General features: G+C 40.1%; 2 protein-coding genes across 4 annotated transcripts; one reads left to right on the top strand and one right to left on the bottom strand.

The window, feature by feature from the left end:
- Positions 1–25,204: 25,204 nt before the first annotated feature.
- RALGPS2 (Ral GEF with PH domain and SH3 binding motif 2) lies at positions 25,205–139,598 on the bottom strand. Of its 3 annotated transcripts, none has more exons than XM_066324725.1 (20): positions 139,449–139,598; positions 116,296–116,427; positions 113,532–113,639; positions 105,124–105,174; positions 98,987–99,070; positions 93,122–93,211; positions 89,828–89,920; positions 85,910–86,036; positions 62,308–62,445; positions 61,347–61,437; positions 58,923–58,990; positions 58,132–58,267; positions 57,156–57,307; positions 47,435–47,489; positions 44,114–44,191; positions 42,465–42,570; positions 41,627–41,719; positions 34,405–34,510; positions 33,090–33,181; positions 25,205–31,310 (listed from the first exon to the last, which is right to left on the bottom strand). In XM_066324725.1, exons 2-20 carry the CDS (start codon positions 116,350–116,352, stop codon positions 31,281–31,283), a joined length of 1,755 nt encoding a protein of 584 aa, XP_066180822.1. In that variant the 5' UTR covers positions 116,353–116,427; positions 139,449–139,598; the 3' UTR covers positions 25,205–31,280. The 3 variants fall into 3 exon arrangements, with proteins under 3 accessions (XP_066180822.1, XP_066180820.1, XP_066180821.1); XM_066324723.1 differs by lacking the exon at positions 139,449–139,598 and adding an exon at positions 138,965–139,143; XM_066324724.1 differs by lacking the exon at positions 44,114–44,191 and having other exon boundaries at positions 139,449–139,564.
- On the top strand, positions 71,582–83,261 carry ANGPTL1 (angiopoietin like 1). The gene is made up of 4 exons (XM_066324722.1): positions 71,582–72,443; positions 77,382–77,575; positions 79,010–79,280; positions 80,245–83,261. Exons 1-4 carry the CDS (start codon positions 71,618–71,620, stop codon positions 80,430–80,432), a joined length of 1,479 nt encoding a protein of 492 aa, XP_066180819.1. The 5' UTR covers positions 71,582–71,617; the 3' UTR covers positions 80,433–83,261.
- Positions 139,599–142,479: the final 2,881 nt, after the last annotated feature.

The following is a 142,479-nucleotide window of genomic DNA, read 5'->3' as shown; positions in this document are numbered from 1 at the left end:
CAAGCGAGCGGATCCACATCTGTCACACGCGTTTTTCAACTGCATATGGAAAATACTTAGCTGTGGCTGCGCGCAGCAGCGCTCCGCGGGAGCAGGATGCTGTGGCAACGGGTCCTGTGACAACGCGCGCCGCCGTCAGAGGCACTTGGCTCCTCGGACTTTGGAATTGCAGAATTTTAATTTAGAATTGCCCTCTTAAACACTGTTATTATATAGCCCTATTATACTACATATTATGACTACATGCAGTCCTGGGCAATACCTGAAAATCCTGAGCAAAATCCTCATCCTTTTATGATCTAGCACCAATAAATGAGATGCTATTCAACCACAACATCAATAGAATTTTCTCTCTCGCCGTTCAACTACAAATAACATATTAATTTAAAATGACCCCCCTGCCTTCACGGAGTCCCAGTACGAAATAAGGCTCCAGTGTCAGCTCAGTGTGGCAGGCACGGCTGGAAGTTTGGCAGGGAATGCGCAGTTGGTGCAGCGCCAGCCTGTCTCAGCAGCAGCCACCACCCCACAGCACCGAAACGCGCTCGCAGGAGCCCAGCGGGCTGGAGCTATTCCGCTCCTGCACACATCCACCACGGCTACAGTCCGCGCACCCTGCTTCCCCTCCCGCCACAGCTCCTCACCAGCCACAACATTTTCTCCATTGTTTCTGCTCCACTTGCTGCTCCGCATCTTTCTTTTGGGTTTTTTTTTTTGGTCCGTTTTCACGGAATCAGGTTAGGTTGGAAAAGACCTCTCAGATCATTGGGTCCATCGCAGTTGGCTGCAGTATCTTGGGCCACTTTAAGACTGCAACAAATACTGCACTTGCAGACTGGCCTGAAGTGGAAAATAATTGTATTTCTTTCCAGGAATTTTTCCTTTCTCTTCTCCATTTTTTAGGAATTGGGACAAAAACTTTTAACGGGACTTTTAAAAACCCCTTTGAAAAAAACTAATCACACCTAGTGCTTTATGACTTCCTGCTGCAAGGTTCCAAGTGCCTCGAGCAAACATCTTTGCAGACATCCACACTGAGGCTACTTCTCCTGTGCAGTGGTATTGCTAGAGGGAAAGATACTTAAACATAGACATATAGATTATATATAGATATTAATACCACAGTTTCATTGTTATGGACTGCTCCTCTGCCAGCTCCTCACCCAATTAAAGTTTTAAACCTAACTACAATCTCAGCTTTCATTATTAATTAGCACGTTAATATTTAAGTGCCGAGCAATTGTCTACAGCTCTAGAAACACTGAGTGCTAAGAAGTGGCCAAGTGCATCAGGTTACAGACAAAGCATGGAGCTGGGGATGCTGGATGGCCAGGGGACCAGCAGGACACAGGCTGGTCATGAAGGACCATCATCTTCCAAAGCTGACAGGCAGAAGAGCTTTGTTATGCCTTGCCAAGAGTGTAGCAGACCCCAGAAAGATAAAGAGGAAGAGCTGATGGAGCTGGGGCTGCCTATGAAAATCTGCAGCTCATGGGAATAAGGACTGCCTCAGGCTGGAGAACAACGTCTGAATGGGGAAGAACAGCAGCCAAAAGGCCATCTCAAAAGCTGGGGCTGGTGTGGGAAGGAAGCCACAGAGGCTGTGAAATAATTCTGTCTGCTCCAGGAAAACCTCTGCATGCTCAGGAGAAAGCTTTAAATCAACAACTGTCACCAGATACTGCACAGTTCTTCCTGTTCAAAGAGCTGTGTGATCCTGGCAGCAGGCTGAAATCAGATGTATACAATACAAAAGAAATTCCTGAGTCAAGGATGCCACTTAGACCTAACAAAGCACGTTCAGCACTGCTTTGCAGGAGATACCTGTATAAAATAAAGCCACATGTCAATAAGCCGAAGGTACAGAAATAATTTGTGGCAGGGTGCCTCAGAGGTCAGGTATCAAGCACTGACTCTTGGAAAGAAATTCTTCAGCTGAAAAGGTGCCACCTCAACTCTCTTCCTTCCCTGCCAGGCAGTGGAGAGACAAACAGGAATCATTGCCTTGAGTTATCCATGAGGAGTAATTGAATACTGTGAAATGGGAACAGTGAAAGAATTTAAGAGACAGAGACAGGGCAGGTGAGCTGAGAAGCACTTAATGTGCACCAAAACTTCTCACACCAGTATGGTGGTTCACTCAACTCAGAACACAACTCAGTGCCCACTCAGTGGCACTGCCTCCCCCTGCAGTGTGAGCTGTGGGGAAAAGGAAGGGCCACAAGGTCATTGCTCAGTGGAAGGTGCCATGAGAAAGTTTTCACTGGGACTAGAGTGGTAAAGGGGTCCCTCACTACATGGCCAAAAGGCCAGATCCTTAGTACTGGGGTTACATGGATGGAACCCAGGTTTGGACAATGTGTAAACCCTCAGGAGTCTCCCAAGCACAAAACCCCAAGTGTGGCAGGTGATGGCTCAGTGCAGGTGACCTCATGATCAGCTGACAGCAGCTTTGCTGGCACCTGAGGAGCAGACAGGCCAGGTAGGGCTGGCTCCTCTCTCCTGGACCTGTCCAGAGAGAAGAACAGCAAGAGACTTCCCTTTGCAGATCCAGCCCGAGATACTACAGCCCCCAGCTGCTGGTCACCACTAGCACCAAATGTCTGCTGCTGATAAGTTCTGCCTCATGACTCCTTAATCTGTTTCAGGGAAAAATCAACAAGGTTAGTTTGTATAGGTGCTTTGAGCCACCTCGGTGATTTTGTCTGGAGTAGATTAGGAAATGCAGAGTTGCTCCCAGATAATGCTGGACTTACAATAAGAAACTGCATGTGTCAGTATTTTAATGGAGCACCACACCCCTGAACACGAAGTTAAAGCATTTATGTGAGGAATTAAAAATGCTTTTATAGCACTGTCAGGCTTATTTATACAGTTGTAAGTGTGTAATTAAATATTTGGGATATTTTTTTTCCTCCAAAACTGTGTTTAACTGGAAAGACAAAAACACACATTTAACATTTAAACTTCCTTAATTGCTTTTAAATGTCACCACAAATTAAACAGTGTTTGTTCCCAGTCTAATTGACAGGAGCACGAAGACGTCACCTCTCCACCTAAGCACAAAGGCTTTAAGGGAACAGCAATGCACATTTGCATTGCACCAACTGATTTTATTCTCCTCATCAGCATCTCTGTGTACCTTTGATGGCCCTGTGCCTGCTCCTGCCTGTTTTCCTGCATGAGAACTGATAATCCCAACTTCATTTGCCAGTGGAGCAGGCACCAGCTCACTACAGACCAAGTCTCCTCGTGGAGAGAGGGAAGAGTCCTGGTCCTTTGGGACAAGAAAACCAAGAGCAGTTAAACAAAGCACAGATGCTTGTTGGGGTCCCATGGAGGACAACTAACTCCCCTCTGCATCCTTTCACCAGAGACTGTGCCAGGAGAAGACAGAGAATTTGGGGATCATTCCCACCTCATCAGAGCCGCACACACTGGAAACTTGACAAGGGCACTGGAGTGGCACACACTGGAGTCAATTTCAAATTGACTGAGATGGATAAAATAATAAATGAATTAAAAATCTCTTTTTAAAATTCACAGTAATTTTAAGTTAAAGACTAGCTGGGCAATTTCACCAAGCATCAGTGCCCAAAATCAACTTTTGGAAGGTAGAATCCCTGCCCATGGCAAGGGACTGGAACTAGAGGATCCTTCAGGTCCTTTTTCAGCTGAAACAATTCTGTGATTCTAGGAATAAAAGCAGTAGGCATTGTTCTGAGCCTTCCCTACAATATTAGGGTTCAGCACAGCCTGGGAAAAAGAAAGGGAGGAGAGAGACTGCCTTGCCTGGAGAACAGACTCCACAGAGACAGACAGAGCAAAGGAAAAGGGGCAGTACCTACAATACCAAGATTTTACCTTTCTCTCTAGAAATAACAGAAGTGTTGAGATAATGGATTAAAGCAATTCTCAAGCTTCTCACAATAAATCAAGCTCTGTTCAGCTGAGGGGTTGAAACAACTCAAGACATTTAAATCACAACTAGCTGACTATAGAGCAAAACAAGTAAGCTGTGCAGAGACTCTTAGGATTCTTCCTGTCACTTTCTCAGGCTGTCACCAGAACATGAGGATTTACTTTTAATGTGTGACCTTTATCAGATTCCTGGTATGAAAGTCCTTCCTTCTTCATGTGAACCTTGTGAAAGAGAGGGGTCACAGCAAGGATCCTGAACACAGCCTTGAGAACTGACGTGGAGAACTTCTAAGTATTTTAACCTTGACCCTAACTTGGCTGCAAACACAACAGCTACAGAATGAGAACTGCACTCATGAAAAAGGCTTCCAATTCCTCTCCTGGTGATTCAAGACATCACTCAAATTTACCCAACCTTACTAAAGGAGTAACTGATGCTGAGTGTCCTCCATGGCTACCTGGTGACACTTCTTACAGATAACCCCCTTGATGGTTTCCCTTCAGGGCTGTAGGCAACTGCTGCAGAATGCAGGGTGAATTTCGCTTTTGTTCAGAAGGTTGTGGTGCTGTTCACTGGTAGTAAACTCTGGAGAAGACCAAAAGGAAATTTCCCTCTGTGAACAGCAATCCTCAGGACAAAGCTGCTTTGGCAGAGGGGCAGCCTGTGTGATCCCCATGCACAGCTGGATATTGCATCTGGAGCACAACTAGGAGAGCTTTCAGTGGGTAAGGACAAGGAGGGAGCAAGCCCAGTCTTTTTGGAGCTAAGCTATTCACATGTCAAGTCTAATTTTACTTCCATGAACACCTCCTGCCTTGGAAGCTGGATCTGTCCATAAGAATTTCTGAAGTGTCTATAAATACTTGTAATTTCAAAGGTTTTTATGAATGGCCAGACTGGCTCTGTTCAGAAATCCCTTCCTTGTTCACTGGGATGGGATCTCACCTGGACATGAGGGGACTGCTTGGCCAGCTCACTGCTCCCAGGGCAGCAGCTCTGCTCACTGATCTCAGCAGAATGAAAGCACAGAGCTCAAGGGAGGGGTGACAGGGCTGAAGGTGAAGGAAAACCATACCCCAGTGTGGCCACAGCCCTGAAATTGCCATGATTTTGAGATGGGAGGTGTTATCTTCATAGTCACTGATACACTGGAGCTTGAACTTCCTCTAGGGCGGAGTGAGGGTTTAGAACTGAGGCTGATCAACCAGCATCATTCCTTCAGTGGGAAAACGATTCCTGAACTGTATGAATAATGATATCCAACCTTGCTCATCCACAGAGATCAACAACTCCAGCTCTAGCAAACTGAGTTTATATGACAACTCATTTCTACTGCACATTCTGGCTCTGCTCAGCCCGGTTTGTTTCAGTTTCCCCTTCTGCAGGCAATGTAAACGTCTGACAATTAAACATCCTATCACCCTTGGAGGAAATCAATTAGACCAGGCAACTCCAAGGTGAACAGTGCACTTCCAGCACTCAGGGTTTCCAGCCAGCATGTGAGGCAGACTGCCATGCCTTCCCCTGCAGTGCCTGCCTACACTCACATCACCAGGAGCCTCCTCAAACACCATCCTCTTCTTTCTGATCTTTAATCCTGCACGTGAAGGGGATCCTGTGCTCAATCTGGACTGAGAAGGGAAACTGATCCCTTTTAAACTGGGATGCTCTCTGCCTGGAGTCAGCCCAGAACACAAACACAGGAAGGCATCCAGGACATGCTCCAAAGAGCCAGACCATCCTCTGAGTGACTTACAGCAAGAGCAAACACAAGGCTGCTGCTCTGCATATTCACAATGCACATTTACCATTAAACTTTGCAGCTCTTACATTTTTAAACAAGAGTCCAGACTGGAAAGGAAATTATTAGCATCCTGTTTTCACCTTGCCATGAAGCAGCTACCTCCAAGGCTTCCAGCTGTACAGAAGAAATTCCTTCAGGAAACTGAAGCCACTGCAGGCATATTTTTCAGATCTTGTTAGGATATTCCTCATCATCCTCTTTTTGGTAAATGAGCTTTTGTGATTTAGCCACAGGATTAAAGTAATGTTTCTAATAGAAAAGATACAAAGGATTTTTACTTTTTAATCTGACTTTGAAGACAACAAAACCTTCAATGGAAAAAAAAAAGTTTCTCTAAAAGATGATGTGAATTAATCTAATCACTGGCCTGTAGTATCAGAAACAAGGATCAGCAAGACCCAGAGAAGGTCCCTCCAAACATCTCCACAGGGTGTCAGTGTTATTTCAAATTTGGGTCATTTTATGCTGGAATCAGACTAATTTCTCATCACATTATTTTATGAGTCTGTTCCTCAGAGAGCAGCTGCCACCACAGAGTTTTACTCATATTTTTCATTATAATTAAATTAAATGCATTTAATTAAAACAAAATGCCTTAAAATGGGGAGATGGAACTCTGTGTTAGTCACTGTGGTCTGGGGACAATGGATTTCAGAGGGATCTGCAATGGGATCAGCATTGTAAATCCCAGTTTGCTGCTGGGATTCTCAGCTGCTGCTGGGCAATGATCTTTCAGCAGGTGATCCAGAGCCCTTCCACAGGCACCAACCCAGGGCTCTGTGTCCTTTCCCTGACAGGGCCACCACGAGCATCTCTGGCACTTTGAGAGTCTGCCACGACTCATTCACTTTTTCAGAGCTGACTCTGAGGTAGAACAAAGCTGTTTAAGTCAACCCTCGCCAGAAATTATTTTCCAGACACGTTACTACCATGGCTCTGCTGGAACAAGGTCCCACTGTGCTCTGGCAGCTGTGGCAGATGTGTTCTGTGACACAAAATATCCCTGCCCACCTGGGTGCCCTGAGTGACTGCAGGAGCCAGTCCCAGTGCCTCTGCAGGGATTACCTGGGATATCACTGATCCTTGTTTCTGATCCAGCTGTCCTCTTCAACCTCCAGTGGTCCAGCCTTCTACAACACTCATATAACAGCTCCCCTTCTAACCTGTAATTAAAAGAGTTATTGGAAGCACTGTTAGATGTCCAGCAGGGATGAATCCCGAGTGAGGAAGTTTCTACAGCTATTTACTGCTCAGCATTTCAGTTCTTTATCATATCCCAAAATGTGACATTTCTTATCAGTGTTAGGGACATCATCCTGAAGGACTTATCCTGAAGGCAACACTCAAGAACTTGCCTGTAACAGGCAGCAAACAGGCAGCACATGGTGTTAGCCCTGCATAGGACAGGTTCTGCCTCAGCTATCAGGCAGCAGTTTGACAAACAGAGGTGCTTTTCAGCAGGACCATCAATTTAAGCTCCCCCTGCCATTCTCCCACCCCTCTGCCAGCCTTTCAAATGGCCTGTGAGGCTGGGTAATAAGTTGAACTGCTGAACTGAACTAAATTTAAAATAATCTGGCATCAAAATAAGTCAGTATATATTTAACCCAGATTAATCATCCCATCCAATTCACCAACTGCCCAGTAGTTGTGCCACCAGGACCAAGTGTAGGAGGAGCACTGGGTGGGAAGGAGGTGCTGGACATTTAAATCAGTGCAGTTCAGTTTATACCCCTGGCGTCTGACTTGCCTTAAAGTAACAAAGAGATGAAGCTTCAGATTTCCAAAAATGCCTAAGAATTCAACTTCCTATAGACCACAAAACGGGGTTTGGGTTGGAAGGGACCTTAAAGGTCCTCTCATTCCACCCCTCTGACATGGGCAGAGATACCCATCATATACTATTCCAGGTTGCTCCAAGCCCAGCCTTGAACACTTTCAGGGATGGGGCAGCCACAGCTTCTCCGGGCAACCTGTGCCAGGGCCTCCCCACCCCTGCAGGGAAGAATTTCTTCCCAGATTTCAGGATTTTCACATTCTAACATTTTCAAATTTATGTCCTACATAAACAAAGAAGGGCAACAAAGAGCAGCATGTGCAGAGAAGGGCAAAGAGCTGGGGAAGGGGCTGGAGCATGAGGGAGCTGGGGTTGTTAAATCTGGAGAAAAGGAGGCTCAGAGGACACCTTATTAAGTTCTACAACCACCTGACAGGCAGTTATTGCCATATGGGGGTCAAGCTCTTCTCCCCGGTTTAAGTGGGAGGGACAAGTGATGGGACAAGAGGAAACGGCCCCAAGTTGCACTAGCGGAGGTTTCCATTGGGTATTAGGAAAAATTTCTTCATGGAAAGGGTTGTCAAGCCATGGACCAGGCTGCCCAGGGAAGTGGTAGAACCACCATCCCTGAAATAGTTTAAAAAACGTGTATGTGGCAGTTTGAGGACACAGTTCAGAGGTGAGCACTGTGGTAGTGGTGGGGGAACAGTTTGACTTCATGATCTGAGAGGTCTTTTCCAACATTAGCAATTCCATGATTCTAAGACAGCTGGTTTTTTCTGTTTTCCCCTGCCACAGAGAGTAGCACCAGGCAGGGGACCAGCCTCACAGCAAGCCCAGCTCCTGCTCAAAGCTACCTGGTGGTCTGCAGAACATAAAAATATTTTGGAACAGCTGCACTGGATGATGGCAGAGAAGGAATATTGACTGGGACTGCTGCGGCTATTTCTTAAGTCTTTAAAAACGAAACATCATGGCAGCTATTTAGTAAGGCTTTTGAAAATTCAAATATTGACAGAAGGAAGTTTTCTAAAGGATGCCAGAAGCTTTTGCAGGAACCCCAGTAGTCGAAACACTGTGGTGTCAGATGTGGGCAGCAGCACAACCAAGGCCACAAGCTCCACACAGACAGGAGAAGTTCCAGCACTTTGCCCTCTGCAAGGCATGCACTGGAGCTGGGGGTGGCGAGGGCTGCAAGGTGGAAGGGAGAGGCTAAAATGCCCTGAGGAACTACAATCACACATGCCAAATCCTGCATTTTACTGGGAAAGGGAGAGAGTGACTTCACTCTTTGCCTCCCCTTCCCCACTTCCCCTGCCCCAAATGGACAGATGTGGCTTTGCAAGAAATTAATTACAGATGGAGCCTAAAAAAAATAATAAAAAAAAAAGGGAACCCCCCCCCCCCTCCCCTTACCTCTCAACCACAAGGCTTTTTCCTCTGCAGACTTGAGGATGGATGGGGCGACCTGGGAAAACTGGCAGATGGAAAACCCATTACAGATGTGAGGTTTGGAGAATAAGGCTGAGGGACAATTTGAGAGTTGTAAATTTTAACTTTGGGGGTTTAAATGCATTGCTTAGCAACACGAAACAAATAGGAAACAAGAAGCCTCGTGAGAGAGATGTTTAAATATTTTAAAATCCCTTTTTGAGCTGAAGACTACATTACCAGAGACCTAAGAGGCTGCTATTCTCAACAGCTACAGTCAAGTCAAAAAGAAAAGGAGGACTGTAATCTCATTTCCACACCAAAATGTACATTATTTATTTTGGTCAAGGAAAATTGTTATTTGTGTGTTCCCGTTCCTGTTTTGCACAGTACAAACCTGAATAATATCAGAATGAACAATGAAATTTTAAGTATTTTGCTGCCCAGGAAAGATTGTCATAACATGTTCAAATACAGGCAGGGAAGCTGCTTTACTGGGCAGGTATATTTTGTATATGATCATTGTTACCATATGTCTGACCCTCACTACATGGTCCAATGCCATTTGATGCTGCTGCATAAATCATCTCCTAAAACTCCTGACATCTCAAAGGGTGGCAGGGAGAGGAGGAGAAAAATGAAAAAGAACAGATCACCTAGAAACAAATGTTGAACATTTTAAACTATTTCTTCATCATGAAAAGGATAGGAGGAAAGGAAAAACAACATCATCAAAAACAATTACAAGATTTGAAAGGTCAAATATAAGTTTTAGCCTTTTTTTTTTTTCATCTACTGAAACAGTAGAAATATCAAGTAAAGCAAAGTATGAAGCTTCTGAACAAGCCTATGGCCAAAGCCTCACCTTCTGCAGCAAAACATGAAGGCAAAATGAACTAAAGATTAAAAAAGAAGTTCCAAAGGAGCCAAAACTCCTTTCAAAAAAAAAATCTCTTTTTCTCAGAGCCTACAAAAGCAGTTCTTCGAATGCATACATACATTTTTATATACAAAAAAAGAGCAAACATCAGGTAGTTCTTTGCCTTATTTTGGGGCATCAGCCCACAGTGTTACCTCTGGGGTGTGCTGAGCTGGATGCAGCATACACTGATCCTCTCCTGAACTGCTGAATGTGACATAATCCTGCTGCTTTCATGAAGGAGGGTCACATCACTGGAGTTCAGAAATAACCCAGACATTCCCACTTGGTTTTGCTGCTTGAATAAGAAGGGATATGGCAGGCCCACGGTTTTGGAGGTTTTCCTCTTTTTTTTCCCCCCTCTTATCTGAAAAAAGCCAAGCACAGAAGCCCAACCATAAATAACCCGAAATAACTAATGCTTGCTAGAGTTAAAATCAGTAGGAGACCTCCTCAGTGGCTTAGAACTCCAGGCCAATAAAACCAGCTGTTCATATAAATACTTAACCTTCAAAATCAGTGAAAAAACTAGAAGCATAATGGACACATCTTGCTTAATCTAATGGCCAGAAATATGGAGAGCAGAGAGTACTTAGAGAAAAGGCATTCTGACATAGAATCATGGAATGGTTTGTGTTGGAAGGGAACCTAAAGATCTAATCTAAACCATCCCAATCCTAGTGGACACCTTCCACCATCCCAGGTTGCTCCAAGTCTCGTCCAACCTGGCCCTGAACACTTCCAGGGATTGGGCAGCCACAGCTTCTCTGGGCAACCCGTGTCAGGGCCTCCCCACCCTCACAGGGAAGAATTTCTTCCTAATACCCAGTTTCAATCTACTCTCTGTTAGTTTGAATCCATTCCCCTTTATCCTGTCACTCTACACCCTTGTAAATAGTCTCTCCCCGTATTTCCTGTAGGTTCCCTTCAGGTCCTGAAAGGCCACAATGAGGTCATCCCAAAGCCTTCTCTTTTCCAGCCTGAATAATCCCAATTCCCTCAGCTTTTCCTCACAGCAGAGCTGCCCCATCCCCCTGATCATCCTGGTGCCTTCTCTGGATTCCTCCAGCAGGTCCATGTCCTTCCCTTGCTGACACCTCAAGGCTGGAGGCAGCTCTGCAGGTGGAGAAGCATTTCTGCACAGACCCTCAGCGGTTTATAAGCAGTACTACATCACCTGAAATCACCAGATATAAAGACCACAGAGAAGACTCAAAGATCCAATTCCAGCTGTGGTTCATCTCCTGGCAGAAAGAGATGCTCAAAATGCAACTAAATACTGTTTTGTGAGCGTGCCACAATGCTGGTGTAAATCAGAAGTGTCTGCTGTCTGTGCACCTGCCTGAAAGCCAACACTAAGCCATGCCTGGAACAGAGGCTTTTGGGAAACAGCTTGATCTTGGGCCAAAAGAGACATGTACAAAAATCTCCTCCAGGATGGATTTCAGATGGATATTTTAGCTTGGCCAGGGACAGGAGCAGAAACCACAAGCAGGTTGATGGTAGAAACAGTGCATGTGGTGGCCAAGTGTTCGCTTTTCTCATGTCCTGTTTTCCCATCTCTCTATCCAAACCCATGGCACAGGACTATCAAGACTTCTTTCCTCCACTGTCCTTGCAAGACTCTTTGTTTTTTGCTTTGCAGATTGAAAAAGTGAAGGGGCATCTTTCCAGTCCCTGAATTACATACTAAGTTGTTAAATCACTCACAGATCTCGTTTACCAGACTCAATTTGAGAAAATACCTATTGCAAAAATCACTTGGTAGACAGCACCAGCAGATGACCTTTAACAAGGCCCCAGCAGCTCCCAAGAGGTTTTTCTACAATCAGTTAAAGCTATTTGTCAAGATGGTAAATACATGCCAGAAACTGATGGTCTCATCCCCACTGCTGCTGGTACCACCCCTAACCTGGGGTAACATTGGCTGGAATGTTTCCCAAAATTCCCTGGCATAGCTAAGGGTCTAGTTTTCCAGGATTAAAAAGGCAAGGAACCCTGGCATCTTACACACACACACAAAAAAAAAAAAAAAAAAAAAAAAAAAAAAAAAAAGAAGAAGAAAAAAACAAAACAAAACAAAATCAAAACAAAACAACACAACAAAAAAAACCACAAAAACAAAAAAAAACCCCTTATAATTTCCTTTATTCTACTCTCTGCAAAATTCTCATGGGTCTTCGATGCACAACATGGCAAACAAAATGAAACACAAATTCATTATTTCCCCTTTGCCAGCTGCTTTTCCTTACAATGAAACTTTTTTCCCCATCATGTTTCCATCACAGATGTGAGACTGGCCTGCTGCAGCACTGCTGCCCAGCCTCGCTTGCATTTTTTTGGAAGAGAGTGGCACAGAGAAGGCACAGTGAAAAGTGAGCCTCACTTTGCTGGATTCTTTCTTGGATCAAGGCAGGAGTTCCTAGCAAAGCCCACGTGTTTGTGGCCAGAAGGCTCCCCCAGCCAAGGATGTGACACCAGGTCACTTGACACAGAGAGCTTAACAAAGGGAAAAAGCCTTCAGAGTTTACTCGTGCTCTTGGCTGAAAACAGGCTGCTAAAAACTGCACCGGAATTAAAGGGCACTGTAGTGTGGAAACCGAAATCTCATCAGATATTCCACTGGAAAACAGAAGGAGCAGCTTCTCCAAGCGTGAGGCAGCGCTGCTGCTCTTGGAGTGCGGGACAGAGCGAGAGCCAAGGGGCTGGGCAGGCCTGCCGGGCTGAACAAGACTCACTTCTCTGGATGCTGCTGAAACTTGCCTCTGTTGGTGAAACCTTGGCTTTGACATGAGCTTCAGGCAGAGGAGATAGATGTGGGGCAGGAGAGATGACAGGGAAAAAGAGCACGGCAAGAGATAGAAGGGGAAAGGGGCTGCTCTGTTCCCAAAGCACTGCCTGCCCCATCCCCCGTGAAAAGGCCCCTTCAGCCAGACCTATCTGTCAGCCTCTGACCTGCCTTTCAACATTATGATGCTCTTTGATTTTATTCATTCCTGCTGGAGGTTTTGCTGAAATATAAACAGCAGAGCATTTCAGCTGGAATTAAAAAAATACAAATAAAAGAAATGAGAAATTCCCCAAGCCTCCAGGCACATTTTAAAACACATTAAAAGGGATAGGGACAGTACCAGCTTCATACATACCACAGCTGCAGTGATTCGCAGCAAAAGTAAGGAAGGTTGAATGCGCTAGTGTTTTGTTGTGAAATATGGGCTTCACCTTCAGAGGGATCACTACAACACCAAACCCTGAAGGAGAGAGTGAGAAATTCAATGATTCCCACCTTGATATTTCTGTTTCCCCATGTGCAGGGCAGGCTGGACTCCGGGAGAGCAGCTTTTGTGAGGTCCCCAGGACTCACAGGCAGCTTTACACTGGGATTTACAACCAGTAGGTAAAGAACAACTCCAAAGGTGTTTTATTACTTGTGATGAGGGACTATCAAAGAAGCCACAGGCTACTTTGCCAACTGTTTGGTGTTACTCCTTTAGTTCTTATTGGCAACCCTCTAGGCTATTGCTCTATTTTTCTTTCTCCCTCCCACTCGCTTATCTTTCATCTTCTAGTCTCCAATATTCACTCAATTTCATATTGGAAAATAATCCACACAAAAGCTAAAGAAATTCAGCTGCTAAAAAAGAAAAATAGAAAAGAAAAAAGGCAGCAGGTCAAGTACCTGACACACACAGAGGCCAGGATAAAACACACACACACACCGAGGCCAGGATGCTACTCCAGCACTTTATCACAACACTGGTTGTGCAAACAGAAGATGAGCTCTTGAGTTCTTTTAAATGAGTCACCAGTAAAGGCAGAAAGCTTTTTTTGCACAGATTTTGACATTCCTATTTTCTGGTTTGAAACATGGCCAAAGGATGAACATGGATAATTTTCCTTTTGTAAGCACAGGGCTTTAATGACACATCCCACCTTATGATTAACAGCAATATCTTGGTTTCTTGATTCTTCTGACACAAAGACCAAACAGTGTTGGAAACTGCGTATATTTACCATATCCTTCTGCTTTTAGCCTTTTTCAAATACTGCCCAAAATAGAAGTTCAGACTTGCACTGTGATTGGCATGTGTACAATCACTGTGGGAGATAAAAGATTAAGAAATGTAAGTGAATATTTGACTGACACTTGTTTGCCCTGTGTGAAAATAAAGAGGCCCAGGCCAGGGCAGTTATGTGCTATAGCATCAGTAGAGATGGACTGGCTGCCTGTGTAACTTAAACAAAAATGGGGAGAGAGAGGTGGTCTATGCTGTTAATCTATACTGGAGGATTTAGAAGCAAATAAAGCTCTATTAATCTTTTCTAGCTTGTATGTACAGATGTTTTACTTTTTGTAACACTATTTCAAGTAAAACCCAGATGGTGTAAATCAAGCTGAAATGCTCATTAAATGTATTTTCAAAACAAGCATTTATTCCATCCCTTCAGCACTCCAAGCAGTTCAGCAGGGCAGAGCACCCATCCTGAGCAAGGACTGCACATGGGATACTCGACCCTGGCAAGGGAACACAGTTCCAGCAGTGGCTCTGTGCTGGCTGCTCCTCCAGCCAAGACTGAGACTTCCAGACCAGGAGTCACTGGTGTGTGGAAAATGCACCCAATTTCTAATCTGACAACAGCCACAAGGACTGGACCTTGTAGTACATCTTTTTAGAACCAAATACACTTTTTGCCTCTCAACCGTTAACAAGGCGTTTTGGGAACCAAAACAGAATTTTTAAACTATTCACCGTTTTTACTCTTTTCTTCTTCTTTTTGTAAATTGTACCTTCACCAAGAATTCTTCATGTTTATAAAACTGCCTATACAACTTTTCCATGGATTACACTGTTTACAGTGACCATTAAATTCTACACAGACCACTATGTAAATGACCAGTTAAGCTTGAGCAAACATCCACCTTGTTTTTCCAATTCCACCATAACTTTTGCATTTACTGTTTATCTGCTGTCTTGCAATGCCTTTTCTTGGCCTTCCAACCACATTAACTTGCTCCTGCAAGTTCTTTCTATAAGCAAATTGTTTAAAAGAAATATCTATGTTTTTATGTAATAAAATGTGAAAAAGCAAAACCCCAAAGATGCAGTCCAGTGTAAATCATGATGGAACACTGATAATAAACGAACCTTATTCATGCCAGATAAAGCAACAAATCCTAATTTAACACACCAAATAATTTATCCTTAGCCAGAAAGACACTCAGACATTCAAACAGCCGTCTTTGTACATATGGAGAAGCTGCCAAGTCTCCATACTTGAATGATCTCATAGACTCTGGAAAAAAAAAAAAAAGAAAAAAAAAAAAGAAAAACAAAACATTTTACCATACTAACTGAATACACAGGGGCAGAAAAGGACCAAAATGAAAACATTTTAATGGTCTGGGTCCTAGTACAGATCTGTAGAAAAGTGTGGGGAACAATTACGACCACAAAGACAGAGAAAAAACAGAGCTAAGCAAAACCTTTAAGTCTTCTGGCCTGTAATGGTGCTATCTATGAAGCAATGAGGAATAACCACCCCTAAATATCTATTGCTGTTGTCCTCTCCCCAACTCATACCAAGCTTAACTCATACTTCTTTCTGAAACAAGGCAAAGAGGGACTATTTACAAGAGCATGAAGTGACAGGACAAAGGGGAATGGCTTCACACTGACAGAGGACAGGTTTAGACAGGATATTGGAAAGAAATTCTACCCTGTGAGGGTGGGGAGGCTGTGGCAAAGGGTGCTCAGAGAAGCTGTGGCTTCCCCATCCTGGGAAATGTTGGACGGGGCTTGGAACAACCTTGTCTAGTGGGAAGTGTCTCTGCCCATGGAGGGGGGTTGGAAGGAGATGAGCTCTAAGGTCCCTTCCTACCCAAATCATTCTGGGATTCTGTGAAATGGTCTGCAGCAAATGCTGACCACTGCTGGAGAAGTTAATGTGTAAAGGCAGTCAAGTTTTCCTCTGAATCATCAGGAGAAGGTGATCAATTTTCAGCTACAATGCCTTTTTCTTTTGGTGTGAGGATTGCTGAGTTAGAAGGTTAAGGAGAACAGGGGACAACATGGAAACAAGAGGACTTTGATCCACATGCTGCTACTTAGGAGAAATATCTGTGTGCAGCCCAGTTGGCTTGGGCCGAGGACTGAGCACATACAGTTATTGAGCTCAGCTTGGCTGCCAGCTGCGTGCACTACTTGGGTCAATTTGCAGCTCAATTAGGCTGTGGAGGATGACAATTTCACCAGCTAGGGACTGCCCTGGCATTCGGGGTTCCCAGAGACACCGCGGTGTCTTTTATCGGGCGGCTGCACATGTGAAACCAGCCCTGAGAGATCACACCAGGTACACCTTACCCTGCTCAGGTGAGACACAGGCAAGCAAAAATCTCAGGTTTAAACAACAACCAATCGATCTGGATTTCAACTTTGTCAGTTGTTAGCTCAGAATGGGCTGAAATTCTAAACCTGCCACATGCTCAGACTCGCAGTTGACAAGAGAGACTTAAACAGTCCATTACAGAACTGAAAATGTGAATTTTCTTGAAGCCTTACATCCTATTATTTACCTGTAACTCAGTATCTCCCTATATTGCTGTTCATAAATGAGGAGAGCCACCTCAGCTGGGAGAACCAAGCCTGTCCCAGCATCTCTCAGCCCACCTCAGCCTCTCCAGCATTCCACAACACTCCCCCCACGAGTGGGATGGCAGTGGCAGTGCCTGTTGGTGTGTCTGAGTGTGCAGGGCACAAACCCAGCTCTGTGTGTGTGTAGGAAGGAGCAGCCCAGCCCAGCCATCCCACCCCATTGCACACCTGCAGGGACTCCACACTCAGCCCACAGCTCTGGAATCTCTCTCCCCAGTCCTTTTTGCATAAATCAAGCAGCAGGGAGGCTCAGAAACATGACTAATACATTGGCTAGAATATCTCCTGCTGTAAAGACACAGGAGGAAGGGGGATACTAAACTAACCTTGCCTTGGATGGAAAAGCAGCTGGAATTTAATGTTCTTGGAAGCCAGCCCTGGCTGTTCAGACATGGATCTGCCAGGGAAGTCCCCAGTGGAGGCATCACTCATTCTCCAAAACTAAAATGTCAAGAGAAAGCCCTGGAAATCATTAAGCACTCTGTTCAACATTTCTTGAACAATCTCAGGCAGGAGAGGAAAAAAAAAAAAAAGAAGAAAAAAACCTCTCTCGACCAGACAAATTCTCAGTGTTAATATAAAACAGAGGGGGGATCACCAGCAATCTGAAGTGGAATTTTGCTTAATTGTGTCAATCTGAAATGATTACAACATCACCAAACCAGCCTCTAAAAAAAAAAAAAAAAAAGACGACAAGAAGGAAAAGAGCACGAAGAAAGTCTTGTTTTCTTTTTCAGGAAAAGATAATAACAAGACAGAAGTGTTTGGCCTGGGCTTTCAGGGTCTTCACTATCACAGCCCACCCTGTGCCCTGGCCCAGCTACACCCCCACACGTGGCAAACTGTGCTGGGTCCCCAAGAACTCCCAGTGGGAGAGAACTGCTGCTCAAACAGAAGGCAAAAAGCAAACCTTCCCGGGAGAAGAGCTAGCAGATCCCACCAAAGCTGTGCCTCACTGGCACAAGCCCCACTTGGAAGTACGTCACTACTTTTTCCTAGGGTTCAAATTAAAAAGGAAGGAGGTAATTTTGCCATCTGCTACAGAAGGACAGCTCTAGAAAAAGCGTGGGTGAGTTTTAATCCTACACCAACTCAGACACACACTCCAAGTGGCTTTTATGAAAACACATTTCTGGAGCTCGTTCTTTGCAGCCCCTCCAGTCAGGGGAGATTTTCTCACAGATGTCCTGCTTCTCCAAACACTTTGCTAGTGAGGTGCCTCCTAAATCAGTGACACAAAGTCAGTGTGGATATACACACCACAGGCACCACTGCCATCCACTAGAAACACGAATAATTAAGTCAGGTCCACTGAAGTAACTAAAAACCCACTGGCCATTTTTGTAAGAAGAGAAGCAAACTTGGTAAGCAGCAGGTTAAACTGGATAGGGGTTTTTGTTTCATGTTGTCCTAAGAAAGTAAGGTTCTGTATTTTATGAGTTGGGTAAATGGGTTGCTTATTGTTGGCTGATCCAGTAGATGCCAGAAACTATTTCTCTTTTTCTGTATGATCCAGAAAGCATTTAGCAATCTCTTTTGGATGAAATCTGTATCAAGGAAAAATAAAAATCATCATGTACTCAAGTATCAGATTCTCAGGAGTCTGAGAGTGCTAAGATCAGCTAAGTGCTCCACATTAGCTAAATTTGATTATTTTTTCCCATGTAGGATCAGTAATATTTCTTACAATGCTGGAAAACACAGGTAACAATGGTCCTACTGAGACTGCTGCGCGCTGATGAAGCTGTTAATTCTCATGGGAACAAAAAAAAATGGACTTTTTTCTGTTCTCTGGATGCCTGGACAGGCTCTGCCTAAAAAGCTGCTGTGGAGCAGACAGAAGGGACAGGTTTTGAAGAGGCTGGGAGACAACAACCAGAGGGATCCCCAAAAGCAGCCCTGAGGGAAGCCTGGCACAGCTGGGTGACTTCCTTGAGGGCTGGGAAGGAAAGAGAGAAGCACAAGTCTTAGGCACTAGTGAGGATTTCCCAAATTTGTTTATGAGCATCTATTATTGGACAGATTTCAGCAGAAAAGATAGATATTGCTTTAAAAAAAAAAACCCATAACAAAATGAGAAACAGCTTTTGTGCACTGGGATGAGACACCTCTTCCTAAACCAGGCTTCCAAAGCAGAAACTAACCACATTTATTCCAATATCTAGCAACATACACTGGATTGAAGCTGACAGAAATAAAGAAGTTTTATCCTCCCACAAGTTGACTAGTATAGCAATTTTAATCTCAAGCAGCAGCAGATTACCAGAACAAACATATTCACAGGGATTTCCTGTCAAAAATCACTCTAATACAAACATATTTTAGTGGCAGAAGGGAAAAAAGCTCACTAGTCACACCAGCAAAATACTATTTCCATTTAAAATGAAGAGCGTGGCAGCTCAGTTTAATGGAAATTAAAGTGTTGGCACTGTCAACTAACTGTAAACCACTTGAAAGCTTTGTTTAATTTTTAATTTAAAAAGTAATACAGGAACAGGACATACTGTCAATACTTCTACAGATCCAATCCCACTTTCCATGTGTACTAATGGAACCCTTAAAGTTCTCGATTCACATGACTTCAATTTGGGTTACCACAAGAAATGTGTTACGACTTCAAATCTTCAGCCTGATCTTCTAGGGAAAATTAGAAGAGCATTTTTCTGTACCTTGTAACTAATTATACAAAATTAATAGTATAAAATATCTGGTTTCCATTGTTCTGATTAACCTTTAATACCAACAAAGCAATCAGAGTCCAGCTTTGGAGAAACCTTATCAGCTGAATTTATTTTCAGCGTAACTGAGCCCCCCCATGATTTAAATTAGGATAAGCAAAGGCTCAGAGGTATTTGAAACCTCAGATTCTTTGATGTTCAATATTGTAATGTGAATTCTCATCTTGCAAACTCAGATTTTGACAGAAGGTGTAACCAAAGGGAACTCTGGGCTACTCTCAGTAAGAGGCAGGTTTCAGAGTTGCACCACTTTGACCCTGCAGTACAACCAGACTCAGTATTTGGCAGTAATACATTCTTTTAAAAATAACCTTTAAAAGATTGGTTTTGCTTCAATATTTAACAGTCTGAGACTATTCATAAGAGACCACAGCCCAGACAAGCCTTCTCACATTGCCAAGCTGTGCCTCGTGGCATTGCAGACACCTAACTAATAGTGGCATTTCTTTCATGACCTGATTAAGCCCCACAAAACCCCCACACTTAGGGGTTTGCTCCCCACTGTTCCTTTGAGGAGCTGTAACAGAAGCTTGCCCTCTCTGATGGTGTCAAACCTATCTACAGCCAGATTACACACATTTGCTCATGTGACAATATTCTCTTACTTTAGATGTTTCTTTTCCATTTCTGGCGTTCCAGGATATGCTGAAAAGAGCAGCTTCAAGTTTCACAATGTGGGAATAATAGATTTTTGAAATACTAAAATGAATTAGTAAGTAGATTTAAAACAGCAACGTAACCTTAAAATATGAAGTGTTGTGTGCCTAAATTGCCCTTTTAAAGAACCATGAGAAATTAAAATTCATCTACTTACCAATATTCAAAACATCATTGACTTAATCCAATTTGTTATTTCCTTGCCAGCAGCATATTCTTACTTTAATCTTACTGCCTATTACATTTTGATTGCATATCCTTGACATCGAAGGAACAAATGCTGGGTTGGTATTATCAGAGCATTCAATGTCATTATCTAACTAGAAGTGACAGGCAGAATAATATATTAAAGAACTCTTGCTTAACTAAAGGACTGGATGAGCTCAAGGTGAACCAGTCTGATGCATCCCAAAAGCCTCCTTTGGAAGTTCTTGCTACATGCATGGCAGGAGGGAAAAAAAACACACTCTGTATTTGCTCATTTACATTCAGTGCTGGAAAAGGAGCACTTCAAGGATCAAATGGCAACACAAAGCACTGAGTTAGAGAAAATAATAAATGTATAAGCCTCGCAGGATTTGTGACCTCTTTTTATTCTTGAAAAGGATCAGAATATGGAGGTGAATTGAGAGTTTTGCATACTTTCCCTTTTAAACTTGGACCTAATAAATAATTTTTCCTTACTGTTTTATTTGAATAAACTATTTTGCTCATATTTTCCCTGGCTACTTTTATGCAGACAGAATGGCAAGAGGAACACAGGGCTACCCCTTCTGAGACTGGCAGGAGACTGAGCAGGAGCAGTGGGCTCAGTCATCCCAATGCATCATTAACCTTGGGAGCATTACTGACGAGCTATTGGAAACCCTTCTGCTCACTGAGCTTTGTCTAGAGATTTACTTTTCTTTTTGATATTTTAAGCTTCTTTGAGTGCAAGAGATGGTTCTGTCTGCACAGAGCCTCACAAAATCCCTGAGGTTCCACATCCACAGACATCCACCTACAGCCCTGGTACTACCAGGATTTAAATGATTTACCTTGCCCTGAATTTTTCTTGGGCTGACTGTCTGAGACACACAGCAAGGTCACTGATGGGCTCTACCTCCACACATCATCAGTGTCAAAAAGTGATTTAAATCAGGGTAGCTGATGGATTTTGGCTACAAACATCAGAGCAGGCGTGCTCTGACAACTTCTTCCTGGATTATTTTATGCATTTATGACCCATTGGAAAGTGCACTGGGTATCATTCTCCTGGCACTATTAGTGCTGCACACTGAACACAGCATTTCCTACTTTGCCATGCCTCAGTTTCTCCATCTGCAGCACAAGGACAGGATGACACCAGTTCCCCCTCTGAAGGCACTCAGACTGATGGGTGAACCCCACGGGAAGAGCAAACATACGAACTGCTTGATGATATTCTGAACTGGACATTCTTGAGGAACAGCTTCCCCTGGAACCTTATAACCAACGAGGTACTGAGTTTTTCAGCTCTCCTTTGGACAAATGTGACTGGAAGAGCAGCACAACAGAGAGGATTTAAGCAAGATGCTGTTTAGTAAATATTCATTAGCTACCAGAGTAGCAAGCACAATATATCAATATACAAAGGCTAGGAGAGAGATAACCAAAATGGCCATCTACCCTGAAATAGTTTCTTCATTCCAATTAAGGTCTCTGAAGGAACCCCACAAATGTCCCTCAGAACCTGAAGGGAGCCCACAAGACAGATGGAGAGAGACTATTTACAAGGGTGTGGAATGCCAGGACAAGGGAGAATGGCTTCAAATGGGTAAGAGGGAAGGTTTACATGGGATATTGGGAGGAAATTCTTCCTTGTGAGGGTGGTGAGACCCTGGCACAGGGTGCCCAGAGAAGCTGTGGCTGCCCCTGGATCCTTGGAAGTCCAAGGGCAGGTTGGACATGGCTTGGAGCACCCTGGGATAGTGGAAGGTGTCCCTGCCCATGGCAGAGGGGGTGGAATGAGATGACCTTTCAGGTACCTTCCAATCCAAACCATTCTGGGATTCTATGAAATTAAATGCAAAATTGTGTGCAAGAACCCTATGTGTCTACATTATATGAACTACTTTAACTCCTAAAAGTAATAATATACAGATGTCTTTGAGAAGATTTGAGCCAAGATTTAACACAAAGTCTGGGGTATATTTCACATTGGCTCTGTGTTGGTGTTTTCATACCATATTCATTCTGCTCTTTATCATTTTACAGCTTCTTTTCAAAGAAACCAAAAGATTAGCAGAAACATTTTCACTATTAAGCCATTATCCTATTGAAAGAAATGGAGAAAATGAAACTGTTAAGCTTTCAATACACAGAGGTCATCAGGAGTCCGAACTTCCTCACCTGGCTACAAGTTCACTCGTGGCATGAAGTGAACCTCAGTGGTATTGTCCCTCTGAAGCCTCTGATAACAGGTGTCACAGACAGGGAATTAGAACAAAAGCAGCACTGGTATAACACCACAGAATTTAATACTGCTGGGGACCTGATTACTGAGGTGAGTGAGTGACTGAGGTTTGACACCTCCTACACACAGTATTCTGGATATGTAATTCTAATCAAAGTTGATAAAATGCTTGCCAACACCAAATACCCCCAAAACAAGCAATTATAATAAATCACAATTACCCCATTTTGACTGTCTTGCTTTGAGTGAGTCTCAGATTCATGTTTATACTCATTAAAGAGAATCCTTCTGTTCCAGCACCAAGAACTCAGCGTTTGCATTTGCTTTTCCCAGTTCTATCATAACATGTTACCAAGCTACTCACACCACCATCAGTTTGATGTTCCCTCCTGTCTGAGGGAATGGCTCCCTCTTTCTCACAAGCTGTTTCAGTATTCCAGTCACTCTGGAACATTCCAGCACATCTGAAGGGTCAGGTAGTGAGAAACAGAGGCCACAGTTTACCCTTGGCTGTCTTGTGCCAACTCCAACAAGCAATGCTTTAGTTAAATGTTTAGCTGCTGTATTATTTGACCTTAGAACAATTCAGCTCCTTATCCCTTTCCCACAATGAACGTGACCCATTTTCCTACCTGAAAAGAAAATGAAAGATAGATTAGCACTTTGCTGCTGGCTGTGCTCTTGTACAAGGTTTCTCTTCAGCATCATAAATGGCTTGGACTCACTTTATGTTTTGATACACATAAACCCCACACTTTTTTAACCTGAAAAAAAAAAAAGCTTTTATTTTGCCCTTTGCAGGTCTCCTTTGAGCATGCCCTTTCCAATGTTTTAGAATTAAAACAACATCATCTTATACACTGGAATTATTCATCAGGCGCTTGACATGCTCTATTACACTATAGACATTGTAGAAAAACCACTTCTCTTACACAGCAAGATAAAGACATTCAATAAAGTTTTGCACAGCAGCAACTAAAAGTTTCCTGTACCAGCTCAGGGAGACAAGCAGAAGGTTTTATTTTGGATTTGCATTTTGTCCTTAAGTACCAAGTTGAACTAAAAATGGGAAACTGAATAAGGCAAAGGTAAGTATTACCCATGTAAGTACGTACATATTATCCAGAATTAATGCTCTATTAAAGCAAAACCCTAATAAAACTAAGAAAAAATATTACTCACAAGTTAGAAGCACGGATTCAATCTTCTGTATTCAATTTATTTGTTGATATAAAAACCATAACCCTGCTTTGTTTTGTCAAAGCATGTAGGTTATGCCAAAACAGTATCATCTGTTTACATCTGGCTGTCTTCTACTCACATTTTTGTTACCTAACATTCGCACTTACAAAACCTAATATTAAAGGAAGAGAAAAAGATATTTCAGCTAGGTTATATCATCCATCTGTGGTCTGGTTTCTCTGTTTTTCCCACAGATGTAAATCCTTCCCCCCGCACTGTGGTTTCTTCCCATGCAAAAGGAAAAAAACAAAAAAGGCAATCTAAAGATGAAGTTACAAAACCAAGGCAATTTCAATTCTTTCAAATCAAAGAAGAACATTCAGTTGGTGGACTCAGCATACAGACCTGGAGAAAGAGAGCAGAAGTATATTTGGAATGAAAATCATTCCAGTTGGGAAGCAAGGAAGGGATCAGGTGCTTTTCCCCCACCTCTGTTCTCACTCTGTGGACTTGGAGGCCATCTCCTGCAAACAGCAGCCTGAGAGACAAGAACAGAAGGAAAAGGGCAAAAGGAGTCCTTGACACACTCCTTGACTTGGAAAAAAGATAAAATTAAAAAATATACCAAAGAACTCTCACTCCAGCCACTTCTATCAGGCTCAGCAGAGATGCTACAGCCTTTGAATACTGAAAGAACCTGACTGACAGAAGTTGAACGATGGAGCTAACAGAGCCAGACCTGGAATCTTTGCTGTGGACAGAGATGCAGTTCAAGCAGGGGAGAGAGAGTGTTTTCCAAGAAGGATCTGAACCAAGAATCTCTTTGCTCTGTCTGTGCCTCCCACCTTGCAGAATGTGGAGTCAGCTTTTGAGTTAATAAAGCAGCTTATCTGAAAATGTTTGCAACGAAAAGAGCTTTCAGAAGGTTAAAAAAAAAGAAAAAAAGAAAAAAAGAAAATAAAAGACACCATCTCATTAAATTTGTGTTTCTTTTGACACTCTTGAGCATGAAGCATTTCTCAAATTCAGTTATCTAGAAATAAGAAAAATGAGGGGGTTACAAAAATCTATTTTATTCCTTCTCTCTTTGCAAATACTTTTGAAATGAATGGTTCCATTAAGGAACCCAAGGCTCACACCCTAAAAAGCATTTCACAGCCTGACCCCACGGCATTTTCCCCAGGGCTGTATGATCAGTAAGGCTTCACAGCATTACAAAGGCACAGAGAATAGGGAAGCAATACCAAACAAAGAGCTAAGGAAATACAAGGCTTTGCATGCTATTCATTCATTCTTCATTTTCAGTTTGTCTTCCATGTAGTTGCTCCTTAAGAGCCAATCTGCCTGATGACTGCTTTCAGTGAGTTTAAATTTACCACAGCTTTAAGTATAGAGACAACAGAAAAAAAAAAAATCTGATAAACTACCAAGGAGAGAAAAACCACATCATTTAACAGAATGCTCTCTGAGACCAGACATATATCTCTTCAATGAACTGTATCTCCCTGCTAGTCTTGAGCTTTCTTTTGCACCAGCAGACAACAGTGTCTTTACATGCTTCATTTCATTGAAAAATGCCACTAAAATTCCAGCATTTCAAAAGACAGTCAAATTCCACGTTGCAAAACCTAGCTGGTGTTTGGATGCAGTTTTTGAAATGAGAAATTAAAACTTCAGACACAAGGCCATCTTTTAAATCATTTATTTCAGTAGGAAAGATTTTTGAAACCTGTTCTTAAATTAATTTAAACTAGCTTATGCAAACACACAATTTTCACACGCACACATAGAATAAAGTATTAAAAAAGGTGAAGGAAGAGGCTCGAGGACAGGCAAACTGCACATCACTCAGAGAGATCATAGTGCAATCCCTTTTTCCTGGAACCCCTCACGCCAGCAGGGAACATTAAAAATGGCTTGTGTTTACTGCATGACACCTTGATCCCACTTCCAGTGATGGTTGGTCCTTACAGGATTATTATAAAACACATCTATGTTTCCTGGTGCTTTTCCCACTGCAGCACAGTAGTCTTTGAATGGATACACTCCTGCACACAAGGAGCCAGAAATGCCAGTAAACCAGGCACCCCAGAACTCTTTATTTCAACATTTCATAGATTTATACTACTTGTCTGCTTTGCAGTTTCAGCTGTGAACAGCTTTGGAATGGTAAGAAATTACTTCAGCAAATACACATGAAGGCCAGAACCCACCCGAATAAAGAGAAATAATAAAAATCAAACACACAAAGGAAACGGAGTATTTACGGTGGTTTTAGTCACTCAAGAGCAAGACCAGGCTACCAGCCAGAACCGTGCCATGATCTGCAGGAATTTGCATTTCATTACATTTTATACACCTTCTCTTCCTTAGCAACTCAGGAACTTGGAAAAACTTGTCAGTTCAGTTCTGCAACAGCCAGAGCTACACCAAGTAATTTGTATTTTCTCCTTCGGCCTTTCTGCTCTCTTTGAATATTTTTAGAAAGTGCAAGATTAATTTTCAAATTATCCTTCCAACATCTGAATTTATAAAAAGACTATAGTAAAACTGCTGTGTTTTTATAAGGATGTATTCCAGGAAAATAAATATTTACTTGCTTAAGAACAACACATTCTTTCTTTCATTTCCCTTTCCAAAGCTTCTGAAGCCTTTGCTGCTAAAGCAGTCTCTAGCAGTTGTTTCAGTGAAGGACAGTGCTCCCTACACAGTGTGGCACTAGAAATACAATATCCAAAGCTGAGATTCTGGGATATTAAGACTAAGGTTTATCCAAGCCTCCTCTTTCCCCAAACAGTTTTTTCCTGTGGTGTTTATTTCACATTAACAAAAAGCTTGCAAGAGAAATCGTCTCCTAAGAACTCTGCTCAGTGTTTACATCGAAGTGGGACAGACAAAAGCAAGCTCCTTTCTAATAATGTGAGCTCTTGAGCTCATGTGGTCTAGATCATGACTTGGACTTTGCTCTTCATTCCCCTCCCCCCCACTCCCAACTAAATCTACTCAAGAGACATATCAAAATAAAAATAAGTTATTTCTTCAGAGTTCTGAGCTACTTCTGATAAAAGCTGAATAAGCCCAAGCTACCAAAACCCTCTGCATTTTTCCTAAAAAGAGGTCATTCAAATACAGAAATAATACTAAAGCAACTCAAGCCACAGCTATTTTACACTGACCAAAACAAGTGACTGCTGCAGGAATGCAATGGCTGTCAGGAACGTCACCCCTTGGAACACTGAGGACACAGCCTGCAAGTCTGCCCAGGTGGGACTCACCACTGAAATAAAGGAATTGGTCTTCAAGTTAGTAATAAGGCACTGACAAAAGTCCTCCTCAAATCCAAGCACTCACCCTCTTCATGCACTACAAATTAGAATGATGGTTTTTAAAAGAAGGGATAACCCCTAGGAAAGAATTCCACACCCATTCGTACAGATCCTTCTGATACAACTTTCCCAAGCCAAACCACCTTCTGCACAAACTGCTTTTAGAGAAAAATGAAAGAACAAGCTAGTATTAAAGAATAGTAACAAAACTTTCCTAGCTGTCTCCTTGTAGGAAGAACAGACAATTCACTGTTTGGATTTAGTACCAGTCTTGGGGTTTTGATGCTGCAACAGATAGCACGAAGAGCTGGCCATGAATAAAGTCAGAAGTACTAGTGTTGGTGAGTTAGAATACCAAAAAGTTAAAAAGGACAAATAATGAAGAAAAAGGCCACTGACAGAGCCAGAAGAAAAAGCATCCCACATTTTACCTTGATTTGGACAAGATTTGTTACAGTTAACCAAAAGCATAAGATCAACTTGCCTTTTGTCAAAGGGACTCCTACTTCTCATGTGCCTCAGCAGCACAAAAACCTGCAACTGCTTCTGCTGGGAGAGAGAGGATTTGCTGTCACCATGTGTTATGGCTCATACTAACAGAGGAGGACTAGTGTTGAAAACATAGAAATGCAAATACGGGAGGCTGATGTTGCAAGAAACATGAAATTAGATTAATTTCCTTCTAGTGAGGAGTAGATAACTAATAAAACCCTGCTGTGGGTTTTTTTTTATGCTTCCTTTTGCTTCCAATATGTTTTCCAATGTGCATTCTTCTCTAAACATGATTTTAAAGCTGGGTGCTAAAGCTCATTCATTAAGTATTTATGTAACTTCATTTAGCATTTGTAGTTTTAATGCCTATAATGTGCACCTAAATACTTAATGATTCGTAATAGCTTGAGCAATACTCCCCTGGCATGAAACAGACATTTGAAAATGAAAAAGTGTCTGGGATGAGCTATGTTTATTCAAACTACCAGAATTTTTAAAAAATAAAACTTATAAAAATTATTTGCCTTTGAAGGACACTGAATAGAAGTCAGGTTTGAAAATGCTAACCAAAAGTAGCACAGATTAATTAGATAAAAGCTAGCACTAAGCAGTGCAATATTACATATTTTTAATGCAATGCACCAATTTAATAAACCAGACATTCCCTGTTGCTTAATCTTTCCCAAAACTTTCAGTTTAGCTAAAAGCTGGTTACCAGTCAGGAGACAATTAAGCTTCATATTTGAAGTCTTGCTACAAGAGCTACTCTAAATAATTTTTGCTCTAATGCAATTAAAACAAGGAATTGCAAGGTGCATCTTTAGTTTCAAAATCAAAATATTAAGGGATAACGTGAAAAATACTAGCCGAAGTGGTTCAGCAGCAATTAGCAAGATAAATAATTAGAGCAACACATTAAAAATGAAAATCAAAGAGAAACTGACAACTGTCTGAAGCAGTCTGGATGCACAAGCTTACTGCTCTCCTTGTTCTCTCAGCAATAGTTTCAGTTACTTAATTTTTAAACTCCTTAAAAAAAAAAAAAAAAAAAGCATTAGTACATTCTTTACAGTGTGCCATTTCACTTGTCTGAGACTTTCCATGAGGCAGCTTTCCCTGAGGGAACAAACCCAGCACCTCTTTCTGAGCACCACTTATCTCCAGCTCTAGGAATTGTCAGTGTTTGTGTGTTGCCCTGTAGGACTACGTGGCCATAAACAATGGGAAAGTATTGAACTACTCACTGTGACACGTGCCAAAAATACTTCCTGTGTTGTCATTACTCACTCCAGTTATTCTGGCTACACGTTTCAAGAAACTCCTCCCACAATATTCAATCTCTCCCACAAAAGCCCAGCAGATCTGAGGGCAGAAAACAAGGAAGAGTAGGAGGCCTAAGGAGAATGAAAGCTGGTAACAGCAACAATTCATTAATGAATGATTTGTGAATTGTTTTCCCCACCATCCTCCTACCATAAAAACCTAACTCAAAACAGCTGGAAAAATGCAAAAATCCAGTAATAAATGACACGTCCTGACCTGGCTCTGTCCTTAGCAAAGCTGTGGGCTGTCAGGCTGTGGCTCCCAGTTGCATGTTTCCTTTCACTAACAAAAGAACAGATACAGTTATGCTACAATGAACCTAGAATAGCTTATTTCAAAATTCAAAATCCACAGGCTATTATTATCCACAATGCTTAAAAAAGGGCACAAATTGTAAAAAAAAAAAAAACAAAAAACAAACCCAAACAAACACTTAAGTCATTGAGAAGAAACACACATTAAGTAAGTTTTAAAACGGAAAAAAACCAAACTCAAGTTGTGCAAAGTCTACTAAGTAACACTGCTGGCTGTGAGGATGCTGTCTTTAATACGCACCCAAGGAGGGTAAACTTGGGAGATGTGTGAATTGCAGAGGGATTCAGCACAAGCAACCCCTTCCCAAAATTCATGACTTCAGAACAGGCTGTTCATTCCCCAAATAAAAAAAAAAAAGCAACAAAAGAACTGCAAGGGGAGCCAAATTCTCACAGTCCTTGTGGTGTAATTCCAACAGAAGCATCCTTCTACTGTTTGTCTTTCTACCAAGAGCCAATTCAGAACAATTCTTGGAAACATAAACCACCCTATTACCCTTTACATCACCAAGTGGTTGGGGTTTTTGTGTTTTGTTTTGTTTACTGTGAGATTGGATTATACTTCCTTTTGCCTGCCAGAAATCAAAAATCATTTCCATTACGGGATTAATTTGACTCTGGAAAAAAAAAAATCCCTCAAATGTGAATTTATAGGCTTCTACTCAGATGCAAAAAACAAACTATACATTTTCAAATTAACAACTGCTAGTAGAAACCTTTATTAGATAGTCAGAGAACTCTGAAACAGACTGGTAGGTAGCTTGTTTCTGTTTAAAAAGGAGAATTCATGGTGGAATCTGCAAGCATATTTACGGTCACTAAACCACAATGTCAATGGAACAATTACTACTTTTTCACAGACTTCAAAGTTCCAATATCAGAGTCATATTTTGGACAATGTTTCCTTGCTTTACAAAGATCATATTTTTGAAGATTAAAGAAAGACCAATCATCCAGGAAATTAGGTGACGTCAAGGAAACACCAATAAAGCAAGAATCAAAGTCTTAAGCATCAAACACACACATAAAGCACAGCTCCCTTTTTTACAACCATTATGTTTTTCTCTGTGAGTAATTTCAGTGACCAAGAATGATTTCTGTCAAGGATGGAATTTTGATGGCCCCACACCTTTTCTCTCCTTAGGTTATCCTACCTTCTAATAAATCAGTTAATTGCCTGAAGATCAAAAGAGCTTCTGTATGTAAGGTCTGCTTTAGGCCATGTTATCAACACCACACAACGTCAACTACTTTGACCAAGACAGATACTAAAATCAATTATTGCCAAATGAGAACATGAAAGCTTGAAATTGTGCCTCTATCTTTTTAAAATGTCCATCTGAAGTGATATTATGAAACACCGCACACTAACAGTGGTCCCTAACTGATAATTAGCAGATACCCAAAGTCAAACATGTCAGTGAGCTGTACCCAGGTGTTGGTGTTTTGTCACCATTCAGCTTTCCTGTGTGGAAGAGCCACAGGCACAGAAACAAATGGGACAAAACCACTCAGTTCTGACCCAACAGTGCTCTCAGTTTTGTCTCATACACACCCCCCCGACTGCCCAAACCACGTGTTTTTACCCAGGAATTAGGTCAAAACGTACTAAACCCATTTTTGGCTCAGCCTCTGTGCCACTGTGGGAGTCTGTCTCCCACACAGGACACCAAGATTTGCAAGCTCAGTGCCGCTCTGAACTTGCAGTTGTGTTACATTTCTTACACTTGTAGGTCTGAGAGGAATAACACTGCTCCAGGCTATGTGTGCCTGGGACAAACTCCCCTCCAGGACTCCTGGTATAGCCTAAACAACATCTCCAGAACATGTAGTACCTTGCACCTGGCTCATACACAGCTTTTGATATAACTCTTAAATACCAGTTTACCTGTTTCCTTAAGAATGCCTAAAAAGGTGAGTTATTTTTAAAATTAGTATAAAGTTAAAAGAAACTCAAAACTAGCTACAATCTATTGAACTCAAGCACAGCACCGCCAGAAGTTTCACACACACTATTTGGTGTTTCATGTGTTTTTCCTTTCACTCTTTAAGGCAGTGGTTTCCACAGGTCAGTTCTGAGAACATAACGAAGCATGGTCCATGGCAATTCATGTTGCAACTCCATTTTTAATTTGGGGGACTCCACTCCCCAACCATTAGTGGTTTTGTTCAGGGCTCCAGAGTTCAGAGATCGAGTTGACAGGTTCTGTTCTGGCACAGAATACAGCTGGCACGTTTTTCATCAGGACCTTGTTCTCAATTATGAGATGGTTCAAATTGTCCTTTTTTATTGTTTTGAATTTGTCTGTTATTCAAAGGTCATCAAGTTGGCAGGGACCTGAAAACAAAAATATAAATGATAGAAGAATTTACTTCAGGTAGTAGCTACTTGCATTCAACTATTTCACAGACCAGACACCTTTATGAAATGCACATCATTCTGTCTTTAAAAAAGGGGAAAAGGAATGCAACAGCAAAAATATACTTAAAGCTGTAGAACCCCCAGGTATAATAAAAATATCGAACTGCTGTGAGGTTTATAATTTTCTTATATGGCTGTAGAACTTCCTAATTTTGATGACATTTAAGATTTAAGTTGTCAGCAGAACAACCTTAACATTATAAATCCCAGCTCTGCTAAACAAGGAAAACCCTCTCACCTGAGCCCCAGCTAAAAACTTCTGGGCACACAGATCAGTGATTGACGTGGTCTTTTCAGGATTAATTTTAAAAAATGAGGCATAAACACTTGTTTTCCCACAGCAAATCTGAATGCCTGCTGCACATATCACTCCCTTCCATGAAGATTACAGCTAACGTTTGCAATACATTCGTTTATACCCCCATTTTCTGTCCATCAGGAATCTGTCTGACAGCAACATCTCTCATTTAGTCAGGTTATTAAAGGGCCACCACATTCCTCATGACTGTCAATAAATAGTCACTTTGGTCGGGTATGAATCAAGCATCTCTTGCTTTGCATTTACCATTTACCCGTAGAAGAAAGAATGCTCAACTGGGCTACAGCTGCACCAGGAAGGTCACAAATGGTATCTATCAAAATAGTTCTTACTATTATTCAGCTATTACTATTAAACAGACTAGGTGTTTATATTCCATTGAAAACACATTTAAACATCCAATTTTTCTAAAGCAGTTACAGTGTTAACAGTAATAAACAGTATTGCCAACCCTTACTGGACCAGAGCTGTCTTCAGAGGACAGTTTTTCACTACTTACTTGCAAACTCTTTGCCACTATTTGCTACTATTGCCACTTTCTCCAGCCAGGAACACAATTTCTCTCCTTTACACTATCTCAAATACCTTCACAGGAGCTTCTGCAACCCTCCTTACTTCTTAAGATCTCTCTCAGAGGCAGAATAGAACAAGAAAGCACAGAAGGAGCTGGAAAAGCCTTTTTGTTTCCCCTTGAAATTCAGTAGGATTTCTGCTCTGGGAACTCCATAAACAAATGTGCTAAGAGAAGGAAGAGTTCAGGGAGACAAAGTAACTTACAAAGGATTTTGCTGATGAAAAAGGTCAGTAAGAATTTATACAAGAACAGCATTTAATAAGGGTTGGAGCAGTCTTATCTTCCTTTTTGATCCATGGAAAATGCTACTTTTGCTTTCAAACTGGAAAATGTACCAAGGACTCAATTACTTTCTATACATTTTAGGAATACAAAATGCATACAGAGGAGAAAATATGTATGTCCATGACCTCAAAAAAGGCACTTCAGGAGAGTTCTCTGGAATTGATATTGAATGCTGCAGTTTACAGCTTTTTTATGTAATTGTGCAATCGCCTTTTTCAAACGGGCAAGACAAAAATGCTGCCACTCAGGCAGATATTTTAGAGCATTCATTGCATTTCTCCAGTTGCTTTAAATTAGCCACAAGGTAGCCCCAAATCTTTCTTGATTACCCCAGAAACTCTAAGGACTTGTTTGCAAAATGCCAAACAGAAAATCCAAGGCCAATCAATCAGCACGTGAAAGGGTGGAGAGGCTGGTCAGGGAACACACAAAGCTCTCAATAACACCTTGGTCAGCTCGAAGATCCATCAGTTCTGAGCTTTTTAAAGCTCATTCCTTTCCACTGTCTTGCTCTCACCTGTTGTCTGTTGCTTTGGCAGGCAGCACTCAGGTGTTTAAACCAGAGCATTGCGTTCATTCTGTTTCCAGCTTGAAATTTATATGAATTTCCTAAGAAAGAGGGAAAAAAACCGATGAAGAAACATAAACAGTGCTCCTTTTTAAACACTTAAATCCTACCCATATTCATGTACCTCTAAACAGAAATATCATGAGAAGATTTACTAATAGATGGCCCATATAACTTGACACTTTGTCTGGAGTAGGTGCAATTGCTTAACCTATTTTTGAAGAGGAGTTTCAGCTTGCCTCTCTTCCTTTCCAGCATTCTAGATTTCAGCTAATGCCTGTGTCAACTAGGAAAGAACAAAACATTCCTCAAAACAAAAGTAGTTTTGTTCACTGCAATTTGTTTATAATATCTTTTTTTTTTTTTTTAAATTAAGTGCAAGATACCACTGAAATGCACCCTGGAAAGCTGCATCTGAAAATATTGAAAATCACTCCTAAATGTATTGATACATTTCAGACCAGTATTTTCAGTGGCTGGAGTTACACAGTGCTTGTTTGGGTTCAGCAAGGTCAAGTGTTACAAAAACATTTCAGATTGCTGTTGCAGAGTTTAAGCTGACAAGCACTCACAATTTATGCCTTATACCAGTGGTGCTAGGAGAGATGTTTGGAAACAGAATGTATTAAGACTTGAAGCAGACAAAGTAATAAATGATTTTAAGCTCATTTTATCAGAACTTCTATAATATCAGGTTTTATCAGACCTTCTAACAATGTTCTTTCTGCACAATTTGAAGTGCAATGGAAAAGCAACGTTTTCTTCAGAGTTTTAACTGAAAGCAGGCACTGTGTTGGAGGAATGAACATCCACAGGCTTCTCCATGTAACAATCAAGATCTCTGAGAGCTTTTTCCTGGTAATAGCACTACATTTGAACAGATGGTTTGGGTTTTGGTTTTCATTTGGAGAGAAGGGACTGATCAACCACCTAGTGTTAGCTGAATCTTTTTTTGTTGTTAGTTATATTTCACACATGTGAAAATGCCTCTAAGTGCTCTAAATATGGTTTAAAAGACTACAGATGAATAGTTCCAATTAAAATCACATCTGGGGTTGCTAAGAGTTTGGAGAGTTCTTACAAACTAAGGAAGACTCTAAGGATTCTCCATGGGTTATTGTTCCAATAGCATTCCAAAGGCAAAGATGACATGTTGGAGAGCAGCTGAAATTGGAAGGATGTCACCTTTCACTTGCTCGTTTAGTTGCTGACAAATGAGCTCAGCAAAGAAAATGTTTATTCTGGGAATCAGTGCATTGCTTACCCTTCTCAGAATCAGTCAATAAGAAGAGATCTGGATGCTCAGGGTCATCTGCCATCATCACCATCCAGCCCACCACTGAGACGCTCTTACTTGGCGTGGATTTGAACTGGAAATACAAACAAGATTTGAACTGGAATTAAAACAGGAGATCTGCACAGAACAAGTACCCAGCAGGGCAGCTCCTCTCAGTGCCACTGTTAAAGACTGGCTAACTTCAAACGAAGCAAATTTAAGAAAATTAAAAGACTGTATGAAATTAGTGAAAACAGAATTTAAGACAATGATTGGTATTCAAAACAAATGAAAAGGAATTTCACAATCTGTAAAGGACTGTTTGACATCTAATCTGCACTGCATGATTACAGGAGCATTCCCACCACATTAGTGCATATTTGAATGTACAGTATAGCTCAAAGTGTGTTAGTAAGTGCAAAAGTATTCCCTCCACTGTTCAAAACTTGAATTTGCCTGTGTTATAACTATTCACAGTTAGCATGCAGTAATTGCTATAGTACTCTGTAATTACACATGACATGAGTCCTGGGGACAAGATAACACAACTGTGTAATTAAATATGACGACATGATGAAATAAATGATTCAAGTGAGGATGTAAATTCAATAAACAAATGCCCAGAAAAGGGCAGTCATGCTCATTTATCAACAAGATGTTGAAAATGATGGCGTTTTCCTGTTCCAGGTGTTACTCATGGATTGACAGGTAACTTAGGCCCAAGCACAACACTTGTCTGCTACACGAGTCCCTCTCCTGACAGCTCCTTGACCCACTGTATTTCATTCACCTGGTCACAGTATTATTTTCTCCTTCTCATGCTTCTCTCAGTTCTAGGCTCTACTCACCCATTCAATCCAATTTATCTCCAAGCCATAAGCTTCCCTTCTCCTTGGCCTCCTTTTTTACCTGTTAGTAGACCCACCCAATTCACTTCTTGCTTGCTCAGGCAGCCCCATCCACAGCCCAGCTCCTCATTCATTCAGTTCCTCTCACATCTTCAGCTGCCAGGTCTCATCTTCCCATGTTCTTGGGTCCAACAGAGACTTCTCCATCAATCCCTGCACTCTCATACTCTGCAGTGCTTTAGTTCTCAGAAAGTCTAATTCTGGAATATGCTCATCCTCATCAGATGCATCTTCCTCCTATCCTGTGAATCCCTTTTCCAATCTCTTTATCAGCACAGCAATTTTGATCTCTCTTTAATTACATTATTGGAAACAATAAAACATCCTTGAGATTGTTTTGGCTTTAAGTAATTAAAATTAATCTATAATTCTAGAATACTTTTATTCTTCATGCTAATGCCACAAGGCAGATGCACAACATTAAACATCAAGTTATTTTTGCTTCATTTTAGAACTATTGCTTTAGTATTACAATCATGGAACTCTGGTTCAACCAAGGAAAGAGTTACTGGCAATAAGTTTGAAAGTATCGTGAGCAAAGTAAGAGTTTATAAGAATGTTCTCTGTATGGGAATACAGTTGCTTTATAAATAAAATTCCACTGCAAGTCTAATTTCAGTTATTCTAATCCATGCCAGAGATTAACTGAAGACCTGGAAGGTCACAGAATCACCATGAAATCACAGAATGTTTTGGGTTGGAAGGGACATTAAAGATCATCTCATTCAATCCCTCTGCCACTGGCAGGGATACCTTCCTCTAGATCAGGCTGCTCCAAGCCCCATCCAGTCTGGCCTTGAACACTTCCAGAGATGGGGCAGCCACAGCTTCTCTGGGAATTCTGTGCCAGGGCTTTACCTCTCTCACAGGGAGGAATTTCTTCCTAATATCCCATCTAACCATGTCTTTTGTCAGTGTGAAGCCACTGTCCAGGTAAGTTTATCTGTCTGGGACTTGTGCAACTGGCTACATTTTAAACCCTGGTTTAAAATACATTAGAACTTGGAATGAACAAATGTTAGACCAGAAGCTGAAAGCAAAAGCATTTAAACCAAGTTCAAAATAGTTTGAGTCCAGGCTCTCTGTATAGACACACTAAAGTTACGTAACTCACAGAGGTGCACAGATGTGGTAAAGCCTCAAAAGAGGAGATAAATTACAAAGCTCTAACAAACTACATTTCATTACAGTGAGGGCTGTAATTCCTCTTCAAACACAAATTTCTTTGAGGAGGCAGTAAGTAATGTTAGTCTGTAGTGAAAATTAAGACATTTTATCGGAAAGAAGTAATAAAGACAACGAGAGGGAATAATGGAAATAGCTCATGAGTCCTTTAGAAAAAAGGAAGTGTATATAAAGAATTTGTTATGGGTTCACTGACAACGCTGCCTCAAAAAGTATGATGACACAACACTTAAAAGAGATCTGCAAAATGCAAACTTCCAAGTAGTCCTCAAGCATTAATAAGTCCTTTTCACAAAGATGGAAATTTGAGTCACAAAGCAGTTTTGATGGATTACAAAGCAAAATGTACTGCTTGAACAACACTTATTTCTAGAGTTTCATGGAAACAACACATGGGGCTTATTTTAGCTGTATATCCCAACAAGTATCCAATATGTGACACTGCCATGCAATCCAAACTGCTAGAGCTCCTTGCCTTTTCTTTTCACTCAAACCCATCAGTTAACCATGGGGCTTTCTCCATAAAATGAAAAGCTCCACACAAGGAAAGTGTTTCCTGCCAGCATCAATCCGTCATCACTTGAAACACATGTCAGCCTTCCATCCCTGTGCTCAGCTGGATTTGTGTTCCATGTTTACACAGTCCCCCAGGGCAGCTCATTCTCTGCTGATGCACAGAGTCTTGCTAACAGCAAGTCTGCTTTGTTAACATGAAGGGAATGAAAGCTTCATTGTAATTTAATGTTCCTGGTTCCTATTTGCTTTCTGTAATATAGGCCACTGGAATGACTCTTATTATACACATGGAAAACTGCACAGCTCTGGCACTAGGCTTCCCATAATTGATTTTTGCTGTTGTTGTTCTGAGCTCAAAGGCTTTTAAAAGTAAATCTTTGAATCAAAAACTCTGAATTAATCTGTGAACAGACTTTCCACTCCAACATTTTGGCACCTACAAATCTCCTCCTCCGCATCTCCCGCTTCATAATACTCAAATATTTTTCCTGGTGCTTGAACGTCCTTCCCAGAATGACAGCATTCTTCATCAAGGTATTTCAGTGAAAGTGCCTGAGCCCCAAGTACCAAGTTTTCTAGATCACAAATAAATCAATCTAACTTTGATTATAGCATGCACTGGAAGGCTTAGAACTAACCAGAGTTTGTGCTCAAGCATGAAGCATATAAAATCTCTGTTGTTTCCAAGTACCCACAAACACAGAAAAATCTCTGGTGCGTGCTATGTTGTCACAGAAGTTGGCAAGGCTCTCAGCCAAATCACTGTAAAGTGTCTTCACATTTTTCAGAGTGCTTATTTTAGGTCTAAGTTCAAGGGGCCATTCTTACTGTTGCCCTTTTCTAAATGTGCACAAATGCTCCAGTTTTCACAGAGGCTTCTCTGGGAGTTCCATTTCAGCACATGAGATAAAACTATTGTGCACACATTCCTGTCAGATTGTGCTGTACTACATCTCTGGGCTCTCAGGTTCACATGCTTATTTACAGATAGTTCTCCATTACTGTAGTAATAAATGAAACCTGTTCACTATTTACACTCAATGCTCATTTCATGCTGCTACTCTTAGGAGATGCAGCACACAATACTGGATGCATTCCTTGGCCTTTGACCACAGGCAGGAGAAGAGCTGGCTTGTCTGTGTCTAAAAAAGAGAGGATTTCTTGCCCCTTTTGCTGAAATTACTCTGGGATTTTTATGAGGTAATTTTCCAAAGAGGCTGGCTATTATAAGCCTGGAAGAGCTTTGAGTGTCGGTGCATTCCAAGCTGCCTGGAGCAATTGCAGCAGCAGAATGGTCAAAAGCATGCCTGTAATCAAGACACGTTCAGCATGAGAGCTCCAGCCAGGAAACTTTATATAGCAGACTGACTCTTTTGTTGCCAGCGTTCCTTTCCATGTCACAGAGGGCTTGAGAAAGGAAGCAGAAAAGACAGATGTTTAAATGGCTCCAGAAGATGCTTGGAATATTTTGCTGAGGTAAATCTTCAATGTATCAATCTTTGAAAAAGAAACCTGTTCAAAGTAGATGGCATCATCCTTTTTATCTGGGCAGTAAAAAAACCCGAAGCCTAAATCTAGCCTTGGATCTCTTCATTTTGCAGAGTGGACCTCTTGGGAATATCACTGGAAAGTATCTGCAGCATTTACTCATCCTCTAGCTATCTACGGATGATTGACCATCTGTAGTTCATTCTCTCCTGATTAACTTCTTCTGAAAATGCAACCAAATGTGAACTGAAGCATGACCCTTGACAAGTCATCTCCACAGACTCCAGAACCAAAGCTGAGGCTCTGTATGATAACTCTGCAGTGAAATGGATGGAAACCCAAGCCATCAACAGCCAGGCTCAAAGTAAAACATAGGCAGAGCAGCTGAACAAGTTACTGACCACCTATTATTAGCCTATTTCATAAACTGGAATCCCTCAACCAATCCCTTGACCCCAACAGCAGTTACCAGGTTTTCCACCCTAATTTCTACATAAAGGTCATGCTCTGTGTTATAATAACCTCTGAAGCAGAGGTTTGCTGTGACTATTTGTTTAAATAAGTATTTAAACAAATAACACTGCAAACTATTTGTTTAAATAAAAGACAACCCAAACTGTAGTAAACAGTTATTACAATGTATTAACCTTGACTGCACCTGGAAAACCAAATCAGACACTGAGCTGCACAAAAGGCTTGGCATCCACAAACAGAACAGAGCCTGTTTACTGTCCTAAAAAGCTGAAAGCAAGACATGAGCTGTGTACAGCCAAATCCAAGGTTGTGCTGGACAGTTCAGTCCAACTTCGTAGAGCCAACTATTAAAAAGAAATACATGTTCTTCAGCAGTCACTGCTTTTAACTGTGACTCCTCTTCCTCCTTTTCCTGGGAATTTCCTTGCTCAAACTCCTCTCAGTATCTGCAAGCCACAAGGCTGGTGGGGTTCTAATGGGAAATCCTGGAAGCACCCTGGACTCCAACACCACCTCATCTCTCTCCACAAACTTCCTCACTGGTTTGCTGGAACATCCTTGGACAAAGAAACACAAGCACACAAGCATGTGAGACAGATTTTGGCTCCTTAAGCCTCTGTTCACCAGCAGTTTAGATACTGTAGGTGTCACAATGTATCGGTGACTTGGGGAACATCAGAAATCAATTCAAGGGGTTTAGAATATAATCTCTGAAAGAACATTCTAAATGGATGTGACTGTTATTTCTAGGCCAAGTAAAGGCTTTTGCAGGAACAGAGACTCTGAAGGATCAGGTAGCAGACTATTCACATTTTCCTTCATTTAGTTTTGCTAAAGAAAGGGCAAGACTACTTAAATTATTGAAATTGTTATTCTGAAGGAAATGCGTAAACAAATGTGAATTCCACGCACTTAATTTCCAATCAATTTAACTCCTTGCTAAGTCACTTTTTCAAGTTCTCTAAACCTGCGTGCAATTTTGATTGTTTTAAAATGCCAGCACAGAACAGTGAAAAAGCTTCTGAATGAATAGACACAAGTCTGGTAAAGTCCTCCATAATTTTGTAAAGAACAGTGAACCAGGGAGACTTACAAATACACATTCTATTCCTAAAAGAAAACAAAATGCAATTTTGGCACAAAGCCTGAAGGAATCACAGCAGTAACAGGAACACAAAGTCTGACATTACCACAAAAATTTCTTTTCCATTTCTCAGTGTTTCCAGAAAAAACAGGCAACTAGCTGTGAGTGACATAATGCCAACACTAGTTCTCTCCTGGTTCCTTCTTTTTTTTTTCCAATTCTTTGCATTTCTACTCATAATAGCCTACAAATCTGCTCTTTCCTTTTAATGAGGTGGAATCCTTCTCTAAAATTTTCATTGAACCCAGAAACAAATGCATCCAAACACACACACTTCTCCCAAGACACCCAGAAGAGAGAAGGATTGGCTAACAAACCTTTAGCCTGGGCTAGACAAATTAGGTAGGATCAGTTTCAATCTTACCTAAGCAAAGCTAGTAGGGGTGGATGGCCAAGAAACACATAAATAATTCTGAAAATAATTAGTTTTTATTAGCTGCTTTGAGCATTAGAATATTGTTTCCTAATGAACTTCTAAATGGAAGTAGGAAATAATCTCTTAGATTAAGAGAACTTTATACACAAACTTTCCACACAGGAGCTTCAAATATCCAGGAGCCTGAGAACCAGAAATGTTAAGCTTCAAGTCTCTACCCTCTGCACATAATGATGTTAGGATAAGAAAACAGTATTTTGTACCAAAGAGAAAGCCCCCTTTAAAGGATTCCAAAAGCACAACTCAGTTTGTAAAATTCCGTAAGCTCTATGCAAAGCAAATGTTCTACAGTGACAGTTGTCATAAATTAACCTGAAACACCTGCCAAGGCAACCAAGGAATGTTTCTGAGTAGTGAATGAACTCAGATTCAAGTATCTCAGATTTGACCCAGTTTCTTAAGAGAAGCATTACAATTAACCAGGGACATCAAACAGGAACAATGTATATTTTACCATCTGTGAGATGGGTACAGAAAATCCTCTTGCTCCTTCCCCACGTAAGCAAAGCATTCCCAGCTTCTTTCAGACCAAGCTGCAGCAAATAAAAGGAACCCCAGCATCATGTGACATCACAGCTCTCTGCTGAGCAGATGAAGTGTTTGGTACTCCACTGCAGTTAATGGATTGCAGGATTATAAAGAAAAATGGTCTAATTTTACCATATAGCTGAAATTAGTACATGTTTAATTGTTGTATCTTGCTTGTGATGGCTCAAATTTTCCTCATCAGTGCTTTAAGTCTGGACTTAAACTGCTGCAAGACTCAAATCATCCAAAGACAAAACTTCTGCCTTAGAGAATGGCCAGACCAACGACACAGCTCCTTTCCTAAAAGGCCAGCAGAGACACATGGCAGATGCAAAGCAGATGTTCTTGGTGTAGCATACAAATGTATACGATATTTCCCTGGGGTTTATCCGTATGAGGTGACTGACTGACTGGGAGACAGGATAGTGCTGACTAGAAATCAGGCAAGGCCTGAGCTACTCTCAGTGCTTACATCAGGAAATCACATTTTAGTTTTGGCAGGTGATACTGGAACATGCCTGGTTTACATACATGTTTTCTCTCTGTAGCCTTCAGGGATTTTGCAGCGTAGTAGAAGAGTTGGGTTCCACACAGTGCTACCCAGTATTTCGTCCAAGATGCTACCTGGAGAGAAAATAATAAAAAACAACTACAAACAAACACACCCAAAGGAGCAATGGATAAGTGAAATGCTTCATAACACTGAGCTGTGAAAGAGGGGGCACCATCCTGCAAGAACATGAGAGCACTGACTGTCCAGCCAAGCATCAGCCATGTTTCCAAAGCTGCTGTTTGTTATTCATGCAGGCTTATGAATGCATGAAAACTCCAGAAAGCAGAAATAACAAGTGCCTTTCCTCTCTAATCTGAGAAAAATGTTCTGCATCTTGCTCTATACTTCCTGCAATTCCTACAGAACACTTGGGGGACGCAGAGTTCCTTTCCTTTTCCATCTTAGGTGCTGCCATAAGGTATCCCCCATTGTCCGGAACATGTATTTTGGTTTAAAATTTATCATCAAGTATTTGCAAATCTTAAGGGTTATCATCTATTGATAGATTGCTGGGATTTACCTACTGTTAAGGAAGACAAAACATGTTTCTCTCCATTTTAAAGTCATCAGTAATTGTTGAAAATTTTATGCAGCATCCTTTTCTCTTCTACTTCCTAGATTGTGTATAACCTTACAAACTGAATAAATGCACCAAACAGAAGAATGGAAACTCTGGCAATGACCCTAAATCTTAATCAGCAAGGCAGAGGAGATCTCAGACACTTGAACTAGTTGCCCAATGGCCATTTTACTGTATTTATAACTGGGCACAGGAAGAAGGTGAGAAAATTAATTCATTAAAAAAATATATCTTACTGTAGGTTTTTTGCCTTCTTTCAACAAAGTCTTCCTCCTGAGAACACCTTGAATAGTAACTGCTCCTGGATACAAATGAACAGCCAAATCTTCAGATTCTAGGGAGCTGAAAGGAGCATGTGAAGAGTTGTGTGAAAAAAATATTTTTCCTGAAGTAATTCTCCAACCATTACCAAAAACTAATGCAAGTACCTTGATTGCAATTTGAAAATGTCAACTTTCTATTTACTTAACTTCATTGTGGAAAAAGACTTCAGCTGTTACAAGGAATTGCTGTTGTGGAATTAACACTCGCAAGCAAAAGTCATCAGAAAAATTAATTAGCCAAGCAGGTAATCCTTAATTCAAAAATTAAAACACGACTGAAAGACAAGAACAATTAATTTTAAAAGCAAATGTCTGAAGTACATTGGTACAGTTGCTGTACGTGTTAAACCTCTCCTTCAGCCCTCGCAGGAAAGATGTGACTATTTTTTGGTTAGAAACGCCAGAATCATTAGCACATCAGAAACAAAGCACAGCCCAAACATGCACAATCCTTAAATTATCTGAAAGCAAGGAGAGTGGGCAGGAGCAGGAATAAAGAGTAGAAACCCAAACCACAGCTTTAAGGTGTTTTAATGCAACTGGTGCTCTACGGATCATCTGCCCTACGAAGGACTGGAGAGCAATGGGCTGAAACAAAGGCCAGGTACAGCACTGAGGAAAAAAAAACTGAGCTTAAATAAAGTTCCAAAGCTGACTGGCTTCAAAGACATTTCCAATCAGAGAAAAGTTACACCAGGAATCATTTCAGTAAATGTCAATCAGAGCATGTAACTAAAGTGCTGAACCCAGCAGCTTTCTAGAAAAGCCAAGAGATTGCACAGCACCCGAAAATCATTGTGAAGGAAGCCAGGATTTGCTGTTTCATCCATCCTATGTCCAAAGTAAACTGGAAATGTGGCAAACACTTTCACTGCAGCACCTACTGAGGATGATGGTATGGAGACAATTTTGGACACTGACAGATGTGAACATGAGTTTAGTTCAGTGACACAATGCTTGCTTCTTAATGTGACAGAGGTTTCACAGTTAATGGAAATTTCTTCCCCAGCTACAGTGACACAGCTGGAGACAGAATCTGTATCCACGAGGAATCAGAATAATCAGTTATGTTATTCTGACAGCTTGCAAATATTACACATATTAAACTGGGGGCACTTTGAATGTGTTACTCATTTTAGGAATCTCTCTGATTTCAGGGAAGAGGAACGAAGAAATTCAGTACAGAACTGCCACCAAAGAAAACATCTGGAATGCAATCCATTAGCACCAGGAGCAGCTTTGTTTTCCCATGAGAACTACCAACACTGCTCCAAGTGGCAGGCACCTCAAAAGCTACCCTGGCAAAACATCTTTAAGCCTTGATAGAAAGATCCAACGGTTCAGAATTTGGATTTGCAGACTGGAATGAACAGTCCTTATGCTGATATAGAGTAAGTCATTGAAGGGAAAAGTTTTAAGTCTGAAGAAAAAGGTCTCTACCTTTATTTTAACACATAAGTTAGAAAGGTAACATCAGAAAACACCCACTTAATTATCAAACCAAACCAAATCACCAACAGCAGAGGGAAGGTTTGACACCTCTGTGTGCAGTGGGATTGTACCTGCTGGCCTTCATGTGGCCTCGATGGCCATTGCGTGACACTCTTGTCCCCGGACCGAGAGAATGGTACAACCTGTTCCTGTTGGATTCCATTATAAATTGGATGTATTACATATACTTTCATTCACACAAACAGCACAGAACTACTCTTGTGTGCATATCACAAAGCCACTTCTTCCATGTAAGAAAAAGCGAGTAATTTTATTTAGAAAAATGCATGCAGAAGTAAATAATATGGTTTTCAATTTCATCAGATGTTCTCTTTGTCAGAACTCACAATACTGAAGTGCTTTACTGGCACTAAAGAATAACACATTTTTAGAGCAAAGCCTGCATTTAGCTTAGACTAAATAAATGTAAAGGAATCATACTGATAAAACTTATCTTGAAATCTGACTTTAGATGTTGCTACAAAAATGGTTTCAACTTCTATGAGTATGAAAACACACAAGCTGTTGGGATGAAAGGAACCACAAGCTCTGTCAAAATCCACCTGACATTGTTTAAAATCCTGTTGTGCTAAGTAACATTGAAATCAGTTAAGCAATATTTCAATTTTCCAGTTCATCTACACCATACACTTTACCTGTAAGCTCCACATTTTAAAATCATTTACCTGATCCATTCTGTTACCCCTATTCAGGTATTGTGCCCTAGACTTGCCTTTTGAATAGTGCTTTGCTTCACTGAATCTCCTTTTTCTGAATCAGATCCCCTTAATTGACTAATTCCATTTAAGTCAAAATTAGCACTGTCAAGGCACTTTGTCCTCATATCCTATTTTTTAATCATTTTTTCTAGTTGCTTGTATTCTGTTGAAAGACTCAAGATCAGCAATTCTATGGGAGCAAGTAGATAAGCACAAGCCTTATTATCGAAAAGATATTAATGAATCACCATCTACTAACCTGTTCCACAATTTGCCATCATTTGTTTCTCAAATATCAACAAATCAAATATCAACAAATATCTTTGAACTTATGAATTATTTTTAGAACACACCCAAGATATAGGCAAATAAAACAATAAAGAAAAGAAAGTAATATGAGCTGTTTCTTTTTGTAAACATATATTTGGCATGCAAATCAAGTATGTTTTCTTCTTACCTTTAAGGTTGGGGGTTTTTGCATAACAAGGAGGCTACCACTCTTGGAATACTGCTATTTCAGGGAAATCTATTCAGAGACACTCAGGATGACAACCTGTGAGACTGAAGTGTCACTTAATACACTGCCCTTAACAGGATATAACTGTAAGGACTTGGAATTTTAGTCCTTCCAGTAATTTTTGACTGGTCTGAAGGGGCACCCCAATGCTGAAAACTCTTTCTCAAGTTTCAAACTAAGATTCTGTTACACTTAAAAGCAATCAGTGGCTCTAGTTCTAATCCCTTCTGCATTCCCCAGCTACAAGCAGAAAGGCCAGGAAAAACAAGAATACATTTTACATTTCTTCCTGTTACTTGGGGAATCTGTGTGTGGAGGAACTGTTTTCTTCCTCTTCAGGCATGTGATGGAGATTTAAGCTTTCCTACTCAATGATGCTGCTCCTAAATCACTGGGAAATACTCAATTCCCACTTGCACTGCATAGAAAATAGCCATTAACACTGGATGTATCCCAATTTTGCCAGAGTTGATAATTCCAGGCAACTAACACCTCTCCCCGACTTAAATATCTTTATAAAGAATGGAAACCACTGTGCTTCACTGTACAGACCAAAACCAGAGACACCCTCTCTAGTTAACTTAAATTTTGACACTTGCATGCCAGTGTATTACCTATTCCATTTTAAAACATGCCTCATCATCTTATAAACCAAGGAACTGACTCAAGGTTGCTGCAGATCTCCAGGAATTTCACATATGGTGTTGGGAATGTCTGTAAGAAACCCTATTTCTCTCCCTGGAAAAAGGCAAGAGAATTCACCCTGAAACCTCCAACAGTGTTCCCAAAAGTTCTCTCAGGTGAGAGAGAGGTATAGAAGACAAGTGGAATTTGGAGAAGGAATCTTCTGTTTGACATGGAGCAAACCTTTTAACTGGGGGAGCCTGGAGCTGCCAGTTCTCATTAGCACAGGGATGTAAAGCCCCTGCTTTTCTCAGAAGTCCACACAACAATTCTTAAAAGTGTTATCCTAAGTTTAAACCTAAATTTTAAAGCTTCTTACGCTGCTCTGGGTAAAAACACTCAGCTCATCATTTTTTCTAACTTAATGACTTTTTATCTTTGAGAAACAACTTGCTACCAATACACAATTCCATAAGGCAGTAGGGAAGGAAAAGACAGAAAACCTATTGAATGTTGTTTGTACTTTGTGATGTAGCCTTCAAGTTAAGAGATTGTCTTTCTGCCCCCATTTGTGTTCTCTGCTCATGTGGAATGCTACCTAATGAAATTTTAAGGGCCTTTCCTCATGTATGTATTCATATTTTAAGGCATGAGGCATCCAGGAGGTCGCCTTTGGCACAGAGAGATTTTCAAAGACTTCTTCCAAAATTAACACAGAACTTTAGCTTCAGTGAGTTCAATCAGAATATGTTTGTGGTAACAGTTCCCAACTAAAAAGACAAAGTTTTTTGACAAAAATTGCTGTGAAAAAATGTAGAAGTGTGGTAAGTCATCCATGGCAAGTCTGAAGCTCATGGATTACCTGAAATTGTGTTATAGAAGCAAGCAATGCACTGTATTGTGCTTCTTACTCAGCTGTGTGAAGGTGACTATTCCACCTTTTTCTGTGTTAAACTACAGCTGTTTGTCTTTTTCCACATTCTCAAATACAACATAGGAACTGGCTGAAGTGGTCAATGCCACTTGAGCACTTGCAGGTGCTGGACAAGGAACAACTTGTTAATTCTGGACCACAAAGTCACACATTAGCAAGGGGCATTGTTGTGTCTTCCCACATAATAGTGAAGGGACAAGAGGATGAGAGAGACAGAAGAAGTGACAATGCCAATGACAAGGCAGCAAAGGGACTGTGAACAGATGAAGTGTCTCAGGGAAAGTGAAAATGAAAACCAGACAAACAAACAGAACATGTGATATCCACATATATGAAACTTTAGGGGTCTAATGGTTCTCTGGCCGAGCTCTTTAAAGGATGTGTGCATTGAGTAAGGACCCAATTAGATAAAAGCCCTATTAACCATTAGTGAGCAGAAGGTGTTTCTCTGCTGCTTTAACAGATCCAGTGAACTTATTACAGCTTTTTAGTGTTCCTACACACAGAAGATCTCTGTCAGTAAAAAAAGCATCATTTTCAGGAGTGAGTGAGAGACACTAAGTCACAATGTGACTAGAGAAACACAGGTTTTTCTTACCTTTCAAATGCTGGCCAGGAAGTCTCTTCACTGAGTTCAGAACCATCACTGCTACCTAGAGAAATAAAACAACAAATGATACATTATTTTTTCATCTACAAACCATCTCTGTCAATTGTATCTGAAAGAATCAGAATATTTGAGATTCTGAGTATCAGAATAATTAAGATGAAATGTGCAAAAATACTTCAGTAAAATACTACAAGGAAAACATTTTCTGTTGCTTCAGGAATTCCACATAAACTGAGATGGAGATTGAAGGAACAGGGTATAATTGCACATTAAGTTGAAGAAAAGGAGCACTAATAAATGGGAATCATATTTTCAAAATATAAAGAACACCCTAAACATGGATTTGTCTGCATTTAGAAAAACAGGTCACTTATTTAACTAATTTTTTATCGAGTCACACACAGTCATGACGCAGAGGTGCAAATTCATTGCTGAATCTCCAATATGTGATTTGAGAAGCCCTAAACAACTTTTTAAGGCTATCTCCCACTTACTCCATCAGATCACAACAGTATCATTTCCTTCTGTGCTTTGTAAACTAATCTGCAATTATTTTATTTTAAACACTGAAAAGAGAGGAAAATCCCAAACTCCAAACATCTGATGCATCCACTCATGGCAATCTCATAAATAAGACAATAACATTACAATTCCAGTAAATCCCATCAGTCTGAAAATGAGTATTTAAAAATAGATAAAAGGTGGGTGTTATCTGTAATGTTAAAAATCAGTAAATAATTATCAGTAGAGATGCTGTTATCAGAAATCAGTAGTTTTTGTACACAATTCCAAGCTGTTGCCTTGCTGCTCTTTCCCTTCCAGACCAGCCCAGCTGCCCACATGAGCATCCTTGTTCACCACTTCCAAGCAACATTTTTAGCTCCAGATAACCCTAAAGCCTAAATATCAGTGCAATTCAGTGTCAGTCAATGCTAGAAGCCACCTTTTTGCACAGTAACTTGCCACGTTGTTTGCTCTGCTGCCTGAACACCCATATATAAAGGCAAGAATTTATTCCCAATTATTTTGAAACAAACCAGAAAACAAACAAACAAAAAAAATCTGAATCAATGCTCCTTACTTAAGAGTTCCCTCAGAGAACAGCAGCTGAAAATGGGAACCAGTTCCCTGTAATTTTACACAGAAAAATCAGCAGGGAAAAACGGTGCCCTGAAAAATAATGTGCACAAAGTAGGTCTGGATATTCACTGGGTAAACACTAACTAAACATGGAGGCAATAAAGATTTACACACAGCAGGGGTAATTCCAGCCAAGAGCCATGAAAATCTCAGCATGGGCTGAAGTTCCCTCTGTGCAAAATTTAAAAGAAAATACATGCCTTTATCTGCCAGCCAATTCAACTGAGATGCCTCTTCTGCAAACATTAGCTCAGCATCCACATATTAACATGATCTCTGTGGGATACTAGATAATTTTGTCTCAGCTTATTCTGAATTTTTCCTAAAGGAACGTTCTAACCTGGTTCACACCAACACTACAGTCAGAGCCATTTGTGCAGTGGAAGGAGCTACGAGATACAAAAGTGATGTTCCAGTGGAGGCATAAAGGGCTGCAAGCAGGGAGGTGACATATTCCACAGGTAACTTGCATCACTTTCTAGAGTGCCTTGAAGTTTTTAGTCCCTCCATTTGCAGATCACTGACCCTTAGGCAGCCAGCTGCTGGGAGGGTTACAGCAGCAGGTAGCTCTGTCCACGTTACATTCAGGTGCCACAGAGCAGGGGAGCAAAGAACTGACCATAGAAATAATCAGAAGTTCTGCTCAGCACAGTTTACACCTGACCTGCAATGTGGAAAAGAGAATGTGTGGGATTAACTCCACATTATTCCAGGCACTTCTATACAGAAAGACTACCAGGTAAATCATGAACTATCCCAGGAAAAAAAAAAAGGAGTAACCCGTGGAGTAACTTATCCTAGTGGAGCCTGCTGTTACAGCAGGAGCCTTTGCAATGTCCTTATCATTTCCTCAAAGAAGCAACTGTCACTCAATACTTTCAGCAAATTCTACAATCCCCATCACAGTGAAAAAAAAAAGCTCAGTGATTTATTTATTCCTAATGAAACCACAGCTGCACTCTCTGTAAGGCAATACATGAAGTCTCCTCAGTTTAATAAGTAGCATGGTTTGGGGATGAGGACACAGAATCAGATGTAATAATTCAGAGACAACTTTAAGCAGGCATTTTGGGTAACATCTCCCAGGTGACTGTCTTTGTTTGTGGTACAATCTCTTACAGCAAGGCCTTAAGGTGCTGAAATCCTTCCAGCAGCTGCAATGACAATTAGGATGGTAGAGTTCAACCCCAACATGAAATTTGTGTTCCATGCATATAATCGAAGTTTTCCTGGTGGTTACTTGAAGCAATCTGTCCTGCAAAATGGTGCAGCAATTGCTGTCAAGTCATTCAGCCAGCACTGAAAGCATTAAATGGGATACTTCAAATCTTCTTCATTTCCTTACTACTGCTTAGATTTAGCTTTGTCTTAGCAAGAAGTGCAGATTTAATATGACTAGAGCTCTACAAAATTTAGGTCTATGTGATAAATCCCCACAATTAAAACTCCCTAATAAGACAGTATTATGAAGTTATTGTTTGCATTTAAAGCGGGGTGATACATTAAATTTCTACCTGAAATGACATTTTGATGGCTACTGTATCAGCTTTGCTAATAAAGTTATATTCAATTGCTGTGCTAAGTACACTACAGAAAGATTTAAAAGCTAGTGTCGCTTTGTGAAAATGCAAAGCAATCTAAAGGAAGACCTAAAATGCCACCTGTCACAAAGTGACAATCTTTGCTACGGTATCAGTACAGTGAGAAAACCTACAGGAATTTGGGGGCTTTGTAAACCAGAAGTTTCACTTTAAAAGTTAAGTGAAAATATAATACAGAAATTGCCAATTACACTGAAAAGGAACATCAATTTGTAAAAAAACTAGACAAAACACCACAGCAATTAATTTAACATTTGCACTGATGCCTACAGGGGTTGTAAAAACTTAAACAAAAAACTAGAAAAGGTTGAATTTTAGCATTTGACAGTTCCTTTAACATTCACATAAAAACATCTCCAACAGGATTTTTTAGATTCTAAAACCTCTAGGAGATATTCTGCATTACAGAAGTTCTGATTCTAAAAACACCCCTTTCTTGAAAAGCAAAAAAACCCCCAAAAAACCTGACATCCCTCCTTCCAAAACAAAACAGAGGTAAAAGGGACAGTTTTTAACTCAATAGAAGTTAGATGTCTAGCCAAGTTCTGTTTAAACATTAAGTGCACTATTTGAGTGTCACCTCAACTGGAAATATTTCATTCATTCAGTACTCTAAAAATATATCACCTTCTTAAATTCTTCTCAAGTATGTACTCAATATTTGAGTTTTTCCAACAACCTCAAGCAAGTTCTTCAGGTTAAACTTAATAACAAATCCTAGGTAGTATAAGCCCCTTCTGTTAGTTAATGTTCTAAACAAATTTTGATTTTATGTAAGAAGCCACTTAACACAAGACACTTTCTAGTTTTCTTCATTGCCAATAAATTTCTTGTGCAGGACTGAAATAAAATAAAATCATTATGGAAGTTTTATCCTATCTTAGGAATAACAGCATTTGGCAAGATGGCTTTTTTGCTAACTGGGCTGGTGATTATATGAGAAGGCTCAGGATTGTCTGCAGAGCCCCAGCATTGTGATTTTCTGCTCACATCTGCAGATGTGCAGATGCAGATGCATGTCTGTGAGATGTCTGTGCTGCAGCCATACAAACAGCATGAGGTTCCCAGTTATGGGATAGGGAATGCCTGTGCTATCCCATATCCACTCCCCTGGTCATGGCACCCACCCACTGCCCCAAGTCTGGGGATACCGAACACTTAACACAGGCTTTCTTTATCCAGAAGTTAGTCCCCAAGGTTAAACAGGTGTTAATATAAACAAACCAACCCCAAAGAGTTTTAAAAAGACTTCAGACTAGAAATTCTTTCCCCTTCCCAAATCTGTCATCAACACTCTCTTGGCTCCGGTTACACCACGTTTCCAGAGCTGGGGACGGACCCGACAGAGCTTGAAATGTGAAAACACACAGAACTGCTCAGGAGGCCTGAGCATCAACTGCTGCAGCACAGCCCAGACAACACCACAGAGATGGGCTCCATGCCCTGAAAGCTCTGTTCTGCTTTGGTGAGTTCACAACCACACTGCAAATCCTCATACATAGATCATGACTATTTAACTATTGTAAAGTTCAAGCAGCTCAGCTCTGCCTCCCCAGTTAACCAAATACAGATGGCAGCAACTCTGGCAGAGGACTCAAGCAACATCATGCCAGAGAATTGACAGAAACTTTTAATACCATCACTGTGAAAAAATCAGCAAAAGCAAATAACCAAATGGATAAAGATGGGACAGAAACAGGGGGGTTGCACAACTACTTTGATTTCAGCACATCCAGAGCATGAGCCTTGGACCAAACAGTACGAAGAAAGACTGGGGAAGAACTGGAGTGCTAGACTCAAGTCCAGGCACCTACATGTGCAGTTTTAACCTCTAATATTATACAGTTTTTAAATTTATCCTATCACTAAAGAAGTAGTAGTTCACAACAGCAAAACCGGGTATCCACATTTAAGACAAGAGACAGGCATCCATATACTCAAATAAAGGCAATACATAAATAAACCAAACATATTGCTTCTGCCTGAAACCTTATCTGAAATCTGATCTGATGACTGAGTCCTACACACCTGAACAGCACAGTACAGGTTAAAGAACCAAACAAACAGTGGCTGTGTAAAGGTCTTCCCTACTCTACAGGCTGCCAAGACCCCTGAAAGTAAATGCACACACTGTATACCTACACCTATACTTCATTTATTTAAAGAGAAATATAATCTCTTGCAGAATTCAATAACTTCGAGGTGGTGACTTAATAGAGGAATTCATTAAAATGCTGATATTCTCATATGTATTTCATGCCAGTTTAGGTTTGGAATGTACTGTTCTTACAAAGGCACTTTCTTACATTAATTCACACTGATTTAAAACACTTCTCTTTCACTCTGCAGCATTAATTCCTCCAATTGCATTAGAACACAGGCTGAAGCTATTCTCCAGTGATTGCAACACACAAAGGCAAACATTCAAGAGTTCTAGTTTTTCCAGAGCTTTCATCCGTATCATTGTAGATTATGGAAAAATAAGTGGAAAAAACCCAGCTTAAATAGAATTTGCATCCAAACACCACTACAAAATTTGCTACAAACACAACCCGTAATTGTTTCCTTCGAATTTTTAAACACCTCAAGTTACAATCTCAATTTCAGCAGTGTTCCTGTGTTCATACCTTGACATCTGTTTTCAAATGGTATACATGAGACAGCACTCTCAAAGAGTAACTTCCTTAGCAAAATGACTTTGTATCCTCTAGGTAAGGTGCTCTAAGAGGACAAAAGCCACACAAAAGCAATGTATGTAAATTGGGACCTGTTTTGCATTGTCCCTTTACTTTTTAAGAATTATCTGAACATTTTGCCATTGTAAACAAACTCAGCTTAATAAATTCAGTAAAGAAGCAGAGCTAAATTGTAAGAAATGGTGGAAATCTAAAGCTTCTGAGAACATTAATGAAACAAGCTGAACATTCCTGCAAAGATACTTAAGAGCACACTTAAGCAATAAATACTTTAAAAGTGCAGAAAATTTGGAATTAATTGAGAACTATGTATTCTTTAGAAAAATATCTTATGAATTATAGGAAGTTTCATGCTGTTTCTTGAGGGGAACCAGGATCTAGTAAAACCATCTTAATTTATCCTCCTTTTAGGTGAGGAGGTAACAGGAGGCAAATAGAGGCAAGAAAACAGGTGTTATTGAGTGTGCAGGTGGCTCCTTGAACCCAGCCAAGAGCAATGCTCACACCTCAGGAGGGCAGAGTGTACACAGTGACCTCACCAAAACAGTGACCTCATCCAAACACAGCCCTCCGAGAACAAAACCACGTTATTGCTCTAGGCCTGGCCGATAGCACTGGGTGGGGGTTCCCACCCAACTTCCACTGCAGAGTAAAAAGCCCCTGTCCTGATTTATTGAAAACAGATATTCTGGAGTGTCTGCACAAAACAGACATTTTAGCACTATTCACCTGTTATATTTTCCTGTGTTGTCTCTCTAAAGTGTCTGCAATCAACAGAAATAAAGTGGGGTTTTAAGGACTCAAGCCATATAACCTCTTTTTAGCCACCCACCCAAGAATGAAAAGAATAATATCCTTGAGGATTTCAATTCTCTATGCGATTATAGAGAGCTCAAATTGTAACCAGCTCAGATGCAGCTATCTACATGACAAATGTCTAAAACTTACAAGAAACTATTTGCTCTTGTTACATTCCTGAATTCAAGAGAACATTTCCTATCTGACACTGTATTTGAGACAGGATAAGTGTTTCTTCCTTCTTATTAGGATGGCCCTGGCACTGCCGGAAAATGATTTCTTTTTAAAATCTTCTGTCCAGATAACGAGCACCTATTTATAATATAGGAGGATGGCAAGAGAACCAGAGGTACAGCTCCCTGATTCCAGCATAACACATGACCATCAGCTATGGAACACCATCCCCACAGTGCTAGGAACAAGAACTGTTTTGACCCAACCACAAGAAATCAATATAAAAGAGGCTGTATCTTTATTATTTTTTTAGTTTGTTTGTTTTCAGAATGAGTTGAATGTCCACAATCTGCCCCCAATGGCTGAAATTTAGAAAATAATCTGATAAAGGTCTCTGGCCATGGCTGTCACATCACAGATCGGCCTGTTTTGAGCAAACCCCATAACTGTCTCACGTTCTGCATTGCTGCTGCTTTAGGAATCATTCATTGCAGTGAAAAACACCCAGTTAGTATATTCTTTATATGTGAAAGGTTAATGACACTGCTGTAAAAACTGTGGTATGCTTTGCAGCACTCCCAGAGTGGACTGTCAGTCTCTCCCAGCAGGGCATAACCAAAATGTCCATCATCACTTCAATGTGTGTTTTAGGTTACAGACTCACTGATGGATTCCTATGGACAGTGTTGTTACACTGGTGGTGTTTTGATATTTAACAGAGGCAGATCCTATCAGATCCTCCAATATGAAAGGACTGGAAAGGTCTAAACACCTATGAGCCCTCAAAACACAGGAGTGATTTAAAGCAGCAGTACAGTTGTCTTTAAAGGCACATAGAAGGTGCTGACATAGCAGAAACTCTGTCCATGTTTTGAAGAAGGATCATTTATCCAAAAAGTTAAGTCCCATATAGGCTTATATGTAAAAAAGGTAGTCCTGTTTCTAGAGCAACAGGTTTAAATCTACGTTTATGGGCAAGGTGAGGAATAACACTCCTTTCAGTACACACATTCAGGAGACATTTTCCTGACCGTCTTTTGAAGCTGTGCTGTAGAATACCATAAACCTCCTCTCTGCTGCAGTGACTGTACTAATTCCAAGTCCTGAGTAAACAGACTACTTCAAACATGATGGAGGAACTCAGCAGCTTCAATCAACTTCCTTAAATCCTGCTGAGGCAGCAGCACAGAATGCCAGACAACTTACATTTCCAAGAATTCTGCAGTAATAGATACTGCAAACCTCCAGAACTTACTCTCTTCTTCCATACGTATTTCTAGCACCTCTATCAACCTTTTGTGTCATCGAAATTTTCATCATCAAGAAGCAGCAAAAATAACAAGACTGCTGGACTGCTGAAACAGTGACAAAAGTGATTATGAGGAGGCTGGAGGTGAAAGAGAATAGGAGAGGGGAATTTCTAGCCACAAATGCTGATCTGGCACAAAATGCCCAAGGTTGCTATTTTACAAGCCATTTATACAAGTCTTCTAAAGTGGCAATTTTGTTCCAGCTTGTCAGGTCACGCTTGAGCTATTGAACAGAACTGAAAAATTCAGAGAGGAGACAAAGTAGGAAAATCCTATATTCTCCAAATTATATAAATAGTGACTGGTTCTCAACTGTACATTATGAAAAACTGCATGTCAGCTCTGGCAAACCTTCCCTGCTAGGCTCTAATGGAGATACAGAAATAATTTACCCAGGAAAAAAAGGATCAAGTGCAGAGAATTTCTTAGGTATTTAGATAGAAAACATCCATAAAACATTGCCCTGAGAAAAGGGCACTGCTGCATCTCAGCAATGGTGACAGAAGGTTGGTTCTCCTGCACCGTCCAAGCCCTGGGAGTGGAAGCTGCCTGGACACTGAGGAGAAGCACCATCGCTGATGGACTTTGAAATGGAAAACTTTGCCACAGCAGAGAACCTGCAGCGAACAGAGATAGGCAATGCACATTAAATAGTGGAAGCGGTCTGATGTGAACAGGTTCACTTAGACCAACTGCTTTGGTCTAATTCCATATGGCCTCCTCCTCAAGAAAATACATGTACAGCTCCTGAAAGCAGCATCATCTGACAAACTGTAACTTTCTTTCCTTCCATGAAGGCTAAAAAGCAAAACTGCTTTTAAAATTCAGTTATCCAAAGAAATGGGAAGCACTTCAAAGATCTTTCATCAACCGTAAATGCGTAAAATTTGATCACCATTGAATTCTATCAGACAAATAATTCTGAAGAAAAAGACTGCAGAGAGGTTCCATTTGTCAGCCCTGGGTGCAAACAGGTGGATTTTTGAGGCACTTCTGTCCTGTCCTCTCTCCACTTAAAAGATCTGTGTGCAACAGGAAAAAAACACCTCTTGTCACAGAAGAAACTCAGAAAGCAGAACTTCTCAAAAAAAGAACACCACCCTAAATATATGAAGATAATTAATTTATCAAAATTTCATAGATTCTGACATTTTGAGGCACTTGAGAGCTAAATTTCTATCTTCTGTCTAAGTCAGAAGCACTCAGAAATAATGCTCTTAAAACTGTCAGCAATTTACACTGTCAAGACAATATGGCATTTTAAACAGAAATCCCACAATAAAAGATTTAAACTTTAATTGATTTAAAGGAAAAAAAAAAGATAATAGAAAATCATGTCCTGCGCTTCCTTCCATTGAGGAAGAGGAGTATCAGAAGCTGTATCACTAACAGGGATGGGGGAAAAAAATCTTCTTTTTAGCCCCAAGGTAGGGCTATTACATGGCAAAACACAGCTGTTTCTATATATTTTTTATAATTTCTCAGTTCATGCTGTATAAATTAAGTCACCCTCCTTACCCTACATTTTTCAGATTTATTCTGCAACAGAAGCAGTATTTTAGAGCAGCACTGCTGCAGGCACAATCACCACCTAATTGTGCTAAAAACCTTTATCAAAAAGTTTAAACTTGAGGTTTAAACACCTCAAGTTACAATCTCAATTTCAGCAGTGTTCCCTGTGTTCATACCTTGACATCTGTTTTCAAATGGTATACATGAGACAGCACTCTCAAAGAATAACTTCCTTAGCAAAATGACTTTGTATCCTCTAGGTAAGGTGCTCTAAGAGGAGAAAAGCCACACAGAAGCCACAATATATGTAAAGTGGGACCTGTTTTGCATTGTCCCTTTACTTTTTAAGAATTATCTGAACATTTTGCCATTGTAAACAAACTCAGCTTAATAAATTCAGTAAAGTAGCAGAGCTAAATTGCCAGAAACGGTGGAAATCCAAATCCAGGCAGAGCACGAGGGTGTTTGCAGCTCCTACCTATGGAAATCCCACTGGAGAGGGTGGAGCTCTCAGCCTGCCCTCGGGATGGGACGTGGGGCTCCATGACGCTGTCATCCAGCAGGTGCCGCGGGCCCGCGTTGGGGAACGTCGCGCTTTTGAATTCCGCCGTGTTCATCTTGTGGATGAAACTAGAAACGAGCAAGGACACAGCTGTTACAGCCTTGCCTTTGGTACCTCTCAGGAGCTGCTTGAACATCCTGAAGGACTGCAGGCGCTGTGCTCCTACAGCCAAGCTAAATCACGGTCATAAGGAATTGTGCACAATTAAATGATGGGTGGGAATTGCCAGTTTTAAAACTGCACAGAACTCATGTAACAAAGAGGACGTCAGGAGTACATTAACAATTACTTTCAACATCTGATGTTATTTTTGTCTTCTATAACACACAACTGAACTGCAACATTGCATTCTAGCTCGTTAAAGGAAAACTTACATAATAGAAGCTATTCATTACCGGGTAGTTACAATCTTGCATTTTGAAGACATGACAAGGGAAATGATGAGATAATGATCAGGATTTTATTAGAAAATACGGAAAAAGCCTGGAGCCATTACTAAAAAGAGCTAGTCTACAAAGAACATCCATAAAGCAGGTCTCTCTGTAAAAATACCAATAAAGCAGTGATATAATTCTGAATTTGAAATAATTATAGTGGCATTGAGTTACTAAAAAGTGATTGTTTTGTCATTCAGGAAGAGCCATTTTGGTTAACTCACTGGTCTTATCACCAAAACTTCAGCCTTCCTATTTTGATTAATTCTCTTCTGTTGGGATCCCAGCATTATAGTTCTGACCTTGCTTTCTGGTCACAAACTGCTCTGCAAGTCAAGTCCTGTGTACAGGTCATGCTACTTCTTACAACCGAAGCTTTCATATTGAACAATGATACATCACTTAAAAAAAAAAACCAACAAAACCCTCAGGATTTTTAGGTTAAGCAAAATGCTGACTTGTATCCCAGACTGTGACATTTCCTGTGGCCATGGGGAATCAGGTTCCGAGGTGAAGGGGGTGTTGGTGGTAGCAAAGCTCCTTCAGCCGCAGCATTTTTCCGTCCACTTTGTGGAGATGCTCCGACTTCAGGGCCTAGGAAGAAAAAAGATATTACTCCCAAGTCACTTCAGAATTACTGTTAGGGTCACTTCTTAGAAAATCATGGGAAAGTTGCACAAAACTTCCTGAACTGCCTTTTTAAGAGATAGCTGCAATAAACCTCATTGATCTATTGATAATTAAACCCCCTGCACTTCGGGGTTTTTGCACAGGATTAAAACCAAACAAACTCAGTTCAAATAGACCATCCAATGACAGTATTCTGCAAGTCATAAAGGTGGCTGCATTCACTACACCAGCAATGGGCACATTCCACTGATTCTACATTTTCAAACTCCTGCCTTCAAACCACTTTTGGCATTGCCCAAGAAGAATGTTCATTTTTGGAAGCGTATTATGCCAGGAGAAGTTTAGATGAAGGCCCTTCTGTCTAGACACAACAAAGAATGAATATTTAACAGCTCTTCACCCCAAATGACATGAACAACTTAGTGCCACAATACATACAAGAACCTAAAAAAATGACTCAATTGCTTCTTTACAGATCACCTGTAGACTTTTTATTACAAACATGCAGTGTTTAAACTTCACACTTCTTTATAGACTCAGGCAAATATTTTCCACATCTGCAATTCTAAAATAATGCACATGACAACCTCAAGTCTTCTCGCATTTAATAAGCATTTACCTACTAAATCTTCTCTGGAAGCAGCAGAGTGGGGGGTGCTGGTCCCTGGTTCTATCTTTAATGAAAGTCTGCATTAAAGAAACATTAAATAATTACTTTATCAGGAAATAAAAATGCAAATTTGTGAAGAAGAACTTTTAAAATTTAAGACTGCAAGCTGCCTGATTCTGTGATTGCAAGAAATAATATGAAGGTAATACAAACAGTGCAGAGTTATCTTTAGCACACACTATTTCCCAGCTTGATTTTTCCTGCCTATTTCTTTGGTTCATACAGACCACCAGGCCCTCCAGTGCCCCTCCATGGCTGGTACACACATAAAACTGCTACTCCAGGTAAAACCTGGGAAAAATAAAAATAATACACAACTTCTCTTCCCACCATGGCTAAAAATATTTATTATTGGAACACTTCATATTTTAAATTTTTATATGAAGTGAACTAGTGTGCCAAGCACCAAGCCTTTTGTCTTTACTGGTCCAAAAGCCAAAATCCTCTTTTGTATTTTGGAAAATACATTATCAACTTGATTTCAGCCATAAATCAAGCTTTTCCTGTAACTTTTTAATGCCATTTCCAGCAGGCCCACAAAGAAAACAGACTATAGGAGCAGATAACTCCAGGAAGATGAATTGCATCTTGTCCACATAGTTTGCAGAACTAAAATCTTTGAAACTACTAACACTGAAAAAGCACCTATGAATTTTGGGGAGAGAAAGTTTAAAGCTTGACAGCTCCTCTCCCTCCCATTCCCAGACAGTATAGTAATGATTCATTACAATTTTATTATTTAATTTTTTAAAATAAAATCTTTTAGGAACAAAACCCATGTATTCAAGTCACACTCGCTGTTGTCTAACTTCAGCCTCTTTGCTGACAGACCCTTTAGGGGATGAAAAGTAGAAGAACCATTTTAAATAAGAACAATTCTTCAAACACACTCCTTGGCCAGAAAAACATTCACTTTAGAGATGTACGAAATTCATCAGTGCAAAACCAGACTCTGTAAACAGCAGCCATGCTTCTGATTTATCTGTCATTGTCTCCAGTCATTGCCCTGCTACCAAAACATGGATTGTACAGGATGAAGAGACTGCAGCTCCATCATCCATCAAATTCCTCACTGTGAGTCCTACCCAGTGAAGGTGAAGGGAGGTGGAGAGTGGAATTCATGAATACAATGTACAAAGGAGACACTGCATGTAAGAAGCTTGGGTTTGGGTTGGCTTTTATTTCCTTCCTTCAAATGTTGAACCACAGAGCTTTACTCTCAGTGATAGAAAAGTGACACTTCCCAAATCAGGCTGCAGAACATCCCAGGAAAAAGGTAAAGCTGGATGCTTTCACAGGGACATGCAGAGAACAACTTACAAACCAAGGGTCTGAGACCCCGTTAACTGTTCTCTGATACAAACCAAAGGAACCCCATTTGCTGCCTTTCAGTAAATCCAACTTAGGGCTATTTAAATGGCAAAGTACAGCTGTTCCTAAAGTGTGCATCCCCCTCCTGCCATTCCAAGGGAGCTGCACAAGCAAGCAATTCAAGCCCTCTGAGGTGACAAACTTCCCAGGCGGGCAGGATGGGAATGGGTGGGGAACCTCCTCGAGCACATCAGCCAATGAACAAAACCTTCCTTCATAGGCAACAGATTTGCCTTAGGGTGTTTCCTATCCTCAGTTCCTGCCTCTTGCCAGAGATTTCCCTCCCCCAATTTTGCTGGATGCCAAATCACTTAATACAGTAATAATCTTTTAATTAAGGACATAGAAACCTTGGGGTGGGAGGCTGGAAGGAACAGGCAGAGACAGAGAGGAATAGGAACTTGCGTCTCAAAAATCAAGTGCTTACATTTTACTCACACTTTATAACCTAATCAGAGAAAAGTATAAAATGAAGTATTATCTGCAAGTGAAAGCTTTACGTCATCCTCAGTAAAAACTTGGGATTGGATGCACAGATGGTTTTGTTCTGATGTAGCATGACTTAAGCCATACCCAATCACAGAATTCCTCTTAATGACAGAACAGTGTTACAGGTGAGCCATGTGCAGAAAGCCTTTCTTAGGAGACCAAACCAAGCTGAAGCAAGGGCTTGGTGCAGTCTGGCACAGAAAAGGGAGTAGATCTGCCATTCAGCATGCGGGAAAGTGCCTTGGGTACAACATCCTGCTGGAAGCACAGCTGCTCACAGCTGGTGTGTCTGAGGTGCATCATCACAGAATCACAGGATGGTGTAGGTCAGAAGGAACCCTAAATCTCGTCTAGTTCCAACCCTCTGCCATGGGCAGGGTCACCCACATAATATATTACAATTCCCACATAATATAATACAATTTGCCAATGCAAGTGCAATCTCACAAGGCTTTGAATTACAGAAGTAATTCTGTAATAAGTTATGGTCAGTTTATAGCATTTTGTACTTACTCGTAATTGGCATCTTCTACAAACTTTTGTAGTTCTTCTATGTACTGAACTGAGTTTAGGTATTTTTGGACATGAGGCAACATAGGAATATCTGGAAAACAGACAGCATTCACTGACGCTGTGCCATTGGTTGGTAAGCAAAGTTTGGGTTTTTTCCCAGTATCTATTTGAACAGATTCAGATCTCTTGACTTTGTATGTGAGGTGGTACAAACTACTGAAATTTTAAAACTCCACAGCAATTCTCATGCATTAAGGTGACAGTCCCCCCCCACACAAACCCCAGAGCTGCTCATCAGAGCACATGTAAGGGAAAAGTAAGACAACACCCTTGGCCAAATGAAAGGCCCAGAACTGGGACATGGAGGGTTGCCTGAGGAGCCCCTCACAGCCCACATTCTCTTCACACTGAGCTTTCAGAGAAGCCACAATCCTGTGCTAATTCACATTCCACCATCACAAACACAGCATTAGGACTTCACTAGAATGGGAAGAGGACTGTGAGGGAAACCATCTCTGAAGAAAAAAATACATTATCTGATCTATGGACAGAACTATAAATGTCCAAAAGACAAGCTGAATGTATTTCATTATCTCCAGTGAAAGTACTATTCAAAAAGCAATCCTATTTTTAGAATCCAGTCATAAAATTATGAACACAGGAATACAAGCTTATAAATACCAGCAAAACTACTCCTGAGTATGATGTACTACTACACGTTTATCATCAGAAAACATATACTGCTTGATGTAAGAGAAAGGCAAATTTATTCTGTCTCCTCACCCTGATGCTGTCTTAACCAACAATACTAGAATAAACCCAGACTTTTGGGCTGAGAGGATGAGGGAGGGTATTAATGGCATTCACATAGGTCCAGCCTTACTTAAATAGCATCACAGCAGACAAAAATTAAAGCTTGTTACGTTATTCTCATAACTGTGATATTTACACACTAGCTTACCATATTCACATGACTGCTGCAAATCTGAGATAATTCGAAGAATGTTGTTCATTAAATTTGTTCTTTGCTCACTTTCCAGAATGCTTGCTGTTGAGGGGTAGGCAGAGTCAATATATGTCAAATCTGACAGATAAATACCTGAAATGAGATTAGAATGAAAAGTTTCTTTGTTTAATGTCTTTCAATGAGCAGGAAAAAAAAATCATCTAGAATATTGTGAAGAATTTTTGCTTGCAGTAACATTAAAGCAGGTTGACAAAAGCATTGTCTCAGAATAGGATTTTGGATTTACCTGGGAAATCATTTTAGAAATCTAAAAGTAATTACAAGGACATGCACAGCTACTCATAAACCACATCTTCTCCACAGCACCAATTTACTACTCCCTTGACAAATATGAAGCATACTAAACACACAATGCTAAAATACACCATCAAAATTAATAGTTTAGGAATCCTACTACTTTATTCCTCCAATGCAGCAATTAAAAAACAACAGAAGGATAAATCATACCCATAACTCTTCAAGCTGAACAAAAACTCAAGCTCAACCTGCAGTAACATGGGAAAGATTAACTAGGGAAAATGGGCACCCAGACTGAAATGAATGAATCCTGCAGTTTGTAATAATAGCAACTCCTAAGACCCAACAGCCTTCTAGGTAAGTCACTTCATATTCCCTGCCTGCTTTCTTCCCCTGCACTGCTTGCAATCTTACTGCTCCTTCAATACCCTGATCATGTAGAGAGAAAAATCCTCCTCCTTAGACACTAATGTTGTAGATAAAATGTTAATTTTATTTCTAACCACTACTCCATTTCTTGGACTTCACCTGTTTGCCTCAACTAAGTGAAGCATATCCTGACCAATTCTGCTGTTCAAAGGAATTGGTCTGCATCCCCTGCATATTTCACAGATACCCCAATTAAAAAGCAACACAGACTTTAATGCTACTATTTAAGAAACTTGTTTTAGTAACAGGGAAAATTTAAAATTGTATTTTACTTCACCCCTCAGCCTTGCACAACCAAAATCGTAACAAGGGCTTTGGCTTTACAGGTGGAAGACTATTAACACAACCTCATAAGAACAGCAGTTGTGTTTGTATAGCACCTAACCAGTACAGTCCTCAAATGTGAGTTGGGAAACTCTGGGCATCCCTCCAAAGCCAACACACACACACATACACACACACGTGTGTGCGCACACACAGAAACAAATTAAAATACTTGTGGTTGAAAGGTGACATATAAAAAAGTGAATAAAAAGGTATTATACATGACCTGATATACTACTAAATCTCTCCATTTTCTGTTCTGCTAGAAGCAGTTTGCTAAAACCCAGAAAGGATAATCAGAAACATCAGGTAGTCACATTTAATTGCTATGCTACCTAAAGTGCATAAGCTGTCCAGAACTTGAATTTACTAACCCATGTCCAAACAAGCCTTAAAAATCCCAAACCCACTCAGTCTTCCACAGAAGGAAGTAAATCATACTTATTAACTATATTTAAGGAAATTCCCTGTAACAGGCACCTGCACTATTATGCAGGATTTTATAAACCACTGTATTTGTAGAATTACCTCTGAATGACTTGATCTTTTCTTTCTGCTGAATCAAAAACAAGTCCTCGGTGAAAAGCAGTTCTCTAAACCTTTTGGATACATTTCTACGAAATCTAAAATAATTTTGAAAGCACACAAGGGTAATTCTCCCCCAAACGTAATTGGCACTGCCTTTGTGAAGAAACCAGAAAGATCAGTGGCAGTAAATCAGTAAATTGAACACACTCAGGTACTGGCTGAGTATGGACAGAACCAAGCCCAGCCTGTATTTCTTGTAGAGTGTAATCTCTGTGGCTTTTGCTACTTCTAACACCAGTCAGATGTTATCAAATATTCTGATACCTACCCAAAACCATCACACAGAGTTTTAACGTTTTGCACATGTATTGGAGAATTCATGCCTTTAACAACTGGAACTGTTTCTTATTAAGTGAACATCAAGAATTGAATGCGACATTCTGTTGAACATTCTTCTAGACTACAAATGCTTCATTTTTCCTGTTGCATCCAGCCAAGCTGCCCCTTTTATTCCCAGCAACACAAATTGAGTTTTATCAGCCTGAAAGAATCTTTCTTCTAAATGAAGCCCAGTACTGTAATAACTTGAAAGGCATCTTTAGGCAGCGTAGTAAAAATGTTTGATTTGTAATTGCCTGCTGAACTCTTGCACAGTCCGTTGCCATATGGTACCTCCCTTCTACTGGCAAACAATCTTTCCTTGTTCCTAACTTCTCAGCCTCCCTACCCCCTCCTTTTCTGGAGGGTATGGATAGGAAATCCGAAGGAGGAGTTTCTTCTGCTCTCCGAGTGCTTGCGGTGACATCATAGGTGGGCTGAACGGCTGAGCAGAGTGTGTGTTTGTTTAAAAAAACACTGTCCAAAAGTGATGTATATGGAATCTGGGTCAGCTGTAGCTGGTTTAGAGCACTTCTGCATGTGAGAATTAAACACGGCAGTCTCAAAAAACATTTCTCTCCCTCTCCTGGAATAACGCATACTGGAGTATTACTTTTTTCCGTTTTTAAATTGATTAGTTAGCTTGGTTATCGTATGGAGAAACCCAACTCCTCAATACAGCTTGGATCTAACAGAGAAAGACAAAAGCAGTTTTCAGTTTCTCCAGCTGCAGATTAACACTCCACACCATCGGGTAATATAGGAAGCAAAAGCAACTTGGCCTCTGGATTTTCCATCTGCCACAGAAGCAAACCAGCTGGAAGACTTTATTTCTTGGTAAGTTTTAAAGTTATTCTTACTTACAAGTTTAATTTTGAGCTATTTCTGAATGCAACATACATCTCCCTCAACATACAATTGTGAAGAAATAAATCCCTCTCAGCCTCAGAAACATTTGACAACTGACATTAAGACTCATTTCTGCGGCATTTGGTAGACTTTGAAAAGAATTTAAAAAGGCACTGCATAAGAGCACAGACTAACTTGTTCCAGTTGTAGGGATGAACAAGTTTCGGTCGTTTAACTGTATTGTTGTCTACAGTTATAGAAAATTAGCACTACCAGATTCTTTGCTAAGCATGTAATTTGGGTACTGTGAACATACTCTTGTGAAATTCTGATCCTACCAGAAGGCAAAAGCCAAAACTGCTATCGATTTCAGGGAAGCTGGATTTCACCCAACACCAGAGCATAGACCTAGCATTACTAGAACTAGAAAATGGATACTTCAATAAAACCACTGTGAGAAGTCCCAAGCAAATCAATGCACATCTGTAAGTAGCAATCATTGTACATCGCTTCAAGTAAGTTTTTATTTATGGTACTTCTGAGGAGTTGAAGTTGCCTGAGTCCTAGAGCCAACCAAGCACCCAGAGTTATAAACTAATTCAGAACATAATCAAGTTTGTAGCACAATCAATTGTGCAGCTGAAAAACCAAAGACATTGCTGCAACAGGCACTAATACCTTCCTTCAGCAGTTTCTGGGAAGTTAATTGTACCTCACTTGGACTGCAGTTTGTTTCTAAATAAAGATCCGTTTCATAAACATGAAATGCAGTGCACAAAGCAACAGCACAATCAGTGGAAAACTGAGGGGTTTGTTACAGTTCATTAGGGGAAGGAAAAGAGAAGAATGCTGCTGCTTATCAATAATTAAAACAAGAAAGTTGTTTACAAAGAGAAGACAAAAATACAGATGAAAACCAAAAACTACTTGCTTATAGATAGGAAAAACATAGAAAACTTTCTTCATGCTGACTTGGAAATGAAAATACAGTAAAAACTCCAGAACAATGCAAATGATCTTAAGTGATGTATTTGCATTTACAAACTCAGAGCTGCCTGACAGAGTAAAAGAGAATGAAGGGGCTGATGTTAAAAGGAGAGACAAAGTGTTACAGAAGACAAACTTAATTAAGATGCAGTAGCTACCAGAGGAAAGAAGTCTGAAGCAGTCTTGATAAACAAGAAAGATGGATCCTTTCCAAGTTCTTGAACCCTTTTCCTTACTATTCTTTTGTGCTGATTAACATAAAGAGGAGAATCATCCAAACAACAATAATACAACCCCCATTTGAAGCACATAATGTGCTTTGGACACCAGGCTCCATTCATTCATCATCAGCCAAGGGTTTGATTTACGCTGCTTAGAACAATTCCTACATCTCCCACAAATGAAAACAGCTGAGTCAATAATTTTAAAGCAATAAACTGGCTGTATACAAGGTTTTAACTCTCTCTCCTTTTCTGCCTTCCAACTTTTGAGTTCAAATTTCGAAATGTTTATTTTAAAACAAATAATGCAACACTAATATTATGCTGCTGCCAAAAGAATGATCTGAAGTACAGTGAAAAAATACACCAAAGTTTTAAAGTTTTTTACTACAAAGAATGGAAATTCAGAACCTTTAAACTTTAGCAGTAACTACACGGCTCTGTCAGGTTTTAATTATATTTTTATTGGGCTCTGTTTTTCGTAACATGCCCTATTGGTTTGGTCCTTAAAATTTATACACCAATGAATGAAGCACAATTTCCTATAGCAAGCATAACTAGATGTTTAATATCTTCAGTATCTGTTCTAAGCAGAACTCAGAGCCCCAAAATCACACATTTCCAAACACAAAATGCACCACTGCATTGTACCTGCCTGCTCAAACAGTGCAAACACAGAGTGGCTGCCAACAAATGCAAAGGAACCCCCAAGCTAAAAATACTTCACCAAAAAATCTGGAAATACCATGAAATTTTGCTGTGTTTTCAGAATATCTGCTACGACAAAATTAACCAATCTCTTCTATGGAGAATTTCTAAGAAGTTATCAATTTTGAAAGGGGTTCGTTTTCAATGACAACCTCAAAACCCCCTGAAGATTTTTAGATTGCCTTTCCTGAAAGGATTCAGATTCACGGCAACCTCTGAGAAGCAGAATTCTGTGACTCAATACATCACGTATCTGACGAACAAAACCCAAGAACATATTATTCCTGGATCCCAGTCAATACAATTGAAAGTAATCCTGTTATTTCAGCAGAGGCAGACGGACTTGCCGGAAAAGCACTTGTTTATATAGGGAGAAGTAACTTACTTAAATACAGAGATATACTGAAATCCATGGGAACATTTCTCCTATAGAAAGAGTGTTTTCCCCACATTAGTATTACTTCTAATGTCATGGACTCAGTTTTAAGCTAAAAAAAATCTACAGAAGTTCTCACTTAGCCTGTGCAGACATAGGGGAACGTAGCTGGGTTTATTGATTTCAGCTGCTAAGGCAAAGCTCAACAGAAAATGAAGTCTGTGTAACATCAATAACAGAGCTCCCTGATTAGCTGGTATCATGGTCAGAGCATCTTTAGTCTCAGCACTGTAATTTACTTTCTCAAAGAACTCAGTCTGTTTCTCTTCCTGTTACACATAAGAGGGCACTGCTGGCATTTATCACTTGACCATACTCTTTTAATAAATATTTGGAATAAAGGTAAGTACTGATACTGCATTTTCCATACAAAAGGAATCCTATATTCCTATTTACCTGCAACAGCTTCATTACATTCACTCATATCACCTTACACTGCCCAGGAAGAAATAGCCTTTGTCAGCTCTGGAAGAACAGATGCCAATTTGTGTTGTGGGTTTCCAAATTTTACATCCTGCTGAACATGAGTCACAGCAGTACAACAAAGAAGAAATAGTTTGTTATGCAGAAAGCTAAAAAATGTCAAATATATACCACATCCTGATCCATGCAATCCGTATTTGTGATTTTCTGTATTTCTGGGGGGCGGGGGGTAACAGTCTGTGTTACAGCAATTAAAAATAGTAGTTACTGGCTTGTTTTTGCTCTTTTAAAGTGGAATTTTGTACCTTTAAATGCTTTATAAAGTAATAAATCAAAAAGTAGTTCTGAAAGCAAGTCGAGAGTTTTTTTGCACAGGGATCACTCTGGAAAAAGAAAGAAATCAGAAGAAATGGCATTAAATATAAAACAGTATTGAAGTCCTGTCCACAGCTCTGAGTGTTTCTGACAAGTTGATGAAGACGCTTGTGTTCTGTGGATAATTGCACATTTTCTTCTGCAGAAGCTATAAAACATCAGCAGCCCAGAAAACACGTAACAAGACTTCTGCAGAAATCTGAGACCCAAAACTGGGTGGCACAGAAACACAACAGAACCAGCTGAAATGACAGCTTCTTCTAATTCAAGATACACAGTATTTAAGAGTTAAATAATGTATTTCAAAGCAATGGTATCTGCAATCACAAACTCCCTTGCTTCATTTCCAAGGTCTACACCAGCAGCCTCACTCAGTACAGGCAACCCCAAACCTCCAGGGAGGGTTGGACACCGTGGTTCTGTCTGAGCTGATCTCTCAGCCTCAGCTGTCTCCTGACAGTTCTGCCACTACCTCAACATCTAAACCTGGGAATCCAGGACAGAATGTGTCTGATCTAAAAACCCTAAAACTATTTCCCAACTCTAATTTTTAATTTGTCATTTAGGTCTTACATATTAGGCTATCATTCTGGGATACTTTGAATAAACAGCTCCTATTTTTTTAAGCTGCTTGCCCAGAACATCAGGAAATTTCTGAAACAGTATTTTCATTTCCCTCTAAGCTGATTAAAACTCCAGGTAAATATCTTCTCAGAACCTATTCTTGTACAACAAGTTAGGCATTAAGCTGCTCACACTTGACAAGCAACATTTTAAGACATTTAATTTTTTCAACATCAGCATCTCCGTGGCAGCATGTACATTCCCTACCAGGTAGATTTTCAGAAGGAACTCATCCCTGCTTATCTGAAAGTCTCAGTTTACTACAAGATATTTCTGAATTTCAAATTCTAGGACATAAATCTTATACAGCTGCTGCATTTGGCTATGCTGTATTAGACTCTTTAATTCATTTAATGGTCTGACAGCACATGGATAGACCCAGAGCTTAAAACTTTAACACATAAGGGTAAAAGTTCAAAATGAACACATTTAATATTAAAAGAAATGCAGAAAGCAGACTGCAGCAGAATACTTGACTAGAACGTGGACTGTGTTACAAAGTGCTTTGTTTTGAAAGATTCATTAAAGTTCTATGTATTTTAGGGGGGAAATGTGCTGTTGAGGGGAAAAATCCACAGCCATTCATTATTTCAGTAACTCTGTAGGGTGTTTAAAAGCTCCCATGAACTAAAATGTTATTCACTTTCTCGGACTATGAAGTAGCTATTATACGCTGTGAAAACAGCAAAATACTGGACTTGTGCTATAGCTTCATCCTCAACCATATGCCATGAAGCCCCTTCCCCTCCATCTGCAAATATTAAATGCAAAAGTATTGAAAAATAAGTTAGAAGATGCAAAGAGGTTTTAAACCTCAGACAATTAATTCAGCTCATCCTTGTCAAGTTAGAAACCACACACAGGCATGTTTCCCATGTGCTGCCCATGATGCATGTGAACGTTTAACCTAATGAACTACCAAATCTGAGCACTGTCCAAGTGATTAATATTTTAAATGTCTGAAATTACCAAAGAAAAATACATAACCAGCTCTGGAGAAAATGATACTTTTTCCTAACTTTTTTCTTTTTTCCTTTAAACAGAAGTACAGTTTCAGAACAGAAATATTAACGAAACTACTAAGTTTTGGTTTTGATAAAATATTTACTAGTAGACACAAAAATACCTATTACTACAAATCAAGAGAAGTAAGATTTTAAAATAAGCTTCCTCAAACTTATGTGCTCTCTCCATTTATGCAGGGTAAGGAAAGGTTTTTAGTACTTTTTAAATGTGTTTTCTTCCCCTTCCAGAAGCAGGGCTTGCAATACAACCATCAAACAAACAAAAAGTTATCAAACATTTACGCAGAATTCCTAGCTCTAACTCCTGACTGCATGCACATCATGCTTTGAAGCTTGTAACCACTGCCTTGGTGAAGCCAAAAGCCAAAGACTTGACAGGTTTCCTGAGGCTGAGCAGACACCCTTTGTTGCAATAATATTAAAGCCAGTAACAGAACTGGGAAAAGTGACCTGACCCAAAAGTCACCTTATCATTTGTAATGTGAATGTAAAGGAAGCAGCATAGCTCTGCTTGTCCTTTGGGATCACTGGGTCAGGATTGCCAAATGCACTTAAACTTGGACTTCGCAGGAACAGCAGGATAATTAACTTTCCCTGCTCTTACTGTATTTCTCCTTGTAATTACCCAAAGGCCACTGTAGAAAGACTATCCAAAGGCTTGCAGAGTGAGTCTGGAAAGGAAAGCCAGATCAACAGCTGAGATAAGAAGTGATCTGCTTCACAAAACAAACAAACCAGAAGAAATTAAGGGCTTTTTGCCTTAAGTGTTATCTTTATCACCTTAAATATTTAAAGGTAAAAAAGGGTCTCAAAAAACATTCCCCGATCTTTTTCATCGTACTTTAATTATACAGCGTTTAAAGAAATTCCTAGTTTTCTTTAGAAGATGAATGAAACGCTTCAGTATGGTATTTATAATGACAACACACCTGATACTTCTGCATTATTTGGATAAAGATGTTCTCAAAGATACAAAAATAGTGCAACAATTCTCAACGTTCACCTTAAGGCAACTAAATAGGGACACATATGCAGACCAGTGTTCTAAGCTTTCCTTACAAATTCCAAGTCAGTTGAATAAGTAATTTTCAATGTTTGCAACAGTATCTAATCTTCTGCCTAACACTCATGCCCAAAAATAGTCTTAAAGATGTGTTTTTCAAGTCTACTATAACTGTGTATATATAAACTTGAAAAATGGGTACATATATGAATCAGTATGTATATACTATTTAACAAATTATATCTATATATAAAGCTAAAGGAGGATCAGAAAAACTTATATATAAATAATTTCATCTCCCTGCTTCCCTTTCAGGAAGGTATCCTGCAAAGGTACTCCATGTTCTATAACCTCCTGCAGATAATTGCAGTGAGCACAGACCTGAGCAGTCAAACTGATAATGGAGTGTAACACAGAAACACAAAACAGTGTTTTTGAAAACTTACTCATTGCAACAACTCCTTTACTAAATCCTGTATCTAAATTTTAGTGTTTGCTGCTCAAAACAGCCAGCCAATCTAATAGAATCTAACTCCAAGGAAGAGATTCCAAAGGCTTGGCTACATACATACAAGCATGGCAAACCCATCAGTTTCGGCGGTTTTGAAATCCAGGAGCTTTAGCTCTGCCTGTGGTTTAATGACTTAATCTTTTATCTGTTCAACAGGCTCCTGCCAGCTGTCACACCTGCTTTAAAATGAAGATATTGAAGTGGACTTTGGGTGTCCTGCTGTTCCTGCTGTTTTCTATCGGGCGCTGTACGGAGCAATCCACGCCGAGTAAGGCGCCCCAGCAGAGGCAGCCTCGCTCAGCAGATGGGGCAGAGGAAGGGAAGAAATGTGGTTACACCTTCCTGGTCCCAGAACAAAAAATCACAGGGCCAATCTGTGTGAATACCAATGGCCCGGGCACTGGGAACAGGAAAGATGAAGTCACGAGGATGGACATCGAGAACCTGAAGGATGTGCTGTCCAAGCAGAAGAGAGAGATCGACATTTTGCAGTTGGTGGTGGACGTGGACGGAAACATCGTGAACGAAGTCAAATTACTGAGGAAAGAAAGTCGGAACATGAACTCTCGCGTGACCCAACTGTACATGCAACTCCTGCATGAAATCATTCGGAAGCGCGATAACTCGCTCGAGCTTTCCCAGCTGGAAAACAAAGTCCTCAACGTCACGACAGAAATGCTGAAGATGGCAACAAAATACAAGGAGCTTGAAGTAAAATACGCGGCGCTGACCGACCTGGTGAACAACCAATCTGTGACCATCTCGCTGCTGGAGGAGCAGTGCCTGAGGATCTTCTCGCGCCAGGACACGCACGGGTCCCCGCCGCTGGTGCAGGTGGTGCCGCAGCACATCCCCAACAGCCAGCCCTACACTCCCGTCCTGCTGGGCGGCAACGAGATCCAGAGAGACCCGGGCTACCCCCGGGACAGAGATGTACGGCCACCACCTGACCCCGCCACTTCTCCTACAAAGAGTCCTTTCAGAGTACCGCCTCTGGCTTTGATTAACGAGGGTGAGTTACCTGGCATTATTTATCTAACCTGAGATCTCGCCACTTCTGAGGGAAAACTGTCCCGACCGTAGAAACGGAAGGGAGAACTGAAAGTACCTGGTACAGCGCGCTCTTGCTCCTTGATTTTCTCTCCCCCTTCTGCCTCCCAGGGAAAGCTTTAGTTTGCCAAATGGCCGAAGTGTCCCTAAGAGTAATTTGTTGAAATGTCCAACACTCAGAAATTCAATCTGAACAGTACTTGCCTTCAAATCACAAAGTGTTGGGGGAGTCTCTCTACAGCTTGATTTGAGTTAATGAAAACATGAAAATTCAGTATTAGCATAAACTTTCTAATATTTACCCATTTCTTTGATGATCCCTGCTAGCTACATGTTACAGTAGCAAGAGTGAATAAGAGGAACTAATTAATCATAAACAAATTAAGTAATTTCAAGTTTTTGTCCTTTATACTTGCATTTATCAGAAAAAAATTCCACTAGAAGAATTTTCACTCTTATATTCTGACCTACTTTAAAATGAACATCTAAATCCACTAACACACTCATGCAATGAGTCTCTTAGGTGTTTAGTTGAAATATTCAGGACTTGTAAGTTTGAAAGGATAATTGAGTCAAGGCTGGATTCAATGAGAGGCACTTAGCTTTGAAAATTTAAAATCAGTAGCTACACTCCCAGTAACCTGTTATCGGTAGGGGATGGCAAGTTAAACTAAAACAAAAATACCATGAAAATACATTCAGGAGGCTATATCCCATCTTCATGTGTTACACTCTTTAGGTCATTAGATAAATTCATGTATCACTAGGAATCAAAACTAATGACAAGACAATTAACCGCCTCTGAGCTGCCCTGAAGTCTATCATGTTTCTCGCTTTATTGAAATTTTGACAGAATCTCTATTTAAAAAAAATTCAAGGATTCAAAAAAGCAAGTTTTTCTCAGACACCCCCTTGAGAGCTTGCTCTTGGCTTCTGTTAGCGAAGCAAAAGGGTTTGGTGGGGGGTTTGTGTTTAGGTGGCTGTTTTGGTTTTGTTTCTTTCAAATTTTGTTTCTTTTAATTCTTTCAAATTGCCTTTAGTCACAGCTGAAAGTTCAACTTGGTTCCTAGGACAAAGCCAAACATTCATTTGTGACTGTTCTGCAGTCAGCTGCTGATGTAAAGAACAACTATTTTTATTCAAGATCTGCAGAAAATTCAGGCATGAGCCCAAGCAAAACGCCAGATGTCATGCAATTTCAGTGGCACATCATGACAGAAAGGAAACTGTTCATATCAAAGCATTGCACTGATGTCTGGTGAGACAGCATAAGTACAATTCTAAAAAAAGCCACGACTTCCTGCTTCCCAGCAAGCCCTTGCTTCCAGGTTCTGTTCTAAACACATCTTTTTCTCCGTACATGCCTGCTGCACATACAAAACTAGGCAACAGCACTCAGCATTATCCTCTAAATAATCCACCCTGGTGTTCACTGACCCCTCTACCCCTAGAAGTTCAGAGTTTGAATCCATTTTCAGAAGAGAACACAAATTTTAGGAAGCTTATTGTAACATTATTCACCTTCCTTTAATACTAGATTCTCGAGCTGGAAGTTTGTTTCTGGCAGCGCTTGGGAAAAGGAGGGTTGACAATCACTACAGCTGGCAGAGCAGCAGTCATCACAGCCAAAACTTGGACATTCCAACACAATGCCCAGTTACTATTCCTGATTTTTAAAATCAAGGTAGATTAACAGATTTCATGGTGCACAGAATCAAAACTATGCCATAGAAGAAACATCTTTACAGCTAAAAGATAAAGATTTTTTATAACCTATAAAGATGTCAAAAAAGACCAATGAAAACCAGACGGTCCCAATCAGAAAGAGGCCTGTTAAAAGACTGGTGTCAGAATAAACACCTCCTCACAAATACTTGCATGCAGTAGATGGGTCAGAAAGGTCAATGTGCATCTGAATATTGTGAGTGGAGAGTAAAACACAGAATATATGGGGAACAAAAGGATGAAGTTCTGGTTTCTGAGTATGGTAGTTATTTTGTACAGAAATTACTCTAAAAATTGAGGAAGGTTAATGTACCTGTGAATTGTAGCTGCCACAATTACCTTAATATTTGGAATAATAACCAGTGACCCCCAAAATTACTGCCACTTTTTGCAAAAAGTAGGTTCAAGTTAGTTAAGTACTTGAAAATTAGACACACCCTGCTCCATATAATAATTTCTAATATCTCTTGGTTAACAATATGGCCTTTTTTTTAATGTATGTCCAATTTTATTTTGGACTTTTCCTCTATTAATGCCCCCAAAATCCATTCTATGAAGCTTACACAAACACAACTTCTATATCATCTGCTCAAGATAATATTTGGCATTTCAAAATGGGATTCAGCCATGAAGTTATCAAGCTTTCAACTTAAAATATTTAATCTCTTTCCTTCTCTACTTCATTGAATTTAGCACAGAATATGATCTGCACTAAATCATACATCTAAGCTACGATTTTGGAAGTGAAATATTTAGCAGATCATGATCTCAGAGTATTTCTGACATCACTGTCTCAGTGACTTAGAGCACACAGACTGCTATAGAAGACTAGATGTGCATGAGATACTTATTCCCTATACAAACTATAAAACCTGCAAGATTTCAAACAGAAAATTGTGCTTTTTTCATCAAACCTACACCCACACCAGCACTGTGGAGAACCTCTCAGTTTCACAAACCTCAGTATTGCCACTGAACAAGATCAGTTCTTATACCATGAACTTGAGATAATTATACCTAACAAAGAATTTACTTCAGTAAAAACCAAAAATTATGGGATATGTTGGATTTCCTCACATTTAGAGCAGAAGCCTCTTACCTTTACCACAACCTTAATTTATGTTAATACATGCAGACAAAGCTGAGCATCAAAGCAGATGATTTGCATCCTGTGAACTTAAAGCCAGCTGAACTCCAGAAGGGACTCAAGTATTACATAAACAGACTGGTACAATTCTGTCTGCCTTAAAACCTACTTAAAACAACCCCTAACATCTGCTTGGGCCTCTCATGGAAAAATGAGTGCTCAAGTCCTCCTCCAACAATAATCATGTGGGATAATACCCAGATAACAGCAGATCTAATTAAGCTATTCATAACATTCAATTAACATTACAAAATATAAGGCTTATTTGTTTATACTTTTCCTAAAGCAGTAACTGTTTTACAAAAATACTTCTGGAACAACAACCTTGGTTCAGTTATAGAGCATCCGGATTTACTTCAGACATTTCAAGGAATGGGAATGAGACCCAGCTTAGTCCAGGAAATTATCCCTGGACAAACTGCAATATTCACAGTCTACATGGGAATTTTAATTGTGAGCAAGAGAGGGAAAAAAGCACTTGTATACCAAAGGTACAGGATTTATTTCCTTGCTTGCACTGTTAGAATGACAAAGCCATCCCCATCCTGACAGTGCAGCAATACTTTCAGCAATGGCTCAGTGTCTGTGACATTCCTGTCACAGCCACAAGCTCTAAGTACTCCTCATTAGATACACAAGCTTCATGTACTCTAATTATGCTTTATGGATTTCTTGCTAATTACATACTTGTCTAACTGGCAAATACTACTTCAAAATCTAAGAAAAGCGCAATTTTCAGCTTGCTTTTGTCACACTAGCTTAATCTACAGTCAAGGTCCCTTTCCCTCAGCCTCTACTTTTGATTAAAGAATAACCTCAACAAATGTCTTTCTATGCTGCTTTGCACATGAGCTGTTTCTGTGACTGATGGGTTCTCTGAATTTCCAAGGAGATTTGAGAAAATAAACCCTCTGGATGGAGTGAAAAGCTGTAGCTAGTTTATTTTCAGATGTGCTGAGTTTTCAAATACATTTAGGGGATCCACTACTAACTAGTCATCAGAACACACTTTGCTTTTCATTAGTAAATTACCAGTTTCTCTAAACCAAATGAAGTAATGACACACAAACAAATTTTTTTCTAAAAAGCAGAAAATAAAAACACTACCAAAAACTGAAAGGCACACTGGGCAAGGTTTTCAGAGAAATGTAAGCTGGATCCTTCTCAGAGAATTACCAGATGGTCTTCTGTAAGTATTATTTGTAAAACCACTATTCACATGGACTAAAATAGAGCTTTCAAGCAGCACTCACAACAGCAACAGCAATTTTGTGCAACTGCAGCCCTGAGAACAAATATGTGAGTCCTTCTAGCTGCCCAAAAATCCTTCTCCATTGTTTGCTTACTTCCCTCACCAGTATCCATCTATACACATAACACCAGGATGACACATGAAACTTTAAAAGATTCCTATCCACAGCTACAGCCTAATCCCCAAACAGGCTAAGTACATAACAGCAGAAAATCATGCAGCATAAGAATTCTCTCTGACTAAATTTTATGTCTGTGTAGACTCTGGCAGTAAATATTTCTAACAGCAGCACTCAAACTACTTATATATTCAGAAATAGGGAGGGTTGGCTGGTTGATTTGGTTTGTTTTGGTTTTACTTCCACCAGTTTCAATGTGGTGCACCAGAAAACAAAGGAAATCGATGCCTCTCTTTTGTAAAAAAAAAAAAAAAAATTAATGAAAGAAGAATCATAATGTTCTTTGGTATCAAGAGCCACAGCACAAATCTTTGCCACATCAGACAAAAAAAAAAAAAAAAATCAGGTGTTGGTAACAAAAGTCTATTATTTGTTTATTTGTCTAGCAAAACAAAATTTTTGTTCAAAAATATATGGAGAGAGGACATTGACATATTTATTTATATATACAATTCATCTCAGACAGTAACTTTTTGCACTGTTTTCCACGGTAGGTTGATATCTTAATTGAATTACTGACTTTCCAATACAAAATATTCCTGGACAATGGGCAGTGCACAGCCAAACTTGAAGGCTTACAGTATTTCTTTTCCAAAAGGTCCATTCAAAGACTGCCAACACGCCAGGGAAGCCGGCCATGCCAACAGTGGGATTTACATGATCAAACCCAAAAACAGCAATGAGCCAATGCAACTCTGGTGTGAGAACAGCCTGGACCCTGGAGGATGGGCAGTTATCCAGAAGAGGACAGATGGATCTGTCAACTTTTTCCGGAACTGGGACAGTTACAAGGTAAATTCTAGAATGCAGAAAATCAGCAGGCAAAGAAAGATAATTGAAAAGAGTGATCATCCCTCAGAGGTGAACGTATTTCAGTGGGAATGTCCCATTTCTCTCCGTGCACAGTTAGCTTTCTATGAACCAACTTGGCTGAACCAGCCTGGGTTTGTAATGCTCAACACAACTGGGAGACATGTTATTCTAGACAGTGGCTGGGAAGTAATTTATTTCAAAGTTCTAACTGAACACATGATTTTTATTAACACACTGAGAACTTTTAAAGCTTCATTTGTCTCCCTTATGAATAAGCACACTCAGCTAGTGAAATTGTTCATTTAAATACACTATTAGATTTGCTGGATTGGGTGCTCAACTTAAAAAGAGCCCTAATAACGAATTAAAGGAAGTAATTTCTACCTGTTAATTTAAGTTAAAAATCTATAGATGTCAGGCTGTGTGTTACTGTGATATTATGCAATAGCAGGCAGAATGTTGAGGTTGACAAGAGGATGCGGCTTTGGAATAATGACATGTTAAACAGGAAATCTGACAATAATTTCGTTGGGGTAATAATAATAATAGTAATAATTATATATGGGACACAAATTAATGTGAGGATTTTTGCTTCTTGCATCCTAGGAATTTTGTGATTCAAATATTAATCCCTAAATCAATAATAACTAAAACATTTAATCAATAATCAATCAAACAAACAAATAATTATGCAGTCTTCTCAGGGCAATATATGGTTGGCTTTGGAGTTGTTATATGTTATAAAATGTTTTAAGGCAGTTATGAAGTTATAAAGCAATCATAAACAACCTGAATCTAATGCAACACCAAACATTAACAACACCGGTTTACTTGGGGAAAGCAGACAGCAGATAGGAAATACCACTTCACAGCTACTGTGCTGGTAGTCTGTGATCTGAGAGAAAAGATGTCTTTATATTCCATTTTTAATAAATCCTGCAAGGAACACAGAGCAATAGCGTGATTACATTCACAGTAAAAACCAACATCAGCTGCAACACAGAAGCAACAAGTTATTTGCCTTGAACACTGAGACTGTTGATCCATAAATACCTTTTTCAACCTGGAATCATAACCTAAAATTCCATAGTTCACCCATTATTACAAACTCCTTTAGCTTTGCCAAGAAATTTTGTTTCAGTTTCCCTAATTCTCCCTCCCTTTATCTTAAAAAGAGGAGGACAGCAAGAACAGAGATGTTTTGCCACCATTACTGGTGCTAGCAGCATCTCATGCAGCTTTGCAGCTCCAGTGCAGCAAAATAAAGCACTTAAATGCATGGGCTGAAGTCATTCAAAAGTTTAAAAGCTTTCAGTAGCCAAGTTCCACTGGTTTATCACTCTCCTGTGGATGAGTGTTTTAACAAACAGAGAAAACTAAGTTAACAGCCCCTTCTGATCTTCTTTTGCACAGAAAGGATTCGGGAACATCGATGGAGAGTACTGGCTGGGACTGGAAAACATCTACATGCTCACCAATCAGGATAATTACAGACTCTTGATTGAGCTGGAGGACTGGAGCAACAAGAAGGTGTACGCAGAGTACAGCAGCTTCCGCCTGGAGCCCGAGAGCGAATTCTATCGGCTGCGCCTGGGCACGTACCAGGGCAACGCCGGGGACTCCATGATATGGCACAATGGGAAGCAATTCACAACACTGGACAGGGACAGGGACATGTATTCAGGTAAGCAAAGCAGTGTAGCTGTAAGAAGTGAATAATGTATGCTCCATCAGTGACACCACCTCAAAAAACACAGCATAGGACAAAAGTAGTACATAAATCGTGATAAAATAACTGTATTGGAAGATGCTTTGAATCAGTGATGATAAAGCCCACACTGGCAGGGCCCCCTGTGAGCCTCTAGAGCTGTCAGAAATCCGAAATCTATTACCCTCACTGAAACACGCAGTAGTAATTTTCTGTTTAGGTCGTCACTTGCATGTGACTGCAGTCAGAATATCTGTCCAGGTGATCTCTGAGTAGCACTGCTGCCACAGAATCACCAGGAACTAAAACCTCTGAAGAGCACGAAAGGAACTGCAAGTGTGCAGCGGTTACGTACCAATACTTAAGAAAAGGACACATAACTTGGTTTTTGTACTCCTTAAAGCTCCCTTTTCCTCATTTCTGCCAGTTTTTCCTTTGCAGTAGCAGGAAGGTTGGGGAGTGCAATACTTCAACTGCTTTTCCTCAGCTGTCAATAATCATAAAGCTGGACAAATCCTGCAAACTCTTAGACAAGCCTGTAACAGTAAAAACATAAGTTACAAGCAAGTCTTTGTGGAACTGTGGCCCTGCGTGCTGCTCGGGGCTGTATCAACTCACATTGCTTCCGCTTGAGTATTTCTAAACAGCACATAATCTGAGTTCCTTGGGTGTTAGCTCATGGACAAGCAGTGCTGGCAGGCTGAGAAGAGTTCTCTCCTTCATTTTCAGCTGTCACATTAAAGACCACGTCAATAACCCCCCCTCCAGCAATGGCTGCTGTTACAACAGAATTTAAAATTTAGCAAGAACAGCAAGATGCGACCACAACAGGCTGTGAAGCACTTCCAAGCTGCCTCTGAGAATAAGTCACAATACAAAAACATTTAGCAAATCTCCATTTCTACTGCCTAAAGCTCACCCATGTCCTTCTGTTCCACAGGAAACTGTGCTCACTTTCACAAGGGCGGCTGGTGGTACAACGCGTGTGCCCACTCCAACCTCAACGGGGTCTGGTACCGAGGGGGCCACTACAGGAGCAAGTACCAGGATGGAATATTTTGGGCTGAGTACCGGGGAGGTTCCTACTCCTTGAAAGCAGTTCAGATGATGATCAGACCTATAGACTGAGGAGGAAAATCCCACAGTGCTCCCATATAGAATTCTCAGTGTCTGAGCTCCAGAAAAATAAAATATTACTTTTTAATCATTGTTTTGCACAACCTGCCCCTGCAAAAAGCAGGTCTACAGTTTTCCTGTCTTCTTTCCCCTGTCAAGTTCCCCTCTCCTTTATCAGGACCCTTCTCTACTGTGACACACTGTTTTTTTTTAAACACACATTCACAAAAGCAGATATTTGTGCTTGCAAAGCATATTTATCTTTTTTTCAACATCAACATGCTTGATGTAAACAGTCAAAGCTGGTAAAAAATTCCAGATCTTTGACAAGATATAAGCTTTTCCAGTTCAAAAAGCTTATGCTTTTTCAGGTTAGCTCAACCCTTAAATGTAAATATGTGAAATGACATTGTCTTGCTTTAATGTGAAAATTGATTAGTTATTTAACAATTTATTTAAAAATGTTGGTATTGCTTTCATTGAAAAATCTGACTTCACATTACTGTTTGATATTTACTCCAAGAACCTACACAAAAAATTGGAGATATTTTATCTTTGCCAGCAGAGAAAGATTTTTGCAACAAATAATTATTTCAAAATGAAGAGGCAAATTTAACACAAAATACAAAATTTCTTAGAGAATTCTCTACACTGCTAAGATCTGCAAGTCCTAGCTTCCGTAACAATTTAGGCAAAATGTTCCTTGTGCTAGAAAATTAATCATATGAAATTATTGATAAACTTGAGACAGTAAAATTACTTGGTACTTTTTTTACTTTCAACCTCCATATTCAAGCTTTCTAATCAAACTTTGAACTTAAATGACAAAACTGAAAGTCCTGGTATTAAAAACAGGACTTGACACTTCCCTGCTCCAATCAGGAGTGATGAGGGCTGACCAAGCATTCACACATAGTAACTGAGATAAGTCTCTGAATATCAGAAGTTTTCCTTCAACACAGCTTTCTGCTCCCACAGTAAAACAAAGGTTAGAAATCAGCTCTGAGTGTGTTCTCCCTGACATCCCAAACTTGGGCTGCTTTTATGGCACACACATTTCCCTTCCCTTACACCTATACAACTCTTGATACTTTCTATACTAAATTTTAGCTTCTAAATTCCACATTTCCACTAGAATTAATACGTAATTTAAGAAATCAAATAGAAAATACTTTCCCAACATTTAACAAAAGCTATATACCACACACTGATTCAAAACAAGGTATTTCCAAAATCAGATACAACCAAACATTTGCTTTGGGTACCAAAATCTCTGAACTAAAGCTTTCTTCCTGATATATAAAATTACTGAATAACCGCACTTATAGCCACAGGTTGCCTAATTTAATTTTACATTACATAAAACTGAATACACTGTTCTAAACTGTAACCAGTGTGTTTGTTCAGCAACTCATATGTGCCCTCAGGATTTTAAGGAACCTTGCCCCTATTTAAAATAAGAAACCATAATAGCTAAAAGAATAATCTAGTATTATTGTTATGTTAAATTAGTCAATAGAAATTACTATGCAAAGCCTCATATGTAATTCAGAGGAGAAAAACCGGCATTTTGCTTTTAGAACACACTCTCTGGCGTAGAGATAAAGCTTCATTGATAACGTATGGCTGCAAGGCTTGTAGGTAAATCTTTGGTCAGAGATCAAAGTCAACCAGCTCCACCAATATTTAATTGGGGTTGGCAGCAGTGGGGAATCAGTCCCAGCATATTCCATCTCCAAATTCCAAGAATTTTAACTGACACAAATGCTTATGATTACAATTCTGAAATTGTTCTTCATATAAGGAATATTTGTTTGTTACAAATATCATACGGACCTCATTGATTGAGTGTCCTGCAAAACATTTTTTAATTGCAAATGCTTAAAATTCAGACTCTCTATAGTCTGTCTTTTTTTTTCTCTATGGTAGCTGGATAGAAGAGCAGTTCAGGTAAACTTAAAAAAAAAAGGAAAATGCTCTCCAAAACATTCCTTTAATGATCACTTCTGACAGCTTGTAGTTCATTCAACTGGCAGATTTCCTCTCCTTGGCAGAGAGTGTATTTTACCCCAAGAATCTCTGGCCTTCTACAAAAACAGTGTTTATTCAGTGCACTCAGTGAAAGGTGTACTTTGCAGAAACCCCAAAGTAAAATTAGCTTGTACTCAGCCTTTTAATTAAATCCTATATACAAGACATCTAAAAAGTGAGCCTTCCCCAATTTAAAGTTGCAGGATGACGTTAACTAAATGTTATTACTAAATCCACCAGGAAACCTCGGACTGTACAAATGCTGTGCTCTGAAAGGAAAGAGTTAATTAAGCTGTCAATTTAACATTATGAGGAAGGAAAGCATAGCGTGTCTTTTTCAAGTTGGTTCATACTCTGTACAATAATTCACTTTCAAATGGTTGTAGCTATCAGTTTGTAGCTTTGGGGCTGAATTTTCTAAGCAGGGTGAATGACTTTAAAAGTTCAATGTTTTGCCTCACACTTTTTCTTTTGAAAGATTTTCAAAAGAGGCTGTAGTATCCCTCAGGCTTCTTGTCCCGGGCATTCAGAAGCAGTCTCTCTAAGAAGGATAAAGCCTTCACCATTCCTCTACCATGAGAACAAATTGAACCAGGCAGACCTCAAGAAAGTTGAACTTGTACGAGACCTGAAACATGGTTTTCACATCTATTTCCAAACTCTATTGCAAGCACTATCACTGAAGCAGCTGAATATTCCTCAGATGAACACTTAATAACCTGTTTTCAGCTTTTCTCTTTCTGGATATCACTCCTCAAAGACAGGTATAAGAAAAATCTCACAAGGTAGTACTGCTTAGTTAAATAAAAATCTTACTTCTCAAGATACGGTTCAGTTGTTTCATTGTACAGTCTCAAATGGATCAGAACTCTGCAATAAGACTCCCTTGGAGAATGGGGTTTTATTCTAAGGTGAAACATAACATCACATACACAGCCCCCATTTGTTCTGGCTGCTTTAGTTGTCTGGGTGATGCAACACCGATGACATATCCCACACTGTGTACCCAGGGCCTGGTGCCAAACATCCTTTTTGGCGTTGCACAGCTTTTCACATTCACGTTTAAGTAGGTGAGCCCACACTGATGATGTGCTGCTCTCACCTGCATTTCTAGAATTCTGGAATCACATCACAATCATTGCTCCAAGGAGCTGAGCAACATTTTTATTTCCTCTCCCCCTCCAGCTAAATATGGAAGCACATCATTATCTTGTCCACAGAGGGTGAGCTGTGGAAACAGGACAACAATCTATTTCTGTGGCTCTGGTCCTATTGCAAAAGCTACACCAAGAAAGCATTTAAGTTTTCTCTTGTAATGCCAAGATAGCCATGAAAAAAATCTATACCCACATCTGGAATTTGGCTGCATAAGGGTGAGACATTCATCCTTGAAACAGCAGCTGAAATTCCTTTACATGCTCACTCTCCCCATGACCTTCCAAACAGAGGTCTTCAAGACCAGTGCCAGTGTTTCTCTAGAGGGGATCTGAAATGGCAGATTTAATTGTGTGGCAAGTCTGATGCTCTACACTCTTCCAAAGAGCATTTTGGGGGAGCGTGGCAGCTGCTGGCCCTCCCCACCAGCAACCCCCCACTCCTCCTTTTACCATGAGAGGGAATGGTCCTCCTGAGGAATCCCCTTCCCTGCATGTACCATAATCAACATTTCCACCTGCAGGCTTCCAGGCAGGCTTTCCTACACAATTTAAACCAGGAGCAGCACTGCTGCCTTAGAGAATCTTACAGCACAAGTATTCCTTTTAGGAATTGCAACCTGTAACCGATAAGCTTAAAACAGTAAGTTAAACAAGCAATTTAAGTTACTTTTGTTCCAAATGACTGTGTTAATAAAAATGCCTTGGGAAGGAAATTGAAGAAATAACAAATCTACTCAGGTCTTAGCAGAGATTAAAGCTTTCACCAAATGAGAAAACTTGGACTCAACTATCAATCCTCCAAAGTGGATCCAGATTTATTATGACTGTATGTTGAAGCCAATTTTTTCCTTTTTGCCACTTTTTAAAACCACACAAAATTAATTTGAGAGGGAGTGCACCAGTGCAAGTTTGCTATTCCTTTGGAGAATTAAAAAGGCTTGAGGACATTCCTTATGTCACTAATAAGAACTGGTACCACATGAAACCAGATCACAACACAAGCTTTAACTACAGCAGGTCACAGTAAAGAGCATTTCTTTCTAAATAGAAAAGAATTATATATTTTGCTTCAAACTATCAGGTCAAGCCCAAAGGTTATTCTGATGTAAAAGTTCAACAAGAAGCTGCTACTTATTGGGGAAAACATCTGTAACTGAATAAAACTTAAAACCTGTTTCCCAGTATTTGGCTTGGGATTTTTATAATCAGCAAGAAAACAATTTGATGCTGGCTTCATGTTTCAAAAATCATGGCATATGGGTAAAAAAGCATCAGCATAAGAAGCATTTCAGAACTATGTATCAAGTCTCTATATTGTCCATGTACACAGATGGGAAATCTCCATGTTTCAACACATTATATAATGCTTGGTTTCTTTTTTGTGGCTTTCAATTCAGGCCCTGGATGACAAACACTACAGGGCATTAAACTCTGGACCACCATAGTGAAGTATTTTTTCTACTTCTGTAGCAAGTGTGCAAAATCCAACCAATTAATCCTGGAAAAGTTAAAAGCCCAGCAGAATAAAGGAATTGAGGAACAGAGATTACAGTTTAATAGGCCTTAGCAACTGCAAGAGCTCATCTTGAATTCAGGTGTAAGAGCAACTTATTATCTGCAAAAATATGAAGAATTGGATATACAGTTCCTTAATTTTATGTGATTACCAACATCACACGAAACAAAAGCCACATTAAAAATAGCACACTTATTATTTTAATGTCTGTTTAATTTAAGTAACACTAAATTAGCTTGACAACAAAACCAACACACATTAAATGCATTTATCTAGTTTTTAGACACACAGGAATATAATTTACTAATAATTATTCTATAAGGCTGAATCAGTTATAACAACCTAGTTTCTCTTGTCACATTGGTGTATATTAAATGCAGCAATATCCCCAGATCTCACCATGTTCCAAACTCTAAGATCTATATTTATTTCTCTCACAGGCTTGTGATTTATAGCTTCTCATAAATTAAAAGCCATCATTACTAGAACAGTCGAGTATTTAGGAGGAGTGGCAGGCATAACAATGGAAGTACTTCTCCCGAAGTCATTGTATCTCTACAACATGTGGCAAAATAGTTTCCTAGAAAACTGATACTGGATGTAAAACCTGCAGTGTTTGTGAGCTTTAAGAGGTATTTTCTTTCTGAGGTTCTGTCTTGCCACATACAGAGTGTCCAGAATCGCCTCAGCTTGTAGATTCTCCACTGAAGTACTAAGAGTTTCCTGAATGCGTAAAAGATGGTGTTTAGCTTGTGTAATTAGTGGAGAAATAGGCTACAGCTTACCTAAGTAGGGAATACAAGGAGTCATCTTCAAGCTGCTGATGTAGTCTCTAAGCCTTTTGTAATTATCTTCTTTACTCATAACATATTCCAGCTTGTCAAAGGTGGCTTTATCCTTCCGACTCAGTAACTAGGCAAAGAAAAGAGAAGGCAAAACCAGATGAGTTTAAGTTTGATCATTATGATTTTCTCTTTTAGCCTTACAAGCATGAATTTCCACTTCCCCACTGCTGTTGCTGTTATTGGTGCGCTGGTTTTTTCTGTTTTTTTAAAACTCACCTGCTTAAAAATTACATCATTTACTCCTTGAAGAGGAGCACTTGGAAAGTTTACCAAAAAAAGCATCAGTTCTGGGTATTTATTTAAAAATACTTCTAAAAATTAAGTGGGTAAAAATGCTGGTGTCCTGGAAGATCCTTCTGAAACAATATAAGTTATCAAAAAATCAAAAAACGAATCTATCTAACACATATCACAAGTTCATGTGCTGTCCACACCAGCAGTACTCATACCAGTAACATTTTCACTCTGATTATCCATAAGTGTGCTGGCCTGGGATGGGATGGAGTCAATTCCCTTCACAGTGGTTAGTATGGGCTATATCTTGGATTTGAGTAAGGATTTTATCTACAGTTTTTTACAAAAGGCTCACGGACTTGCATTCATCTGCCAACTGGCAATTTTACTGATATTACAGAAATGTCCACTTTGAAAAGAAAACTTAAAAGTCATGGCTCTCCTTCATTATCCATTCCTCCTGCCTCCAATCCCTTCCTTTGATAGAATTAACAGCAACCATGCTTTCTTTGTAAGATGGGGAAAGTATTTTCCAAACATCTTGCTGAACTGCTGCTGCAAAACTGCCTCAAAGTCTTCACTTCAAATCAGAGTCAGAACTTAACAAAGAGTGTAAGATGTTCCCACCCAACATTTTGGCAGGAGATTCACCATTCCAAGTCCCACTCACAATCTTTCCCATACAATGCAATTACAAGGGTCAGGTCACTGAATTTCTATGCATATTCCCTTTTCACTTCAGTTAAAGATCAACCTAGGTGAGCCTGGCAGAAGTGAAGTCTCCCTTCTGTAAATTCACTGCTGAAATAATTTATTTTTACTTCCATTTCCTACATCCAACTCTTCATGAGGACAAACTAAACATTGGTTTTCAGCAGAAAGCCACTAGTTGAAAGTAATTGTCTCCCAAGACATACTCATCACTGACATTTCAGCAATTAATTTGCATCTTTAATTTAGGTTTGGTTCCAATACTCAAATGAACAGCATCTCCATTCATTAGAACTGCAGACTCTTCCCAGAGAAGGAAGCAGCAGATTGACATGACTCCTTTCCAGCCACCCAAACATGACATTTATCTTTTGAAGTTCATCTTCTCAAAGCTGGTTCCATTTTTATCAGCCTGGACTAGCTTGCTTCTATCTAATAATATCCTAAAATGTTCTGCTGTCATTTAATGTCTGAAAAATCCATGCCATGCCTCCACCTCCTGCATTCAGGAGGAAAGTTCAGAGAAGACAAGCACATTAAAAGTGTTTCTGCGAGGGCCAATAAGGACCCATCCCTTAGTCCTTCAGCTGCTTCTTTTTAAAATAATGTTTCTTCTTCTGTCTCTATGACGAAAAGAACAGTAAAGAGCTGTACATATGCAGAGATGATAAAAGCTGACAGTTAACAGCAGCAGGGAAGGATTTGGAGTCTTCTAAATTCCTCTTGGCTTTCTAGCTATAGCGTGCCAGCACTGAATACCTTTTTAAAATGCCAGCAAGGAGAGACGAGGTCTCAGGACATTGGCTCACCCCACTTCACATATTTAATGATTATTTGCTTTATTGCCCAAACCCTCACAGGTCATCTAGAATTCCTTTACATTGAATGGAGACAAGCTGAATATTCTATTCTGTGAACTTTCTTGGAAAGGCTCACAATTCTTCTCAAGTTTTGAATGGGGCAAATCACACATTAAAAGCAGCACTTATTATTCTCCAGAGTTCAGAGTGTGTGCAGGCAATGAGTGAGACAAAATTCAGACAAATTCAGACATGCTGTCAGAAGACATGAATTTCATCTTTTTTAGGAACATTAGATTACCAAGCAAGTATTTAATGGCTCCTTTCAACTCTAGATTCCAACCATTAAAGGTGAGTTTTGGTTTGGTTTTTTTCTTTTTAGGGAATGAATGTACTTGCAGCTATTTTCCTGACTTCGTAAATCGAGTTGATTGAAGGTTGCTACAAACCATCTCAGAAACAGGGAAGAAATTCTTCCTCGTTGAAGGTTTTGGAGGGCTCTTGTGTAACTTACCCAAATGCCTTTGTGACTCAAATAAAGGCTTGGTATACCTTTTCTTGCTTTTAATATACAGAAAGCCAAAGGCTTAGAATTATCTTCAGGAATTTATAAGCTCAACTTCCAAGAGAAGTGCAACAAAATCAGTTTGCAGTGCACATTGCTGGGAGCTACCCTGCAACTTGAATTTGCAAAGGCTTATGTAAGATGATGAAAAGCACAGACTTGCTTGGAATTGTAAGAGGAATCAAACACCTGCAGAAATATGGGAGAATCTACCTGGAATTCCAGAGGTTGAGGAAGAGGGATGAACTGTAAAGACTGACACATATTTCAAGAGCACACAAATAAACCTTTTAAGTGCAAACTAGAGCATAACCAAGCATCAAAAGAAACTAGGGACTCTCAGTTCTGAATGGCATCATCATGGTACTGATTAACATGGTTACTATTAATATATGGTAATATATACATTTAATTTGAGCTGTGTACAAAAAGAGATTTAAAAATCGACTTGGCCTCACAGTTACAGAAAACTGTTAAGGCATCCATTCATCAACATAAAATCTGAAAACCAGAAGTTCTCCTCGAGATCATTTTGAAGTGTTAATTTCACTAAGATTTCCTCAGAGAGATTTTTGGTATTTGGAAGCAACGTCTAACTTAATTGTGCATTTGCAAAATGTGACCAGAATTCTAGACGAGTATCTTGGCAGAAGTGAATTATATTCCATTTGGGAAAATTTATCAACTAAACAACATTTTCATCCAGCTGTCAGACAAATAAACTTTTTGCAACGTCCAGGATGCATTGTTGTGTGTTCAGTGAAAGTTTTCAGCTTCTTTCAGTAATCTATATTTATCTCTTGCACAGGAGCATCTCAGTCAGCTGATTTCTTCTGCCACACTGAATGTCACATTCATCTGAAACATCTAAAAAACTACACAATATATGGCTGAATAAGGACTGTTTTCTAAGCTCTAAAGTACCAATGAGCTAAAGTAATTTCTAATATTCCTACTGAGGATATAACGATAAACAATATTAAAAACAGATGAAAAAAATTATTCCAAAGAATACTGTCCTTTCACAACTGTACAAAGGCAGAACTACAAATATACTGTTGAATGGAGTTGTAACTATGAAATTATAATGAAAAACGCTAGAGTTAGTTACCAGCCAGAGAAACAACAAATCTCTTTATGGAAACTGATTCAAGAGTTTCTGAGCATCTGCTCTCCATAGCAAAAAAAAAAAAAGAAAAAAAAAATTCCAACAGTATAAACCCCAAAATGATTAAAGTATGACCCACTTTGGCATCCAGAATTTTCCAGCAACTGAATACAAAATAGCTTCTGGCCACATGAGAAGCCTCTGCATTTAGCAGGATCTGCAGGGAACTATTTTTCAGAGGAAAATATTTCTACAGCAGAATGGAAAAAAAAATTTAAGAGGAAACCATAGACTTCAGAGGAACTAGGAGCATTACGTACCCAGCAGAACAAAGTTAAAGCTCTCTGTAGTAACTGCTGCATCCCTAAAAACAAGCTTCAGAATGTTGTATTTACCTGAGAATAAATGAACCCCACTCCCTTGTCCTGCTGCTCACTTACCGCCCACGTCTTGGTCAGCCTGAAGATGGGAGCACTCTGGAGGCCTGACACCACTGCCATCAGAGCATGGAGGTTATTCAGCTCATACAGTTTCTGAGGACAAAAAAAAAAAGAGGAAAGTAATAACAATGAACAACATTCTGAGTGCTGTCAATAGTGAATACAGTATAAGTAACAATATAAAGATGCAGAAATCTTGCATGGTCTAAAATGAAGTGTTACAGTGAACTGCTGTGCACATAGACCACTTTTTATGGCACCTCTTAATTTTTCATTACTGCATCTCTATGGTTTTTTTGGATTAGACTAACTAGCTGCTTCATAGCCCATAGAGAACCCTTAAAATATCTATATAGACACACATCTTGGGGAATATATTAGAAGTGCCAGAGATTTTCTAACATTCAAACCCAACAAATTCCTTTCATAGCATTCAAGAGTATTTTAAAACAACATGTCAGAAAGGACAACTCAATGGTGAATGATGTAATCATGACAGCACCTAAAGTTTATGCAACTACCAAGGCCACATCAAAATACCAAAAAAAATTCGTAGCAGGATGAAATCAAGGAGGTAAATTTCAAAAGCCACACACCTGGACTGCTCTCACTGAAAGGCCATTTCTGGAGTATGACGACTAGCTAAGTGGAAAGCAACAACCCCATCAAAATTGGACAGCAAAAACATTAAGGTAAAAGAATTCCCTTAAAAACTCTCTACTAAACACTGTGTTTAAGTGCATTTTCTCACACATTTAGAATTTCCCTCCCTTTCCTTTTTCCTTTCCCTCTGTCTCCAAAACTATCTACTGCCTTGGCCAAGTAACTACAGGTACTACTGTCATGAAAGCTTAAAAACAGTCTGGAGGAAATTTCTCTTCCTGAAGCTCTTCTGCAGCTGCTATTGTTCTGATAGCTGTGAGCTCCCACAGATCCAAACTACATTGATTTTTGGTGCAGTGAAACCAAACTGAGACCTTACCCCAAACAGAGAAACTTTGCTCAGGAGAAATGATACTCAATCACAGTATTGCAGATCTTGTTTAATCCATCCAGAATATCCACCAAGGTAGATTAGGATTCCAGTAAGAAGAAGTAAGGAACCCTTCCTATTCAAAAAATGGTGGAAATCCTTCTTCCTACTTGAAACTCACTTACTTCTTGCTTAGGAAGCCTTTCACGAGGCAAAAGGACAAAAAAACAACTAGACCAAAGGAATACTGACTAAATGCAGAACATCAAAGGAGAACCTCTATTTGGAAGGGTGAAAGCCAAACCCCAAGGATGTGTTTCTGGCTAACAGTTTTGGAACAGGGCAAATAATTCTCTCTCCACTTCACACATTGCCAGGAAACTTACAACCTTTTCTGGAACAAAGTCCTCACAATATTAGTCAGAAATGCCACTTCTAATGGCACCCCAGTAGCATTTCCAGTCTGGGTGCTCAGACCTCCATGATTCCAGCATGTCCTGCTGACAGTGGAAGTTGGCTACACCTTCTGATGAAGTGCTTCCCTCTCATTATCCTCTTTTGGGAGGATTCTTTAGTAACCAAGTGTAAAGGGCAATCAGTATTTTGTGGGGCAAGGTGAACGGGGTTGGATGCTTGTCATACACCACAGTCCTGTTATCCTCCCAAGCAGTCCTGCTGAAGTTTGTCCCTCCACTTACACAATAACCCTTTTTCCTCATACACACATCTCAAGCATGGCAATAAAGTTCACTGTCCCCAAGGACAGTGTAGCTGATCAGATATGAAAAGAAAGGCCTTCCCAGCTGCTGCCAGCAGTGAAACAGAAGTCATCACCAACCAGGACAGTCTGGGAACTTCATGGGAATGCAGCTGCTGGGTCTAATTACTTCACACATTAAGCAGTATAGATGAGATACCATTTAAGGACTGCCAGCTATACAACAGGTTGCCAGCATAAGGAATTCACCGTGGAGTGGATTTACAGCTTCTCTAAAGACAAGGTAATTAATGTGACCTCTGGCACCAAGCTGCTTTGATAACAGCTTTGGATAACAGAAACTCCTTCCAACAGCCCCCAATGCAGTAACTTCATGTCAGCAGCCATATGTAAGAAAGTCAAGGTAACAAGCACAGAAGTAAATGAACTGATATAAAACCCACCCCATACAGAGCTTCTTGCTTTTTCTAACTGTGATTTTTACAGTTGACAGGTAAGCAAAGCTCAATTGTCTGATTGTTAGAGCACAGAACTGCCCTCAAGCCAGCAGCATTCCAGTAGACACTGCTGAGGTCAGGCATGTTCAGGGTGCTACACTCAAAGCTGAGCCTGCAACACCCAGCACTGGCCAGTCCTATCCCAGTACGGAGCAGAGCTGAGCACACCTGGCTTCCCACATCTGTTCTGCACTATGGCCACACAGAGCTGAACCTCCCCCTCCTACGGAGGGAACATGGATCATGAAGCCTATTTTTGAATGTTTGTATGTCAAACAAAAGCATGAAAATTGACTTTTAAAAATACATGAGATGAAGATACATTCATTCACCAGATATCAAAGGATGTTTCAGAGAGATCATTAACCCTTTATGACCACACCAAGATTACTGACCAAAGCCTGTGGAATCCTACAAAATCGGCTCTTGCTTTGCCCAAAGTTAAGAGTCAAATCGTGCAGGAGTAAAATATTGCTTCATTAAAAAAGGGCTTGTCAAGACAGGGAATGCACTTCAATACAAAATTAATTAACTAACAGATATTTTACATCTTTTTCTTTTGCAGGTAACCTGGGGTGGTCACAGCAGTCACAGCTATAGTAAAAGGCAGGTCACAGCAGTCACAGTTATAGCACAAGGCAGGCGCCATCTGACAGCAGAAACCTGAAAAACATCCCCTTCTTCACACTACCATGATGAAGTTTCAATCTATTTGAAGGGCTATATGTCACTCTAGATTTGCTGACCCTTTTCTTATGAATGTCAGTCCAAAAGGCTTTAGGAAAGATTGAGAGTTCCAAAACGTCTTCTGAATCAAAGTCTATTTTTCAAACCACATTTTTAAAGTTGATATTGAGTAAGAGATAAAAGATCCTCTCCTTCCAATGGTAAGAGCAAACAAACTATTTCTGTTCTGACTAATGCTGTTTAAATTGACTGTGCACTTTTGTGACAACACAAAAGCCAAACAGTTACTGATGTGAACGGAAACAACCACAGCCAAGTCAGGTATCAAATATTTCCCTGTATTTCTGAACTCCCCAAACTGGGTATAAAACCTTTGATCATGGTGAATCCCACACCCCCTTCACAACACAAATTCTTACCTTTGCAGTTTTGATGTAGTGGCTCAAAACCTCTGCTCGTATTTTTAAAGTCTGTGCATGCAGAATCTCTCTAACAACCCAGAAGCTTACCTAAAATGTAGAAAAAAATGCCTTTTAAACAATACAGAGTTCGAACACTATACTTTTAAAAGTTTTATTTATTTTTATGAAAGTATGATCTATGGAAACAGACTTGAGTTCAGGCAAAGCTTGAGGATGAGATCACATACAAAGCAAATGGCAAAACACTCGAACTTCAAACAGTGCTCTCACAGGAAAATAAAATCATGAAGAAATGTTATGAAAAGCCTACAAAATGAAGGAATATAAACACTAACATCAAATCATTATCCATTGGTTTGCTTTCCCACAAAGTCAAAGCTGCGTTACTCAACTCTTACATGAACTGAACAGCTTCAACTACAGTTCACTGACATTTCCAACACCTCAGAAAAAAAAAAAAACAAAACAAAAAAACCCCAAAAAAACAACAAAACAAAACAACAAACCCTGAACAAAATTAGAAGGCAAGGTAAGAAGCTCTGCCATAACCCAGCTTCTAGTTTATACCCTTATTTCTGGCTATGCCTATTACCTGCTGATGTACAGCACAGTATCACACTCTTAGTTAAGCTCTCGAGCACTGACTTCACTGCTGCATAAGATCCCTGCTAAATTCAGTAAAAAGAATGGTTGCTGCATTTCTTACTTACATGAATGTCTCAAAGGCTGTACTTTAAAAGTGTCTAGTAATATGTCTAAACTCCACTGTTTTCTATTCTTTGCTTCTGCCCACCCTCTGCCCTCACAAAGAATGATAAAAATTAAACACTTTCGTAAGTGTAAAAAAGCAGTAGGAAAGAATTAGCAAAGGATAATCAACACTGCAGATTTTATTCATGTATTCGCTACAAGTTAGGGAAAAATTAATTATCATCAAGATCCAGCACGACTAGTATTTACAAAACTACTGAAAGTGGTGTATGAAGAAATTTACTGTAAGTTTACTCTTACACATGAAAACCTTTCAACATGACATGTTGCTTTGATTTTTAAGTGATGCTAAACTACTTCTTGTACACTAACATTGTGAATGCATTCAGTGGCTGGCCAAAATCTCAATTAGAAAAATGAAATCTCCTGTTCCATTTTGTACAGTACAATAACTCCTAAGACAGATTTTACAAAATTACTGTATTTGCAGTGAAGCTACAAAGATCTGATGAAAACTAGGATCTTAAATCACAACAGCTCTTTGGATCTGAGAAATGGAAGAATGACAAGAAAATCCACAAAAAATCTCCACAAACATCTTGCATAAGAATCGCTTTCCTTTGGTCTGTTTGTCTAAGATTGTGCTAGCCAGGAAAGAATTAACTATGGAGCTCAGGTTTCTGTTTCCTTTAATTTTTCTTCATTTTCTTTCCTCTTCTTCTTTTTTGCAAAGCAAAATATCTGCTGACAAACCCCGTTATCCTCAGAAACAAAAAGTGGTTCCATGTGATTAAAAAAATCCCAGCATGTTGCCATGCTCAAAAATGGCAGATGTTTTGAAACCACTGTTTCGAGTTAAAAGGAGAAAATACGGAAAATTGTCTCATTTTTGACGGTACATCATCAAATTGTAATAATCTGAAAATCATAGTCACAGTACCTGTATTTAAATGACAGAGATTGCCATACCCTTTGTTTAGTTATAGAATAATTTTCCTTTAAGGACAGGGCTCCAAGTGCTCAGACAATCTCAGGAGGAGCGAGAGAAAAAGAGAATTGAAGCTCCTGCACCTTCTGCATCATTCAGAAAATGAAAATACATAGATTGTTGCCAGGTCTTCTCCAGAATTTTCTTTAATTAAACATTCTGAAGGTGTCCTTACTGAGTCCTGCCAGGGGCAAGGATTTATACTCCATGATCCTTATGGGCCCCTTCAAACTCAAGATATTCTACGATTCTATCAAATACAGAGGTACTGAATACATAAAATATCTGACAGTACTTCAAAATTTTGTCATAAAAAGCTTAATCTCAGTTTGGTGCTCTGCTGTAGTTACATGGCTTAGAAAAAGGACTTTCTTTCCCCTGATTGATCAATGAGTTTTTAAGGATCATTGAGGATCAAGGGAATTTAAATTTTTAACACAGATTTCTGTATCATAAAGAATCAGGTAAGGACAACACAAGCAGAAGTACACTTTAAGATCCCAAATGTCTTTAATTTTAAGTTTACAGAGTGTTGATGTAACAGGAGAATGCCTGTGATGGGCCAGATTGTGACACACTTGCTCGGAACACAGAGCAACACTCCAGCATTTTCATCAGGACAGAAATCTCCTGATTTCTCCTGTCAGTCCTGACTTCTGTGGAAGTTCACTGGCACCACACAGACACAAACACTGTAACACATGATTGCTCATTTGCCCAAGGAAGCCTGGATTCTGTCCCAGTCCCAGCCAGACCTCAGCTCAACAACTGCAAGCTCTTGTAGGAAAAGAAAAAAACCCAAACAAATCCGAACAAATTTTCTCTGAAGCTTAGAGCCCTTCAGTCCCTTCAGTGACAGAGTGAGCAGGAGATACAGAATCAAACACAATCACTTCCACTTCAACCACTTCCAGTCCTCTCTGGTGTGTTTTTACTGACATAAACACTGGGTTTTGGCTGGTCTTGTCTATTAACTGGTATCTTTAGACAGCACCATAATCAAATGCATTGCACATACTGAAAGAGCAATAATTTAAATAAATACTTTTGTTTCATTCTTTACATATACAATACATATTTGTTCTATATATTCCTCTCTTGCTGCATTTAAATATTATTATACCAACATTAATCAGCTACATGACTCCCAGCCTTTGAGTATCAATATCATTGATACCAGTTCAAGGAGGCATTTAAAGTCTTGACATATAATTGTATATTTATATTCTTCCCTATTAAGGTCAACTGAGAATAACAGGCTTAACTTTGAACATATATGCTCTTGAATCACATTTTAAGGTTTTTAAATTATCCCATGTTTGCCTTATCTGAAATACCAGTTCTGTTATATACTGGTGCTTTTAAATTCACAGTCATCGCTTCTAAAACTTTCTTTGCTTTCTGTGCTAATCAAAAGATAGGGAAATCCAAGAATAACCCTTTAATAGTTCCTGGATTTTTCTTTCAGGTATCTTCCATGTATACTAACCACTCCATTCCTTTATTTCCAATAATCCCAGTTAAATCCATTGCAATTCAGCAACACTACAATATTCAAGAAAAAGGTCTTCATACAATGTTTGCATTTAGGTTAAAAAAGGATGCAAAAACCCCCCAAATCACCCATGAACACAGTCAGTAAAACATAAAATGTTCCTTTTGCAAATGGAATCTCTTCCTTTAAAATTATTCCAGGGTACTGAATCTAGCTGACAAGTTACTCTAATACCTTAAGCTCTGTGGCAGCACAGTTCCACTCCCATTTAAACAAAAACCTCAAGAAAGAGGTTTTCAGTTGAGGGATTCTGATAACCAAGAGACCAATAGTGACCTTTATACAAACAGTTACCTTAAAAAAACCTGTTTATTTGAAACACATGATAAAAGTTTCTTTTCAAAAGGTAAGGCAATGATCTAGTAAGTGAACTTGGCAATTGTGCACTCTGACAGGTTTACCAGTAACAGCAAGTATACAACTCACTTTCAGAAGAAAGCTGAAAAATGAGAGAACAAAGTTTTAAAAAAAGTAAAGTTACATTTTTATTTTTTTTTAAATTAATATTAGATATGTAGGTCTATATGGCATATCACTCAACAATGAATTCTCCAAGAACAGGAGAGTCCTGGCATGGAAGGATTCAAGTGATTTCTCTCCCCTGAACTCGATCTGTTTTTACAGGCACCACATCCAATTATCCCATAACTAATGCTGGAACTGCCCAACTTTATTCTCAGTGGAATGTAATCAACTGCACAGAATCATCACTGCTTCCAAAATGCTACCTGAACATTAACTTTTCCGTGTTTAATATTCTCTTTATTTAAAAAGTGAGAGCTGTTGATGGTTTTCCTTTGGCAAGTTGGGGGCAAAAAGGGAAGAGACAGATAGCATAATGCTAAATTTAAACCTGGTGAAATTTCAAAGGTTAACAAAATTAACAAAATTTTGCTGACATGTATTTTTGCCTGAGAAGGCCACAAGTCCCTATGATTTTCCTGATTATTTATCTTAGGACTAAGCATTAGAACATCCCAGGTAAGTGGAGCAGAAACAACATCTGTCCTTTTCCCTCTCCACTCCTATACTGATGGCTTCCTTGATGCCAGAACAAAGGCTGATATAAACTTCATGGAAGTCCTTATCCTCTTGATAAGGTTTCACCTCCTTCCTTCTGGCTACTGAGCGTATTTTACCAAGTGTTTAGTTCATCTGAAGTTGACTTCAGGCAGTTCCTGCAGCTCTTCAGTACAGCACATAACAATTGAGAAGTGAAGTCTTTGATGAGTTACACTGCTTAACACAGTTTTTACTACAAAAACATTCCACAATATTCAGCAAAACTAAACTCTTTCTTTGAAGAGTCAACTTCAAGGCAGTAAATGTAGGAATCAGTGGCGTATCAGTGAGATTAGTGTCAAAACCATGAGTGTATTTATACCAGCCTATACATTCTAACAGGAGCAACTTAAAACTAAAAACGCTAGATTAGCAAAGTTTCAACTAAATGCAACAACAGAAAGAACAGCAACAACAACAAAAAAAACTCCACAAAAAAATCTTGACCAAACCTCCAGATCTCAACAGATGGTACAGTCACAGAAAGTTTGCAATGCAACATTCTCTTTTCAGTCCAGTGAAGAATCAGGCAAGTGTCCAAAACCCAAATCCAGACAACTATTTCAGTCAGTAGGTTAAGAAATATTTTAAGTATTGTCAGTGAAAAGTAGTAGGATTTGATCATATACTCAATGAGAGCAATCATGAAAAGGACACAAGAAAGAAAGGACACAAGAATTGATAGGGAAAAAAAACCTGAAAGGTTAAGAGGTTTGGTCTGAGTTTCAGATGATTAACAAAGATCTGTGTAAGTCTGAGACTGGGTACAGAGGTTTAGTCTGCAAGACAGCTTGTAAGTTTGAGACATTATTAAACATTTACAAGAGGAGAGATGAGAGTAATAGAATTACTTCATCTGAAAGAGAAAATATGGCATCACTTAAAAAGAGCATCACAGTTTTGAGAGATGGTTGAGTAACTACACAGCTGGACTCCTGCAGCTTTTACTTGTGGAGAAAAAAGAAGAACAGAATTCTCCCTAATAGTTGATTTTATACAGAGAAATTGTTGAGTAAGAAAACTATGTATCTCAAATACACTACCTAAAAACTATGCCACATAGAGAGTTAAAGAACAAATTTTTTACAGAAATATTGTTTGGAATTTTTAGATGTTTGCCTATAATCACCTTAAAAAGGCACCTATGCTGACAAGAGGCTTCTATTTCTAGGGACAAAAACATCTGTGTGAAGCATAAGACACTCAACTAACACAGAAGGAAATTACATCTAATTACTAGTCCAGAAATCCTGTATGGCAAGCCTTTAACCTGTAATTATGATTCTGTCTTTATATAAAAGACAGCCAGCAGTTCTGAGGAAAATATGCACTTTTCATCGATTGCTGCTATTTAAAACAGAAAACTTCTTCAACATTAGTTTGGTCTTTCTGCATATCCTGTAAATAAAGTATCTGCTAAAAGGAGTTCCTTAAGTTGTCAAGCAATAAGCTGTGACCAAAAATAAAAGTGATATGCCAGAACACTTAATCCCACAGACTTTCTAGAATGTGTACATGTAATAATGCTGGAAAAAAAATAACTCACATGATTGAATCTTCTGGTGAAAGCAACAGCATTTGGTGCAAAACGGTATTTCTCTTTTTTATTCCAGCCACAGCTTGCCAGCTCCTGGGAGAACAAGGATGAAAATTCACTTCTTTAATTTAGTGCACAACACATGTTCAGAGCCAAAGGTATATAGAGACAGAAATCTTGTAAGTTTTAAAATAAGTGAACAACAACACATTGAAGTAATACAGTTACGCTTCTGATTCCTTCTACAAACTGAGACTCTACAAGTGTCATTTCAGAATTGTGTTGAGTTACTGGATTATTACAATTCATCTTTTGCTGAATTAGAGCTTTCCTAATTTTGTTACCCCAGAAAATCCTGCTTCAAATGTGAATCTGAGCTAGAGAGCCAAATGTCCTTTTGTTTTTAATCACTTTCTGAAGATATTTAAAATGATAATATACCTAGTTAACTCAATCTAAGACATCCCATATTTTTAACTTTCCACGTTACATTAAAGAAATACCAAGAAACTGTCATCATTTGCAGTAACAATAAAAGAAACACTATTTTCAGTTTTCCCTTCCAAAGGAGCCTATTTTGGGAAACTGCATCATCTTGTTACTTACCATCACTTAATTTCAACAAAGAAGTTTTCATTAAAATCATAAATAAGTAAATGTACCAAAACGAGCTCTTCCATTTGTATACAACAGCACATATAAAGACAACATTCAGCACACAGCCTATTCCACAGTGCTACCAAGAAAAATAACCAATATAGACACATCTTAATTATTCCAGGGGTATAATAGCAAATTACAGCCCTTCCTTTTTACTTATTCATGTCTTCCCTCCAGATGATCCACTCTGAGGTGCCTTCAGTTTTATCACCATGCTGAAAACTCCTCACTGAAGCCAGATCGACACTACACATCCAGCTACCACATAACTACTTAAGATGACTAAACATGTAACCAACAGTTCTGCCATTTAAGACACAGTTCAAAAGAACTTGGTATCTGGATAGTCTAAGTTCTAATGTTTTTGATTTTTTTAAATCAGAAACTTCTTAGCATTTTTCCAACCAATGTCCCAAAACCACTAAAGAATCTCATTCCAGTTAAGACGGACCCTGAATTCTTCTACTTGAAGTTGGTGGCGTACTGGTATTTCTTAGAGAAAACCTGGAGATTCCTGGCCAGGCACTGGAAAGAATGCAGAATTTCTGTCTTTGTATTTAGGGCCATTTCTTCAAATTTCCCTAGAAAGTTGTGCCACCTAAATCTACCCTAGAAAATCTGGCATATTCAGCACAGGAAAGCATATGGCCCTGCCCTTACACCTCCACTTCAATGAGCATGCATGAGACAACCACAAAGCCCTGAATTACTCCTGTTCCAAAGGAGAGCAGGCTACTGGAGAAGGGAGCCATTCGAGAGACTCTTGATTACTCTCTCTATCCCTCAGCGTCTCTAGTTTCCACTGGAATCACAGCTCTGCATTCAAAGGAACACAAGAGAATTCATCCACTGGCATCTGATAACCCTTCCTTAACAGCAGGAAAAACACAGGTAAAACATGGCAATTTCTAACAAATTCAGGCCACGTCCTTCAATTGCAATTCTCATCACTGAGTGAAAAACTCATCATGATTCTGGGCACAAGCTCCACATTGCCCTGGCCCTCTACATCTAAGGGTGCATGGAGTACAGACATCAGTGGCAACAGATTTGAGAAAACTGCAAAGCACAAAAAACCTGCTCCTGCCTAGAAAGACACACATCCACATCTTTCTCCAGAGGTGCTGAGGCACAGTCACACAGGCACTCAGGACCTGTGCCATCAGCTCTGATTCTTCAACAGCCTAGGATAAAACACACCAACTTTCATGAACAGACACAAGAGAGGCACAGGGCTTTGAGTTCCAAAAGCATTTTTCCCCTCCCTTTAGGAAGTGTAGGAAACACTTCCTCATCCCACTTGCAAGACCCCTCTCCACTGTGCAGCCGCCTTTCTTTTCTCTCGTCTTCAAACTAAAAGAAGAGTGGTTTCCCTTTGCCTGCCAGGTTTCCCCGCAGGACCCCCTGACCTTTCTGCCTCGGGGGACCTCTGCTCAGAACCCTCTGGCCCCTCTCTAGAACCTGCCTGTGTGAACTCACTGCCCTTGGCACTGCCCATCCTGCTGCCTGGAGATGCCATCAGCAGAAGAGCAGCCACCAAGGTTTTTGCCCTCCCTGGACTTGGCCTGGAGCAGCCCCATACAGCCCCAACAAGCACACATCTGACTGCACTCATGACACCAACAAAACACACACACACACCACACTGGAACTGAGAAACCACTCTTGTCCTTCTATAAAAATACTCCTCTGCTGAACAGTCTGTGCTACCTGTTTCTTACTTACTCTATTTCTTGATCTTCCTATAGGATTCCACTTTTTCCACCACAAGTTTCAAACCTGAGATATTCCCCAGGATTATTTCCTTAGTCTGCCAGTCAGCTCAGGAACAGGAGCTATACCACTACAACCACCAATTTCTTAATGTGGTACATTTAAACTGACATGAAAAACCGGAAGACATAGTATCCAGAATACAAAAACTGAACTTTCTCTGTGACTCATTTTGGTTTTCATTCCCTTTTGAATACATAGCATTTTACTTTTCTTAATAAAATACTGTGGGAACATTTAAATTACAACCTGTACTACACAGCTGAGGGTGAGATTGTGTTTCTCCCAAAAACCTTTATCTAGGTCAAAGGGAAAGTCTCAAAAAGAGGAGAGAAGAAGTAAAGATTAAGAGTGGAACTGTTTTACAACTTCAGAGCACACAAAGAATACTCACTAAGTGAATTTTTTTCCCACTGCCTAGCCTGGTGAAGCAGAGCGGATATAGAGGCTAAAGACAATAACCCAGCAGAGATTTTCAATATGAACACATATGGGCAAATAATTTTGGATGACATACTAAAACATGTAAAGCAAGTAATCAGATTTTCCAAAAAAACTAAGCTGACGTGTTCTGCAAGGGGTCATGTGGCTGCTATTTTAATGTTAACACAACTACCAGCAGCACAGCCAAGCAAGTCTAAGCCTCCTTTCTTTTACAGTAAAGCAGAGCTTTACAGTCACTGCTCTCTAGAAAGCCACAACCACTACAAGAGAGAGAGAACAAAAACCAACATACCACTTGCCATTCCCAGGGAATAGAAGGAAATCTTATGACTGACTGGGGGAACTTTGTAATTTTTTTCCCCTAAAAATTAAAATACAAATTGGCTGTTTTCACACAGATACATGTTTATGTCAGAGAGATTGTGTTCTTTACAATCTTTATTTCTCATACTGTTGCCCACTAACTATTAACTAACAAGCAAACAGTAATTCCTTCTCCCTTCTCAGAAGTAACCTGCAGGTGTTTTTAATGAAGAAGGAAGATGGTTTCCAGAATCCAGGGGTGATATAGCCTGCACACAGCTCAGGCAGAGGATTGTGTGACTGAACAGTATCTAACCATGGTAATGGTTCAAGTCCCTGCTTCTGGCTCACCCCAAATGTAAAAGGATCCACCACTTTCCTTAGTCCCAGGTTCCCTGGGCAACACTAAGCTTCCAGTCTGTTTTTTTCACCAAGCATGAAACGGTGAGTTGTAGTGGGCAGTGTGCAGGAACTTGAGCACACATGTGAACCCACAATATTGCTCAGAGATTTGAATATAAACAGAAATAATTCTATTTACTTGCTACAGATAGAGACAAAAGGCTGCCGAAGTATGCAAGTGTTCTGTGAGCATGTTCATTGATTTTTTATGCTAAAAGGAAAACTACTACATATTATTATGTAGTAGTTTTATTCATGAAAGTGTTATTCAGCTGGGTTTTTTTAAAGATAACCAGGATGAAATGCTGGTATTGCTTTTTATTAAAAAAAAGCCATATGTAATGATTTAAGAAATATTTTAACACCATGAGGAAGGTGCAACACAGAAATTTAAAAGATATTTTAAGAATACTGCTCACACAGCCTATAGATGAAAATCCATCTCCAGCAATTTAAAAAACTAAGCATCTCTGAGTACATCTTTCAGAAACCTTATTTGAGAAAATAAATGAACACACATTAAAGGCTAAAAAATTTTCATTCAGATACCATTCTGCTGTTTGGGAAGCAAAGGGAGATTCACAACCCATGTAATCAAGATTTGCTGGTGAATTACAAATTGCAATAAACACCCTGGTTTTAAATTATGGCACACTGGAGAAAAATATTGCTCATCATCTCCCACCATGCATACAGATGAGAGCTGAGAAATTCAGTATCAGTATTTACAATGAAAAAATTTACAAAGTCTATCAATGCCTTTCAGTCATTCATTGAAGTCTCAGTTTAGGAGCCCCTTTATACAGGTGAAATCAGCTCAATGGTGTTTTGTTTTCTAATTACAAACTCCACGATGTCTGAGTGTACATGCCCAAGGATGGATAAGGATTTACAAGCTAAATCAAGACATGGATATGGCACAGGCTGGTAGAAACTTGAAGGAAGCTCAGAAATCTACAACACTTCATTAACCTGCTGTCAAGATGCCTTGAGGTAAACCAAGCCTTGCACATCTGATATTCCCTTCTGCAAACCAGGAGAAAAGCAATTTAATTGTGTTTAGACTTTTCTGATGTGAGAGCTGATCTTTACAGCCCTTTTCCTCAGGGGATGAACACAGTTTAGAGACACATTAGCCACCAGCCTCTGTGTACTGTGAAGGAACACTGACGGACAGGTAATACCTGCATGCTGTCAGAGCCTTCAACTGCTTTGTGTAAAGACTCCAAAGAGCCAAAGAGCCACCCCTCCTCATGGATATCTTCCAGTGAAGGCATCACACCGATTTTTCTTATTAGATTTTTCTTCTTCTTATGGAGAATATTCTAATTCTTACAAAAAAATTACTTTCCAGATATATCCGCCTACACTCTCATTTTTATTGGATAGCCACGGAGAGATTTTACCTGGCAGAATATGTTTATCCTGATCTTCTATTAGGATCTCTCTTTTTTTTTAAACTCTTCTCCAAAGCTTTAAAACATTTTACCCTTTTAGCTGACTCTTTTAAATGTTTTCCTCATATGTATGTCTGTGTACTACTTTTGCTAATGTTAAGTACTGCTGTGATGTAGGTTTGAATCAGATCAAATAGAAAGCTCCCTGAAGGATTAAACCAACAAAAAACTCCAAAACCCCAAACCAATTACTAAAAAATTAACAAAAAAAATCACACACTGATCCACCTTGCTGAAATAGTATGAAAGCTGAATCATGACATCTTCAAGTACAGATCAAACAGCAGCCTTCAAAAAACTACTTAGGTAACACAAATGATAAATTCAATAATCACAGCCAAGAGATTGAGCAGGTTTTTCCACTTGAAGCAAAACATTCTTCAGTGTGTCACAAGAGTGATGTAACAAACCTGCTGCCAGTGAAATAGTTTGTGATGGACTGAAGAGACTGATGACCTGAGAAAGATTTCCACAGTACTGATAAAATGGACAATAAACTGAAAAATAAGCCCTCAAAAGTGCAAAACAATGTCCACAGGAAAATGCTAATGGTACAGAAATAAGGAGAAACAAATTCATCATTTATTACAGTCACTGTGAAGATGCCAAAATGAGCTCAAGTCAGCTAAAACCTGAAAGGAATATGGCATTACATAAAAACAGATGAGAAAACACAAATCATCCCAACATATCCAGAAATCACACACATCTTGAATGCCACTGCAACCATTTTCATTTTGCCAAAGGAGAAGTGAAGCAGTTATGGAAACATGGGACAGGATGAAGTATTAAAACAGGTATCAGCTAGGTTTCAGCTGAAACCTAAAACATTATGATCAGAATTATCAAATCAGGATGTTTGTCATTTTGAAACACTAAATCCCACATGCTTCATCTCCAGCACAAGCTGAACCAAATAACAATATTAGTCCCCAAACAGACTATTAGTTCCAGATATTTTTCTGTTAAAAAACCATCTGCTTCAGAGCTGTATGAACTGGGACAAAAAAATAAGATTTATACACATACACTTTACAATTCCAGAATTTATACTCTGGCATCATTTTTCTTATTTAAACGGAAAAACAAAGCTAACAAAATACTTACCTCTGGCTGAATTGCTTTAAATACAGGCACATCCATTAGTGTTATTTGACCCTGGAATAAAAATTAAAAAAAAAACAAAACGTAAGTTAAGATCAAAATTAACCTTGCATTCCATTTAGATGCTGTGCTGCTTAAGAACTGCATCTGTTGCTTTCTTTTCTTATTTGGCTTTCATTTTTGTACCTAATTTCAGAGGTTTCAGCTTCTACCACAGGGTCATCCTGCAAAACCAAAGAAAAACGTGCTCCCAGCTTTACATACACAAATAATAAATTATGAGACATTATTCTCAGGAGCATAATCCATAAGCAAGTAAGAGCTTGAACTCAGAAACATGATATAAGAGCCTGCCCAAGAAGACAAGGAACTGACTGCTCACAGGTAGCTTCTCTCCAAACTCTGAATGTTAGTCCAGCTATACAATTCGGCTGAAACATCCCTACAAGTTTTCAATCAATACTTGAACCGTATTTAAGTAAGGAAGGAAAGCAATTGTTCAGTTGCTCAGCAACAGTTAAAATTAAACATCTCTTTTCCAGCAAGGCAGAGTCAATAAGTGTGTTTTCATTCTGGGATGTTTGTTTAGCTTTGAAAAGAGTAAGGTCAAAGACCAGGTTTTGCATTTTGGAATATATTCACAGAGCCTTGTTTTAAGTTTATTAGTCCTGCACATTTTAGGATTGCTGACAGCCTATGAATCCAGAAAAAAAAACTTACCATTTCTTTCAAAGGTAGCCCAGAAATACCAGTGCCATCCAATTTAGGTATCACAAATTTTCTTTGAATAATGAATCCAGGGACCTTGTTCTGTTCCCTCAGCTGTCAGCTGCACAGCTTTATTCCCATTTCCTTGAAAACAGCAGTGCCCCATATATACACTCCAAGGTACACACTGACAGCTTTGTGACCCTCACAAATCGCAACTGCCACTGGATGCCACTGTGGAAGGTGGAACAGCTCCTCAGAGAAAGCCAACCTTGCAGGAAAATTTTAGCTGGAATGCTCTAGGTGAAAGTCAGCAAGTACACAGATGTACTTGCTCTAATGAGGCAAGATGTGTTTAGCAAAGACAACCCAATCTATACTTGGTAGCACATCTTGACCTCTAAATGGGTCTTTAGATAGGAATTCTGACAATCACTGACAAACATAAAAATTGATATATATAATTTGTCTGTAACCAACATCCTGACACAATCATCTAGTATTTTGCAGTACAACACCAGGGATGTACCAAGGCCGTTCTATGTTTCACTTTTTTACACACACTCTTTCCTGGGCTCTGCTCTAGTGGGCTGCTCTTTCCCTCGAACACCACGGAGTGGGGCTGGAATGTCGATGTGCTGGAAGGCAGGAATTCTCTCCAGAGGGATCTGGACAGGCTGGATTCATGGCCAGTGGCATGAGGGTCAACAAGGCCAAGGGTGGGTTCTGCCCTTGGATCATAAAACCCCCAGGAGGAGCCTGTGAGGAGAGTGGCTGGAAAGTGCCCTGGAACAGCAGCCACAGAACTCTATCTCCAGCCTCCTGTTTCTGTGCTTAAGTCTATCAAGCTTTCTCAGAAATGTGTCATTTTGGTGAATACGTGGCTGAGTGGGTGCATCATTACGCTTCACAGTAAAGCAAATTATTAGGAAAATTGGTTGGGTTTGGGAAGGTGAAATGAAAAGAATGGGCACTTCAATGAAATTCAAATAGAAGGCACATTAAAAGATCCCTACAAAAGATATGGGCATTTCAATAGTTATTAATGTTTCACTGCAAATACTCCTCACTTAAACAAAATAACAAGAGCACAGTAAATATAAGGCTGGAAACTGATTCTTCAAAAAAGACTTAAAAATAAATGTCTTTCTTGCTAGCCCTCCATAATCCGTCCTCTTCATCAGCCTGAACTGCCTTAGCTAAATTAGATTTGCTTCTATAGTGACTCCTAAACAAATTACTACTTTAAGATGACATCAATACAAAATACTTACAAAATAAAAAGTATTACTAGAACTTCACACCAGAATTCATATATCAAAATAAATGCTTACATTTTAAACAGAGATATTAAAAAAGACATTTTAACACCAAAGAAACACATAAGTGTCAAGGTTCAGGATTAATGTTCATTACTAAAAATATTTGAAATTGCTATTAAAATATTTTTAAAAGTCAGACAACTTAAAAACCTCTGGAACTTTTAACAGAGAAACCCCTTTCTTCTTGTACCATGTTGGTATTAGGCTGATGGGTTTTTTTCCTTGCTTGGTTGACACATTTTTTCTTTCATTAAAAGCTTAAGTAACACTGTATCACAGAAGCACTTGTTCAAGAAACAACCCTTATTGCAGTTCCTTTCTTAGAGAGCTTGAAATTTCCATCAGGAGTTCCCAGGGCTTAGCAAATTGCTCATAATTCAAAGGAATCAAGCTACTGAGAGCTGAATATCTAAGCTGATTGCTAAAAAGCCATTTGAGTTCGTAGATATGACAGCATAACTCACATTAGAGTCTAAAACTGCTTTTAACAAAACAGATTTTTTTGAAACATTAACTTGCTCATATTTATAAGTCTATATTTATAAGCCTAAAGACTGAATTTTTATTCTTTTAAAACATGATCACTCGCTGCTAAGTAAGTAAATAAAGCAGACTGAAAGGCTGGCAGTCTAATTACTAGCACTTGAAATGACAAAGCTTCAAATATAATTTATTAGTTTTATGTTATGTGCCATTGCTCAACTCTAACAGCAACACAAAGTTCTGCTGTGACCATCTCAAGGGGAATTTAAACCCCAGTAAGCAAAGCCCCTAGTTTGGTTTCTGCGAGTGAGGGAGTTACAATGCACCAACTTTTCTCACTGCAGCTCCCTAACCCAGCCAATACAAATTCTTGGAGAGCTTCCCTCTCCCAAATGTGGTTTAATGCTTTAATATTCAAACCAAAAATTATAAGTGTTCAAATCAACTTGTTACATGAAGCACGCCAACCATAACTTCTCTGGTTTTGGATCTGCCAGCTGCACAGATTTAAAAAGAATAAAAATAATTACGTGTGCAATACAAAACTGTGAACTTGTCCTTAGTTATCACTTCAATAAGCATTCTGACTATGCAAAGATAGGGAAACTTGGTATTTTCTCTCTTTCCAGAAGTGGTATCGCTACCAAGTTCATTCAGATGCAATAAAATATTTCATCATTGCATAGGGTGAGCTGAATGGAGGTTTTGTTTCTGTTTGCCCTAGATCCTAAATAACAATTCTAGAATTTGAATAGAAAAGGTATGCCTTTAATATATCACAATTATATTTCCAATTCTCAACCACTCGAAGAGCTGTACAATACAAAACCATCTTTTAAAAGTGGAGCATGATCATTTCCCAATAACACACTGGAATGGCTGCTGGAAGACACTTTCCCATCCCTCCACAGCCATAGGAGTTTTGCATGTATAGAAGACCTTGCCTGGGGAGTCTCCAACAGCCAAGTGTAAAAATATTTTAGCTCTCGTGGGTGTTGAGAAGTTGGACTTGTTAACAATTAAGTACTTCAAAATACTAAAATTATTACCACACAGCTCCATATAAAGAGGTTTTTACCCCTCTCTCAGGGAGGTCTGCCAGGTCAGAAATTTTACATTCAAACTACTCAGAACTACATTTCTGTGCACTGCTTCTTTGAGGAATATGAAGCAGCCTAATGAAATAAAATTTAAAAATTCTTCCCGATTCTTTCTCTTTTCTATGAGGACACATGGATTACCCTCCTTCCACAAGAATCTGTAACTTAAGAACTTCTAGTTCCAGTTAAAAGCACTGCATTAAGCTCCTCTCCCCACTTCTGCATGAAAGTTCTCACTGGACCTGGGCTGTATTCCCATTTCTCTAGTCCCTAGTCCTCCTCAAGCATGAACTCTTTCTATCAGGCCACCAGCTGTAGGTACTACAAGTTCTCCTGCCATGTACCTATCCTAAGGACAGGGCACTGCCCCCACTGCTCCCTCCCAGACAGAAAACTCTCAGTGTAAAAAGAAACTCAGTTTCTGTTTGAGATGAAGGAAGTCAAATGTCTACATTCTGGTCATTGAAGAATATTGCCATCATCTGATTTTCCTTGAAGCCATGTTGGTTCAAGCAGCACTTCATAAATTGTTCCTTAATCTGAATTTCTAGAAGGAATTCTATTTAAGCCTTCCAACTTGGCTTAGCACTGTCTCTCTGGGCTGCTAGGATATTTTCCTCAGTGAAAAAATAGCTAAGCCTCTGTTAAGCACAGCATCAGTAGGAGAATAATTCTGCTGTCCAGAATGAACACCAGGGGATTCAAGTTCCTGTGTTGAAGCTCTACTTGTTTTCTCACAAAGTCCACTCCAAAGCTTTTATCATTAATAATTCCTCCACACGCTATAATTAAGTTGCTGCTTCTTATTCTCATTGGGAACATATTTACTTAATATTCTTCTGCAAAGTAAAGCTGACAGGATGTAGATAATCTGGTATTTCACTGTCATAAGAACATCTCTGAGAACTCCTCCTTGTTTCATCGAAACCGTTTTTAAATAAACTCTATTTGCATATTGTTTCCAAATTAAGCAGCATTTTCTTCCAACAACCATTTGACAAAGCTTCACAGGAATGAAAAAGAAAGAAATACACATACATCTTAGCATAAGCTTACTCCGTAGCACTTCCAGGGACTAGAGCAAAGAATAAAGAATCTTTCTTAGATAACTAGGTGGGAAAAAAAGCAATGGATTTATACAGCTGCGCTTCCCTTAATTCTACCTCAAATATTTACACCACTGTGGCTAAGTTGAAGTATAAAATGGAAAAGTGAGTCAAAAAGTAATAAACAGTCTAATAATTAAACAGTAGCTGTCTAAGGAATAAGAATTTACTGTAAAGCAAAAAATAAATATTTCCTCAACCTGAGGTTGGCCAGCACCTTAATTTGGAGCTCATGTCCCCCCCAAGCATTCTCCTCCTTTCCTTCAGCCTCACCAGCCTCCCCTTTCCACTGCCACTGCACCACTAACAGATCCCTCCCCCACAAATTGTGCCCTGTGTGCTCAAAACCACACTTCTTCCTTGGATGAAAATGGGGAGCATTCACTGCGACCACGCCAACCCTGGACACACAACAGCAGGGCCAGACACCACGGGGCAACCCTGGCACCAGCCTGGCTGTGGCTTCCAGCCCAGGAATAAAGAACTGAGCAGTGACCAGCCTAAAAGCAGGTCTTTAAATCAGAGATGGTCTCCTTACTAGTTACATCGACAAAGCCAGCCATTGAATCCTTAAATATGTCCTACTTCATACTCATTGAATGGGATTCTTCTTCCCCCGAATATATGCAACACTCTTGCATTCAATACATCCCCTGGAAGCTTACTGTAAGCTGAAAAATGATAAAGCAAACTATAAATTTGCAACAGCAGCAGCAGGGCCTGAAGATTTCACTCATTTCTGTAACCTGGCCCTTTCCAAAGCAGCCTTTGACCTTAGGAAGAATTAAAACCACCCAGTTGCTAACAAGGTTGTAACTATTACACCCCTATTACAACAAGAATTTCCATTACTGTGCAGACTGGCCCCCTTGAAGGGCTGGAAGGCTTTTGCTTATGAGACAAAGGACCATTACATAAAACAGCACTCCTCCTGTGTGCTCAGGACAGTGTTAGATGACTGCCAAGGGGAGAATATGGAAATAAAATCACCAAAAATATCTGCACTCAGGTTTCTCTTTGGCTTGGTAGCAGCTTTTTGAAAATACAGGATTACAAGAGATACCTTTTGTTGTCCAACTTGTCTCTTACCCACTAAACGACTAAACAGATGGAGTTTTGAAATAATAATAAGGTCTCTGAGACAGTGGGAACTAAAAATACATCTGTGTCTCTCATTGGTACCAAAATCACCAATGTGGATCTTATTTCCAGCATATCTCAAACTCAATCATCTTTCAGATTTTTGTTCTTCCTCCTCCAGCATAATTGTACTTCTCCCATCTGTGCCTGGGGACTTGTTCTGATCAAAATGCAATGGATCACACGGGGTACAGGATGGGACCTCACAGTGTTAATGTTGACTTGACCAGTGAACTCTCACCTCTACACTACCTCTGTACAGGAACTCTCTTCCATTGGAGCCAAGCTTTCCTAACAATTATTTAGACAGCTGTCTAAGTACCTCTCATGCAGCAACTTACTTTTATTGCTGCTTTACTGGCTTTTTTACGTTATCTCTCCTCTCAACCAATAAGCTAGTTGGGTAGTCCACAAATTATTTCATCAGTTTACCACTTTAAAATAAATGTTATTACTTTAAACAGTATTCACTCAGCTGTCAGAGAGGCCTGCCTGTAGCCTGCACTGCATCCATTTTATAAGAACTACCACTAAACGAGCTTTCTCATTCTTTGAAAAAGCAACCGGCAGCATATCCATGTCCAGCCCAAGAGGTACTACCCACCACCAGGAAACCGTACACACTTCTGCATCCTCAAGAGTTTGGCCCTACTGCATCACTCTAGTGGCCCTCACATCCACACTGAAACCCAGATGAAGAAGTTGTAGCAGGACTAAACCCAGGGAAAGTAAAGAAGTGGCTGAGAAAATAAAAACAAGCTTAAGGGTCAAAGATACTTTTCCCCCAGAGTACCTAAGTTTTTGGCATATTTACTTATTTCTACAACCTTCAGCAAGAATGATCAGAAAAAGACACCACTCAAAGCAAAAAGGTGCTACTGCTACACATATATGTGCCTGGGGAAACAAACATTAAGAAGCATAGCAAAGAAACATTGAAAAAGAAATGAAATTAATTATTTCCTTGCCAAAGGACTGAATACTGATGATTTTGTTCAATTGTTCAGCATTCTACATTCAAGATGTTTCATATTGATTTACAGTAAATCAAACCTGGTATGAAGAACCAGATACTTTAAAAGAAAAAAAGGTAAAAGCAAAGATGTTTCTTTTGAGGGACTGAGAAAACAGCAAAATTAGACTAAGTAATAGAAACCAAAAATATAGGCACAGCTTCGTAACTGTAATGTGAAATGCTTAATTAAATGATTCCTGTCGGTGAGTAGAGCTCTATCCCCTTTGAGGCATAACATGAAAACAGGAAAAACACTGGATTTGAATACAGATTTTTATCTAACCAAGATTTCTTAAGTGGGTAACATTTAGAACACGCAGAGTCAAAGGTTGCTGCATTTGAGAGAAGAAGGATTAGATGGTGGAGCAAAAGGATTATGAAATGTGATTCTGTGACAAGGCACCTCTGTATATTCTGCTGTCCAAGTGAGTGACAGCAGCTCCACAGAGACTGACTGATCTATTCTGCTGCCCAACAGCATCCACCACTGGTAAATAGTAGAGCTATTCAACGAACTCCTTCTGGCCCGAATGCATAATTCCACTTGAATTCATGTCCCTAACCCCAAACTCCCTAAGTATTTAGATTTACTTTATGTACAGGAATTGTAAGATAAAACTGGAAGGATAGCCAGCCCCAAAAAACATCTTCCCATGGAAAGTAGGTGATTCATTGCCCAGCTGTTCCTGACAACAGTGCAAGGAAGAGGCCCAAACCACATGACTTGAGCCTCAGTCAGGAATAAATCCCATAATTAATTATGATCTCTAGCCAAGAAGAATTTAATGTGTAAGTACCACTTCATAATCCAGCTGCTTTAAATTTTCAGTGTTCTCATTAAAATCAATTGAGGCACTAATAATTAACTGAAATAGTTATTAACAATTACAAACCAGAACGAAATGAATGGGAATATTTTGTGACATGTATTACTGCATATCAATAATCTCCCCAGGACAACTCCTCACGAATCTCATCACTTGAATTAGAAATACATTAAGAGCTTAGCAATCTTTCCAGTAACCTACTCGAATCATTTAGAGGGACCATCTGTTGTCCTCACCTCTACAGGGAGTAAAAACAAAACAAAACAAAACAAAACAATCACCCAATGTTTTGGTTAAACATCTCATTATTCTGTGCACTCAAACGAAGAAAACTAGAAAAGCTTCCTAGAGCAAAATTTAGCAGAATTAAGAATTAAAATGCCTCCAGGAAAAAAAAAAAAAAAAAAAAGTACAGATCAAATCTAGCCTTGCAACTAAAATATGCATGTCAGAATTAAGCTGCATCACACTGAATACAGAGTCTTTGGTGCACACCACATATAAGAGTATGAAAAATACCTGGACAGTAGAGCCCAAAAGGACCACTTAATTTCAAACAGAATAGAGACAATGAAGAAGTAAAGAACAGGATCTGTTTCAAGAACCCATGGATGACAGAAGTTAGGCAAAAAATACAGAAACAGAGAAGTAGCTGAAAAACTCAAAGGAGATTCATACACAAAGTAATTAGAATTCCTGGACTTGCTTACCGCATATTCCTCTGGTGTAACCTTTAGAACATCAAATACCACTGCATCAAAGCTCTTCTTCAGTTCAGCTGAACCCTTGTCACTCAAGGACTCGGAGCTGCTACTCTTCTGCAGAAACAAACAAAAACACTGAGGATATTTTGGACCTGTCCTCTTCTTTTTGTCTTCTCTTTTTTACACTCCCAAAGGCATAACTTCTGTTCAAACGTCACTGTTCATGTAGTTTTTCTACTGGGTAAATTATCAATTCAAATTCAGTCACAGAACATACTTTCTCCTGACACAGACTGCAAAAATCAGACTCTCAACGTTCAGACATCTGGGTTTCTATGTATTTCCTGCTAGCTGAATCTAATCTAACCTGGCAGGGTTAGGTTAGATATTAGGAAGAAGTTCTTTGCTGTGAGGGTGGGTAGGTTCTGGCACAGGTTGCCCAGAGAAGCTGTGGCTGCCCCTGGATCCCTGGAAGTGCTCAAGGCCAGGCTGGATGGGACTTGGAGCAACCTGGGACAGTGGAAGGTGCTCCTGCCCATGGCAGGGGGTGGCACTGGATGGGCTTTACCATGCCCTCGAATCCAAAAATTCCATGATTTCAAAGGAATTCCTCAAAACACAACAGTTATATTTCAGTGCATAATTAAATTCTAATGTTATTGACAGGAAAAGTAGTAACAACAACTCTATCAACAGAAGAAATACAGTCACACTGAATTTCAAACAGAAAAATTATCACGATGGTAAGGAAAAAGATAATGTCTGCCCCAAGGGAACATTTACCAATTCTCTTCCTCTTTCTCTTAAAACCATGGGAACTTACAAAAATTACACTGAGCTACATGTGTTGAAGACATTTAGCAGAGGGAATTTTAGAGTTGTTTTAAAATTACAGTGATTCACATATGCAAAATATACCAGATCCTAGGATATTATTCTATGAACATTTATCTACAAAATAATTTGGCTTCCCTGCAAAATACAAATGTGTTTCAAAAAATTAGCACTTCATATTGGTTTCATATGTTTCCTACAGTATTTTCACATTAAAGCAATGCATCTGTGTTATGAGCAATCACTTCCTCTAGCACATAGATGCAGACCTAGACTCTATTTATTCATTCCTGAAGTTGTGTCAGGGGAGGTTAGGCTTGGGAATTAGGAAAAGCTTCTTCCCACAAAGGGTGGATGGGCACTGAACAGGGAATGGGCACGGCCCCAAGGCTGCCAGAGCTCCAGGAGGGTTTGGACAATGTTCCCAGGGATGCATAGGGTGGGACAGTTGGGGTGGCCAACACAATCAAGGCCCTTTCTGACAGTCTGTGCCATTTCACTGCTAATGTTGCAAGCCTCCAAGGCTGTGGACATGGGTCCTTGAGAATTCTGCCAGTTGAAATAAAGTCATGTCCATTTTCAAGCACTTTTGTTTAAGGACACATTATAAAGAAAATGCTTATTTAATAATGATGTTGACTTTTGATTAGATTCTGACAGTACAATCTCTCTGAAAAATCTGCCTTTGAAAACACCACCAAAAACTCCAAACCACACATGCATTTTCAGCAACCAGTATACTTACAGAAACATTTCAGTTACAAGTCCCCTTTCCCACTTCTTAGTTAAGATAAAAACAAAAACAAAAACAAAAACAAACAAACAAAAAAAAACCCCACAAAAAAAACACTTGCTTAAAGTAAATTAATGTAATTTTGCCAAAATGTATTTTACTCAATTTTATCAGACATCACATAAACATTCCAGAGTATTTTGCTGAGTAAAAAGGTTGCTTTCCTCCAAGAAAACTTTTCAGGTGCATGCCAAATAGTCAATGACTCATGAAGCAATTATAAGGGGAGTACAAGAATCTATATAAAAACAAACAACCGTCTTGGAGACCGATACCAGCAGTTATTGATAATAGTTGTGAAATAGTGGTGGGGATTCTTTGGTTCCTTTTGGTAACACAAGACTCAAATTTTCCTTTCACCTTGTTTGTGGTACTCCCTATTTCCATATGCAAGTGCATAGCACACATAGCTGCTATCAAACTTCATCTGTAAACATTTAAATAAACAAAACATCTTTGGTACAGTGCAGAGATTCAAGGAAGGAAGCACCTACAGTCAGGACTTTGTAGTGTTCTAATTTCAGGCCAAGCCTCCTCCTTAACAAGCAGATGACACATGGAAAACTACATTTACTTCAAAATAAGAGGCAGCAGAAGATGAGGAGGCCAATCTCCACTGCTTGGCTGACGCACACACTCAACTCACATGCTGCTCATTTCTAGAGGGCAGAAGCTCTGATGGGCATGAGGGACCCCTACTTATGCTAGAATATAGTCCAAGAGACAAAGGGAACGACTTTATTCCACTGCTGCTGTGGCAGACTGCCCCTCAGTATACACACACACAAGCACCTGAGAGAGAAAAGAACACTTCCCACTGGCCTTGCCAAGCCACCTTAATGTGCTAAGAGCATCCATCCTTGTTAAAACTTCAAAAGAAAAGTCTTCTTGTCTAGATGTGATGGAAGAAACATGGAAAAAGGCAGCTTTGGCTATGGTATATTAAAGTTCACGCTCTATTTTGATATGCCAAGTTCAGGACTTTACATTTTATTCATACTAAACTGGGGTGTATGAAACCAACACACAGAACAAGAATCAGTTGGATGAGAGCTGTTAAAAGAAAAACTTACATTTTAGTGCACTATAAAGTAAAAGTGGAGTACTTAGTTACCCAGTACAACTGAGGTTTTCAATCCTTACCTCTGAAGCAGTAGCTGCAATATTAACACTGCTGGACTGTCCGTTCATTAGGTCCATACTGCCCACACCATTAATCTTCGGCCCTACATTTACAGCAGCAGCATCATCTCCAAGGCAACCGAATAACCATTCCTACAAAGAGCAAAAAAGCTATCAGAAACCACTTTCTGCAGCGGTTTTAATCACAATTCAGTGCCTAAAATCCTGGACAAAAATAAAGGACTTCTAAAATGGCTACACCACTCTGAGGTCCAGGCTTTAGATTCTAGCCTGTATTTTAAAGTTACCTACTTAAAACCAAACACAAACAACCAAGGGTTCCATTAAGATCCATCAGTTATTGGCAGTATTGACTTACCATACTCTTTTCCCCCATTTTTTTCTCTATGCCAGGAACCAATATGTAAATATATGAAGTAGCCCCAACAAGGTGAGGTCTGCAACATCAGTTCACAAATGATGCTTTTCCTTTTATTACCAACTTTAAAAGGTATATTCCAGGCGTTAACTCTATTAGGTAACTTTAACAAGGTAGTATCCAATCACTTCCTATCTTATATGACTCTTCACCAGCTTTAAAAGAAAATTATTATATTGAAAGCAATTAAAACTACAAATGGAATTTATATTTTTCTCCACAAATGACTCAAACTATTGCTTAGTAAAAAAAAAAAAAAAAAAAAAAAAAAAAAAAACCCACCCCAAAAAAACCAAACCAAACAAACAGAAAAAAAAACCCCACAAAGGAAAACTCCACACACTGACTTTTAATGCATCCTCACATGAATACTGTGACTTTCATTTCAGCAGAGAAAAGGCTGCAACAAATTGAAGCCTTTGGCATCCACTATAAACACCACTATAAACACAGTAAGACTACCCAACCCCAAAGCTTTACAGAATAAAAACTGGTTTATGCCTAAATTAATGAGCTTTTAGTGCCCTCTAGTGTGAAAACTATTATAAATCAGCTTCCATGGATCTATGTCTATAGCACTTGTGACTGCTTCCAAAGTTGCTGCTGTTTATGAAATTCACTTTTGGTTTGTAGTTTAATTCAGAGCTATTGCATGGTCTGAAAGTAAATGGAGAGTGACAGGTAACTGGGTAATTCCACATGACAAAACAGTATTGCAGCTGCTCATACTTAATGCCTCTAAGGAATGAAATAAAATAATCTGAAAAGCTGTATCTCCAAGTGACCTAAAGTGTGTCAGACAGGCAAGCCTGGAAGGCAAGAAACTGCAATATTTGGATAAGAAAATATCCTTAAAAAAAAAAAAAAAAAAACACAAAAAACAACAAAAAACAAAAAAACCCCCAGTAGTTAAGCAATAAAATATCCTCTAATTTTAAAGTGTCACTTTAAAAGAGAGCAATGCAGCAAATGTCAATCAAACCTTACAGTTTCCAGGGATTTCTGAGTATTACCAGCCCCATCTGAGCTGTGCTTCTGCAGTTCAGGACAGCCACCCACATTCTACCCTCTGTTGTTTTGGAAAACATGACAGAACTGCCTCATTCCCAGGACAGAGGATACTACATTTCATTTCAATGTTACACTCCCAACCCACGTGCTTTAATTAACACTGATTCCTCCTAAAAATTGAATGCACTAAAAATGCATTCAACTGCACTTAGGCTTTAAGTTAGAGACCACATAAACAAAAAAAAAATCTTATCTGTGGCTTCTGAGTACCACTGCTGTCCTGTCCTTCCCCATCTCAATTACCCTTCAGACCGTCTTGTGGAGTATTGCCAAATGCACAGTTCCCCAGTGCCTCTCTCCTACAGCTTTTTCATTTACTGAAGGGAAAAGCACAGAAATAAAACCCTGATGCATAACAGGTTTCATTTATGTAGTGACAGTAGAGGACAGAGGTACCACATCTTCAAAAACAGTTTTAGGCTCCCCACATGCTCAAAATGGTACATTTATCCCAAAGCAATCTCCTCTGCTAAAAAATTCCTGCCCTTTAAAATTTTGGGGTTTTTTTTGTAACCACTGTATTTTAAAGGAAAGTTGACACTTTGGCTTTGTATGATACAGTTATGGAGAGCATGAGGAAATTGTCTAATCTTAAATTAAGGTTATATATGTGACCCTTGGCTCACATCAGCTTCAATTGTTCCCCTTCCTCATATTAATGAGAGGCAAAAAGGGAAAGAATTATGGCTATCTCTCTGTACAAGGAAAAATAAAAACCTGAGCTCTAGGGGCTTTTTTTTCTGGAGGTATTTGGATGGTGCTAATTAAAAGAAATTTCACATATCATAGAAGCCTATGGAGTTGGCTGCTCAGCCTCACATCAACAAGAGCAAACTAATTCCTCCATCAGCAAATGCTAAAGCCTAGTGACTACTCTCACATAACCCACAGGTACCCACAGGAACTTCCCCCCCCATATTTCCTGACCAACTTTCCACCTCAGAGGATCTGTCTGGAAGGTACAACAGTGCTGAAGCTGATCCAGGTTTTCCTTTTCTACCTGGTTACTGTGATGGGAGTTGAGAGAACTCCGTTCTCTTAGTTAGCTGTGTGCCACCATGCTGAGAAGTGACTTCTATGAGGCACACAAACATTGTTTGTAACTTTTTTTTTTTAATAAGCCGACAATCACTTAGGAAAAAAACCGTCCATGCAAAGGAAATGGAGTTTACAAAACATAACATCTGCCATAAAGCTGTATCCTAACAAAGCTGTCCATACAAGGATAATTTTGTGCCCATTGCTGCATTACAAGAGTATGTTTGAATACATTTATATGTTTTCACACTTTGGGGAGAAAAAGAGCTGAATTAGTACTGAACTGTTATAAATATATATTTATCAACTGTAAAGTTCCAGAATTGGCAACCTTTACAATGCTCTCATGTCTAGCAGCTTTCAAAAGTACATCACCACTCCCATAACAGGAAGAGTCACAGCAACAGTTTTGGTCAATGTGTCACTTGAGACAAATATTGAAAAAAATCCTCACACTGGAATAACTAAATCATTTGCTTCCTATACCATCCTTCGGCTCAACACCACAATAATCTGTGAACAGCAATATCAGAAAGTGATCAAGAGCAGAGAAGTTCAGAGCAGCACAGCTGGGTCTGTAAAATGACTGTCACCACACTGCAACAGTGAGTCAGTCAGTGTTCACTGCCTACCTTGTATATCCAATTACCAAAACTGAATTACACTGAGTAATTTGAACTTCCAGTCTGTTTCTCCTCTCCAATTTAATAAATGCCTTTGTGCTCAGAAATGAATTACATGTGGAACTGAGAGTGTTCCACATGATGCACAAAATACCTAAGCATTTCAGCCAACCTGAAGCCTTGTGACACACTGTGTGATATCTTCCTACCTCTTCATGCCATACATACTGTACAGTAGAAAGCAAACTAAAAATAGTGATACAAATATTCATCACACCCAAACAATGAAAATATCTAGACTATTTCTGTGGTTTAGCCCCAGCCAGCAACTCAGCCCCACGCAGCCACTTGCTCACTCCCCCACAGTGGATGGGGGAGAGAATCAGCAGAATAAAAGGGAAAAATCTCTTCAGTTGAGATGGAGACAGTTGAGCAGGGAAAGCAAAAGCTGTGTGCCCAAGCAAAGCAAGGAATTCATTCACTGCTTCCCATGGGCAAGTGTTGTAAGTGTTGGATGGGTGTTCAGCCATCCCCAGGAAGGCAGGGCTCCATCCTGTGGATGAGTGACTGGGAAAGGCAAAAGCCACTCCAAATGTCATCCCTTCCACCTTCTTCCTCCAGATTTATATGATTATTTGTATGGCCTAGAATAACCCTGTTGGGGTCAGTTGTCCTGGCTATAGCTCCTCCCAATCTGTTGTGCACCCCAGCCTACTTGCTTATGGGATGAGGAGCAGAAAAGACCTTGACTCTGTGTAAGCCCTGTTCAGCAGTAACCAAAATATTCCTGTGGTATCAACAGCATTCTCAGCACAAATCCAAAACACAGCCCCACATTTGATACTGTGGAGAAAATGAACTTTCTCCCAGCCAAAGCCAGCACAACTAAGCAGGGTCCGTTGCCTTCAGTGAGTTTTTCTGCAAATTGCCCCAAGGCTGTGCTGCTGATCATTCTACTCCAGAGACTGACCTGCAGATCCCCCCGAAGGAAAGGCAGCTCGGTGAGCACCAGCACGGGCAGCAGCAGGGTATGCCCGAGCACAGCTGCTGCAGAGCCGACCTGATCTCAGCACAAAGGAGAGCAGAGAGTGCCCTTTGTTTCCGATAAACAGCTCTGCCAGTGCAGCACATCAACTGAGTGAATCAACTGGTGCTGTAAGGGCTTCTCCCCGAGTTCTTTGTTACAAGTGACTGTCTCCGGCGTTGGCTGCAGCAGCACGGGGGAGCCGAGACGTGGCTCTATAAAACCACAGAACCAAGGATTTTCAGACAGCTTGAGCTGGCTTCAGCCCACGTATTCCTCCCCGGTGACTGGGGACACCAGCATCGTGACAGTGAGCATACTCTGGAGACCAAGCAGTGGGGCTCTCACTGGTATTGCGCTCTGTATACTGCAATTGCTGCAGTTTGCTACGTTGAACTTGCATTTTTAAATACACGCAATTTCAGTGTATTTTGTATCACGCTGCTAAAGCAGAAATCCTCTGCAACATCAGGTATATTCAAATGGTTAATCTAGCACTAAATCCTATTACTAAGCATTACACCCTCCATGTGTGGAATATCTGAAGGAACCTGAGCAAAGAGTACTGAACTCTCACAGACGCGTAACAGAACACGCCTCACTCTCTTCTACAGCAGATGTTCTTGACTCGCTCCGGATCAAACACTGTCCCAAAAACACTGTATAAACAACATTTTAAAAGACAACCCTAAAATTACATTTGAAACTTCCTGCTCAGCACAGTAGAAAAGCTTTGAGGAAACAAACGCAGTGAAGTTTAGGAATAGCTCAAGAGTCAGGATGACCAATATCCTCCTTGTTCTCATTCATAATGTCAGTACAAAGTGTCATTTGTTTTGATCACAGATCCCCATTAAGAAAAGGCACCAAAAAAAAAGGCACAAAAAGTGCCATGCATGGATCATCATCAACTATAAATGCGGAGTCACTACCAAAGACTTTAGGGACCAAAAAAATCTGTTCCAGACACAATGAACCTGAGCTCCTGATCTTGTGCAAACTCGAGAGTACAGGAAAACTTGTCTTCTAAAAGGTAAAAGCTGAGACAACTGCTAAGAACCACCACAATCCACAGCGAAAAACACTACGAAACCAAACAAAGGGGAAAAAAGCAAAGCACACACTCCACAACAAAACGAGAACACCCGAGGAACATAAAAGCCCCACAATGAAGTAGTGAGGCACCAAGGAACAGGCAAAGAACAACAAAGAAAAAACAAACTGCACCTTCCAAACTATATCCTTCAGTTTCACATTCCAGCCACCAAAGCAGAAACCACCCAAGTTACTGCACAGTAAGAATAAGGATATGTACGTACATATCCTTAAAGAAAAGAAATTAAAACCACCTAAAGCTATGCTTTAATTCATTTTAGGTAAGCATGGTGATATTAAGATAGTAAAACTGATAAAAATAGTAACTGCCACAAAAGACATAAAAGCTCAAGCAACTTAATACTACTCTATTCTCCTGCAGGAAATTTATCACTGAAAATAATAAAATCCCAGACCTGAAATCTCACACACTATGAAATCTCCAGACGCGTGAATCTTGGCAAAGCACTACCTAATTTACCACTCGTGAAGACAGAGATAAGAGACACAAGAGGATACACATTGGGTAGAGACATGACAAAAACAGACAGGGGAGCATAATATTAAGAAACCAGATTACTAGGAGCTATTAAATATGCAATACCACTACAAATAATAAAACAAAAAAACATTTGGAAATACAGGAAAGCAATGTAATACAGGATAAATAAAACTATCTGATGGACAGAAGAATGGGAGAAAAAAAAAGTCAATCATTAAAGGACTCTTGTAGTTGCCTGCTGTAAAATTTCTGCCGTGAATTTCAGCTAGAAATGATGCCACTAAAGCTGTAAGCATAAAGTAGCCACATGAGACACAGATATCTGCATTAGTTACGGCCCAATGCAGACCTGCAGAACATTGCAAAAGAGACACTGATGCTGTACTCTGTACAGTTCTGGTTACCTTGTCTCCAAAACATTTTTGCCATGAAATGCATGCACAGAAGGGCTTGCAGGTATTCTGAAGACAGTGAAACTTCTTTCCTAAGTGGAACCCACAAGACCTCAGTTTGCTTATGGTACAAACCTGAGATCTGCACGAGGACACACTTGCCATGTTTAACTATTAGGAAGAGGAGCCAGAAATATATAATGCGGATAAACCAGAAGAATAAAATGCAAATTTCTGCTCATAATCTGAATAATGGCAATTGGGTTCTTGAATAGTTTTCAGACACCACCACTAATATCAAACATCTCATGGTTGCTGGACTCCTTCCTGCCAGAAACCATGTCACAGTGTGCTGTGGGAGCAGCACAGCTGACCCACTGACACGGACTCCTGCTGGAAACTCAAAGAACTTCTGTCACACATACATTCTTCCCCAAAGCATCTGTTGCCCAACAGGCACAGCAGTATCAGCTGGTTAAGCTCCAAGACAGATGAAATTAGAATCCACAGAACAGCAAGAAAGGGAACAAAAAATTCTTTCATTAGGTTTGACACTGAAGTTTTAAATTAAAAAAAGACGCTCCATTTAAATATGTTCATTTAAATTTAGATTTTCTTTTTCTACTTTAGAAAAGGCTTTACCTGTCAATCAGGTAAAATCACTATTCTTTAAGAAGACATTCTTCACAGAGCACTTTCACTATAATTTGTTCTGAATAAATCCTATTGCTGCTTTTATGTACCTCATTTTCCAGCTTTGGGAATAGAAGGAGGCTGGGGGAGAAAGAAAGAAAGATCGAGAGAGAACATTAAGGTAACAGCAAGGCTCTGTCTCATTCATATCTTGGTTTCCAGCTATCCAGACCTCTTCTCTGTGTTCTCCAGTACCCAGTGCTCTCCTTTTAATCTCAAGAACTGGTACTACTTGTAGCTCCCCTTTTGTTGGATGAGATAAAGAAAAACTAAAACTGAAAGCCAGAATAACCTTCTCCAGAGCACAAGTTACTAATTTACCAAATCCTATTACAAAACTCAAACCATTATCTCAGCCTGTCATCAACTTGCAACAACAATCAAGAGGTTCAGCTCAAAATGGAAATTTTTCCAGGTTAGTTACACACAAATAGGAAGGAGATCCTTACCGCTCTGACTTGCACCACTCAAAAGCAGCTTTCCTCAGTGGACTGACTCAAGGCCAAGACTTAACTGGGAGATATTCCAGCACAAGGCAACAAATTTTAGGATGAGAATTGGTACACAGCTGCAAGCAGCGGCAGATCCGGGCCCTCACAAAGGCATGAATAAAGCAGAAGGAAAAGGATCATTGAAGGCAACAAATGGAGTAAGCCAAAAACGTGAACATGTGTACATGCTATTTAGGGTCAGCCTGAGGTCGTAAGAGGTTTGTTTTCTGCTAACAAAAGGCCTCTCCAGCAGTGTTTAAGTGTTAAAACACAAAATGCAGTCCCACTAAGACAATAACTACACAAAACCTGAAGAACTTTCTGCTCACAAATCATCAGGTACCTGGTGCGTCTTCCTTCAGAGATCACCAAGAAGCCCCCGTTTGTAGTTCTTGAGAAAAATGCCCAGAAGAAAGTTTTATTCCTTTGGATCTGCCTATTACTTTGCAATTGGTACGAGAGGAGTGAAACTCTTAATTTATGAGACACAGCTTGTTTTCCTTCTCACATTCCAGAAGAGTAAGCAGTAGGGAATTCTTTTAGGATAGAAAGTACAAAACCATAAAGTTCTACCTTCCTCATCTCCCTCCGACAACTAAACCCAACTTGAAGTTTAATCCCTTTGTTTTCATCCTGAAGAAGAAATCCAGGTTTGCTCAGTGAGGAACCGGTGGAGAATCCTTCCTTGCCTCAAAGACACACAAGAGGAGAAAACATAACCTAGAGACATTTCTGAAGGAAATATTTATTTTCAAGAATAAGAATTAAAAGATGACAAAGAAAATAAACAAGATTTAAACTAGAAGCAAGTATTTTTAATTAATTAGGCAGTTCTGTAAGACAATAATCTTTCCCCAGCTGGATTTTCCAAGACTTTCACCATACAGTGATCAGTTTTGTTTGCAAACAAGAGGAGCTTTAAATGATTAATGTCTCTGGATTAACTGATGCTCAGTTTGCAAAGCATTATTATGGCTAAAAAGTGCAGGCACAATATCAGTGGAACTAATACAGGAGAACACATCTGTGGACATCATTCTGAACAGGGAAATCATACTTAAGAGCATGTAACAGTGGAGCACTGAATGCTGCTAACATGGACTTCAGGATCCAAAAATTCTTTTCAGAGGTACTTAGATCCAGTTTTGCTTTGGTTAAGGATAATACAAACAACACATGAATAGGGAAGAATTATTAAGACTGCATCAGCAAAAATATCACATCCAAGAGCAAAAAGTCTCTAGAGCTGCCTTCTGTATTCCTACCTTTTTAAAAATTATTTTCAACAAGCAACACAAAAAATGTCAGCAGAAGGCAGACCTGAAGAAAAACCATTGTAATGATCTGCAAATGGATTCATGCAGGTGGCATGCCTTCTCTCAGAAAAGAAAGTGTTCCACAGGAGAACGATTTTGCAAAAATACTTGAATATAATTTTATGTACAATAGCACACTTGCAGTTTCTGAGACAGGAATAACAACTGACAGCCTGAGCTTTGTTACTGCAAACAGACTACAGGAACTCTGACAGGAGCAATCACCACCACTCCTATGCCAGAAGCACATGTAAGAAAAAAACTGACAAAAACTAAGCCCTACACATCCCACAGGGATGTAAAGAAAACAAATTTCCACATCCATTCCTGTAGGCATTACGTGCGAGAGCCAAAACTGCAAACATCCAAACCAAAATTAAGATGATCAAATCATCCTAGGACAGATTTTTAACAAGAGAGAAATGAGAAAGTCCCAACTGTTGCCAAGTACCAATGTCCAAATCCACAGAATTAAGGACTTGGTACATCCACCACCCTTGACTGCACCCTCTGTACAATATGGCAAAAAAGACTGACATTTAAGGAAGAGAAGCCAAAACTCCTCCCCTGTTGAATGCCTGACTTTCTCACTCAGAATAAAATACTGTTGAGAGAACATTTTACTGTATTTCTTTATTAAGCCACTAATAGACACTACAGACCTTTCTCAAGGAGGACACACAATATCTTAATCTGGTTTGAAATTCAGCTTTCAGAGAGATGAGTGCAGCCTTTATCAATAAAACCTGGGATAACAACATTTCAGTGATGATCTCTATAATTACTCTTTTCTGAGCATCAGGCATCAATATGCACTGTTGCTATAGAAATGGTGCTAACAGGAAAAAACCTATCAGCCTATGAACTGCCTCTTTGGTATGGTGACTATGATGGGAAACTACAACAGACGTTTGGGGAAGAGAGCAGATCTTCTGCCTGTGTCACTATCTCCTCCATTCATTCAAGGAAGTGTGTCAAGCCCAGAGTAGACAACTTTGACAAGCAAACAACACACAAACCGGTTACTTATCAATCTGAGCATCCCCTTCACCTCTTTTCCATATTTCTAACTCCCTTTGGAAGGGCCACAGTAAATCAGCCACCCCACAAGAGAACAGATAAAGACCCAAATACCCACTGTTTAATGTTAAATCCCTTTCTCCACCCAAGATCAGTCAGCAACTGGTGACCACCAAAGCATCTCTCTAATAAAATATGACAGAAACCAAGTCACATAGAAACCTAGAAACCAAGTTAATTCAAATCCAGGACTCCAATAGTCAGATGGCCTGACCATTAACCAGTGACCCACTCAAAGTGCCTGAAACTGTTGACCAAGAATATTTGCTTCAACTGAATTCAGAGTGAATGCTTTCATGAAGGAGGACAGTGTATTTTTAGATGGTATCAGACTTTTTTTCTTGTAAACAAAATAGAAACTTACAGTAGACCACAGGGCAATGGTGTCTCTTTAGACACTCAAGGTAGACAAGAATTTCTCTGAAGACCTGAAATTCTGGTAAATCCAATTATTGTTTGTGCACTAACAACAATAGTCCAGTCACCAGAAAAATCTCAATGTGATTTCAGGTAAATGGGCAGCATAAGTGAGAGCCCTGCTGGAGCCATTTCTAATCCATCTATCTACATTATTGATGAAAGGATATGGCCTAAAGAGAGAATGACATAATAAATATCTACAGAACTGGTGTAACTGATGTAGAATACAATGCTTTCCAGAGGACATCAAGAAGACACTGAGATGTAGCAGCACAAGCATTAATTTGAAGAGCACAGCTGGCAAAAAGTAAGAACCAGCTATAAAAAATCATTTGTACACCTCTAAGGGCAGTGAAGGCAAGCCTTAAATTCTTGTTACAAAATCAAGAGACTGACACTGCAGGGGTAAGATTAACGACATGCCATTGATATAGACTGTCAATAACAATTTTTAAGATTATTCCAGCACTGTGAATTCAGCACAGTATGTTCACAAGTGATATCCTACCCAACTACTTGGATATTTGAGCTATTCAGTGGATGACTGGATAATTACCACTCAAACAAATCCTTAAGCTCATGAAACACAGCTGCATCCATTTCTGCCAAATCAATGAAAGCAGATATTAAAGACTGATTTAAGTGTAGATATGTGCAAGCTGGAAACTTGGGTCCAAGAGTAATGACAGAGGTATCCTGTACACAATATAGTTGTGACAGATTTGAAGGAAAATGGTGTTTTGAATGTAAACTGCCGGTTTACAGCAGATGACACTTTCCTTTTAAGGAAATCATGCCATTTAACATTTCAGTTAACTAAAAAGATAATTACATTCATCTTTTTGTTAATCTTTTAACAGACAAAAAGTAAACCTACAGTGCTATAATGCAAGGAAGCACACGGCATGACAGGGCAGACTGTGACAAGTAGGGATACAAAACCCACAGTCATGTGACCACGAGGTGATGGTAACTTTATCTTTTAAAAGCTCACAGATTAGAATCTTCCCAAAAAAATCACCTATCTGCTACTTCACTAATACTAAGAGCCAAAATCTCTAATCTTAGAAAAATGATTGAAAAATGCTTTGCTTTCCTTTCCAGGTTCACCAAAACCATCACAGTGATAAAACAGCACAAAGCTCAGAGAAACCACAATTAGAAGAACGAAAGCAAAGATCCTCAGATCTTAAGACATCTGCCAGGTAAGGATTCCTGTTCCCTGGCAACTTCTGGCAAGAAATCCTGCAGGAATTCTGTCTTGAATTTTGCATAAACATCTTTTTTCCCCCTTCTGTAGAGAGGACATCTTCTGGCCCAGAATAACCAACAACACTGGCTTTTTCTAAAGCAACAACATTGGTCATTCTGGACAAACCAACGAAAAGTGAATTCTTCATCTCATCTAAATGAAAATACAACTCTCCTTTGAGCCCTGCCATGCCCTGTATTGCTGCCTTAAAACAAAAATTCAGTCACATAAACATGCAGCTTAGCTAAGACAAGCATTTTTGCTCTCATGCAAGATTCACCTTGAACGGGAGGAAAAAAACATGAAAAAATGGCCATTACACAGAGAACTGAAAGGGTCTGAGCAATTGTTTCTAAGTATTTGGAATGAGTAGCCAAAGTTACAGTTTGGACAAGGATTTGATGCTGCTTTGTCATTACTGTCATTAAACTGTCCTTGTTCTGGAGGTACAAGGAAATCTGTCAACATTAGAAGGACGAGAGGACACTACACACCAAAGAGGGAGCAGCCTTGCCTGAGCAACAAAAAGCCCCAGTGAAGAGAAAGCTGTGCTGGGAAACAAACTCAGCTGGGAGAGCTCAACAGGGAACCCAATTAAATATATACATGTGTGTGCGTGTGTACATGAAACTAATTAAGAGCTTTCAGTATTGTCTCAAAGTCAAGATCATCCATATCACCAAACTAAAAAACCAAAGCAAAACACAAATTACTAATGTATTTCCCCATTCTATACTAGCAGGAAGCAAGCTGCTGAAAGAACGGCTGAAAAAGTCAATACCTTGGCTGCACTTTGAAAACACTTTAATCTTTTAGTTTGATGTTCAGCTTGCCAAGTAGGGGAGGTCCTGCTGTTATTTAAACATAAAAGAGAACCAGCCACATCATAAATAGGGTATTAGTACCTTACAGCTGAAATACAGTGAAGTCACCAGCCACAACATGGTTAGTGTGTTTTGGTAGGTGATACTTCTGAAACAGCTTCATCACTTAAAAGCAAAGATATTTTAATGACCTATACAAATTTATCTTTCAATACCTCAAAGACAACAAAGAAAAACTACCTGAGCAAAATCAGGCAACACAAGTACCAATTTAAGTGCAATATTCATATAGGGATTTACAGGGTCTTTCTGACAGAAGAACCTAGTTTGTTCACAAACAACAGAGCAGGGTTTTCCAGGAGAGTTGTGCGTGGCTAATAAACACCATTAATCTGACAGAGCTGGCAAACATCAGACAGCAGGGCTGCTCTACCAGAGACTGCTGCATAAACCAGCTCCCTCACTGACAAATGAAGCCAATTCAACATCAGTTCACCCTGGGACCCAAGCACACGCTCAACTCAGCCCCATAACCAAAAGAGAACACAGTTCACTAGTGGCATCTCCAACCTAGGCAAGACTCTTTTATTTCTTCCATATGTTCTCTGATTCTAAGTATAGTTCCATTAAAAATCATCAGCCTCCTCATCATTGGAGAAGATGTTAATTATGAATTCCAAAACACAGCAATTTTTTTCCTGTAAGCAAAGCCCTTCTACCAACTTTATGAAAATCAGAAATAAAGAAAAAGCCACAAAGAAACAGTGATCAGCAAATCTAAAGATAAGATCATAGAAACACACCCTACTGCCCTGGGGAAAAAAAAGATATCCAATTCCATTAATGGGCTGGAATGTAATAGGGAAAGATGACACCAGAGAAAGAGACAAGCAACAAAAACTTCAGTTGCTGAAGTCCATCACTTCTCCTCATCTTCCCTCTCTCACTTCAAGTAAAATCAAGAGGATATCCATGACATCCAGTAGCAGACACAGAAATCTGACACCTGAAAGCAACACAGAACTCCAGCAAATCCCCAAGGCAGCAAGGGAAGCCTGTCTTTTCCTAGTCCCTGGAGAGATCTCACCTCTGTCCATGTCCTTTAACTCCACTACTGCCTGGTTCTGTTTTACACTTTGGATTATTACCTCATAAAAGAGACGAAGAAAAAGTGAGCAAAATCATTTCCTAAGTCAGGAAAATAAGAGTTACCTTTTAAAAAAAACCCAGGTACAGCTCAAATAAAGGTCTAAACTCTGTTACAGTATACCTTTGTTTACAAATGAGGGATTTAACAAAAGTTTTGTGGGTGCAATAGCTTAGCAAGACACCTCTTATGTTTGTCTGATAAATAATGCAAGGAGCTATCTTCCCTTTTTAGCAGTATCACTTAACAGATGCCGACTGGATTTCTACGTCTGTCTAACAGTGCAACACAAATACAGCACACCTCTGAATTGTATCAACATACAGATCTGCACAACAGATTTCACATTTTCCAAACCTACCCTTTATAAAAGACTTTGGCCTCAACAATGCCCCTTCAATTAATGTCTTTACTGTCTTACAAGTGATGCAATTCAGATCAAGAATTATTCTTCAACAAAACCACATTAGCCTCAAATCAATAGTGCATATTCTTTACTCCTCTTAGTTTAATCATGCTTAAGAATTCATACCCGTTTTGCACACTTGCTAAGTTTTTCTCGTAAGCCCTGACATAATGTCACTTTAAATATTTCAAAACTTTCCACTGTACATACAAAAAAAAAAAAAAAAAATTAGCAATGTGGAACAACAAAAACATGGCTATTTCTTTCCCCTCTCTCTCCCAGCTATGGCATTCACAAGCAAAACCAGAAGAAATTAAAACAGTTCCAACTGCTGGCTGGTCCCTGACAGTTTTAGACCCCTCTTCTTACCCAACCCACGTCCCTGAATACCAGCTTATCCACAGCTACAGAAATACCTCTTTGAAGATAAATTAAATTGCCTTATCTGAAACATGAACAAGGTCCTAATTGAAGGAACCTTCCCAGCACTAAGACAGCTTCAGAAAAGAGTCAAGACTGACTTTTCAGAAGTATTAAAGGCAAGTCACAGCATGAAATACAGTTCAAATTCAGTCATCACACAGACCCTATCCACATTAAAAAAAAAAAAAAGCCAACGAGTTAATTAACTGCAAGGGCAAGTCATTACATGCAGGCACTGAGGAAGCTGCACACAAGCAGGTCCTGGAGCACTCCATCTGCTTTCCTGCCATTCCTCAAAAGTAAAGAAATACTGTACCTCAAAAGTGGCTTTTTTCACTTCATATTGCTTTAATGTGCCTTCAGCTTTGTAAAACACTGGACCTCTGGCACCCATCTCCAGTGAAAACTTGTCATCCTGCCTTTTTGTTTCACCTCCTGACTACTATTTGGTTAACATCATTTTCCTGTCCAAATTCCTTTAAAATTATTCCAGGTGGATACTTAACCACTTTTGGCAGTAGAGCTGAACAATCTCCACAAATAAAATCATCTTTTGCCAGAATACCTACAGCTACTTAAGGGTTTAAAAGATAATCAAAGAATCATAGTTTCACACTGAGATTAGATTTGCTTCTGCTACCTTCCTTTGTCCAATGTAACACAATAAGTACTTATTTAAAGCACCATTAAAAACTTAGCAAGGCATATCAGGAGGAATACCAAAATCTATTATCAAAGAGCGACCTGGCAAAATCTGTACAAAATAAATCCGAAATAGGCCCAGCCTAGGAGGAAAAAAAAATCCCCAAAGGAGGATTATAAGAAATTATGTATCATCAACAGAGCAAACAACCAGCAATGGATGGCAAGCAAAGCAATATTCAAACACAAAGTAGCAAAACTACTTCTACCACAGAGGGACATTTGGTATTACATAAATAACACACAAGACAGTTTCCTAGGAAACCACACACCTGACACCCTCAGTGAATGACATATTAAAAGGTAATAATAATAAAGCCTTATAGCTAGGTAATGTTTAACCTTATTTTATCTTGAGGCAGACCTGCAAGGGCCAGGTTTTACTCACCCTAACAAATGCCTCAGGTTTCAGGCTGCTTACTGTCCACCACACTCATGTCTCTCAGAAGCAGAGGGTTCATGTGTAGCTAAGAAGAAATTCTGCTAATACTTCAGTAATTTTGCATTCTGAGCTGCAGAAAATAATTGCAAATCACTTCAACTGCATGGAAGGACTGAACTCAATGGATTCTACTCTTATCCACTATTTTTTTTCCGAAATGCCTGTTGGCATGTTTCTGTAGAAGTCTGATCAATAATAATATCAAAATTATTTAGAGGTACTTACCAGTGAAGCCTGATGACTAATGCCTAAACAAACCGGTCAGTCTAAAAGTACATGACTAATATTCTAAAAATAAACGAGATAGCTGCCACTACTCAGGTAGACTTACCAATAAAGCACATGGGAAAAGTGGCTGTTGGCAGAGTGGTCTGGACCTGCCAGCAACAGCAGCACTGCTCAGGTGCCCTTTAACCACACAGGGAAAGTTAAGGACACGACCGTGGGAGAGGAAGTACAACAATTGTGAGTCATCCACGTAACCATGTGCTTTATCAATACACTTCATAATATTAAAGTTACTAATTAGTGACAGCACAAAACAGTGTTGCAGTAATGGGAGAGTGAACGGCTTGAATCTTTGGACCTTTTACTGATCTGGCACTTACAACTTACGTGCATTTTGAAATCCACAACAAACATATAGGAAACTATGCAGTGCTAACCGCATTCTCACACCTCACATCTGCTAAGTGCAGATGCTGCTTTTGGAATCCCCAAAATATTTCACAGACTTCTGGATATGATCAGCTATATTACCAAGTTACCACCAACATCCTCACTCTCAACTCACTTCACCAGCCTACTGGTAAAAGATGCAACAATGGCAGAGTTTAGCACTATGCAAAAGGAACTTTCAGAAGTGCCACAAGGATCCTAAAGTGCCTCAAAATTTTCTGCATAAAATCTGAAATAAAGTTTATTCCAAGCTCCCAGACTTGCACACCCACCCAGGGAGACAGGTCTTGTTTGAGCCACTTTTGATTTCAGCTCATTCATGGCAACTTGCTTTTATACTTGCCAATCATCTCCACCACTAATCCTGTTCCTTTCTCTGCCACAAGATTTTGTACAGCTGAAGTGAACAGTTTGGGGGAACTATCAAACTGAAAAACAAGGCAAGGAGGGGGAGAAGCCTTATTTCTTAGCTGGGTACTGCATTATCTATTTCTGCCAATACAGGGTGAAAAGTGAGCAGTCAATAAATAAGCTGCCTCACTACACATGGGGTCCCAACCTAATTCAATTACAAACCAACTTAGATTAGTTACAACTAGGGAGGACCTCAAAGTTATCAAGCAAGCAACAGAAATTCAGAGCAATTAGAAGATCACACAAACAACCTGGCAATAAAACAAGTGGACTAGAAACAATCATTTACAGAGTTCATAATTTTGAGTTTCAAACAGAACTCACAAGTCCACGTGTGCTTACACACCTCCTCAGACAAATTCATCTAAGAAGCTAATAAAGAAAAACAGTAATTTGAGAAAAACGATAATTTTCACTGGAGGCTTCTGCCTGCCTACACATTAATTTGAAAAGGATGTATCACAGCAGAAAATGTGTTTTGTACTAGTCCTGTTTATTCACTTATTGGTCTGAGTCCAGTCACTCTGTGACACTATATCACTAATTCCAAATCTAAATGAAAATATAATACTATACTCTAGACAATTACCCCAAACCCTGGGCACATTAATAATGTGATAAAAGCAATCCAATTTACAAACTGCATTAAGATCACTTTTTTCAGGATCCCTGCCAGTTTTATGTAGCCACTATTATCTAAGAAATACACCTTCAGCTTCTGAAAAAGATCAATACCCTTCTTCCCCAGCACAATCAATCTGAGCCCATTTCAATGAGAGCAGATTCCAGAGTCTCCAAGCTGTACCTTAATGAATAATGAGGCAGGCACAAATCAAACAGCTTTTAATGCCACACTACTACAGCAATGGTCAGAGCATGGACAGCCAGACCTAGGTCACTTCAGACTTAATTGATTGCTGCCAATAGCACAGCTCCATTAAGGAGGAAAAGAGGTGACACATACATATCCCAAACCCTAAGTGCCACTGAGGCAGCTCCAAACCAGCAAAACCTTCTGTACCACATTCTGCATCCAAATCACTTTAAAACAGAATTACAGCTTGAGAGCCAGGGTATCTCAAGCTTCTCCTCTGCAAACCCTGTTATCCATTTCTTCTCTGAGCACTTCAGCCCTCAGACAGCTGACGAACACACAGGACAAGCAGTGTAAGTCAAGAGATTGCTGAGCTCCAGGAAATTAATAAATTGGGCCAACCCCTTTTTGGCAGAGGAGCTCACAGCAAGCTCGACAATCAATTTCCCTCACTGGCAGTTTTGCTTATGCCTTGGCCATGCTGGTTTCAACTCTTGAACTGACCCAGGCTTGTTATACTTCCTTACTTGCACTAAGAACTACAGTACTATCTAAAAACCATAGGAGGAAGGCCAAAGACAACTTCCAGTCAAACTTTCCAAGTCTAAGCAGTAGAGGAGGGGTCTCAGCCTTCCAAAGACTGAAAAAAACTGATTTTATTGCTTCAATATGATTGCTAAGAACAAGTAATAAACGTGAGTCACCAGAGGGCACTAACACTTCTACCAAATGGCAAATGCAGCCCTTCAATTAGGGAGGCTGATAATTACATCCACATCATCATGTATATTTTATCTGGATTGAACTTCAGCCAGCTTGTTCTAATCCATGTTCAAATCTCAACTACATACTGATGAGGCACTGAGCTACATTAACTGTTGTGGTCACACTTGAAACACATGGAAGAGACACCCAGTCTCCTCAGACAAACCAGGGAAAATAGTGCAGGCACATGTTCACACACAATCTCAAGCCTACAGAATGTATGTATACCTCTAAATACAAATGAAATTCTCAAACAGGCATGGAGAATAAGCCACAAGTCCTGCATCCCAAAGAAACAGAATAAATAACTATTCTTAAGAGTTCGAATCAAGATCTATCCTATCATAGGAGACTGCAAGCAACATCTGCCTGCAAAAGAGAAAAGGGAAAGGTTTCCCCGTGACCATCAAGCAGCAACAGATGAGTTGCTCTCTCAAGTCTGGCATCAAATCATCTGCCATGTTACAGCCTTAATCTTTAACAAAGGAGGCTGCTCTTTACCACTGAGAAACAGGCAGGTTTTTAAACCACAGAAATGATGCTCAGGAGGGGCTGATAAGTGAGTTTCTTGATATTCCGACCAAGCAGCTCTAGAGCTTCTCTATGCCAGCCCAAGGTGCACACTGCAGCACAGCCAGGGAGTTTCTGGGGCAGGAAACCTTGACTTGTTGATACAGTTGATACTAAGAGCCAAAACACACCTAAACAGTGCAGATCTATAGAAGTAAGGGCAAAGCCTCCAGGCTCTGCAAGGTACACTGCTGCTTCTTTTCCCAGTTTTACCTAAACAGTCATATTTGTAGTCAGGACTGCAGGACAACAAAGACACGGGAAGAGAAAGGGAATCCTATCCTTATGGAAACACACACCTTATGCACTGAGCCGTTGTTTGTCTGTGCTGAAGTTACTGACACGTTAAAAAGTTACAGTGACAATAAGGCTGGAGTAGGAAGCACTCTGTGAGCAAACTCAGGGGATCTCCATGGGTTCAAGAAAGACGCCACTTGTGCTATATGACAGTCTACAACCCGTGTGGAAGCCCCTGGGGAGTTCTGAAAACACCAGCTGTGAGTGTACTAGAGCGGCACACCTCAGAGCAGTGAGTCCAAGAGAATAAAGATCAGCCTTATGTGCAGGTCAGGAACACCGAATTTTAAAGTACTTCGTGGTGACTCACTAGACTTGCCAGCGTTTTATTTGCTGTACTACAAAATTTACTCAACAGGTCCCATTTTCAAGACAAACTCTCCTATAAACTGAAGCACTGACTGGGAACAGACTCCCTTAGCCACAAGCTGGTTCAACATCCATCATTTCTGCCATTCTAACCTCGGAGCCACAGCAAGCAGCTCCAGTGTTCACAACACACCACAATGTGTGATACACCCTCCCTGTTTCGGACTCCAGGCCAGCCTGTCCCTGTTCCCTCACTTCACACATCCCCTCCTCAATGCTCAGAGCCAGCGTTGGGAGCCCTTCTTACACACCTCACCCTGCCTTGCTCCAGCTCTCACCTTGGATGGCCCTTTCCTGCTGGGCAGAAGGCTGGCTGGGACCAGCCTGCCCACAGCCAGGACTCCAATGCCATTCTCCTTATCCTACAAGGTTTGTATGGATCTTTGTAAAGGAAAAAGAGTTGCAGTCACACATCCACATGTTCCAGGGGACTGAGCATACAGAGAATGTACTTAAAACGCCCAACATTAAGACACACTCGCTCCAGCAGTCTTTTAAAGTGATTAATTCATAAACAGACAAAACACGAAGCCCACAAAGCTTCTGTTCATGCAGTAACTATGACACACACACTTACATTAAAAGATGATTCCTACTGCAGCAGTTCCAGGTATTTAAATGCAGAGGTTTTTAACAGAAATGTTTCCTCATTATTTTGAAAATACAATTCCAAGTCTGTTTTCTAACAAGAGCTGTAAATCAACATTTAGAAGATAAATATATCATGCCTTTGGAGGCTTATACTTAGAAAAAATGCAACCAATTACACTCCCCACCCCTAAAGGATATTTTCAACTCAGCTTTAGTTATTGAATGAAAGGAGGAGCTCCAATGACTCAGCTTCAAGCAAATATAAAGGAAAAGATTAACCCCTAATCTCAATGAAAAAAACAGTGGAACAAACTGATTAAGATGGAGGTGTGGCTTGTCAATTCAAATCTTTTAATATTCAAACATATCAAGCAGAACATTAGCACACTGTGACTGCATTACTTTTCTGTATAAACACAAAAAAACTTCAAAAATCAAAATTAACACAAGTAGTTAAAGTTAGCTCTATATCTTCATTCTTGTTCCTTAGTGCTGAGCAGCATAAAGATCAATAAAACATCAAAATATTGGCATTTTTAATCCACAGTCACCAGGCAAGACAGAAGTGTGAATAGGAAAAGACCTCTCCAAAATTCTGCAGGAAAACCCCTACATTTCTACAGGAAAAAAATCCCAAAAAACAAACAAAACCCACTGGTGAGTTAACAGAACAACCTCAGGAAGGGGGTTTCCTTGGAGGGGATGCATTGTCTCCATTGGACTGAGTTAAACATTCCTTATTAAAATGTGGCAAAATAAATTACAAGGTAGAATATTTCACAAGGGGTGTCACAGACACCAAGGGACTGCTGTACCTCCTCCACGTGAATTCACAAGTGCTTGTCCCCATCTCAGCCATGCCACACCGGCATCTCAGTGCACAACACACCCCCAGCTGCGCTGGGAGGAATGTTTAATTCCAGACTAGCCCGAGTGTTCCTTACAAGCAGCCCAAATTCTAAACACAGATGTCACCAGAGGGCACCCTATCAATTCCAATGACCCAGCTTTAGCCGACTTCTGAGCAGGACTGCAGAAAACCTCTGAGCAGGGATGTGCAGAGGCTCTGCAAAGCAGGATTAGGTCTGCTTCTGCAATAAATTCCCTTAAAAAGAAACAACAAAAAAAAAAGCCACCAGTGAAATAAAATTAAAAGGAATTTACTTATATAGACCAGAAATGTAAAATATCTTCCAGAGTAATCAGAGACATTGCTAGGAAAAAAAAATGACAATTATCAATTTCTGTACAATGTTATGCTGGGACACTTGATGGTGCCAACTCAGTCCAGCTGCTTTGGCACCCATGTGGATCATATCAACTCCCAAAGGCAGGGTCCAAGGCAGTACAGCTCATGCAGAGGTGCTAATGAAGTCCTCTGGCTCTGCTATCAGATACTACACCTTACAATAACACATTAAAAAAAATGCATGAGCACTTTTCAAGCTTTGGTCCATCTATTATTTCTAATGCCTTGTTAAGAGTTAATGTTTTAAAACAAACACTGAGGAGGTTGAAGTTCATTAAATAAAATTATGCACAACCAGTAGAACATGCAATTATATAGGTTTATATACCAAAAAGGGTCTCAAATCACTAGTTCGCACGAATATGATGTTATACACATTTTGTTTAGAAATAAACACCACCATAGAACAACTAAAATGAAGTCAGCTGCAGAAGCAAGCAGTGATAAGAGAAAAAGAGGAAATAATCATTGTGCATCCCATATTTTCCAATCCTGAGAAAACCTGAAAAGCTGTAGGCCTATCAAACATGTGATTGCCTGGTTATCCACAGATCTCATTTGAAAAGAAATGGTCTCCACCTCTTCTAGCTATCTGTGATTGCAGAGCTCCTTAATTCAGCAGAGGCACAGAAGGAGGGGTGCTGGAATAAGACCCGTGCAAAAGCACCTTTTTTCAGCAGAGGGATCTCTCCAATAGTGTCAGTATGGGAAACAACCTGCAAACAGATATACACGTCCATGGAATTTCACCAGGCCTGTAACTACTGTTAAACCCACAGGGCAAGTTACTCCAAGCTATTACCTGTCATCACCACTCATCGTGATTTGAAATACATCTCCAGAATTGCTTTTCCAGCATCTGCTACAAGAAGAGAAATAATACTAAACACGCCTCATGTCTAATAAGCACATCCTATTTATCCATCCTCTAAAGCAGACTCCCGTCTACTGGAAGGTAACATGCTCTGAAATTACCCTGGTTGACATGAAAGTGGTGAGACGTGGTGTTCATCCCCTGCTTACTGCCACTGTCCACGTTGCCCCTCGTGTCCTCACCCCTGGGCACTGCCTTCCTTGTCCCTCGTGTCCTCACCCCTGGGCACTGCCTTCCTTGTCCCTCGTGTCCTCACCCCTGGGCACTGCCTTCCTTGTCCCTCGTGTCCTCACCCCTGGGCACTGCCTTCCTTGTCCCTCGTGTCCTCACCCCTGGGCACTGCCTTCCTTGTCCCTCGTGTCCTCACCCCTGGGCACTGCCCTGCCCCTCGTGTCCTCACCCCTGGGCACTGCCTTCCCTGCCCCTCGTGTCCTCACCCCTGGGCACTGCCCTGCCCCGCGTTCCTCATCCCCGGGCACTGCCCTGCCCCTCGTGTCCTCACCCCTGGGCACTGCCCTGCCCCTCGTGTCCTCACCCCTGGGCGCTGCCCTGCCCCTGTGCCCCGCTCCCTGGGCCCATCCCTGGGGCAGGAGCGATGGATAGCGGTATCTCGCCGCCACAGCCCCCGCTCCGCCCGGCCGGCCTCGGCCCCCGCGGTGCCCCACGCGGCTCTGCCCGGCCCCACGCACCGACACCCCCGTCCCCGAGGGCTCCTCAGACAGCAAAGGTGGGGTGTCCACGTTAGAACCCACTCTTCAGCCCCGCAGGCGGGCATCGGGGGGCCGAACATCTCTCCCCGAGCCCCGCACGCGTCCGTCCCACAGCCAGGCTGGCGGCCCGCCGCGCACACACCGGAGACGGGGGCTCCGCTCCCCGCCGCCCCCGTGCCAGGAGGAGGAGGAGGAGGAGGAGAGCAGAGGGCGGCAGGTGGGCGGCGGAGCCCCGGGGGGGCCGGGACCCTCCCCGGATCTGGGAGGGGACGGAGCGCCTCCAATCCCCGACCGGCAACAGCCCTGCAAGGCCCGGCGTGCGAGCCGGGGTGAAGCCTCCTTTCTTCTCTCCTCCTCCTCCTCCTCTGAGGAGCCGGACAATGAGCCCCGCGGAGGCGGGCGCCGGCTCCCTCCTCCTCCTCCTCCTCCTCCTCCTCCTCCCCGCCGCGACAGCGCAGCTCACCTGCGAGAGGGGGGATGGATGGCGGTGTGGCGGCCGCTCGGAGGTGCTGGCGGAGGGGCTGCGGTGTGTGCGCGGCTCCGTGCGCGCCCCCGGCTCGGCAGGCGCGGGGCGGCCGCGGCCACACTCCCCCACACTCACACTCTCACACACACACACGGGCTGGGGGGGGCGGCCGCCCCGCCCGCGCATGCGCGCAGAGACCCCCCCGAGCCGCCTCCGCCCGGCGCCGCGCGCGGGCCGCGCACGCGCCGCCTCAGCGCCGCCCCTCCCGCCCCCGAGCCGCCGCTGAGGGCGGGATCTCCGCCGGGTCCCTGAGGGTGGGAGAGATCCCCGGCGGGTCCGACCTGTGACCGACACCGCCGCGTCAAACAGACCCGGGTACTCCGTGCCGCGTCCCGAAACACCTGCAGGGACGGTGACTCCGCCGCCTCCCTGGGCAGCCCGTTGCAGTGTCGAAGTACAGAATCCTGGTATTGTTACGGTTGGAAGGGAGCTGTGGACGTTATCTAGTCCAACCCCCCTGCCCAGGCAGGGTCACCTGGAGCAGGTGACACAAGAACGCGTCCAGGCGGGTTTGGAATGTCTCCCAAGAGGGGGACTCCACGCCCTCCCTTGGGCAGCTGTTGCAGTGCTCTGCCGCCCTCACTGCGAAGTTAATTTACATTTACATTTTCACCCTTTCCGTGGAGGAATTCCTCCTGCTGTCCGACCTAAACCTCTCCTGGCGCAGTTTAGGGCCGTTCCCTCTCGTCCTGTCCCGTGTTCCCTGGGAGCAGAGGCCGGCTCCCACCTGGCCACACCCTCCTGTCAGGGCGCTGTGGAGAGCGGGAAGATCCCTCCTGAGCCTCCTTTAATCCATGCTAAGCTCTCCGTGAGGCGCCGCTCCCTAAAGAGCGAAAAGACAACGGGGGCAAGGGAAGTAATAAAAAAAAACCAACTAACTATTGCATTGCTATGAACTCTGTTCTGAAGGGATGCAGTGCAGTGACTTTTATGATTTCCTTCTCTGCTCCCACAGTCGTTAGGGAATAATTAGCTCAGGGGAGGAAAGCAAGGCCTTCAAAGTGTTCGCAACATTTCTGGAGTGAAAGGCCTCAGAAAACCACAAAGTTCTGCAAGAGTTGCCCTACAGTCGCCAGAGCTGTCAGTGCTACTGTCGCGGGGACAGGAGTCAGCATCAGCACCTTCCCATCCACAGCCCCAGCCAGGCAAGTTCCAGCCCCACAGTGAGTTATTGTAATAATTAATAGCTACCATTTATACGTATTCTGAATGCTTTGAAAGCAATGCCTAATCTCATTAAATTGTCAATTGACTAGTTTTCTTCCTGTCGTGGCATTAAGACAGTCACTGCTTCCTTCACATCCATAGGAGATGGAGTTGGTAATTTGTTCCTGTACTGGAACCACTGCCATTGGATCTACGGCCACCTGCTATGGCTTTTAATGAAATATAGAGCCACCTGCTATGCAGAATGTCTGATTTTTAATAGGCTTGCAGACTGGTGAGGATACAGGTGCCATGATCCAGATTAAACAAGTCCAGCAGGCTGGAAAGAGGGTACCAGCTTTTAAATCTGTGACAGGAAAATAAAGCTGGAAGGATCTGTGAAACTATCGGCACAAGTTTGAAAATTAGCAAAGAATAGCATTGCTTTTAGATACAGTGCCATTTCCCCAATTTTAATAAAGCTTTGTGCCTAGAAAGAGAACATTGTTTCCTCTTGGGGGCTTTTGTTTGTTTATTTGGGTTTTTTTGTTTGGTTGGTTTTTTGCCATGGTAATCTGGCACAGTATCAAATACATTCTGAACCAGAATAAATGAAAGGAAAATAAAATGCCAGATGCCATCCTGCTGCAAGGTTTTCACCAGGTGAATCAGTAGATGGAAAGGATGTTTCACCAGATTTGGAAACACAACAATTTGTAATACAGAAATAAGAAAATATTACAGAATTGTTAAGGTTGAAAAAGAGCTCTAAAATAATCAAGGTATAAGAGAAATGAAAAAGTAGTAAAAACACCTCAGCAATGGGATATTTCTTTGTAAGCTATTCTCCTTCACTAAAGCAGGAGACAAACCACTTTTTCTTGTAAAGCAAGCTTAGGGGTGTATATATAGGTTAGGTGACAATTTTTCAAAGTTATTTTACAATCCTCTCACTAAATGCGTCCAGGAAAACTGCTTTGTGAGGAAAAAAGCAATGGCATAGACCAAAAACTAACAGAGATTGAACAGGAGAAGTGTAGTCATTCATAATCATGGTGAAAATCCAAAACAGTAAGGTGGTTTTCATTTGTTTGTAAATACCCTTAAATTAATCGAGTAAAAGGAGACAACATTTGTAGGAGACACAACATTACTCCAAATTTTGGGGCAGTTTGTGAAGATACTTGGAGTGTGTGGAAAGAAAATATAGTGACATTCAATATTGATAAATAATGATCAGTACAATGCAGTGGATACTGGAGGAAAGAATTTTGAGGAGGCATCACAGAGGGGGTCTAAACCAAAGGAAATAGCTTCAGAAATGCTCAGGCATCCTAGGCAGTGCTTCACTAGAAATGTCTTCTCATTTTATGAACACAGTCATGCACACAACACATCAAGAGACGAAATGAGAAAACAAGAAAATGTTGTCTGTCTTGCCATCATTTCATATTAAAAAGTTTTACAGGATGAGCAGGCAGGAGAATGTACATTAGACTGTGAAACTGAGATGCCCAATTCCACTTAAGTTTTACACCAGAGCCCCACGTTTAGCTGCTTTTCACCTCTGATTCCAGAATCTTTTTTAAGAAACCACCTTCCAATACTCACTTGCTAATGCTATACACATTGCCGATGCTCCTTATTTTTTTATAGGTACAGATCTTCCCCATTTTCCTAAATATTCCATTTAAAATACATTATTAGTTGAGGGTTGCAGCTGTCCTGTTAGATATTCAAATCACAGGAAGCAGTGAAAAGAGGAAATAATAGATGAAAGTATGTGGCAAAGTAGTCGGTTATAATGAAGAAAGCGGCTGTC

Source organism: Sylvia atricapilla, chromosome 9, assembly GCF_009819655.1.
Source record: "Sylvia atricapilla isolate bSylAtr1 chromosome 9, bSylAtr1.pri, whole genome shotgun sequence".
In the NCBI taxonomy this organism is placed as follows: Eukaryota; Metazoa; Chordata; class Aves; order Passeriformes; family Sylviidae; genus Sylvia; species Sylvia atricapilla.
This window is presented reverse-complemented; position numbering and strand designations above follow the sequence as displayed.

Coding starts and splice junctions, on each gene's coding strand:
- RALGPS2 (XM_066324725.1), bottom strand. CDS start 116,352: ATGGACCTAATGAACGGACAGTCCAGCAGTGTTAATATTGCAGCTACT. Junction 47,490..57,155: donor CTCCAGTGGGATTTCCATAG/GTAGGAGCTGCA, acceptor TTATTTCTCTAG/GTAGCAGTGATGGTTCTGAA. Junction 42,571..44,113: donor GGCCACATGAAGGCCAGCAG/GTACAATCCCAC, acceptor TGCTCCTTTCAG/CTCCCTAGAATCTGAAGATT.
- ANGPTL1 (XM_066324722.1), top strand. CDS start 71,618: ATGAAGATATTGAAGTGGACTTTGGGTGTCCTGCTGTTCCTGCTGTTT. Junction 77,576..79,009: donor GGAACTGGGACAGTTACAAG/GTAAATTCTAGA, acceptor TCTTTTGCACAG/AAAGGATTCGGGAACATCGA. Junction 79,281..80,244: donor GGACAGGGACATGTATTCAG/GTAAGCAAAGCA, acceptor TCTGTTCCACAG/GAAACTGTGCTCACTTTCAC.